Here is a 142,316-nt window from a genome sequence, read left to right as displayed (position 1 = left end):
TCTTGTTTAATCAAACTGTTTCAGGAAGCGAGGTTCTGACCACACGGCTGCAGAGTGGATTCTGTGGCGTCTCACTTCTACCGTCAGGATTTAGCAGCGTCAGATCTGACTTGGAGTCGAGATTAGCATTGGGTGATGTGATATCAAGACTAATTTCCATTGAAACAGGTATAAACCTTCCACCATCTGGCGGAAGTAAGCATTTAACCAGACTGAACCTAAAAGAAATGCAGGCAGAACTTTCTTTCCTCCATTAAACGGACAGTTCTTTCCTGATCATTACACCATCAATGGGCTCCATTTGGGAGAGATTCACCCCAAAACGAAATGCCAAAATTACAGCTGCCTATTTGGATGATGAGTGCAAACATTTGCGAGGTCCATAGCATTTTCATTTCCACATATGGTCAAAAAATGACCATAACGAGCTCTCTTGGAGAGGCCGGAAGATTCCTCTCAGGTTTCTGATAAAGCGTTTTTGAAAAGATTGACTCCTTCTTATTCTTGAAGCACAAAAGAAGTGACAAAAAGAGCAAAGCGGGACATAAAACCCCTAAGTCCCATCTATAATTCAGAGCAGATATTATAAAATAAGTATTCCCTATAGTCATTCGGTGAAACTGTGATGAAACCCAGCTCAAATTAAGGCAGCGCAATAATAAAGACATATTTTCCCTCATTAGGAGAAAAAGACTGGCTTCTTGATTAAATATTGACTCGCGAGTGTCTGTGTTCCTGTCTACACCTGATCAATAATTCATACAAGGTTAAAAAAAAGGAAAAAAGTTCCAATCGGCTCAGATTCTGGAGTTCAGCAAACACCTGCTGTATTGCACAAAATTAAATAGAACAGCCACCCACTTAATATCGTCTCTGTAAGCTGCAGAGGCAAAAGTTTTAACATCATTTGGCCAGTGTCAGGTGATTTATTTATACTTTTATACTTGGCAACCACACTCAGCTCAGCCTCGGCGCTCCCCTACCGGCACTGGCGTTGACGCGCGGCTTCATTAAATTAACATGACAAAGTAATGTGCCTAACTTGCAGTCATCCGCTATTAAACTCAAAATTAACAGGTTTTCACCGCTGACGCTAACATAATAAATGATAAATCGCCCGGCTGAAGTTACAGGGGAGAATTTTATTTTGCGTCCACTGGTGGATGGACGCTGGTTGATAACTCGCCCTTGACCGTTGTAGACCCCTATAAATTGGGCTGTCCTGCATCTATGGCGATCTTAATTCTGCCCGTTTTATTTCCATAATTCAGACTTGCGCGTGTCTCCCCCGCTCACCTGCAGCTGGCTCCTGGAGCACCGCCACAGCGAAACATGGAGCGCCATGAATCTTTTATGAGGGTGTGGAAAGGTTGATGATGAGTACATTTCCTGAAGTCTGTATATCACAATGTGGTCTCTGTAGACTAAGAATAACCTCCGCTGCATGGCAATGGGCCCAGTGAAGGGGATTTATGGTGGATCCACTCATACACTTTGGATAATATGATGTAACTTCAATTATGACGGCTCTACAAAGTGAACAATAATGATACAGCAACTCTTAATGCAGAATGCAACCTCTCACTTCCTCCACGGGAGGCTTGGCTCCCTGCTGCCTTCATTATAGACTTCAGTATTAAGGCAGTCTGCTGCCTCATCGCACTCTAGGAGCAGTTTTCAGTCACACTCGAGCTTCAGCACTGAAACTTTGGGCTGAAGCTGCATTTCCACTCAGCACGGGGTGAGGGGCAGCATGTTGGTACGGTGGGTTACCGCAAAGCAGCAGGCTTTATTCACTGGAGATCGGGTCTTTTTTCAGTGATGCTCAGGTCCCTGGACCTGGTGTGCATGGACCCTGTGTTGGAGAGGACAGTAGGGACCGGACAGAGACCATCGCCGTGGACAGCTTTAGTCACATTTTGTGTCACCTTATGACTGAAACAGCTTGGATGTCTAGACCCAGTCCTCCAGGGCCACAGTCCAGCCAGGTTTTCTGTCCCAACAGGCAGAATATTCCTTTCAGCAGGGAAATTGGGATCCCAGCTGAGAGTCTTGTTTACCTGGTAGGACATTAGAACTCATGACCATGACCATAGGTGAGGGTAGGAACGAAGATCGACCGGTAAATCGAGAGCTTCGCCTTTTGGCTCAGCTCTCTCTTCACCACTACGGATCGGTGCCTGTTGCTCTCCTGCTCCATTCTTCCCTCACTCGTGAACAAGACCCCAAGGTACTTCAACTCCTCCACTTGGGGCAGGATCTCCTCCTTGACCCAGAGAAGGCACTCCACCTTTTTCCGGTTGAGAACCATGGCCTCGGATTTGGAGGTGCTGATTTTCATCCCAGCCGCTTCACATGCGGCGGCGAACCGATCCGGTGATCGTTGGAGGTCACGGGCCGATGACGCCAACAGGACCACATCATCTGCAAGAAGCAGAGACCCGATCCTGAGGTCACCAAACCGGACCCCCTCAACACCATGACTGCACCTATGGTCATGAGCTTTGGATCATGACAGAAAGAACAAGATCACGGGTACAAGCGGCCGAAATGAGCTTCCTCCGTAGGGTGGCTGGGCTCTCCCTTAGAGATAGGGTGAGAAGCTCTGCCATCCGGGAGGAGCTCGGAGTAGAGCCGCTGCTCCTCCACGTTGAGAGGAGCCAGATGAGGTGGCCTGGGCACCTAGTTAGGATGCCCCCTGGACGCCTCCCTGGTGAGGTGTTCAGGGCATGTCCCTCCGGTAGGAGACCCCCGGGAAGACCCAGGACACATTGGAGAGACTTTATCTCTCAACTGGCCTGGGAACGCCTGGGGATCCCCCCGGATGAGCTGGAAGAAGTAGCTAGGGAGAGGGAAGTCTGGGCCTCTCTTCTTAGGCTGCTGCCCCCGCGACCCGACCCCAGATAAGCGGTAGAGGATGGATGGATGGATGGATGGATGGATGGATGGATGGATGGATGGATGGATGGATGGATGGTGGATGGACATTAGAACTGGAATGTTGGACTTTTAGATTGATTTCTGGCGGACTGGGTACAGATACAGGTTTTATTTGCACACGTTTCCAATTCAGACAGCTAAAATTGGCGGGGAATTATATTTTCTAAGATCCTGTCATAAAACTAAACAAATTGTAACCAGATCATTTATGTCTGTTTACTGCTTCTTTACCCCTCAAGCATCAAAGTTTTTCTATTATTCAGATGCCGTAAAAACAAATTTGAATCAACAGGAATGCTCACAACACAACATGTCAAAATCTTTCTTGTCTTTCCAATTTAGAGGCGCATAAATTATAGAATCACTTGCCTGGTGGGGCGGCGGCCGCGTGGCAGCTTCATGAGTCGCGTTCCTCTGTCATGTGTGTTTAATCTACAGTTCGGGGCTGCTATATTTAGCATCGGCTCCCTTTGCCTTTCCAGATGAACAGCAAAATCTACACTGAAACATTTATGAACAGTTTCAAATATGGGAAAGAAATTACATTGAAATAATGCCGTTGCATGATTGTGTAAGAAGCTCACCTATTACAGTTGAAATATATATATATGTTTATATATATACACACACACACACACACACACACAAGGTCCAGGTCTGCTGTGGTGTGTGAAACCCCAACTGAGTTCAAGTTCCATTCTTTCATCCAAGACTGAGGCAAATTAACTTGTTTCATAAAAAATAAATAAATGAATTGACCAATAAAGAGATGGAATCTCACCAAGAGCTGCTCTTTCTTGCATTTCTAACAATCACCCACAAGGAAACTTGAATCTTTAATTTTGCGAAGCTGCGTGAGGAATTCTTCGGACTCCACTTCCTGTTCATTTCCCTGCTGCTATAGCAACAATTTTAAAAAGAGCTATTGCTCCAATATCCCAGCCTCTGTGAGAACAATCAGGCTTTTGCTGCCTGCAGTATATTACTTGTAGCACCACAAAGGACACAAGGAAATGTACTATCAGTGTGGTTTCAAAAGGAAAACACTTATGGCCAAATGCAATCAAATAGCTAAGTCAAGTTATAAAAATCCTATTCAAATCCAAGGAAAAGTGAGCTTGGAGGCAGAACAAAAGCTTAGTATTATGCAAAAAGAAGCAGTTGTAACTTTTGAGTTGGCGTTCTTGAGGATTACTCCAATATGAAGCTTTTCTCAATCCTGAAAATGAAGCTTTGATACGATACTTTGCTTTTACAGGCTGCTGAATTTCCACGTGAACAGTCGAGGACAGTGGAAGATGTGGTATGTACAGAAGCTTGGTGTCTCTGTGACAAACTCCAACAATGGCTCACACTTATCACACCAAGCAAGATGTCCTCAGTGGCTGCAACCCATCTAGCTTCATTCTTGCCTGCCTCTTCTTATTTGGTTTAATTTGACAAGCCTCAGAGACACACTGGGCCTTTCATATCCTCCTTTTGAGCCTCTTTGATTCATCTCCAGCCCATACTCATGGCTGCATACTGGGTTTTTTTTTTTTACTGCGGCTTTAATCAAATTTTTCGACTTTCACAGCATATAATTACAACTATTAGAGAATAAAGGCATAATAAAAGCTATAAAGCAAAATAAATTTGACGAGCAGCCTGATCATATTATTTCAACATCAGTAATGACAACTTCAAAGCCGGAATGCGGCAGTTTACCATAATGACCTTTTAGCAACGGTTTGCGGGACAGAAGCAAGAATGGACGTGTGGTTTCCCAGGAGCATCAAAGCGGTGGGCTAACAAGCGAGTGGGGCTCAGTGTGGGGTGCGCTGGTCTGGTACTGTTGCCTGCTGAGTTTCAGCCATCTCCTGCTGATCTACAAATATAACCTTTACCTGACGGAGGAGGAGCGCGAACAGGCTGCTGTCAGTAGGGAAACCATAAAATATTCTATAATTTCTATTTTTTAAAAAGCTTTTTTCCAGTTTCGGAAACTTGTGATGATGCAAGGAATTCTTTTAATTTTACCTTCATCACCGCCTGATCCATCCCAATCATGCTCTTGTTTGAGGAAGCAGCAATGCCAGTGATTGAAGCCTCTCCTCTGAATTGTGTTAGAACTTTGCCAGATGAATAAGTGCATTTTCTAGTCAGCGAAGCAGCAAATGTACTGGTAGCTAAGTCATCCAGAAAATACACAGATGTCAAATTCTTTCTGTTTCCACACATTTAGGGTACAATGAAACAGTATTGTCCTGCTGCTCAAAGGTTCAACCAGGACGGAGCTGCGCTGCCAGGTCACGATAAAGGTAGACAAGTTAGATTTTGTCAGCTCAAGCTAATTAGCTGAGGATAGCAAACATGTAAGGTGGAGGCTAACATTGCTGCTCCGTCATCTTTAAATGTTCTGCTGATTAAAACAGCTGAAGACGACCCAGTTGGCCCCAATAAAGAGTGACGATGTTAGTATGGATGAGCAAACCTGACATATAGACCGTGAAAAATGTGGATTAATAGAATAAAGTTTCAGTTAGTGGATCCACTGATACCCCAAACAGCTGTATTAGCACATTCTTTGTCTACCACAGTTTGCTTTATTTCCGTCCTTTAAAAAAAACTATAATGGGGTTGCTGGAGTTTGAGTTTTAAAAAGTCAAAGTAAATTAGTGGATGGGGGGGGGGGGGGGGGGGGGGTGCAAAACTGCAGGGCAAATGGCAGGAGGAACAGCTTTCTTACACAGATCCTCAGTTCTCTGAGGCATATTAAAAGCTACTCAAGGAAAGGGTCCATCTGTCAAACTCTGCCTTCATTTCCCTCAAATGACTTTTGAGAATATGAAGTGAAGGATCATTGCAGCTGGTCATTAACCACTTGATCCAGGCTCGGCTAATGTCAGCTGCACCGTGGGTGTTTAAAAACCAAACCGGATGTGCAAGAGTTAGCACACACTCGGATATTTTACTACATTTATTACAGAGGACACACTTCTGCACATAAAAGTGCTGGTTGGCATGAAATAGTGATTCTATAGCATAAGTAGTACTAGAACAGGAAACAATCTTCCTGTACAGAACCCTGTACCTTTGGTCCCTTTGGAACCAGCTGGTCCGAAACGGTTCTGTGGCAGATTGTAGGATCATTACCAGTTTCAGGTGGTTAAATAAATGCACCTGCCATGTTCAAACCTTGCATGTACTTAAACTGTGTCACTGCCTAAAGAAGAGGATTTCAGAGGAAGATTCATTCATGCGGCTCATTTTACTGGTCTGACTGGTTCATATTTTCCACTCTTCCTGGCTTCCCTCTTTTGTAGACACACCGCAGGAGCGTGCACCTGAAGCCTCACTAATAACTGCGGGTTTCTGCGTCACATCCTACCAGTTGCATTCAGCCCCGCTGGATCTGTCTGTTCAGCTGTGCCGTGAGACTTAACGCCGACTCTTGTCCTCACATCTGGCCCCTTTCACCGTCATCTCGCTCGTGCCTTTTTTCTCACCGGGCGCTCCTTTGTCACCTCAGCCAGCCTGGGGTGCTGTGTTCAGTGCAGTAGAACACAATTCCCGTGCTTTTAAGGTTGAGGGGGGGAAAAAAATGTTTTCAACATCAAGTAGTTCAAGGTTAAGTGGAAAATCAATGTCGCGTCAAATAATCTTGTTACAACATGTAGCACCTTAATGCTCACGGGTGCTTGTCAACACCATCCAGCATGTTCGTAGGAATGTGGGCAGGCCAACCCCAGCAGAGCACCATGTACATCCCAGGCAAAGCCGTGTAATCCTGTGCACTGCAGCATATTGCCAAGATCCCCTAAGAGGCCGACGCTGCGCACTCTTTGCCAACGTTGTCCAGCTCAATATTAACACCACATTCCGTCAGCGTGGCCCGAGCTCAATCTGTTCCCATAGGAGCAGAACTGTCTGCTTGGTTTCTTTCCAACGTGTCTTATGGACCGTCTGCACACATGGAATATGAGACAGAGTGATGATTAGATTTTAGCTCCGGTATTACGAAAGCAAAGACAATGTCTCCAGCAACAAGCTGCTCAGAAATGTCGTCCATCCAAGGTTAACTAGTATCCCTCCAAATGTGGTCATTATGCACCCCCCCAGCTGCTGGTTTTATTGAAAAGCTATGCCAGTTGCCCGTATGAGGTGGATGTTCATGTGGAAAATGCTAATAAGTGAAGAAAAAGTCTCTTGAAAGATAAGAATGAACGATTGCGTATGTTCCTCGGATATCTGATGCATTGCAGCCGTGAGGAGGTTAACAGGTGGTGCTGTTACTCACCGCTGCCTTCCTGCTCATTTTGGAATTACTGTCGGAGCCCTGTTAATCACTTACAAGGCCCCTCAGTGGAAATCTGACATCAGTGACCTTCCTCCCTGGCGCTCAGCTGCAAGGTCCTTTACATCAAAACGCAGCTCCCCCGGCTGTAGGTCCATGTTCACGACAACGGCAGAAAAGTGACAGAGGAGTTGACATTAGAGGCTCCATCCTCCATCCACGTTCTCTCAGACGTTTATTGCTTATCAGGGTCTCGGGGGTGCTGGAGTCTATGTGGGTCACTGGGGCAGAGGCTGGAACACCAGTCCAACACAGGAAACCCACCTCATGTTCTGGACAGTGGGAGGAACCTGGAGTAATGGGAGAACATGCGAATCCATACAGACAGCAGAAGTTGGACCTGGAACCTTCTCACTCTGAGGCCAGTGAGGTTAAAAATAAAATAAATGTAGGTTAAAACTACATATTTCACTGACTGCTAATGAACACGGTTGTGATTGTGCTCACACACAACATATGGTTGCATATGTACTGTAGTCCACATATTCTAATCATAAAGTTACCCCCTCGTGGGCTCATTATTTAGCAGCGGTGCACATGTGTCACATCTTTGGTGTTGCGACATGACACACGTTTGTGTCCGCCATGAAATCTGGGTGACTTAGCGCACACGCCTGGATCACGCAGCAGGCGCGACGCAGGATCCTGCATGGAACCACAGTCCACGTGTCCAGTCCGCAGCTCTTTTCTTAATCCCAATGAGATGTTTGGATCAAACATCTCATCAGGTCAGGGTTATTCCAGCATACTATACATTACTCCACGCCTCCGGGGATATTGTGCAAAGCGAGGGATCACTGGTGGGAGCACAGGAACATCAGTTGCATCAAGATACTTCTCTGCTCTGAGTCCAGTTTGCTTGACCATTGCTGGGAGGGCCGCATACGGCCAACGTGAAGAGGCTGTAAGATAATATATCATTCTGTGAGAATCCAGCCGAGAACTGTCACTTAGGGATGCATTATGAAGCGAGCGCCATAAATAATTGGTGAGAGAAGCATTCCACGCGAGGCTCGGCGCCAACCCCGGCGCTAACATTGTGGTCTTTTCAAAAATGAACAAACCCAACAGGGTTTGTTTTACTGCTGCATCTATACGGGGACCACATAAACGAGTAATGGACAACATATATCTATACTGTAGCAGTAACTTTAGGTTATTCAGAGGAGTCTCTAACCATTTTTATTGGGTATTTTGTAAGCTGAGTAACCTCAGAAGTCAGAAACTTCTGCAACAAGGAAATTGTTTCACACGTACAGTGAACTAAATGCATGTAAATATCGTCCCCCATAGAATATACAGCATTGAACAGTGATGTAGAACGGCCTTGACACACAATGCACTTTAATGAGAGCGGGGTTTTTTGTTTGCTTTGGTTTTTAGTGTCCAGAGAAACGAGGGGCACAGGACGTCTGCAAACATCCTGTTCTGTCACAGTAATCCTTTTAGAGACAACTGAAAGGCGTTTCTATATTTCAAAGGCCAGGCATTGAGATAAAGTGACACTATAAGGCATCGCTTGGCCAATACTGCCTGACATTGCAATCCTCCCCCCCCCCCACCCCCAAATTCACACAGCAAAGTATTTCCAAATCAAAAAGTGGAGCGTTTCTCTATTAGACAGCATGTCTGCACTTTGATCCTGGAAACTTAGAAGGTTCAAAAGCTGCATTAAAAAAAAGGGGGGGGGGGTGCATTCTTTGAAGTGGCGTGTATTTTTTATGTCACATTTGACACATCACATTTGAAACTGTGCTGTCTGGCTGCAGCGTTCCAGGCGTTCTTGCAGTTTTTGACTATCGGGTTTAATGCCCGTAAGCGGAGCGCCTTCTCTGAATTAAGATCCTCGTTAAGAGAACGGATCCTCCCGATCCCACTGGGGGGGCTTGAGGAAAACACAAGATGCTCATCAGGTTGTGACTTTGTTAAGTAAGCAAAATGGACTGATATAACGGAAATCTCAGGGGATGAGATATGAAAATGGTTCCAAGGTCCTTTCCCTCATCATTTTAAACATTTTAATGTAATGAATTATTCAACACTTTCCATACACTCCCAGCTCTTGACATAGCACGTTCACTCACCGGCCACTTTAATAGGCACGCCTCGCTACAAAAAGGTTGGACCCCACTTCTGTCTTGAGGACGGCCCTAATTCTTCGTGGCAAGATTTTGTTCCATATTGACACGATGGCATCACGCGGCTGCTGCAGATTTGTCAGCTGCCCGTCTTTGATGTGAATCTCCCGTTCCACCACGTCCCAAAGGTGCTTCATTGGATTGAGATCTGGTGACCGTGGAGGCCACTGGAGGAACAATCGTGACTCGTCAGGCTACAATGTTTTTCTTCTATTGTCTAATTGAGAATGTGTAGCCTGACTTTCCTGTTCGTAGCTGACAGGAGTGGCCCCCCAGTGCGCTCTTCTGCTGCTGTAGCCCATCTTCTTCAAAGTTGGACGGATTGTTGTACGTCCAGAGATGGTTTTCTGCAGTCCTTGGCTGTAGCAAGTCGTTTTTGGAGTGACTGTTGCCTGTCTCATCATCATCTAATCTACCCCATTCTCCTATGATTTCTCACATCAACATGGCATTGTCCACGCAAGTGCTGCTCACTAGATGTTTTCTCTGTTTAGCTCCATTCTCTATAATCCCTAGAGATGGTTGTGTGTGAATAATCCCAGTAGATCAGCAGTTTTTGAAAAACAACATCACTTAAATCCTCTCTCCTTTCTCATTCTGATGCTGGCTTCAGCGAGTCTTGAACACATCTACATCCCTAAATGCATTAAGTTGGGGCCATGTGATTGGCTGATTAGCTATTTATGTTAACAAGCATTTGAACAGGTCTACCCAATAGAATGGCCAGTGAGTGTTCGGTATTTCCCCAGTCACTTTATGACTCAATGTCGTCTCAGTATAGGTAAATTTAAGGGTACTTCATTTTGGCTTGTGAAACTAGTACTTTCTTACTTCTGCATAAAATGTTTAACCTGAACTTAATACAGATGGCCATGAAGGTCTTTCTGCTCTACTAAAATGCCCTATTTCATAACCCATATTTAAATGAAGAGGTAAATTTAATGTTACAGAGTCTTCGCGCAGATACAGATGCTACTTTGGCATCCCATAGCGACCTGTGCATACACAATTACATCCTGTACCTTCATGGCAAGACCTCTCCAGACAGTTGGACCTGCCCTGAAGCAAAAAAGCTTCACCATACCAAACCTCATGTAATTTAGGAGTGGTCGGGGGGGCAAACGTCTTAGTCCTCAATCTACCTGAGCGCTCAGAACGTCAGTAGAGATCTGGTCCTTTGATACAGCTATTTGCGGAATATGCAAACTAATAAATGAGTTTTAATAAATTAAAATTATAACATTGCCAATGCCATAAATTAGATTAAAATGAAACAGAAGACAGCTGTTCCCTCGAGGATCAAATGTGATCCCTTTGTCAGTTTGAAGAGGGATTCCTTTTATTCAGCGGGGAGCATCTCCTTCACTGAGCACAAAGACTCTAATGATCTCTGAGAACAGCCCACAGTCACACTTCTCATTATGGAACGGTGGCGTCTATTCTCATGTACTTTACTTCCATGCATTAAAGGCCGGCCGCTGTGAATGCCACGCTTGGGTTTCCTGTTTATGAGCCATGCGTGCAAAACAAAAACATGCCTTCCTGAAGGGTGCACGCTGAAGAGGATTGAGTCAATTACAGCATTTCACTACAGTAACAGTGTGTAATGACCTGTAATTGAATGATATCCTGAATAAAAAAAACCTGTAATCAGTGCGGTCGTAAAATTGATACGTCGGTAACTCCTAATTTCATTCCGCCTATTGTTTCGCTGCCAATAAAATTCAATTAAGAGACACTGCACCATATTAAGATTGTGGCACAGAAAAAAATATATATAACAAAATTATATATAACTAACAACTATATATATATATATGTTAAGAAAACAACAAATTCGTGGATGTAGCAGAAGACTCAGATCAGAGACTCAGATCAGAGATCAAGCACTTTAACACCATTCAAAGTCCAAACGCTTTGGCTTTCGCCTGTTCCTGAAAAATATGCATGATGAAAGTAAATGTGTGCAGCTGAATGCACGCTCTTCGCAGCATTCATGGCGATGGCCTCACCTTGACATGCAGCTGAAACACCATGAAAGAGAGCGGAGCTGGAGGTTGGATGTGACATGCCATCCCCGAGCAAAACAGCCTATTTAAGAGCTGAGCTGTGACTTCTGTGTTTTCTGTTTCCTCAGAGGCTCTAAAATACATCACAAATTGCCCCTAAAAGCCAGAGTTGTTGCTTTTCCATTAAACATGGAGATGCTGGTTTTGTGTTGTGCACTGGCCTTTCTACAAACCGGTGCAAGGGTCCAGTGTGTTTCTCCAGCAGGTCATGAAATCGACATAAAACATATGTGTGGCTTCTTCTTAGAACCGCATTCACAACCACATATTAAAAAGCTAAAGCTTGACTGGCTTACATAAAAAAAAACACTCTCCACCTTTGTATATTTTACCAAAAGCATTTAAGTCACTCATCTGTCTGAGAGAAATGGCAGAATATTATCCTTGAGTATTAAATTGTGTCAATGCGAAAAATAATGAATAACACAAGCAATCACACCTTTATCCTGAGTGTTTTTGTCCTTGGATCCCTTTTTATTTTATTTTAACACTGAATCACGCAACAATAAACTATTTATCTATAGATTATTGTTCCCAGACGGTTATCGCCACACATAAAGTGTGATATATGTTACCCGCAATGCTGCTTCTGCTGTCAGCGCTAACCTAAAGAAGGGGAGAGTCAGAAGTTTTCAGGAACACGTTTGTCACAATAACAATGCAAACTTTTCAAACAAATGACTCGTCTGCAGTCCCCTCCCAAAATCTGGGCTGAAAATAGGCTGCCTGTCAGAGCGGAAGACGTAATAATCAGTAACACAGTAGAAAGAACCCTTATCATAGTGAAGGACCGCTGAAGCTTCTGCAGCTTCTCGCTCCTACTCTCTCTCTCTCTCTCTCTCTCTCTCTGTCTCTCTCCCTCTCTGTCTCTCTGTGTCTATCACTCTCTCACTCACTTTCTTTCCTTTTTTGCCAGTCATAATAATACACCATAACAGCCTGTGAGTTAGCAGAACTTTATTGGACTCTCGGACTTGTCTCCCACTAACTTTCCAAGACACTGCTCAGCCATTAGGAACTCTGGGTCAATATCCCCGTGCCTCCCTCTTTTGTCTGGTTCACTGGTAGGAAGGAAAAAGAGGACAACATCTTGATCTCAAGGAGGATTAATAGGCTATAAAACCTGCACAAATCAGGCTCTGTTTCAGTAAGTAAGATATGGTCAACGGGCTTTAATTCAGTTAACCGCTGTTATCTGATTATTTTCTAATGAATTACTTTAGCACTGACCTGCTCATGAGGGAACACACCTCAATCATTAGCACCAATTTAGCAAATTACAGCTTTGACTCTTTGCACTGACATATTAAATTGAGTCCCAAGACCCTGACAGAGCATTTGAAAACATAAAAAAAGGACAGAAAAACATTCGGCCAACAAATTCCCCAAGACCCATGCCACCAGACGAAAGTCATTAGCGTTCCTCTACCTCAGACTGAGCTAAACTGCTAACTAGCTGCTGCATTTCAGGTTCCATCATGTCACCTCACAGCGGAAAAAATGTTGCTGTATTAAATTCTACCTCCAAGTGCAGTAAACCAATTACAGCAGTCCAATTAAAACCCAATTCCAGCTGAGAGCAGCATGCCTTGTCTCTAATGGTAACATTGTAATTACCAGCAGAAAGAGGCCAGAGAGAGAGGCCTTGAGGATACGCTTCTATAGACTGCATACACATACAAAAATGCATACATTCCATTTATTCCATTTCATTGTTTTGACTGTTGTCATAGAGCTATAGAAAACAACCCTTTCTTTTCTGTATAAAACCATTATTGAAACATCTGTTTTTGAGACCCAGAGGGTGCAATGTGGTGCTTTTCAGGTGAGCTGGCAGCAGTTCAACAGTATTTTAAATGGTGCCCCCTCACCTGGTTTGCCATTTCCATTGCAATCTGCTGGGTGAGACTGGCTTTAGCCATGTAAGTAAAGCCACAACACACAGCAGCCACATGAAGAACACAATGAATTCTCTTCCCCTGTTAAATTCTCCGTGGGCACGAGAGAGGGCATTTTGTCTCTTTTGAGTCATGTCAGATGTCGGCTCGCAATGCCAATGCCAGTGTAGACTGGAGCACTGGCACAATGTACAAGATGTGGTTGAGAAAGCTCTGTTTCCAAAGGGAACGCGGGTCTTCCAAAGGGAACGCGGGGCTGTTCTGCTGTCAGCTGCATCAGTGCCAGGTGATTAATAAACATGGCGAGGACCTATCATAGGTCATAACCTGGAGGAATATGAATTTTCACAGGGAAAAAAAAATGTTTTCCAGCATGGATAATCCCTCTTGCTCCCCTTGTAACACTTTACAGAGGAGCTCATTCTGAAGGGGCACCGGTGTCGTATGGAAGCATACAAAAACTCATTCCTGCTTCGTGTTATTAAAACTGTACATCTGCTCGCTGTTGTGTGGCTGGTAAACACACCATGTTATTGCACATGTGCTCTATGTGCTGTTTATTGTAAGCCAAATGATCTCAGCACACGCCACATAAAAGGCACTGAGCTGCATGTGTCAGTGGAGCCAATTTGATTTTAAAAGCCACAATTTCACTGCCAAATGCCATGCGGAATCATGGTAATCACAAATACTGTTGCATGGCCCTTTAGTGCCATGAGCCAAAACGCCAATGAGGAACAATGCCAACCAAGCCCATGATGAATAAACTCTGCAACGGGAGTACTAAAGGGATACGATGACGTGCAAATACACAGTAGCATGATAGCGGGGAGAAGATCTTTTACGCTTGTTTTATTTAGTCGTGCATGGTGGTTATTTCTGAATATATTGGGATGACGAGGGTAATCTAAGAACTTCATATACCTGCGGAAAATACTGAAATTTAGACTGGTTTCCACACGCCTTGGCTCAGTTCCGATGAAAAATGAAGATGGATAAAAGGAAAGCTTTATATTAACACCATTCTCAAAGGGCCGTGACTTTCTATGAGGATGGATGACTTTAATGGTGTCTAGGTAAATGTACTGGCTGCAATCAAGGCAGCAGAGACCAAATGGAGGTGAAAATGACCTTCCTGCCTTTCACATATGTGTTCCACTAAATGATGAGTATTGATTTGATGGTTTTGTAGCACTGTCTGCACAATGTGGGTGATAATAAATACCCTTCAGGCTACAACCATAATATCACGCTGATATTTGCCCGTGGTCCGACATATGAGTCAGATCTAAATAAGACTGGGTCGTTACCGAGGTAATTACAAGCAAACACAGGCAAAAAAGGTGCTACTTATGTGAACTGTAATTGCAAAGATTCATTGCGCTGCAGCGCGTGCACTATCAGTTATGATTTATTGATTGTCCCCCTCATAACGCGTAATGCATTTGCTTCTTTATTGCTTTACATAGACGGGGGCTAATAAAACATCCTGACACTTGGCACAACGCAACACCCGGAAGGGCTTCGTGATAAGGAAGTGAAAATGAGTTTGTGGGAGCCAGACAGAGCACCAGCGTTTTTGTTTCCTTGTATTGATTAATGATTCAGATTCATGTTGAATAGGACATTTGGTCCCTAGATTCAGCATTATATTTTCCTATGTCAGGTGTTGAGCAGGTACACAGATAAAAATGGAAACGCTGCGAGTTTCAATAAAAGGCTTTTTTTTTTGCAGTCATTATTGGACTAGGTCAAACTGTTTTGTTGAAAGGCTAAAGAACGGCGGATGTTACACAGGCTAAATGATGATGATGATGATGATGATGATGATGGTGATGGTGATGGTGATGATGAAAGTCATCTGACAGTATTGTATTAGTTCCACTTGTTGAGTGGGCACAAGCAGAGAGTCGAGCAGCACCACTCTTCACAAACTTGATATTAGTGAACCAGGAATTGGGAGCATGACGCAGCTGATTAGAGTGTGCTAGCAAAAGTGATGATGGGATACCAATGGTGCATTCAGTGGTTGAATGTGGAGGGGCAGCAGAGTCCCAGATCTGCTGTATCGCAGGGCAAAAAGGGTTCATTAGGGAGACTCTACGTATTGGGGACAGAATTATAATGATCAAGCTTGGATACAACCTCACACGGGTCAGGTAAATAAGGAGAGCCTGTCAGAGGCACAGGAGTGTTGAATTCATGGCTTGTTGAGCCTGGTATGGACTGGAGCATCGGTTGCACCAGTACTGGCAGCTTCAGAAGAAGAACCACCACTAGGAGGAAAGAACACCGGGATGATTGGATGCGTGTCGGCCACGCTGGCAGACTGAGGTAGGACGGGAAAGGAGAAGAGATAAGGGAAATGAAAAGTCAGGCGCAGGAGAAACGGAGATATGACTGACAACTGACTGTGGGCTGAAGCATTATCTGCTCCGCTGTGATGAGCTGCTTTGTGTAGGAATCTTTTCTATTGTTGATCTATATGGACCATAAATGATTAGAACCATAATCACGCAGGTTGGTTGGGGGGGGGGGGGCAGTTTTATCGTGGCTGAACGGGCTAAAAATAAACAGATTGAATTTGAATGAATTTCCAGATGCGTTTGAAAGCGCTGTGGGACAAAGACAACAAAAAGAGATGCTTGTTGATTCGGGCCTCCCTGATCCCTCCGGTTTTCCTTGATGTTAGTGAACAAAATGTAAATGCATCTGTCTGGCTTTATGGAATATTAAGAAAACAATGAGGATGAGGAGGCTGTGGAGCAGAGGAGGAAAAGTATCCTTCGGCTATTTTCAATTCCCAGTCAGACGATCCAAGCGACACAGAGCCATCAGGCCTGGGACGATGAGCTTTGGAAATGCTTGACAAGAGCTGAGTGTGTCCTCTGCCACGGAGAACCGAGAAGAGAGGCACAAAAAGAGATAGCCAAGATGTCGGTAGGGGTTAAAATGAATAGCTCTTTTTTGTAGTAAGGGGCAGAAGGGAGAACCATAGATGGGGAACGGGAGGGTTTTTTCCTCTGGATTATGTTCTGTAGCCATCGACCCCACTCAGTGATCCAGAACATCAACACTGGCAGCTGAAGATAAGCAGAGGAAAGGGAGCGGACGAGTCCTCAGTTCTCTGTTTAAACAGAGGATTCCTCGTGTTTATGCCGTGCACGAGCCATCGCCTAAAGATATGCGAGTACATCCAGAGAAGTGACCCCCCTCACTCACACTCAGAAAATAAAATATGTATGAAGGCGTGATGCCTCCAACCTATAGTTTTTGTGTGAATTTGAGTTTGATTTCTGTGCTGGACTGTGGGGAGACTGAATTATATATTGCAACCAGTGGATAAATGCATAGGTGCACGTGACGACAGCGCAAACAGGAGCGGCCGGAGCCACATTTGGCAACACGTGTGAAGGAGTTTAGAGGGATGAACCTGGGTCTGTGATAGAAAATGTTGAGTAGTAAGTTTGAAAGACTTTTCCTGTATGTTTGTGCTTTCTTTCATCACCCAACAACTTCACAAGTTTTAGAAGCTTTGAAACAGATCTGGACATTTTCAGAAACTTTAATGTGCTCTTTTATTCATTAATTGGCTTTTCTGTCTTTTAATTTCAAGACAGGCAGCGTAACTAACATCCCATAACCTCGCCTCTGTGTGATTTTTTTAACTTGTGGCCGTGGTTCCGGGGGCATTCTCATTAACAGGCTGTGGTTCTGCAAAAGATACCAATAACAAAAGATACCCGTCAACTCTTCTTTAGGTTTCTCCGGTCTTTCTTTTTTTCATTGTTGTTGCTGTAAAGCTCTTGAGGCTCCGCAGAAAGAGAATCTTAAAAATGTGGATTTAAAGTCTAGTAACTGTGAGTTAAAGTCAAAGGAGCCAATCTGCATGAAGATTTTTATTTTAGACATTAAAAAGATTCAGTCTCGCATGCGTGGGAGTCAACACTAATTAAACGTATCCATAATTTAGGGATGATTAAACTCCAGACAACCTGAGCGCTGCTGCGTTAATGTCAGTGAACGATGTGCGACCCACTCTGCTCCTCCGACCGGACCCACGCTGCTCCTCTGACCTTTCAGCTCTGGCGCCGTGCTGTACGACGGCGTTCTGCTTCCCCTTTCATTTCTCTCTCCTCTGCTCATGTGGGATCGGCCTGTCTTTGTGCTCGCGGGCTGGCAGCTCCCAGCCATGTTCACCACCCCTGAAGGAGAAACAAGCCTGTCCCGAAATCACTGAGGCGGATTAGCCCGTCCTGTCTCTCTTGTGGCTTGTGTTTTGGGCTCGGGTAGCACCGCGGAATGACAACAAGGTTAAAGGGTTGCCAAAAGTTTATTCAATAGCTGAGGTAACAGCTGCAGGAATCTTTTGTGGTACAATAGTATCGATACTGTAACTGAATGAAGCGCTCAGTATTAGGAGTGATGAAATCTTTACACAAATAAAGTTTCCAAAGATTCTTTGATACTATTCCTGACTGTGAAACCAACTAAAAAGAATTGCCTCTGATGATTAGCAATGCTCGCTAATTTATTCCAACAGTCAGATGACTAATTAGCAGCCTGGTCCCAGTGGCAGCATTGTGTGACACAACATAACACAATATGAGCATCCAGGAGATGCATGTCTCTCTCTCTCACACACACACACACACACACAGACACACGCGCGCGCGCACAGACTGGCTGAAGACGTGAATTATTAGCTTATCATGCTGCTAGGCTCTAGACTATGGTGTTTATTAAGATGTTTCCCGCCAACCAGTCATCAATACTCAGCAGTGTTGGTTGGGAGGGAAGTCTTGGGAGGACGTTACACGGGCAGGATTCTGAAAAGGGAGACACTATTTTGAGGCGTAGAACAAGAGAAACCCAGGATGTCGTTGCAGTGTGTTATAACCACCACCAATGAGACGTTCAGAACCGGTCCAAAAGAAAAGTTTTGCTCCTTTCGGACCCTGCTGCCACAGTCAATCCCTAGTTTGAAGACAAATGTAGAAAGTGATTTTTATGAAACTGAAATGTCACCAGCATCCCCCAGGAGAGGAAGTACCATTTTAAAAAATATATAAATAAATAAATGTTGTTTTGTGCCTGACACAGCTCTTTCAGGCCACATCACACATATTAAGGCAAAAATCCAGCTCTATACAGTGTTCGTGTGCCTCAGGCTTTTTCAAACAGCTAAACTGTAGAACAGAACTTAGAAATGGAAAAAAATGAATGAATAAAAAGTTCCGGGTCAGCTTAAAAGTGGCATACAGAAGGTTAGCTGGTTGTCCATGATGTTGTGTTGCTGTGTCTAATATTATTTCCTCTTTAAATTGAGAATTTACAGAATGTTGACATTCAGTCTTTTTCTATATAATTTAAATAGAATAATATCTTAATAAAATGAGGACATGGATCAAAGAGGTCCAGCTTTTTATATATTTTCTAACCTTTGCAATGGCTGCCGGAGGAGCTTCTGGTTCGAGTCCCGGTGGCTCGGAACCCTTGTCGTGGGCAGGTTACTCACGCAATAACTGCACGTGCATGTGTTCTTTGAGTGTACAGTCTCTTGGACTGAGAAAAGATTCTTCTCATTCTCCTACCACCACTTCACATCTCATCAGCTCGGTTGTCTGTCAGATCCTCAACAATCGTTTGAGACGTTTTATAGGAAAGTTTTGATAAAAAATGATCACACTGACTCACACAGTTCTGGGGTCTAAGCACAGCGCGCTGCTGAAAGGTCTCGGTCCCGATTTCCTTACTTTTAGTCAATTAAAATCTGTTTTCCTGTTACAAAGACAATCACAAGTGGAACATAGCGGCGCTGCCGAGTTTACTGGATAAATATTGCAATGCCCCACAAATGTTGGTTAATCAAATGTTGGTTTAGACTCATTCCTGGGAGCCTGGCCTCAAGTACAGAGTGAGCAGAATACAAATACAGGCAGGTAAGGCTTGATTGTCTGACCTTGCTTGTCATCATCATCGACGCTCTGGTCATCCGGAGCTGCTGCAGCCTCACCAGTTAAATGTACGATACCCATAATTGATTTAAGTGCTGCGAGAGCACACCGCCCCAATCTGCAGTGTTTTTCAGACGGCCCATCTAATGAAGATACTAAGCGGAGCTGTCTGTGTACATGCCTGCTAACGTGTTAGCCGGTTATTCCTTTGCATGGCCTCATTTTGATTTAATTTACAAGCCTCATTTGAAGAGATAAGTGGCGTCCAGAGGCAATCTCTCCTTAGACAAATGAGCCGCTTTGCCACCAAACACGAGAATTAGTCAGCGCAAAGATCCATTTTTTCCTTCTGAAGTTAATCAAACCGTTGCTACCACCACAAACCAGGAAGCATGGCCATTTATTCTCTCCAGGGAGGGTTTGTTTGCTTCATCTGACCATAGCAAATGGGCAAAATTCCACATTAGTTGTTTATTCCCTGGTCACCTCCAGTTTTGCTGGGGGCTAAAGGCAGGAGTAATTTGAGAAGGAGGTGGTTCACTGTCAGCAAAGGGGGAAACCGTGGTGCCACTGAGCTTTGGGACAAAAGTGCGGGTGTCAGGGGGCAACAGGTGGTGCCTGAATGTCAGTGCTGGAAGTGCAACCTGGATGGTAAATCCTCAGACTTGAGTTAGTCCCAAAGCAAACCTGGCAGCACCAACCGAACCAACTAATTTGATTAGTTGGGCTCCAATGCAGGATGGGACAGACTCACTGGACCACTCTCAGCGACATATTGGCCCTGTTGACGGTACGTGCAATTACAAAAAAAAAAACAGTCAGAACAATCGACCGGCATGAAGTCATTTGCACTCTCTTCAGAGGGGAGTTATCGTTTGACTAAAGCAGTTCCTTCTTAAAGTACCAAATCAGGATAAAACCAACACTAGTCATGGAGCCCAGCTGGTGCCAAACCGCCCTCACCAAATGATGGGGCGGGGCTCGGTTAAACCAACTCCGGTTAAGAGTTCACTGTGTTTCATTTTGTCTTGACAAATCAGGAAATGGGATTTCTTCGTGAATAATCTAAATGAATCCATAGCTGCCCTGTGATTAGTCTGATTTTAAATTGTCTTAAGCAGTCTAAGCCGAAACATAATGGACTTTTACAGCTGAGGGCAACTAGAGCACGTCTGAGTCCTCATCAGCTGCCGTGCGGTAATGCTTTGGCTACTCTCCCTAATTAAACTCTATTGTTTTTGCCTGTGTAAATTCTCCAGTGATGTTTGTTGCTCCCCTCATGTCATCGTCCAGCCTTTTATTTATTTTTTTTAATTTAAAAACTTTTCCATTCCAGGGCTCCAGGCCAGCACGCTGGGCACGGGCAGCAGAGCGAGCTGTGAAGGTCTGAAGAGTTTTCACCATCCAATCTTTACTCACCACATGAGGCGCCTCCTTCGGTCAGCGGACTGTCTGAACCGTGATGGATCAACAGTTGGTGTTGTTGTCGTTCCAGCTGAAACCTCTGAGATTGGTCATTCTGATAACACCAAACCCTTTGAATCTGTTTCACTGCTCCGGGGTCCAATCCAACAACCTGGCAGGACCATAGTAAACGGCTGCTTTTTTTTCTTTGCTTGCGTCACACAGAAGTCAAAGTAACCCTAAAGAAACGGTGACTCGCAACAGCTAACCGCATGAGATGGGGAGGGGGGCACTGATGTGGACGGTGCTGTGGAGTTATGTGTCCAGCGTCAGAACATTTTAGGTTTCTACAGAAAATACCTGGGGAACAAACTTTCCTTCAACCCTAACCTCCTGAGAATAGCACCCAGGAGGGGTTAGGTCTTCACAGATTCCCCAGGGGTGGGGCTGTCTGCCGAAGATGGCTGATCAATGGAACGTGAACGCTATGTGCATTTTCATTCACCCACTGTGTCACAGTCAGACTTCAATCATTCCTACAAGCCAGGAACTATTTTAATTAATAAAAAGTGCCTGGAAATGATGCTGGAAAAGGGCTTCACTTTTTAACCTTTTTATAGTTTATAGAGAGAACACAAGTTTGTTTTTTCTGAGCTTGATGTTGGTCTTTTTCTATAAAATGAAAGGTTTTACAGAGTTTCTATTTTTAAGACTCCCTGGTTTGAGATGCACATTGCATCATTTTTGGTTTCTTTTAGCAATAACGGAAAGGAAAATTCTGATGCACCGTTGCAGACATTGATGTTGACCTCTCTGTCCTTCAGCTCTTCCTCTCCACCGTCTACCTGAGCCGATTGCTCTGTGACAACAGCTCTGATGTGGGTGGACACTTTTCTCTTCCCCAGAAGAGCAGTAAACACAGCAAGCTTTGATTCACTGGCCTTTAAAATGGCAACACTGTGACACAGAATTTTGTGCACATAAAGTCTCAAAAGAAAAATGTTTAAGCCGTGAGTCTGGGTGCAGAATAAACAGCCTTTAACATTTTAAGAAATCGTAGATGTAAATATAGTTCAGCTGGTTTTGACCATTTATTCTGTGGCTCATTACTGAGCTATCGTTATAAATAAGCAGCTAACTTAAAACTGCCGAGAGCCTTAACACACTGCATGTACACACACAAAAATTAAACAAATTTGCTCTTTGCATGTGTAAAATCAGCATTCTATAGGGTGCTGCAGGTGCTGCAGCCCAAAGGCCCCACCATCTGAATAAATGATGTCATTTCGGGCTATGATGCGGAAAACCATATTTCCGAATGACGAATCGGGCGATATTACACCGTAAGCATGACGCGGCGACAGAGGGGTCAAACACAGGCCGCCCCGATGGGCCGTTTGTCACCCTGTGACCTGCGTTTAACCCGACGTTTGAGGGATTATCCATGAGACGGAGCGCTTTTTACCTTTGTTCCCAGCGGGGAATCAATGACAGGTGAAAGCTTCTAACGCCGTACCGCTGCAGAGGAGGGGTGAAATAAACTTCTTTCTGCTTGGTGGAAGAAGAAATTGGTAACAGCCGGAGCGTTTTTACCCTCCTGTTTAAATGCTAAAAGGGAAGGGCTGAGGGCCCATTTAATGTTACTAACAACTTAACAGTAATGAGGAGATTGCTTTTCTCAGCAAAGTGTGGCAAATCAAGTGATCAGGGGTCAGTCTCTTTATTCGGCAGCCGTGCCTGGAATGGACAAAGGCTGCCACACGCCACATTCCAATGATTCGGAGGCCAATTAATCATCCTTCAAGCTCAAACGCTTCTAGTTTATGCTGTGCTGCTCTTCAGAGTTTGTGGGTGGGGGGGGATGCTGTTTTAATCTACGGCGTCAACTGAGTGTGATACATTCAATTTTGTGCACTTTGTTCCTCAGATGCAATTAGATCCAATCAGCAATACAGATAAAACAGCAATTCAACAACAGCTTAACAGCTTTTTAAGGAGCGAAGGGAGACATACCTGCGAACTTTCTCTGTCTTCTGGCAGGCTGGCTGCCTGCAGGGGGGGCGAGGCTGTTAATCACCCTGATCTTACTTTGGGGTCTGTGAGAGGAAAAAGAAACTCATAAGGATTTTTTTTTTAAAAAGGCTGGAATGGTGCAGCAGAGTGGAAAGAGGCTGCTGGCAGTTCTCTGGAGGACTGTCGATATGGGTGACCCTGTTTGCAATATGAACTGCACTCACTTTAGCTGTCTTGACTGGGATTATTATTGTCTCAATGTTGAGCTAAAATAGGTTTTAAATAAAGAAAAATCAACAAATCAACCAAAACAGACCATAAAATAGGAAGGTTGTGCTGTAGGTTTCCCGCTAACACACGGAAAACCGAGCACACTCAGCGAGCTGCCATTTTCCTTCTCTGCCCTGTGTAGCTAGTAACATTTGAGTTTAATAATAATGAGCTCATTATCAACTGTCGTAGATTACCTTGTTTTATGTGCCTTTGCATTTATCCCCCAGTAGAATGATACAGTAAAACTGTCAGTCAGCTTGGGGTAGATTCATAGTTTCAATTACCAACAGTTCTCATATTTTTAAAGAACATGGCTTCATAGATTATTATTGAGGAAAAAAGCTCTTTTAAAAGGCCTGCAATGGTGGTTAATTTACATTTATATTGAAACAACAAGGCTACTCCACAGCTCCACTGTGAAGGCAGACAAAAACCCCAAATCCTGACGAGAACGGGTAATGAGAAACGCTTGAATGAATGTCTCTGGAAAGCCACTAATTCAAAGAGAGGTCAAGATATTGTCCTTAAGACTGTTGTAACCCGACTCTGCTCTGTTAAACTGGATCACGGGAGGTGCTGGGGTCTGTCCCAGCAGTCGCTGGGTGAGAGGCAGCCATATGAGTGGGCGAAAATCAACCGTTGCAGCCCTGGAATGGTTAAAAATGACTTTAGCATTGCAATATTCAGACTGATTCAGGAGGCACCTCAGTGAGGGCAGGTCATTTTTACTGCACAGTGTTTTGACAGTGTGGAACTGACTTAAGAACGGTAAAAGTTTGGCACAAAAGTGCTGGGTGATGTCACTTGGCCCCTTCCATTCAGTGAGATTAAAGTGCGTTGTGCTGTGAAAGCATCCAGCCCTGAATGGCAGATATGTCCCGAAGTTGGTGTAAGGCAGGATTCTCAGTAATAAGTCACGGAGCTCCTGAACCAACATGTCTTTGTGCTCCTCTGTTGCGTGTTACCCGCAGAGTCACTGCGAAAAACCTCCTCACATTCCCCACAGTTGCTGAATTAATGGGCTCTGATTCAAAAGTCTGAGCGGCGGAGAACACGGGTCAGGCCTCACAGTTTACTTGCTTCCTCCGCCGTACGCTCCTTCCGGAGTTCGCCGGCATGACCCGTCAATTATTCACTGGTCAATTCCTTCACAAAAACTGATGCAAAGTCTCTTGTCTCCAAGTGCCGGATGAAATAGACCGAGACGAGCTCTGTGGCTTCAGCCGCAGCAGGACGGCAGCATGACAAGTTTTACATACATTTAAACATTTAGGCAATATACATTTTTAAAGATGTGGCCTCCATACACAACCCCAGTGGGTTTAAAATCTAGTTCTCTTGCCCAGAAAGTGTGTTAGCGATGTTTTTTATTCTAATACCATGCTTGGGATGTAGGAATTGCAGCTGATGTGTAATGAGTATGTCCATTTTCACCAACTGTATTTGGTCCATCAATGAAGTGTGATTAAACACCTGAATTATTAATATCAGATGCTGTAACAAAGCCGTTGGACCATTTAGCACAAGTTATATTGCGGGGCAGTTTGCCCACAGACGCACACAGCAATTACTTTAATTTATTTGATTTTGCTGTTGAGCAATATAGCCTGGAGGAAGATAATGCAGAAATGGGTAAGAATGAGGATGAAATATGTTCAGCAGGTAGGAATAAGACGTGAAAGACGCCCTCTGAATCTGACTGGCTTACGTGTTAAAAGAGTATCACAAATCTTTCTGTTTGTGAAAACAGCATCTGGCAAAAAACTAAACACAATCACAGTGTTGGCACATTAAATGAGTGAAGCAATGTATTTATAAATGTCCTTGCTCCTGAAATAGACCCTCCTGCTGAAAAACTGACCTAAACCATTGTTTCTCATCGTGCCTGTTTATTGATATTTCACTCTGTTTGATTTGGGCGACACCATATTATTAATTTCACTATCCATTCATGACTTAAATGGTTTGAGTGCTTTCTGTGAGTGGAGATAAAGCAAATACACCACAGAACAAGTGTTGAATAGTCACCACGTCGATGTTAGCATCAGCAGCAAAACCCTGCCATTTTTCATTCAAAAAGCTCATTTGTAGCTTCTCTCATGATTAATTTAGGCAATAAGTCACAAAATTAGAAATTGCAGCTCAGTCTGTCCCGTATTAGTCTATTTACAGCTTGAGCTGATTGTAGAATAATACAGGAGGAAACGGCAAGTTCAGAAACAAAGAAGTGTAGCTAGCATGAGGATGCTAACAGCAGAATAGCATCAACACAGCAGGTTTAAGCTGCTGTTTGAGACCTGTGCCACAGAGAAGAGAACTGATTCATGTGCAAGGAGGTGATGAAGTGAAGTGATTACAGTTTTAAGCACTTTAGATTTTTTTTTTTTTAAATGGCATCAACTGGGTGGGAAAGATGATTTACTGTGTGTTCAGGGTGAACCAGAGTGGACGGGTGATTCATGCTTGGTGCACTTGCTGCGACAAAACCTTTTCACCTTCTTCCCAATATTATCATCATTGCTGATCATCATTCAGACCCGATGATCTGTAGCTGGGAACATCTCCGGCTAGTTGAGGTTGAGGGTAGTTCTTGTGTGTCTTGGTTCTGTAACTTCTCCTGAAAATAAAAAGAGACGACAGAAGAAAGAAATGAAGTGGAAAGTAAAGAGGACACTTAATGAGGGGACGCGGGGAGAAATAAACGATGCATTTAATTTCCAATGACATTTTTTTTTTTTTAAAGCCGTGCCCCCTTGCGTTCACCTCATCTGTCCTACTCAAACTGTGTTTACCCGCACTTCATACACGCGCGTTCAAACGGTCTGATTAACGGGGGTGACCTCTGGCCATCTGAAGTGAATTGCCGACTGATAAAAAAGAAACCGACTCATCACGCCTCCATCCATTCCTGACTCTGACTGGGTTTTGATTCCATGTGACTCATCCTGGTGGAGCTGGAAACAGCGGGGTGGCAACAAGAAGTCGATGTTTCCGCGCCGTCGCCGCACAGATTCGTGAGCGGATTAGCCACAAACTCCGTCTCCGTCGCTGGAGGAGGACGGCTTGTTTTTTAGTGTTTGAGAAAAGTCAGTTAAAAGAGCCCTGAGGCAAAGTTTTGGACACCAAAGTGCTCCTTGATTTGTCCCTTGCTAAAGTGGCCTTCCACTGGAAACAATTACAAAACTGTCTAACGAGATAAACGTACAATCAATGAAAAGACAACAAATTATGATTGTAAGTGATTACCCTGCCTGCATAAATCATTTTAATTCTTCACATTTCACAGCTATTAATTCCTCATTTTCCCTTTTTCTCCTTTTGTATGTTGTTTCTCAGTTATTTTGCAACAATTAATTATTCCAGTATTGTGAATACTGAAAAAAAAAGAAAAAGCCTGGAATATCAAACAGCTAAGCAACTATTTTTGTTAATTCCAGTGTAAGTTTTAGAAGCTATATTTTTACAGTCCTTTTCTGTACAAGACTGCAAAATGTAGTTTATGTGTACATGAGTTCACTCCTAGAAAGATAATTCTCTCCTAACAATTGTTGTGACTTTGTTCACTTTTATTCTCTCCAGTGAAATCATGCATGCAGCTGAACTGATTCCCCCAATTTCTACTGATTCTGAAGTTGAAGTTAGATAAAAGATGGCTCAATACGCGACTCCTCGGTGGGGGGTAGAGACTTCTCAGCTCTAGCGGCTGACATTTTCAACAGGTCCTTGCTTTTTTTCTTTTTTTTTTCTTCTCCATGAAACACCGGTGGTGTCAAACACACCCAGAACCTTTTTGTTCTCCAAACGCATCCCAAAACTTTCATTCTGACTGTTTTTCCTCATGTGACATGCTAACGTTTCTGGCCATGACAGAACCAAAACACTCAGGTAAACTGAAATCTAAGAAAAAGTGTGAAAACTGGATGTGCTGGTTGTGATGGGAAGACAGGCTGATACAGCTTAGCAGGAGAATGTGATCAATAAAACTTTATTAAATACCAAGAGACGCCTCATTCACACACACACACACACACACACACACACACACGCACACACACACACACACACACACTACAGTACATTTCAGGGCCTATTTACAGCTCAGGGTGTAACAACAGAGTTCATTTGCAAAGCAGTCGTCTTAAATCTGGGCCGACAACACTCTTCTATAGAATGTGAAAGAAAATCTTCATCATATATTTCAAATATAGAATCGATCGGATGGTTGAGGGCCGTGTGTTTGTGTCAGGCCTGTTGTCATGGATGCGACGCCTTCTGGAAAGTTCTTGAGCGGTTCGCTTGCTGAATCGAAGGTATTGATCATGGCTGGCGGTTTGTTGCCTCAACAAGAACTTTGATTCCTGTCTTTGTGAGCTTTCTACTCACTATGAAGTCATAATTTCATGAACAATTTCTTGTGTTTTTCTCCTTTTAAAAAAGGACAAACGTGTTGAATGTGAGTCATCACAAGACGTTAGCTCGGTTGTTCAGTTCAACACAGTTGTGCTGTGGAGCAAACGCTGTCAGTTCCTTAATAATGAGAATAAGAACATAATTTATCAGGGTTTCTGCATAAACTACAGAGGCTGGTGATCTGACAGGAACGAACCAATATGAAAAAACAAGAGAAATGCTCTCGACAGTCTTTCCAACATGTTCAATGAATAAATAATGAAATACAAGTCCAAGAACAAATAAATTCCCAATAATCACACTGATGAAACTGTCATGGGACTACATACCATAATAGGTGGCTTTATGATCAAAGGCCAAAAGTCCCTCCAGAATCAGGACCATCACCAAAATCGCCTCTTTCTTCAGCCGTTGTCAACATTTCATGAAAAATTCCTTAAAATCCATTAAAAAAAATTGAGTTGTTTTACTAACTAACAACGCTTGTCACAGAATTCCAGAATTCCCTCCCTAGGAGGTTATGGGAATACTGCACTGTAAATGCAAATAAAGGAAAAAAAAGAAAAGAAGGGTGTCTGGTGTTTGGTCTGGAAAGGATCAGATGGTTCTCCTAAATGTGTTAATGAAAGAAGCTGAAGCTGAAGCCATCACACTGGTGTTTTTACCCACACAGATTCCAGCAGTCTGAACAAGGAATATTAGTTCTTGGAAAATGTTTCCAGTGGTCACAGATAAGGTTTGGATGTCACATATGACTTATTTTGGCTGCTTATGTATTAAAGAACTTTCTTTTTACTTCCATTCTTCCGGCCATCCGTATCCCAGAAAATGCATGAGAAACCAATAATGGTAATACAAATCAGAACAAAAAAGAGATAAATATGCAGCAAGAACCCAGAATTCATTGAAACGTAACCCTCCCCAAAAGAAAATTGTGTTAAACTGAACTCGCTAAACATTTTCAGAACCGCTTTCCATAGTTTGGAATAATTATTCAGCTCTAAACATCCAACCGTTCAAAAAAGGGGATAAAACCTACGTTGAATTCTAGAATTTTCATCGAGAATAATCAGTCCATTTGTTATCTATTGATATAACTCAATGTTCCATTGACTCCTCAGTGGGTTTGTGGCTGTATGGAGGCTGATTTCCTGCCACAGACAATAATCTCAGGTCAATTGAGCTGACAGGTCATTGACTGAGGGCAGAGCTCTGCTCCAAAACCCCATGAGGGTCGCAGCACATCCATCTTATGTATGTGACGATGCACCTGCAGGGGGGGCTGGAGGAGCTGTGAGAAGTCCGCCGTGTTCTACGTCTCCCGTCTCCTGCCAGGGTCCGTGGGGTCACAGTGGAAAAACACCCGTCGATACGATGCGTTCATATGCGAACGCCATACCGAGCGACAAGTCTCCCTTTTGTAGTTTCCAACACAGCCTATTATTTCCCCTCATATATTCTGACCGTGTATTAGCAGCTTATTGATCTTTGCCCACGAGCGACCCCCCCACTCTCCTGTGTCACCTTTGCGGCAGGATTGTCTGTATATGATTGCGCCCGCCAATAGCGCCCCTCTTTGGAAGCATGGCGTGCAGACGCTGGTATCTCCATAACCAAGAGGAAAGGTAGGAAGCTCTTGTGCTCTGTCGGAGGGGGTGTGTCAATTAAAAACAAGATTATTTTTCATGGAGTGGGAACGAGAGCGTCAATTCTTGGCTGTTTCATGTAAAATGCTCCTTCCACAGGAATACAAACATCTTCGTGGGGGGGGATCAAACTAGGAGAAGGGATCAATCACCCTTCCTCCTCTTTGCCATCCCATATCATTTCAACCCACCCACCGCTGAAGTGGGAGGCAATGTTGTAACAAAATATGACAGGGATAGTGATCCTCAAAGGAGCAGAGCCTCACATCCCATCTCTGACAGCGAGCTGAGGAGGCGGGCGTCCGAGGAGGGGGCTTTGTGAATACCTGATGAGAGGATCAATCGGGCCCAGGAGGCAAGGAGAGGTGGCAGTGGCGGTGCGTGGTGTAGGAGGCCATCGCTTTCTGAAAGGTTTACACCCTCGCTTCTGTTTTTTTCCCATTTGTTTACCGTCTTTGCATCCCTGCTCGCGCCGCCCGCTCGTCGTTCCTTTGTCTTCCAGGTCCCCGGAGAAGCGCTTTGGCTAAGTGGGGATTGTCGAGTTGAAAAACGCAGGAGGATCCATTCTTGTGATGCAACCCAACAATAAACTGACCCCAAAGTTGTTGTGTTGATAAGCCATAAGTACCTGTGATAATAACCTGTAAATGACATGTACTAACCTTTTTATATTATCCGTAAAGTTCTGATTTTCTCAGAAAGCTGGTAAAGCTGCGATGTAGCAGAGGTTCAGACTCATTTAGCTTCGGGTGAGGCTGACAATAATGTCCTTTAATGAGCTGTGTCATTAAAGAATTACTTTGTTGATTTACAACAACAAAAAAAGGCAGCAGTGTTTGATTCTTGTAAACGTAAACTGATTAAATGGAGCTGTGGGACAGTCATTAATATTATTGACCGCTGGGTCACCAAGGCATGTTGACTAAACAAAATCCTCAATGCGTAAGAAGCCGACCTTGCTTTACAAAGGCCTTAGTTCTTCTTTTGTAATAATTCACCCCCCCCCCCCCCCCCCAATCCACTGAGGTGAGAGTACAGTGGGCAACCATCAGATGCTGGTGTTAATTGGACACATCTTTGTCGGGTTTTTTTCCACATGGGTGCTGAGGGGAAAGGAGGCTGTGGCAGACGGAGGCCGTGTTTCAGGGCAGCCCATCGGAGGCAAATGCACAAACCTGTCCTAAAATATTTACGGATATCCCTCAAAATCTGGAAAACTCCTTTCTGCATCCTCAGCATGGTCTCAGCCTACAGCTACTTGATTTGATCTGTTACCTGCACAGATCTCTATCCACTCCGGAAAACACGGAGCTGCAGCCAGTAATGATCAAGAACAGCCAGAGAATCTCTGCTGCTGCAATTGTTATTCGGATGCAACAGCAGCGCGCTCTTCCAAGGCAGTCCTGGTATCATCTGCCATATAAGTGAAAATAACCAAAGACCAAAATGACTGTAGGGGGGCTGTGTATCGTTTTTAATGGTTAGCATGCGATTGATGTGAGATTCAAACATGTCGTTTTCAGGTATACAGCTGGATTCTTTGCAGCTGGCAAGGCAAAAAGTAAAAACCTATTATTGGCCCCAGAGGCCACGTGTCATTGTTCAGGCAGCAGAAAATGGATGTGCTTCATTTTGCCACCCATAACATCTACAGGGGCATCCCCAGAGAGCCCATAGCACTGTATTAAACCTGTCCATCGTTGTGTTTTCCACCATCTCTACGAGAGGCCCGAGAGCAGCACGCGCCCCAGAGACGTTGGGGCTCGTGCTGCGGAGCCTTCATTCAACCCGAATGTTGCTCATCTGCACAGAAACTCTGGCAGGTCGACTCAGATGCCCAGCAGATAAAATGACAGGAAGCTGCGATAGGACGATGATAAAGAAGATTGAGGGGAAAATGATGTCAGGAGAAGACACAGGAATTTGACCCTTTTTTTTTAATTCTTAAAGAGAAATGCTGCCGGGTTCTTTCCACTCCCACTGGATTTTGAATGCAGCACTTTATTAAAGTTTGTGTTTGAGCTTGAATATTACACCCGTACAGTCGCGCTGCCTCAATCCAGCGACGACAGATTTCCTGGAAGCAAGCGAGAACGTAACATTTTGAGGAGCCAGGGATATCAAATATTCATTTCTGGAACTCACTCATATGCAACATTTTTTCAAGGAACTTTGTTTTTGTTCCCATTTTGTCCAGGAGCAGGTCACTCTTTCGCACCGATGCACATTCGTATGTGAAAGCGGGACTTGATGCTAGATGCTGGCATTAGAAAATAGTAACACGCGTGGAAGCACATTAGTTGTTTACATGTTGCAGGGAGGCAAAACAGCAGAGGATGTTACGCACTGAAGAGTTCTGGGGGTGAAAGACCACGCGGCACACAAACATGACAGACTTTCTGGCTCTGCATTCGTTTAAAAAATTCAGCGTGATGAAAATGGTTGCCCGCTCACCTCTGTTCTTTATTAATGCGAGGGGGCATCCCTCGCAATCATTTAGGCCAGCAGGAAAACATGACAGAGAAAGGAAGGGAAACATGGCTCCGCGCCTTAATACGAAGTGAAATATTCAACGAGGGCCTAATTTTACTAACAAATGTATTTTAATTGCGAGCATATTTGCTAATAAGTCTCAAACCCCCACTAAAAGGCACGCCACAAGCAACTTTCACTCACTTCTGCAATCATTCTGCATTAAGATTACACGTTTTGATTTTCTCTTCTTCTATCTACATTTTCTTTTGTTGTTTCCCCTCTATTTTATCAACCTTTCCCTGGGTACAATGGATAACATCTGATACTCATCTATAACTCTCACAGCTGCCCTAAAAATGTCATTGCAGCACCAGCACATCTCCCTCAGGGCTGGTATTCTTCCCTCCACTGCACCAGCCAGAGCCTCATCTTTGCATCTCTCCCCTGCCTTCCTCACCCTTTTCAACTAGAGCAGAGAGCCGAAGCCCCCAACTCATTTATTTTGCGATAACGAGAAAAGCATGTGATCAAACTGTTTTTTTTACCACTCTTTTCTATAAAGGAGATGTTTAAAAACTGATGCAACTTAATGATCAGGATTTAATGGTAGATGAGGAATTTGGGGGCACGATTTAGGTTCATCAAGATTGAAAGCAGCTTCTCTGTAGACCTGACAGCTTTTTTATTAAAGGTCCGTCCATGGGGTCACTGTCTCTCAAAATGACCTGATGGTATCAGCCAGGCCTGAACTTTATTGTCAGGAATGTTTTCCATCCGATTGTTCCCTCGCAGCGCTCCCGTTTTTCTCTCCGGAACGCAGCGCCAGCATGTTTATCCATCCAATTCCTCGTGGAGTAATTCAGTCCAGATCTACTGCTGCGTCTTTCATCATCTTCAATCCTCAGACATATTTACACCATATTTAGATGCCACAAACACAATTCCCCGAAGTGATCATTTATAGTTTTGACAGCAACTGAGCACAGCCGTTGTTCCCGGAATAGTCCTCTGATGGACATACCATATAAGACCCTGATTTAGTCGCACTGTTGTGTGTTTTTCCAACAGTGTGTGAGCTGGTCTCCAGCAAGGACCCAGTAGGATTCCAATTTATCCAGCACAGCTGGATGTCATTGTTCGCTCGGCTCCAGGAGAAACCCACCAAGGCTTGCCTTTGTCAAGACACGCAGAAATACAGCTGCAGTGGCCTCCAGTGCTGAATATTAATTCTGTAAACTCCCATCCTGATGGGCGGTTGATTGGCATCTCCTGCACTAATTGGTAAGTGCAGCACAGTTTAGTGGAGGCCACCATAGGCGTGGGAGGGTGGAAGACCATCCCTGAGGTCCTGCTAGCTGAAATCACTCCCCCGCCTTGTTGTTTCTCTTCTGTGAATTGTGTTTTTAGCTTTACCATTTATTGCACACAAACTGATTTATTTACAATTATAAAATGATCCATTAACCCTCTGATCTGCTCTTAATGCGTTCTAATAGCAGCATAAGCATAAACACATTTTCTTAGCACAATTACGAGTGCATAAAGGGTTCCAGCACTTTCCATCTTATGGCTGCTTTATATTCCCTTCCTTGAGGACTAAAAACAGATAGAGCTTATTAAATTGACCCTGATAGAAGAAAGAGAAAAGTGTTCCAGAGGTTGGTCCTGTCTGATTTCTCTGAAACACTAATGTTAAAGAAAAATACATCAAAAAGAGAAAGCTGAGTCCCAGGGGACGGATAACTCGCAGAGAGGTGAGGAGAATCCTGGAAAAATCCCATCAAATTTCAGTTTCACCGAGCCTTGAGGAACGTGCTGCTCCAAAGTAAGAAACACCAGCCTCGACAACCTTTAAGGGTACGTGATCCGGTTGCAGTATAATGGCTTTCAATCTTAGGAGGATACAAAATAGTTTGACTGTGATGCTAACCTGTCTCAATAGATGTAGCTGTGAGGAAACCCATTCAAGCATGCCGCTGAGATGACTAGAGTTTAGTGCTGACTTTGCTCACGGGTAGTACTGCCATAGTAGTCCAACACTGCGCTGCTTTGTGTGTTTCCTGCTACATGAAGCGAGGAGAATGTTCTTTTGGGGGAAGAGCACATTTGAGTGTCTCAAGCAAATAACCCCTGACATTAATGTTTTTATTACAGAAACAACACGGAAGGAATGACGAGAGCACAGACTCCTCTAGGCTACCAGATTACAAGTTTGGCTCACACGATATGAACTGGCAACTAAATCCTGGAGAAAATTTAGGATACCAGCTGCAACTATCGCTGACAAACTCGAGTCTTAAACTATTTTGTAACACCAGGAATTCATGTTGACGTGAGCCGATTGACCTATTCTGCTTTCCACCACTAGGGGTGGATTAGATAGGGGAGAAGTAGGGCTTGCAAGATGCAAGGTTAAGAATAATATAACCCACAGACCTCCAGCTTCTCAGAGCATGAATGTCCTAAAGACCCCATCAGGGGAGGGGACAGACAATGTGACATATCTGATTAAGTTAAACCAAACTCTACAGGAGGCAGTTAATTTTCAGCAGAGCTGCAGCCTGATCTCCGTATTCTGCACATTGATTTGAATAAGCCGGCGCCGCTGAGCAGCACACAGCACTCCCTCGTAAACAGCAGCAATGGAGGGGAGATAATGAAAGGAAAACAGTGGCGGATTATTGCAGTAAATTGTGCCTGATCTGGTCCTATACCAAAGCTCCCCGCTAACTTCCTTCTGAAGGCCAGAGTAATGAACCCAAATGGGATGAACGCACAACCTGAGCTGCTCTCAATAGCAGGAGGCTGGAGAAACGGGAAGAAATGGTGGCAACTCAACGCAACATGACAGAGAGACGGTGTTTCTGCTGCAGTCTCAGTTACACTTTTCATTGTATATTGTGGTGGTTACATTCAAGATTGTGCCAATCAGATACAAAAAAGCCCGAACCCTAAAGAGGTCTACGGTAACAGCGGAAACCACGAGCGGGACCAGCCAAACTTTACTGTACATATGCGTCCAAATGTTCTTTGAATTGTAGTTTGGCTTCATGTGTCCGTCAAGTAGCTTTTTAAGTAGGACTGTGTAAACCAATTAGCTTTCATAATATTTGTTACAATTTAGTTATGAAGCAAAGAAAAAGCTGTCCAGAAGCTTCTCAGAGCATAGTAGATGAGTATAGGGAATTTAAGGAATTTAACCAAGATCTATATCCAAGAGGTAAACGTGCCTCAGTGTAAAAACTGCCAATCAGCCTCTTATCAACAGCAGGCGGCGGTGAAGGCAAAAATGATCCCAAAGAGTTCCAAAACTGAACAGAAGGGAAAAAACTTTGAATAGATGCAGGACTGCCCAAAGGTTTGCGCAGCTGGACAAATCATCCACCCTAAAATAAAGTTGAACTTGCATAAAGATGGAGACGGCATAATGAAAAAGTCATCCATAGAGGCAGTAAACACACGACTGGGAAGTGACCCTCCCAGGCATTCTAATTACTCTCGCCACGCTTTTACCAAATTGATGCTGGAATTGGATCCAGCCCCCTGTGACCTGCCTGAGTGGAGACTGAACATAAATGGATAGAAAAGTTTTCTTCTTTCAAATCTCATTTGTTTTTTGGGGTTTTTGTTTTTTTTCCTGACAGCGGCAATGCAGGGGTCGTAATTTCTCTTTGTTTTGAATTTCATTGCTTTGTAAAAAAAAAAAAAAAAAAAGGTGATAAATATGTTTTTAAAGACCACTATTTTGGGGGGAGAAATATGTTTTGGTCTGTTGACACGGGCTGATATTGTTTTATACTACTGTATAAGTCAAAGTAAGGCCCGCATTAGCTTTTAGCCTTAGCTCTTGTCCTTCACTGACCATTAGCAGGAAGGTTCACCCTCATCGCTCCAGTCCTGCTCAGGGTTTCTTTCTGATAAAAGGGAATAGTTTCTGCCACTGCTGCTCTAAAGGGGCCATCTTTGGGCTCAGGCTGGGTTTATGTAAAACTCCTTCGCAACCTTTCCGTTATGCACACTTAATCAAATTCAAACAGAATTAAAAATCAACTAAGAAAAAGAGGACTTGAAAGAGGAATAACTGGATGGCGTGATGGGAGTTTGCCAAAGCACAGCTCTGAAATGCATTTTTGAGCTTGGAGTTTGTGTGCGGAGTCTGGCTGATGAAGGATTTATCAGTTGCTGTTTCTTTCAAAATAAAGTGTTTCAAATTTTACAAAAGAGACAGGCGGATAAGCACTTGAATGAGCAAGCACAAAAAGAGAAATCACAGATTTGGATGCACAGGATGTAAGGGATCTGTCTCATAATGGGCTGAAAATGACAACTAAACACACACGTCTAGCATGGCTCACTGCCGATATATGGAGCCTTGAGAGGAAGTAATTAAAGTGGCAATCAGCTTAATTACTAGGCATTTTACAGAATAGATATTTGGTCTGGGGCAGAAAATTCTGTAACAACTTTACTTCCGGGCCTCATATTGAAGGCGGTCCGCCTATTTTCAAACACAGACTTAGAAATTGCCAACAGCATGCACATAGTGAGAAGTCAACATGCAGTCAACAACATACTCTTGTTTCAATCATGGTTGCTTAAGCTGAAGTGTTTCACAAGCACGCACACACCCAAAACAACCTGCAATAAAACTACCAACACCCAGAGAAATCTTTCCTGCATTAGCAGCTGTAGAGTAGGAGCCAAAGTCTTCGTTGTTGGTTCGTTTCTGTTTCAAATTTGCTACTTTTTCACAAGTCTTTTTGGAAAGTCTTGAGCAGAAAAAGAAGAGTGATCCTCCACTTGTTAGAGGTGGCAATAATTGTGTCTGTTGCTTTAATTGCTTCACCTAAAATAGCCAGTCAACAATAGTTTAATTCGCCAGATACACATACAACAAATACATGATGTAATCCAAAATATTCATCAAGGCTCGAACATTCAGAAACAGCAGATCGTGCGTCAAGTGTCCCTGTAATTAAATTATCCAGTTTGATGGAATGTGACCAGAGGGACCGTTGCGTGATTACCAGACATGTCATAAAAATGAGCAGTCCACAGTCCTGTCCGTGTCTCTGCTCGACACAAATATAAGCTGCCTCTGCCCGCGGAGACTTTGCGTCGAATCCACAGCCAGTCAAGGACACGTTCACACCTGTCCATATCTTAATGTCACATTCTCAGAGAGCCCTTCCCCCTAATGAGTGGTGAAAGCTCCTCCAAGCTGGGAATGAGACTTCCTTGAGAAAGACTCCTCTTCAGGAACAGAAGTTAACGCAGGATCTTTTTTCCCTACTGCTAGAGCCCCACATTAAGGGAAGAACGTGTCCTACAGAGGGAACCTTCAGTGGATGCGATGAATGTGTCACATTGACCTTTTCTTTGAACAGAATGTGTACATAAAACACTTCTGTAAACATTTTTCAGGGAAAAGAATATTGATTTGATGGTGTGCCTCTTTGTGTTCAGCACCTTGAATGTATTTTGTTGTTGCCACTTATGGAAGCGCAGGAAAGTCACAAGCTGGACTTGGAGTAGTTTTCTTTTATTGGACAAAACTGTAAAAGTACAACAAAAGATTCTTAGAATGGGCTCCATTCTCCTTGTGACCATGTGTAGGGATGGGTACTGTAAGAAGAGGTTGAGCGATGCTGTAGTTGTTTTGGGGGGTAAATGTCTTACATCTCAAATGTTTCTGGGCCTGCAAATAGAAATGGCAGCAGCGGCGATTGAGCAACAAACACCTTGCTGCTTTTAAACTTGAAATCCAACAGAACATAATTTTAACCCATGGACCTCAAAGCATGCATATGTGCTGCTGCAAACGCTCATAAACAAGCTGTGAAGCTCTCATTTCAGACCCTGTAGTTTTGGTTCTGAGTAGTGGTTCCAGAAGTAACCCTCGATTCTTTGGACAGCTTGTTTACTCCCTTTTTTTTTGTCGGTGGCTTCGGATTAGCATCAGCACCAGCCAGCCCCGTCTCCTCTCAGCATGAAGTAATTTTCACAAAAAAAAAAAAAAACAGCTTCTCGGCATCTGAACGCCTCCGCAGACGCATAAATGAATGTTCAAACGCCTCCCCCAAAAGTGCCGGGAGTCGGCTCCGTTTCCTTGCACACCGGGGAAGGTCGAGGCGTCGCCTCGTGAGAGGGAATACATCTGAACTGGCTTTAAAGAAAAATTACAAGCCTATCAAGAAGTTTCTGAATTATTTATCAGCAGTGTTTTGCAGGCGATTTGCTTCTAGTCTCTGTTTTTGTGGTAAATGAACCCACTGATGCGATTCAGACAACTTTTTGGGGTGAAGCCTTTCATCTGTTTGACTGAGATCTTCGCAACAAAGACAGGATTCTCAGCAAATACAGTCGTCTTAATTTGATCATAAATTATGTTGGCTTTACAAATTTAATCAGGCATAATTGTATGGGTTTCACGCTGGTCCCAGCATTCAGCCTGAGTTTTATTCTTCTCCGCACATTTAGATATTCTTTTTCATTCTTTTGATGATGATACAAAGAATGACGGACAAAAGGAGCTGGCACTTATATAAGAAGCTGCGGTTACTGTACCAAGGCAGTCCAAGCATGGCGAACGCACTGTTGATGCTGCTGTGTTTGATCACTCTCTGCCCTCACTGATTCTGTATGATGCAACCACAAAGAAAGCACATGATGTTCCAGCCTGTGGCTGAAAGAGTGACATGCCGCCAACAAACAAAATGTCACAGCATCTGCCCTCTAGACTGTTATCTGCAAACCTGTCTCACAGCCTCTGCTTTCTGCATCCTCTGAGCCTGCCTGCAAATGATGTCCCCTCAGACCAAGCCCCATCCTGACCACAGGATTAGTTCCACCTCCTCTCACCCCCTGAAGTGTTCCCATAAAGGGCTCGAACTGCCTCGTCTCCCCCGAGTATAAACCAGCATCATATTTTTGATAATTGGCGGACTGAGGAGCCATCAGCACTTTGCTTTAAATCCTTCAGGTTTGCAAGAATTTCCACTATAGTTATTATTAAATAGTACCTGAACGAGGTAACCCGAATGTTCTGTATTTACCAAATAACATTATTTACAGTGTAGTAATCATCACCGTAGTCTAAGAATCATGCAGATTCACACGCTGTTAATTGCAGAGCTGCATTATAGCGCACAGATGTTCATCACCACGGTGATTTGCAGGTGGTTGAATGTACAAACATGAGGTTTTTGGTACAGATGGTGCATTTGAGCCACGCTGTTGAAGCGTGGATGTAGTGTCAGAGCAATTTTGTTGGCAGCAAAAGCACCTGGACTACTTTCAGTTAAAGAAGACCATCAGAATGGCTCCAACAGCACCAATGTCGCTCGTTTACGTTGCATTTAATCTGCCATGCAATGATGCCGTTTTGGCCTCATTGTCCAGCACATTTAGTGAGCGTCGTCCACTCAGCCGTGCTGCCCATATAGAGGTACCTACACAACTACTAGATGATGCTGTGTTCTAAACCATATCTAGGTCATCATAAGCTGCTTCTGCAAAGATCCTGTGGAGTATTTTGAGGTCATCAGACTCTGTGTAAGCATATGGAAATGAAGTTTACTTCTCCAGTTATTATAGTGTATCTTCTCCCATAATGCATGATAGGAGCACTAAAGGTCATGTGTAGATGTTAATACTCTTTTTTTATTGGTTGGACTGCATTATTCGACTCTATCTATGCTGGCACACACATTTTTTAAAAATATCCTATATTTCCTCTATTTGCAAAGACAGCTGAGCATCAGAAGACTACGCACGTCCATCACTGTTATATAGGAGAAAATGACAGCGAGCATCATTTTTGGAAAGGTTACCTCTATATGTCACCCCATACCTTGCTTAGTGATTATTTTCCAAAGATTTATAGAAGTGTAAAGGGGGTCGGCAATAACAAACGCACTGACAAGTAACCAGGCAGCGTGCCATTTGGAATTCATTCAGCCAGCCAGGGTGGAGATAAGGTGCCACCCTGACTGGCTGTACGCAACACTTAGTAAATCAGGTAAACAGCATGGATGAATTACGGTGGTGAGAGGTTCTCTCTTCTGGAGGACAACAGCAGCGTCTATTTACTGAAGAGGTCACTCCTTACTACTCCCCTCTGAGTCCTTCATCAAATGATAGACAGGCCCAGATGCAGAGCACCTAGACATTGATACAGTGCCATTAATGGTGCACCTCCCTTAATTTTAATACACTAATGGTAGAAAGTAAAGAAGTAATCACATTTAGCAAATAAAGTATAAAGGGGGGAAATAAACAGCTTGCTGTCTGCTGGCCAAATAAATAAAGTGATTATAAAAGTCTTTTATGAAATTCTTTGCTGTGAATAACACCAGCTACTTTATGCAAATTGAAATGTACCAACATGCATTCCAAATCTCATCTATTGAAGTGTATTGCATATGATTAGAGCGAGGCCTCAGACGCCTCTGAGCAATTTGGATTGGGACTGAAGGGAAATGCACAACGAGGCTTGCATTCCCCATGTTCTCTGCTTTGGACAGATGTGTCGGGACTCTGTCCTGAACGGCTGGTTTATTTTGACTAAAAGCGAAGTCTAATGCCTGAATTTGACCAAACATTTTCTTAATAATGTCCCAGTAAACTGCTTCACACAGCAGAAATCATGCCTGCTTCGTTCTGTATTTATATCATTAGCTCACACGCTAACCGCTAATACCAGACCAGTTAGCCATCTCTGGTACTGTTCTGGCCTGCATTGGACCACAATGACCTCCTTGTCCATTCAGACACCACCTCTGATCTGTGAACTATCCATGAACAACCAGGGGCCAAAGTCCGGCTGGTGTTGTGGATCATGCCACCATATGTCTAAAAGTTTTGGGTCACCTTTCCTGATCAATCCTTGTGAGGAAGATGGGGGACCGGCCCAGGTGGCTGCTGGGAATGGAGGTGATCGTCTCACAAAAGCCTTTACATGGTGCTGTGACATGTTTCTGTTGTCGCAGGAACGGCACCACACGCCCGACTGTAGATTATTGAAAGGCCCGATCCCGGAGTCAAGTTGTTCTCTTAATTGTTCTCAGCAGCTGAAATGGGAAGTTGGGTCAGTGACTGGAGGGAGCAGGGCAGCCTGCCACGAGGGTGCGTTCAGGAGCCCTCTCCTACTGCACAGCTCAGGAAATCTTGTTGTTGCGCTGGCTGTGTGAGATTATTCCAGGATGAGAGGACCATCTGATTAAGCTCCATTGAGGATAAATATGACAGCTTGCATGCAGCACACAAGAAAATATCAATAACTACAAAATTGTGTATCATCCGATCCGTCGCACCGTCATTTTTATAAAAACGGACGCTTTGAAGGTCACAGCGTGCTTCCTGTAGGGCAGAGTTGGTGCCCGGCTTTATTTCCTGAGGTGAGTGGTAGACACAGCACAATGCTTCATTGAGCTCAGAGCACTTTACTGGGGGCCTAAACATGTGGCCTCGATTTAGGTGAGTGAGCACATGCTATTTAGATTCCAGCAATCTGCAACTGCTCGCAGACAAGTGCATGCACAACTGCACCCACTCCCCCCCCACGCTACCTCGCTCCCCCTCCTCTGCTCTCGCAGCCAACGGTGCTCATTATGTCACCGAGACCAGCCAGCCAAGGTAAAGCAGCCAGGGAGTCGTCAGGCACGGGGGGATCTACTCCCACAACAAGCATGCTCACTACAAGACAGTCGCAGAGCCGCTGATCCTGGTTCTGGCGCCGTGATTGGGGGGGGGGATTTGGGAGAGGTGGGGAGTGGGAGATCCAGGCAGAGGAGGCTACAGAGCTCCACAACACCTCATGCAGGAAATCTAAAGAAGCCAGCAACAGATCCTGTAACACACTGGCAGAGTTTGGTGTGGAGGGAGGGAGATGGAGTACAATGATGCACAAACTGCTCTGGGCTTATTTACCATTTTTCTTTCTTTCTCTAATTCACAAATGCCCCTTGTTTCTACCACAACAAGAACGTTTAATAATTAACAGATCATTTTAAAAAAGAACTCTTTTTTGCAGGGAGGGTGGTATAAACCCATCTTTCACTTAATGCCAAGCAGTATTTTAATCATGGATATCTCAATTAAGATGCTCACACAACAGTGGTTAATTAGTTTGATCAGATCGAGATCAGATTCAGTACCTGGATCCTTGTCTGCGAAAAGGATTCTCGATCGTCCAGCAGGAGATGCACAACAGGTTAAAACTAAAGTAAACTGACTCTCTCTCTCTCTCTCTCTCTCTCTCTCTCTCTCTCTCTCTCTCTCTCTCTCTCTCTCTCTCTCTCTCTCTCTCTCTCTCTCTCTCTCTCTCTCTCTCTCTCATGCCTTTTAAAACACAACATTTGTCTGTGAAGGAAACCAACTTTGAACATTTTTATCTTTGTGTAAAGATCCTGGTTTGTTTGCGGCCTCCATGGTGGGAAGTTTGATGTATTTGCCTTCCATTCCCGCTTCATTACACAACTGCTTCATTTGTGGCATTCAAGGTCATTAAATGAAAAAAATACTTTATACTATACTTTAAAATACACTTTTCCTGAGGAATGTGATTCTGTTTCTCACCAAATGAAGCAGCTTTGATGCAGCCAGATTAGACTGTTAAACAGGAATCGGTAGAGATCCCATATCTGTACGTTTAGTTGTCCATTACATGCCGGCGTTGTTCCAGAAGCAGAAAGGCAGCAGCTCAACATGCCTCAGACTTAATGTTCAAGTCCAAATACAGTCTAACTAACACTGATCAATGCAGTTCTATGTGGTATGTGGTTTGCTGTTCTGCCCTACACCTACACCTGCAGCTGGAGCTTACTTACTCTTGTGGAAGTTCTAAACTCCCCAGCTAAGTTTTGGAGTAATACCATCCACCTTCTACTGCTTTTTTTGTAGGCATTTATACAGAAATCTTAAAGCCAGACAGGCATCTCCCAGATTAAACAGGAATAAGTCAGTTATGCAGGCCTGTGTGCCAACTGTTGCATCAGATTTCAAAGTATCACTCAAGTTTTTGGTGATGTTCATTTCCATGCACACGAGTGGCCGAGACTGGCTTCTCTGGGATTCTACCCAATCGCTCTTTGGCTGTTTGACCTCAGATTTTGGAGAGTTGCAGAACATACAAATGCTCCCCCGTGATGCTAAATGCTTTCGCTCATGTTTTGCTCGTGTTTTTCTACTTGAGAAAATGCCAAATGGATGTTAACAAGTTTTTGTTTGGGTTTTTTTTTTTTAAAAAGAGGGAAATTCTAATGGCCGGGGATTTAAAGATACAGCTTCAAAGAGGTTTGCCTGTTAGAAGAAGTGCAAATTTCCAGGCTGGGCTGGGACTCTGAATTCATCCTGTAGCTCTGGGACCTCATCCTGCTGTTGAACTCCAGTCCTCTCAGACTCACCTCCATCAGCCTCTGTTGTGATTCAAAAAAGCTTGATTCACTTCCTCCCCTCACTGAAGCACTCCTGGGAATTTTTGCTTTCTTTGATTTAAATCTTTTTAAATATTTGTACCCTAAAATAGTTACCTTTAATTTCCATCCCCCCTCTGAACAAATTCAATTCAACATAGTTTCTCTGGCCATTCAGCTGTGCTTCCACTGGTAACGGAGCTGTTACCTGTGCGAGGTGTGTGGATCAATTACTAGAGTGAGAGACTGACGCTGCTGATCAAATGTAGGTGTCAGCAGGATTCGTTCATTCGTACCAATGAGGTAAAGAATGAGACAGGAAGCAGAGCTGGAGGCTGCAGAGATGAAGATGTCCAGGTTCTCGTTGGGAGTGAGACAGTTGGAATCAGGAAGGTGAACGTCGGAGCCAGACTAAGACGCTTCGAACACGTCCAAAGGATTGATGATGAACACATCTGGAGAAGGATGCTGAGGTTCGACCTGCCAGGCAGGAGGTTTCAAGGAAGACAAAAGAGGTGAAGTTTGTTGGTGCATGCCCTATTATCTCAGCTACAAACTAGTTTTTACATGAGTCTGTGGGCTATTCAGTACAAAATAAGCCATATATAGCACAAATGACAGATAACTATGCACTATTTACAGTTTATTTATGCCTCTTTCACAGCCAAAGATCATAGAGAATCACACACTCTCCTTGGAATGCCGCAGTAAAGAGCACTAATGTTCATCACCAAGGTGATTTGCATGTGGCTGCATGTAAAGGTTGCGAGTAATGTTTGGTTTTGTTCTTTGGAGAGGATGGAATTTCAGCGATATCAGTCCCAAAGATTTAAATGTCTCTTTCTCCAAAACTCTCGAATTCCCACAGCTGTTTCTTAAGATATGCCTTTCCCTCACACACGCGGGATTATCACAAGGAGCGGTTGACATGGGGGATTATCGCTGTAATTAATTAGACGTTGCTTCACTCGCACGAGCGACAATAATACTCATTATTGTGAATACGTCACGTTAGCCAGTAATCGGTTCAGCCATCTATTGTTAAACTGAAGGCTCGGCGCTCCTTCCTGCAACAAACGCTGCAAGTGGCACCACATCTGATTTATTTATGGCATCAAATCACTTGAATTTGCCACGATATCCCAGTAACGATGACAGATGATTGATAGCCAGGCGGGGACCTCAAAGCGGGCCCAGCTGACAAGCCCATCACTGAGGTTTGCATCCAAAGGCGCCCGGTTGCCTCGGGGATTTATCAAGCCCTAAATCTATAAATCCATGCTTCCCCGCACTGATCATTGCTAAAACCACAACGGCACAATATCTCGCAAACATTGTCGACATATTAAATGAGCCATAGTTCAGTTTTATGAGGTTTTTTTCCGTCTCTCCAAACAACACATTTGTTGTTGCTTGCAGTGGCAATTGTGTTGCCTGCACTTATGTGGCCGATAAAACATCAGGCTGTCCTAATGTGTCTCCGGGAGACGAGCGGAGGATGACAGCCGCTAACGCCGAGATTCACCCGTTTCATCGGAGCGCTCTGACTGGAAATGGGAAACTTATTTGTGGTAAGGAAGATTGAATTCACCCACACAAAACAGAAATCTTTTTCAATTACCTGACCTGATTACACTTTGTAGATTAACCAATTATAGTCAGATATTGCCTGAGGCCGAGCAACAAAATTAGGAAGGACTGGAAAAGCTTTTGTTCCAGGAATCGCTCAAAATTCCATTTTCCACTCAAGTCCTAAAAACCCCACCAGACGGGGAAAGATTTGATCACTTTAGCTGATATTTTGCTACTTTAACTGTATATTGTCCCAAATGAACTGTTGTTTTTTCCTCTTTATCTGACATTTTGCCACTTAAACTGTAGATTTTCCCAATATTTTACATTTAAACAGTATATTCTGCCCCTGCAACTTTTCATTAGCCATTCCTGTTGTATTTGTTTAATGTAACTTTCCACCCTGCACAATAATTTCCTCCAGGAATAATAAAGTTTATTCTGTTCTATTCGATCGCCTAAAAAGATATAAAAGAGCATATTTCTTCCGCACTTCATAGTCTCCGAAGCCATCCTGCCGAGCCGTGCAAAAAGCTGTGCGGACCCCCACGTGGAAGATAGCTAGGAACAAATGTCATTTTCCATTAACACAACGACGCTCATCCTTCTGTAGGGACAAGGTGTCAACACACGATTCTCCAGTTTCACGCTAGAAACTGTGAGCTACTGTCGAGGGGTCCCTCCCTCACGCTGCACGCCTTAACAACCAGCAGCACGGCTGCTATGCACACCCAGATAGCAAAACTAGAAAGCGAGTTTTCCTCCCCACCACCACGCGGGGGGCTTCTTAAATGGAAATAAGACTCATTCGGAGACTCATTCTTTTGGTCCTGGGAAGTTCATGTGGGGTTTCGGAAAAACTTTCCACCCAGGCTTCAGAACCGGAGTGCTGAATCTGTAATCAGCCCAGAGCTGCTCCATTAACTATGATAACAGCCAGGCTGCAACTTAACTGGTGGCTAATATGAGTGAACCCTCCAAAGGCGACCAGATGACAAACCTCTGTAAAGTTCTCCCCTTTGTTTTCAGTCACATCTGAAGATTTTTACATTCAGTGTTGAAGTTTCTTTGTTTTTGTTGAAGCCGAAGACCGAATCTCCGGCAGGGAGTCTCTGCAGCCCAACCCTGCGCATTCATTTGAAATTTCCCTCTCGGTGGGTCCCCTGGAGAGAGCGAACGCAGGAGCTCTACCTCCGTTCTCTCCCCATTTATTCTATTTACTCTCATTCTCCGGACCGGAGCCACTAGTGCTTCAACCTTTGCCACGACACGAGGAATCATTGTGACTTTTCCCACTGCACCGTGTCCGAAACAATAAGCACCTGCATGAGTTTTCCAGCAGGAAGGAGCCTAAAAAAACTAAAAAGAGACTTACGACGGCTGAAGTACGATTCAAGTTTAAGTAAAAAAAACTGAATGCACATGGCCGTTTCAGAACCTCGGCTCTTCCTCTTTCCTCCAAATCTTTGTCTCCCAGCTGGTGCCCCTCCTCTGAGTCCCTTTCTTCCCTCTTCTGCCTCCGTCTCCTCCTCTTTTCCTGTGATTTTGCCTCTTCAGTCGGTCTCTCGACTCACGCCTCCCTTCAGATTTCAGCAACTTTCTCACCTGCAGCCTTATCTCCAGCTTCCATGTAGTGACACCAACCAGAGGGAAGGAAACTGGGGGGACAGGCATTTCCATGGCTGGCTGCCATGTTCTGGCTGGTTACCATCCAGCAAGCTCAGAGTCACAGGAGAAATATGGAGAAAGAAACAGGCATAGATTCAGGTTTACATTGCCTCAAGTCTGCAGATTGCTGGCTTCATTTCAACACATTATCGCTCCATAAGTCGATGCAAAGGACTCATGACGTGTTGTGAGTGACATCAAAGTGCTTAAAAAGTTTTTACAAAATATTCCAAATTCATAGAAAGAACAGATTTCCAGGCTCTCCTTCATTTGGATCAATGTCACACCCCAAAGGTGAAGGTAAAGCCTCTCAGTTGCTCTCTGGTCTCTCGTCCTCCCCCTCCCCGTTAATAGGGTTGGGCTCAAATGTGCTGTTTATTTAGAAAGTAAGGATCTTCAAATCAGAGGAGCGTGCCTAATAATTAGTCGTGCAATGTGAATTACCAGCAGAACAAAAGCTTTCAGCCAGTTGCCACGGTGACCAGCAGGAGGCTGAGTCTGCAGCAGTGCCTTATGGTGCTTTATTTGATTTCATGAACCATTTTTCACAGTTCCACATTTGTTAGCCCGTTAGCATAAACATGCACACGCTGGTTTAGCATTGAGATGGTGCTACGGGGAAATGAAGACTCCTTCCTCCAGTGTGAGCAGGACACTACAATCAAGTTCTCTTTATTTTTCTTATATTGAACCAATATGTGGACCTACAGGTTCTTCTGCTTGTTTGTTTTTTTTCCGTATCGTTACAATGTTAGCGCCATGGGTTTGCACATACATTTGTTTTGAACAAATAATCCTCACTGGTTAATGTTTCAATTTAAAATAAATGTCTTGCACTCTAAAGGCATGGTTTTCTTCCCTACATGACAAAGTGGTTTTGTGTCTGATAGCATTTCATGGCTATATTGCTAATAGCTTCCTGGCTCTTCTGAGTCTCACAGGTTGCAGCTTTCTGAGCCAGACTGGAAAGAGTTGGACGTGGGATTTTCTTTTAAATACCTCGAAAATGTTTCCCTTTTCATTCAGTCTTTGACATCCTAATTGACACACACACCCGTATAGCATAGAAAAGATTGCAGTATTAATGAGGACATTTGAGTTCCCAGGTTACCTCTTGGTTTTGGTGAACTGTTGCAGGACGCAGACACATTAAAACTGTTTTGTAGCTTAAATAAATAATGAAGTGTGTTTATCCAAATTCTAAGTAATTTGATTTTGTTAATGATTACCATTAATAGGTTTCATCGGCCTTCCTGTGGTCTAGGATAGATCCCCCCCCCCCCACACACACACACACACCCTCCCCATCATCACCTCCGCTATAGATGGCCTTGTTGCTAAGCAACACAATATTCTCACCTGTCTGTATGTGTCAGTCTTGTTCCCCATGAAGTCTCAAATCTTCTTTTGCTTTAAACCCTTCCCGCTGTCCACTGTGACCGGTCCTGTCAGCCTCTGTCCAACTCCGCTTCTCAAAGATTCAGACGAGTCTCCGCAGTCGCCATTTTGACAAAAATAGTCCGAAATGGCAGAAAGACCTCGCGCGCGGCTGGGAAACGTAAAAACACCAACACGAAAATACAACACGTTGCACCAATGAAGGAAGATGCCGTTCATGCTGGCGCAACTTATTACAGCTTTAAAAGTTGTTTTCAAAAATAACATATGAGAAATATGAGCCATGATGAGCGATGTCATGTGACTGTTGCTATTATTCCTGGATCAGGATTTATTAATCCTGTCGCGGTTTGACCAATACTACTACTACTACAAATGATATAATAATAGTAATAATAATAGTAATAGTAATCCTCATATGCATTTAAGAGGGTTGGATCACAGTGGAAATATTTATGTTGACAAATTCACAATGTATTTAATGTAAAAACCATGTAAAACTAGACACTAGTCACATCAGCATCACGTAGCGCTACTGTACAGAAGTATCTCTTTCTTTAACTTTTGGCCACTTGAGAAATTAGATAATTACCTTCAGAGCCAAAAAGTACCCGACTTAACATTAGAGCCAGCTTCATTTCTTCCCGCCAGACGTGAAAGTAAGAGCCTTGAAGAGTTCACCCTTAAAGTAAGACTAAATCCTTGCAAGAGTGAATGCTAACACAAAGCCTCTTACCGCCGTCGATGGTTGCTATGGTGAAAAAAAAAAAGGGTGGTGAATATTTCGAAGCGTTTCTGAAGTTAATGGCTATTGAAGCCCTCACTCAGACACTGAACAGACACTCAGAGCAAAGTAGTCCGCATTTTCCGACTGCGAGGGAGTTTGCTTTGTCACTGTTCTAATCCCGTCTCATCACGAACGCTTAATTTCCCCGATGCTGCAAGACGACTAATGTGTCTTAATGGAACCGGGTGCTACAGCCGGGTTCACCGGCGGGACACGTTTGCGTCATGGCGGGCCTCTTTATGGAGCCTTTTCCCCTGTTGTTGACAGCTGTGATCACAACATTTGAAATATTTAATCAAGCTAAATATTAGACCAAGATCGGGAAGCCCGACCGGCACAAAGCCAACCGTGTTCACCGGATGGGTTCATGTGGGTGTTTATTAGCGTCTGGTGGAGAGAGACGGAGCAAAACGAGGCCCAAAACTCTCCTGGGCGTCGAGTGGCGACGTGCCCGAGGACCCGGGTCGGGCTGAGATGATTGATCAACTTATTTACTCGGGTTTGCCGAGTGACTCATGAATTTAACATGGAGGGACCTTGGGGCCCAAATCCCCCCTCCCTTCCCAAAAAATGGGAAGAAAGCACGCTGGGAGGAGGAGCGGGAACCCACCGGATGGTTTTTCCGGCACGCGCTGCCGGCGTTCCAGGACCAGAGTTAGATATGGTGTTTTTTATTGTGCCTGTCATTTATTGGAGGAATAATTCAGTCTATCAGTTTGACGGTGTCGCGCCACACATGGCAAATACCTCCCTTCCTGTGTCGGAACATAATTATGACACCCACGCAGTGACATGATTGCCACAAGCTTTGTGTTCTACCCAAACACCGCCAGCCGCAGCATAATAAATAATAAACAAAGCTAGAAACTGGTGGGGAAATTTAAAAAAAACAAAAACCCAGAAACAAGGAGAAGCCAAACTATATTTGCACTGGAAATGATGAATAATTAAATCTGGGAGGCAAACACTGAGGCAGACAAGCACACACACACAGTTTTACACACACAGAAGAGTCCGCTGTGATCCATTGTCTGGAGCGGGTCTGCAGCCATGTGAATACAACTTTTTCTCTCTGTCTTTTTTTGCTGGGACGTTATTGGAGGTTATTATATAGTTATATTTAAATCTTTTTAAAAAGAATAGTTATGAAATTGGTGTGATGTTCTTTCTGTGTCACTCAACACTGTTAAAACTTCAGTTTCAGGTCTTTTTGTTTCTGGAATTAGATTTAGATGCTTTACTTTACTTTAGTCCACAGCTGTAATGGTAAATCATGTCTGGTAACCAATGACCCTGACATGTATGCTACCGCTAATGCTAACATTGGCCCCTCAGGCCAAACCAAGCAGATTTTAAAGACCATCTAGTACAATAAGGTGTTACTTTTTAATCCACCACTAGATACTTAATAAACCAGCATGTTTCCATTAATGAGAGAATAGAAAAGCTCCAACAGCTCTTTTTCCATGACCTGAGACTGTAATTAATCAAGTTATTCAACCAGTGTTGCCTTGTGTCCACTGAATCACTGAGTAGATCATGAATTTTCCATGCATTGTTAGATCTTTATGTATTGTGAAAAGCACACGTTGCAGCGGTTCCTCGTGCACGTTTTTACACTCTCTCCCGGCGCTCTTCAGGCGGTTATGGATGCAAAACAGTCGTCGAGATGCGAGAGCAGGCGCAAGCGCATTCGGAGCGACTCATGGCATCTGACAGCCCCCCCCCCCTCACCTTCGAGCGCTGGCACAGATAGACACAATATAAGCAGCTGTTGTTGTTTCCGGGGCTGCAGACGCCGATGTCGAGCTTCCCTTTGGCAGCACTTCAGATGCCACCGGCAGAACCTTCGCTCTGAACGCGGCACCGCTCCAGAGGGTTCCCACCCCTGGGCGTTCAGCATCGCCGCACAGGTTTCCAGAGCGGCTCGCCTTCAAACCTATACTGGGTGACATTTAAAGGGAAAAAGAAAACAGTCATCGGCCATCCTACCTTGTGTTCTTTCATTTCCTGTCCCGCTGAAAAGCAGCCAGTGCTGAGAAGTGGGGAGGGGGGCCAACGTTCAATCGGTCGCACGGACCACAGCTGCGTTCCGTTGCTGTACCCAACTTCCGTGTGTTAGCGGTGGCGAGCGGAGAGGCAGCATCTGGAACTAACCCTTGGCGTAAACACCGGCGCCATGATCTGCCGAGGGCCGCTGCCCTTCCCGAGCCGTCCAGTTGGCTGGAAAGAGCAGAGTCACTGAATTTGGAACTTTGGCGCCTTTGTGAACGGGACAGGCGACCAGAAACGTGGGCCGGGTTCGATAGTAACGAGAGCAGAGAGGTGGGGGCAGCCTCGGGAAGCAAGCCAGGATCTAACCTTTGTCTTAATTCATTGATCATTTCTCATTTATAATTGATTTGCCTCCTCATGCCTGGTTCTGGAGGTCCACTGCAGCTCACTTAATCAGAGGATTTATGTCAGTGTCCCCCCCCCGACCAGACTCTGAATTGCAGCTGAACGGTCCCAGAAATCCGAACAATGGGCTCATGAATACTGAAGCAGTGTTTTATTTTTCTCTGCCTGCCTCCATTCTACTCACTGTCATAAAGGAAATGAAATCCACTCAAAAAGGGCACCGTTTTGGATCCCTTTCATCCAGGCTCGGCTGGGTAATGGAATGAAATATGACACACCAATTTAATTACCGCCTCACAATTGTCTCGCCTCTGTATAAATATTGATTCCAGTTTCTCTCCACTCAGATTTCTTCCCAGCATTTGTTCGCATCCTCTTCCTCGCCTGCCGCCGCAGGAGACGCACCTGTGTCGGCCGACGACGCACCTGTGTCGGCCGACGACGCACCTGTGTCGGCCGACGACGCACCTGTGTCGGCCGACGACGCACCTGTGTCGGCCGACGACGCACCTGTGTCGGCCGACGACGCACCTGTCCGAGCTCTGGTTGTTTAGCCTACGAAGGGCTCCGGCCATCGGGTTCATGTTTATTAGCAAGTGAATCATTGTTGGTGTCATTTATTATTGATTCAGAAGGTTTGGAGCTGTGGGAATTGCACTAAAAGGAGTTTTACGGCTATTTACTACAACATTTAGATTTATTAGACATTAAAAACACAATGCAATATGTGTTTTTAATGTCCTTATTAAGATAAAGCATCGCTAAGTGCTCATGCTGCTGCTAATAACTAGAGCAGTGCTACTGAACATTCTTTTACTTTTCCGGTCAGCATTTAGCATCTAACAGAATGTTAATAGAACTTTATCATAATGATAAAATGTTAACTAAACAGTGTGATTTGGCACGCAGGGCAGCAGCTAGCAAGTTAGCATGGAAGATAAAGACCATGATGCACACATTTCCTGCTGGGAATGGGTCCATCGCTTTGATTTTATGAGGAGGAAGGATGCAGAAACGCCGTTGTCGTGTTTTAAATTATTTATGGGCACCGAGGCACTTTTAACAGCAAAAGGAAAACCCACAGATGCTCCTGTAAAAGCTGCTAAAACAACATAGCAGCACTGCGCTGGCTGACGCACCACAGCAGCAAGACGTCTGCGCCAAAGAGGACAAATGCAGCAGAACTAAATTGAGAAAGTCGGATTCTCATCATCCGCTGATGATGAGCTGAGAATGAACGAAGCTCCGGGCTGAATATGTAACGATAAAATGGTTTGCCATCTTTTAGATGGATAATGTAATCAATTTATACTCGGCAACAGACATTACCAGGTATGCTAATGGGTACTATAGCCAAGACCGCTACAGAAGGATGATATCAAGACGTTTAATGGAACAAAAGGAGCAAAAATGTTCCACTTTATTTCAGTAAAGTTCAGCAGTGAGAACAGCCAGGACAAGGGTTTCTACATTTCATCTCTTTTTTTAACGGGCCACCCGATCCCTCGACTGTCCATCCCACATTCTGCAGGTGATGCATGTCGTGTTGGAGGCACAACGACAGGAGAAGGAACAAGAATATGAGATTCCGCCCTGGGCATTCCTCTGCTCCACAGTGATGATAGCGCTGCTCTATATGCATGCCTGCACTCTCACCGTTAACCAGCCCTGAAATTACACACAATCTCTATAGCTGGGGCTTTTATAAATGGTAAACGGGTCCCTGAGGGGTCCCCGACCACACCTTTACAGAGCGTGTACATTGGAGGAGCGGGAGGGGTGATTTCCCTGCAGGCATCTCCCATGTGGACTTCTATAAAGTCTTCAGCTCCTCCATTGTGTGATGGGTCGGCCTCTTGGCAGACCTCGGTGGGGGGTGGGGGTGGGGGGGGGGTCATGGCGCAGAGATGTGGACCTGACTGTAAATTTGTCTGCTTTGTTGTGGCTGCTTTGTGATACTCCAGTAGGCAAAACATTGGCAAATTTACACATAATGGGTGGCCCTTGACGAATGTAAGGGGACAGAGACGTCTTTAATGCTTAAAAAGGGTCTCTGTCCCCACCAGGCTTTACAGTGAAAAGGAAGAAAAACACGTCACATCCTCAAAAGCAAAGCCATCTTTGTGACCATTGCTCTCTTCCTCTTAAGGATTAAGTTTTCCTCGCGTTTCCACGGGGCTCTTAACCGCGTTTGAGAGCGAGAGACGGAGGCGCCTCGTTGGAAGGTTTATCCGAGCCCGCGTTTGTCGTCTGAAATTAAATGGATGCCTTAACTGTTCACACCGAAGTTTTAACAGCAAATTAAGACGCTGGAGCTTTGTTAGAGCTGAGGACGCGGCGAGGGTGTGTGTGTGTGGGGGGGGTGGGTGCACAGGCAATTAGAGCTTCCAGAGAGCTTGTATTTTCCGGCCCACTCTCGTCTCCTACGGGGTCATGAAAACATCCATTTCCTAATGGTTCCGTCATGTGAGTCACCACTGAAGAAGGTGTGACAGAGCTGTCCAAAAGGATGCATTGGTAATGAGGAGCAGGGGGAAGGCAGGGACGTGACCTGTCGGGAGATTAAAACGCCGGAACGCCACAAACGCTGGAATTAGGGCCACACACACACGCACGCACACACGCACACGCACACTCCCTGACACCAGTGCTGCGCAGCCACATAGCAGATGCCGACAGGCAAAGAAAAATAACTTCATCAAACTTTTCCCGAGACAGAAAGCAGCATCGAGCGGAGAGGAAACGAGGGGGGGGGGGGACGCGGTGGGGGAGGCAGATGTTTGGCGCCTGTGATTAAACACTCTGATTCCTGCCTCCATTTCAGCTTCAGTCACGCTTTCGTTTAATATTTCAATTAGTCTCCTCTGATCTGATTGTTTCATGCTTTGCACGAAAGGCGTGAAATGAATCGAGGGATTGTTTAAGGATCCAAATATTAATCTCCATTAATGCTGGAAGGAGGGCGGATTTTTGGGGTGGATGGCGAGAAAAAGAAATTCATTAAACAACTGTTTAAGGTGACAAAGGAATGTTTGTTACATGTATTTCCACTCTATCTTAGGCTCTAACGCGGTTGACAACGCAGCGCTGCTCCTGTGGCGTCTGTAGATTCATTACACCTCCAGCATCTTTCACAGGAAGAGACGAGGCGGGGGAGGTCCCCGCAGTGTTGTGAAGTCTTCAAACGCTCCTTCAAGGTTTTGACGGAGCGTCGTACAATCGGCCACGGCGACGGCAGTTTAGCGCGTGAAAGCACGGGCGCTACCATCAGCCTGCGTGCGTTGGTGCGTGGAAACGTCCGGGAAAATGGAGGCAGGAAGAGGTTTGTCCAGAGGCCATTAGAGATGTTTAGGTGTCTTATCACGCTCTGCACGTTCCATGTCGCAGAAATATAAATGAATCAGAGAAGCATCTGAGTTGAGTGTGTAACTGCTGCACCTGTTGCAGGAATTGCAAATTCCTGTGCCTTCCCTGCGTCTTGGGGATGGGGGGGGATTATGATATGAGCAATGATTTAAATTTTAATAGAGCGAAGGTGTGGAGGGCGCCTGGTTTTGTTCGCAGTCCCAGAAGAGCCGTGAGAGGAGGGAGCAAACGTTTTCACTCCATAAACTGCTATAAATTCCTCCCGAGTTCTTTTGCGGGGCCCATTACGTTGATGAATATTTCATTTCCTTCCCTCTCAATAATCCAGCGTTTGCTCACACGTGCTTACAGAATTCCAAAAACACCTCGACATCTTGAATGACCAATTTGTCCGTTTCTGTTGCGCACGGAATATCGCAATTTATTCCTCATCTAATTGGCGTATATTACAAACCCGATCCTCTCGGTCCTGCCAGGAAATTCAGAACCAGACACGCCGAAACCCCATCCTGGGTGACGGCACATGCCAGTCACGCCCGATGGTGAGCATTAAATAGTTCATTAAATGATCCGGTGTTGACATTGTAGCTTTCCCTTGGGAAGCATGTAAGTATTTCATTCCCAAAGTTCCATGAAGCATCCTAACATGCAGTGTTTGACATTTGGAGGGGGGCAAAGGTCAAACCAGGGGGTCGCTTCTGCGACGCCACGGCTGCGTCCTTCGGTCTCACCGTCAGTGGAGCACAGCAGAATGGATTCTCTGAGCAGCATGTTCCCACGCACGCTAACGTCAAGCTGCTACGTCTTCCCCGGATCTCCAGATCTCCTCCTCAGCCTCCAAGCCAGAGATGGAGACCCAGCTGGCAGCCCTGCAGCCATTCAAGAGTTCATTATAGATTATAATTATTATTATTATTATTAGGGAAAAACCCTTCTGTAAATCCTTTTCTTGTTTCAGCGCCATAATGCACTGCAGGTCGCAATCAGTGACATGATTGACTGTCTCGCCAAGATTGTGCAAATTATATGCTCAATAGCACTTGTATTAGCTGCACCAGGGGAATAACCCACGCTGGAAAGTGTATCAGAGAGTGGAACAACAGAGATTTCAGGGAGGGCTGGAAAGATAAGTGTAATGGCTGCCGTGCTGGATTAATCCAATTACAGCTATTCTATTATGCTAAATTACAAAAATTCACTTTAATGAGAAATTATCCTGGGAGGGGTCACAGTGCTGCTAGGTTTCCATGGCTACTGTCAGATCCCTACATTTAAATTAAATATAGAGTGGAATTCAACGCCCCCGCACACATCCAAGCTTCAAAATGTTTCTCTTATCAACTGGCAGCATTTGTTGGCCAAAGAAAACAGATGGTGCCGCACAAGTTGAAGCCCAGAGAGTTCACGTAATCGATGGGTGTTTGTAAGGGCTGGTGCTGAATGAAAATGGAGGATAAAAGAGAGGAGCGCATGTTTTCCTGAGTGTCAGGAGAGCTGCAGGGTGAAGACGAGCCTGGGGAAGATGGTATGCAGCACATGTGGGTGTCTAACACTCTGGGACCCATGATGCCAGGCCGCTCGTTTATTCCTTCTGACATGTGTGCTTCAGAGTTTCTAAAGATTCATATTTTTTTATACATTTTCCAAGCCAGGGCGGCATCACGAAACACCAACACCGACTATTTTTATGGTTATTTTTCATCTTGGAACACGTTCGAATCAGAAAAAACAGCGTCAAATGTTTTCAGCCATGCGGAAGACAAGGGTCATTCATTTTCATTTAGCATGGGCCAAACGTACATTCTACAAGAGACAGAGGGATGGAATGATGGTGTCTAAGGTAGGTTCTCCAAGTAACCAGCAAGGAAACCAGAGGAGGAAGTGTGCGACACCTGTGGAAGGAGCAAAACCAGCATGAAACTGGCATTATAAGATTATGTTGACGCCTCAGACGACAGATGTGATCCCAAACTCTTATTTATTTGTTTCATTTAACAACCCACCATTATCAATGTAGGCTTTCCTTGCACAGGCCTAATCACTGCAAGCATCAGGGGCCACGGAATTACAGGATACGAGCCCCATCAATCCCTCACTGTCTGCGAAGCGCTGCTCTCCTGGCGGAGACGCAGACAGTGAATTAATCAAAGGAGCCATTATTGCCAAATTACTGACATGGGTTCAAAGATAAACGTTTCCTGCCTGTCACCGGCTGACAGCGGTGAGAGCGATTCATTTCGCTCCACTTCGGTGATTGGCAGGAGACCCAAACTGAGGGTGTCGCCATCGCGCCGCCCGTCGACACGCACGGTAGTTTTTTTTATTCCTGCTGGAGTCAAATGACTTTATTTTAAATGAGTTCAATTACAAAGCTGGAGCAGTCCCTCCTATAGGTAACGCTGGCTTCATTAATGATGACAACCCTTTATTCTATTGGCCTGAGCTGCAGCACATGTGCAGCCCCCCCCCCCCTTTAGAGAAGTTTTTGGAAAATTTGATTTCCAAAACCTTTCCAAAGCATTATCACCTTTTGATCTGGGCCTGTTTCCCTAAACGCCACGCTCAGCCTTCATGTGGGTCCTGTGGGGAGATCCAAGATCAATCAAATCCATTTTCTGTCTTTTGTGTTTATCATGCTTTAAAGTTGCGGTCGGGGCCCTGCGTTGTCATGGAAACAGCAGCAGCAGGGGGAGGGGGAAAAAAAAGGTTAGATTGCTGTTGAACTTAGTGGGATGCATGGGTGTAATGAGAGTCATCATTATGGGAGAAATCAACAGCGCAGGCACACGAGAGCCTGTAGCTTCTTTTGTTTGCTTTAAAAAGCAAGGTCTCATGAATTAATGCTCGCTGGTGACTGCGAATCCTCCTGCTCCTATATGAAAATGCAGAAGAGCACGAATAATACAGTCTGCCACAGGTGCAGAGATTTGGCTGAATTCCTGCAAAGCAATAAAGATGAATTTTAGCATTCTGTTGTCAGAACTCATATGTGGTTTGAGCTCGAACCATAAAGCAATTATCTGGTCCTGCCCAACACCCAGGAATAGATCCCGTCTGGCTCACCTGCAGTAAAACTGTGACTCGAGGTGATTTCTTTTTCCCTTCTGAAGGTTGCAGCCCCCAATGCCGCATGTTTAGAGCGTTTCACTCCAGTGGAATATTTACAGAAAGTGGTACTTATTAAGAGGGGGCACCTTCTCACCTCATTCATTAGCATTTAGCAACACAAAAAGGACCCATTCCTTATGTGCCGGGGCTACGATCAATACATTTTAATGTAAAAATGACAGCGTTAAAGACTAACATATACGCATTTGCAGCACAACATGATGCAGATGCATCAAAATCAAACTCACGCCAGAAAGCTGACATGAGCTGTGTTGTGTGCTGCCCAGCAACAGAGCAGCAGACGCGCTTGTACACAATAGTTCCTCGATGGGTTCTCTTCCAGCTTTTCCATTCTCCTCTTGTTGAAACAGGAGGGTTTTTTTCTCCCTGACTTTCTGAGCCTGTTTGTAGCGAGTTGCATTGGCAAAGAAAGAGAACATGCAGGGATGTTCCAGATCCAGAGATGGTGAGAGAAGAAAGAGACACTCTGGGATATGAAGGGGGAGATACCTAAGCAAGTGGTCAGAGTCTGTCAGTGAATGTGTACTTGTCTTTCCCTGAGAGGAATCTACTGGATATCACAGGTGTGGACCTTTGCATGCATGATGACTGTCCTCTGTTGCTTCCATGTTCTTCGAGTTTGGTCTGCTCATGTTCTCTGTTTTCCTTTAGTCTAGTCTGGCACTTCCTGCCCTTGTTTTCCTCCTTTGTGATTACTGTTTGCTTGCACCTGTGTCTCATTGACTCCACCCCTGTCCTCTAACGAAGCCCCGGCCTTTGTCTTGGTCCTCTCGTCTCAGTGGACAAAGCGTCCAAGCTTTGTTTCGCTGGCCTATTTTAACCGTAGCCATTGTTGCTGGACCTCCTGTGAACCAAGCCGGTTGGAGTCCAGCTGAGTTGAGCCTGATGGATGGGAGGCCAACCAAGCGAGGGCTCTAGTTGGTGGTGACGTCTCAGTTTATCACACGGATGAGCCTCTTCTGCATGAGCAGAAGCTTCTTTCTCCACAGCGATAATGATGGCAGGTGTACGAGGTAGAACAGAGAGCGCATGATGCTGCTCACATCAGGGTCTGGGGATTATCTGGGACGGACCAGATTTCTGGGCATAGATACCACTGCTGAGTTCCATTTCAGTCAATGCAAAAGCGTTGGACGAGTTCGGAAAGTTAGCCACTCACGACAGCACCGTCTACATAAACGTGTCCGACCTGCGCGGGTCACGTGTGGGTGGCGGGATAAGATGGAGAGTTCGGGCGAGGAGTGCAGGCTCTCCAGGGGCAGCGCAGCTTTTCACATCACTCTGCTGAAAGTCAATGGCTGATCGGTGTTTCTGCACATATACACCTTGTTTAAAACCCTGGGTTCTCTCCTTCAAAGGCTCTCCAGGCTCAGAAAATACAAAGGGGGGCTTTTGAAGCGATATCTCCAGGTGTTTCAATGGGACAGTGGAGCAGAAGAAAAACTCCTTTAAAGTTGCAGATTCACAAGGAACCTCACAGCTTCACAGGTGTTTGACTAAAACTGGACCCCAGTTCCTGCTGCAAACATTTCCACTGTTTCTTTTCTTTCTTTTGGGACCATTTGTCTTAGATATAATGTAAATGCAAATTTAACGTTGCTGCGCCTCTTAATTTTGCACATGCACACACCGAAGATGGAAGAATGGCAGCCGCGGAACACCATTATCTCACTCCGTTTGACAAAATTTCATGTGCAGCTACTGGAACAGAAATGGATTTGAATGAACGCCTCCATCCTTAAAACCAGTTGAGAAAATTGAGTTCTTTTTTACCTTTTTTGCCCTGTACTTGCCTGGGGTTCACATCTCATTCCCACTTGAACATCCACAGATATGAGAGGGTTTGATGTTGCAACATAAACCCGAACTCGGCACAGATGTTCTGAGACCACCACGTCCAGGCAGCTGATCGGCGACTTCTCATCATACGCAGGAGAAATTTCCCGTATGTTTCACTTCTTATACAGATGTGAACATACAGAGGAGAAAACCTTTTAGAAATGTGCATCATATATTAATATGTGACATCTGGAACACAACCAGAAGCTGAATATTATATAATCTTGTATTCATTCAGCTAATAAACTATTATTCATCACGTCTGACAGTTTTAAATTATGTAATGAGACGTCTAAAAGTCTTGTGTGAATACTGAATTATAGAGTAACATAAGGCTCACAATGGAATATTATTTCCTCACAACAGCACAGGCATTTTGTCGGCATGACGGATAAATACAATAACATTGAGAGAAACATGTGCGGCAGGTTCGGGGAAAAGGCGATTGACAGGGGGATTACTTGGAAACTGCTTTTTCAGTGGGCTGCTTATCCATTCTGAGCAGGATATCCTGATGTGTCGTCTTTTGATTTAAATCCAAAACATGCAAAACTGCACGCGCACAGGCAGACTGTAACAGGGTGCACGGGGCCTTTTAAGGAGAGGCCGAAATCCCGCTGCAGGGGCGCGACCCCCAAAGCTTAGAAGAGCAGCTGAACTGCTGCACTCAGCAAACACTTGGGGGATCAAATCCAGAGACACGTGGATGAGGATAATGTGCTTCATAACGTACTGCTAAAGCTTTTCCAAAAGGTAAAATGTGAAGCCCCAAAAAAACCTAAAAGTTGTGTTCTTGATATTCACACATGCCACTTATGCCGAGCGTCCCTGTGCATCCAAATCCCAGATCTTGTGGCTGTGGCTATGGGGACAGTATGGATGGAGGAAAGACACATAAACCAGGTAACGGGCTACTGAACCACTTCTGCATGCATCCTCTAGACTACAGATTCCTTGGCAACTTGGAACACAACAGCTAGCATTAGCTCCAGAAAAAGATGCTGATGCCAAGTAGCATCAAAGCAGCCTGGATTTTTAACAATCACAGCGCCAAGAATCTAAAATAGAAGTTAAATCTTCAACATTTATTTCAATGAACAAGATTGCAGCCTTAGCAGAACAAAAAAAAAAAAATACAGACAGCAAAAGGTGGATTACCAGGTGGGAATAAAGCCTAATGGGAGCAGATTATGATGGCATTACAACCTGGTGAGACGCACACAAAAAAAGCCCACTAAGACAAGACAGCAGCTTTGGGTGCATGTGGGACGGCGGGATTGACACTCTGACTCATGCAGCAGCTGAGCAGCGGGGGAAAGATCAGAGGGAAGGTTGCTCACCTCCAACGCGTCATCCAGCCAGCCTTGCAGACTTTTGTCACTCAGCCCTTTAATTGGCTGCTGTCGTATCAAACCCGCCTCCCTGAGTCTCGTTAATCTACAAAGGCCAGGCTGCAACTTTCCTGCTGGAATTGTATCCCCGGCTCCAGCATTTCAATCTTAATGTGATTTGAAAAAGAAATAACATAATTACGGCACAGGATCACAGTAGCAAAATAATCGTGTTACCATGTTTGTGTTAAGGTCACGCTAATGATTAATACCGTAATTAGGACACAGGCTCTTAGCCACACAGTTGAAGGCTTATTAAGATACTTTAAATGAAGTACAATAGTTCTGAAGTGATCTGTCTGCTGCATCTGTGCAGCATGTTCAAATTAGAATCAGATCTTTAATAGTTCTTGAGCTGGATTAGTAAACAATGTCTGGAACACAATCGGGAGATTCCAGACGGTGTGAAAATAGGCTACATACTGTATATTGCACAACAAGGGCTGTGAGAAGGGGGGGGGGGGGGGGGGCGTTCAGACAGAGCGATTGCTGGTTCGAAATTTTGGGAAACTCGCCTAATTGCTTTTTTTATTTGGAGTCAGACAAGAAGATCAATACCACTCAAGCTAACCTGCAGCGGCGGAAAGTAGCTTAGCGCAAAGTCCTAGAAGCCAAATATCGAACAGTCAGAGGAAGATGGGGTATTTTTACAAATTTAGAATGGGGATGTCCTCCATTACCAACCCACACTACTGACTAGACTATTTGAATTTATTCAGTGAACAGGAGAAACCAGTAGCCACTGGGACAGCGACTCATCTCAGTCACAAATGCTTAGCCGAGTTTTGCCATTCCTGTCAAGCTCATCGCCTGGCTCTACAAAAACATCCCCTTCTGAGCCTTCAAACTCCATTACAAAGAGCTCAGAGAGACAGCGGAGCCTCCTGATGATTGATCCCATTTTGTTTTCATTAATTTACTGGTGCCGTAGATGCCTCCCGATTAGGACATGAATAATAAACAGGCCTGTTGGGTTCCTCAGTGGCAGGAAGTTCTGTTCCAGTCACCATCTACCCGCGTTTATTGAGGAGCCACTCGTCCACAGAAACCAGAACAGTTTCAGATGGTGTCCCACACTTAATAAGCAATCAGGAAGTCAGGATGTGTTATGGAGGTGAAGTGAAGCACAAATACAAGTTAACATCGCTGACCTGAGGTTACTATCACATGGGGCTCAGCATGTGTCTCATATAACACAGTTCATATGACATGTGATACGCCTGTTCGCTCTCTGCTGTCAGATCACACAACACCCATCATATCTCTGCCTGATTGGACCTGGATCAGATTCTAACATCAAAAGCATCTGTGCGACTGGAGCTCCAATTGGCAGGTAATTACAGATTATGGCTTTCTTTTCCCCTCTCCCGCTCTGTGGTTTAAAAAGTTTATCAAGAATTAAACGAAGGAAAATGGATGATTTCGCATTCAGTGGTCGGAGAAGTGAGCGTCAATTTAAGGGATAAAAAAAAAAAGACACATATCGCAGGTTTTTGCCTCATGGAGCGATCGTCATTCAGTCGGCTCTTCCTGATTATCGTAGCATTAATGCTACATGTGACGGCCTCATGAATGATTCAACAGGCTGTTGGCCTCAATAAAGGGCTCACTTCTGCTCTCATCTCCTCTTTGTGTAACAATTGGGCTCCTCTGGCTGCAGAGGTGTGATGTCTCCCCCTAAAGGGAGCCGGAGGAACTAAAGCCGGAGCCTGTCAGAGGAGCACACGACAAATGCTGAACTGATGGGCAGGATAATTGTACAAATACCCGGGGCAGCGTTTTAATCACAGACCTCTGTCATATTTAATGGTGCATTACATACAAGTGGATTTGATTAGGATTGTGAATATAGTGCCATTCGAGGGGGATGACACATGCACCTAATTGCACCTCCGTGTCTCATCGTGTCGAAATCGCAACAGCACAGCATTTCCGCTCTTTTGTGTGTTATATTTTTTATTATTCAATAGTCAATTTGCATAATCCTCCAAAAACTGTACAATCATTCCGGCGCAGCTGTTGAAAAAAAAAAAAAAAAAAAACTTTTTAAAAGTGCCTCAACCACATCACACAGAGCGACGCGCAATTGGACGGACGGCGGCGCGATTCACATGAACTCAGAAAGTTTCTGCTTCACTTTCTCCTCGATGTTTGCGTAGTACTTCATTTGGGCGAGCAGCGCTTTGGCGGCGGCGAGATCTCCTGGTGAGGAAGAGAACTCGGCGTTAACAACTGGTGACTCACCGCGCGGCTCAGAAGAACAGTTTCATCACAGATCACAAAAACACACAGGAGGGAGCGAGGAGGGAGGAGGAGGAGGAGGAGGAGGAGGATGAGAGAGCGCTTCCACGCGCTGTCTGGGTAGGATACCTTTGAGCAGGGCAGCGTCGATCCGCTTTGTCAAGTCTGTCAGCTTCCCTGCAAGTGAGAGGCAGACAAGTCTCAGTTCAACAAACCACAAAAACTAAAAGCAAATCAAAGCGGCTCGCTGTGTTAACGCCAGTGAAAACAGAGCGGGAGCCCACAGACTGTATAGAGACGCTTCGATGTGTCACACCTATTGTTCATTCTGGGATGTCTACCTCCGAGCGCCAGGGTGGAGATTAACCCCGAGTTAATAGAAGACCGGTGATTTTTATTAACATTTTCTGTATAAAAGCGTCGATTCTGCGCAAACTGCTGACAAGCGCGTCCGTCTGTTGCTCAAGGTTTGCATCTGAGTGCTGCTGAGATGTCTACCGTGGGGGGGGGGGGGGGGGGGGGGGGGGGGGGTTACCATGGTAACTCAGGGCTATGCCACCCACAGCTGAAACCCTATAGGAATCCATATTTAACCTTTTAAACAACATGTGATACTGTGAATTAAAGCTCCCCTCAGCCTGGAATCATTCGGGATTGACGACGAGCCGCTCTGCCGCTCGATAAGCCCAGCGTACGTATTTATCTACCTTTCACATCCCCGCCAATCTGCTCGGCTTCCCCCGCCGTCTGCGCCTCGTTGAGAAATTCATTGATCTCCATCAGCTCCATCAGGAATTGCGAGTCGGCCTCGGAGTCGGTGCCTTCTTCTATCCTCATCCCCTGCAGCTCCAGCTGGAACACAGGACGGGAGGCTCATCAGAGGGGGCTGCCTCTTGACGTGCCCGTCAGCGTGCTCCGGCAGTCAGGTGCCGAAGACGTTCGCGTGAAGGAGGCCAGCAGACAGACACTGCGCTCACTCAAGAAAATGAACCGACTGTGTGAAGTCAAGTTGGGGGCTTCACTCACCATGTAAAGACCACGACTCAAAGGCTTCAGCAGAGTCTTGTAGGCTTTGTTCACGAGAGCAGACTGGATTTCGGAATACTTCTGTTCTTCCTGCAAGAGAGAGCTGGGATTGGCTTATGTTGATGATGCGCGTTGGCATTCAGGAACTAGAGGAAATAGGAATCTGTGTACACAAAATGTGTATTTTCATGTGATTCATGTGAAGAACAGACATGTATCCCCCTCCTGCCATTATCTAGAGCCGCTCATCTGAATCCGATGATGACAACTGTATTCAGTGAGGCTGAGCTTCATGGTTGAACGGTCTCGGAACGTTCTGGGGGTGCAGGTATAAGGTCCACGTGACCAATGCGTGAAAACAAAACCGGGGCGGGAAATCTGCTGGAAGTGCTCGGCAGATCCGAGAACAGTTTGCAGCGATCAGGTCTGTCAGCTCTTGAGAAAATCAATAGTCTGAAGCTGTAGCCGTGGGCCCGCGGTGTGGAACCGCTCCTGTCATAACAACCAGGGCAGTAGGTGGCTGCCTCGTAGCCTTGTATAACTAATGAGTTTTCTATACGTGATGAGGACACCTGGGGCCAGAAGATGTCTAATTAAGAAAAAAATGGCCAGAGTTTCTGATAAATAAAACATATTTACCCAGAACAACGTTGGACAGGTTGTGTGTGAGTCAACCATTTAAGCTGCTGAGGACAGGTTTACCTTTCATATCAAATCACACCCCCGCCCCGCGCTCCTCCACCGGGGCAGAATAAATTAGGTGCGAAAGCAACACACCTCATCTCCTCCTTGTCCTCGTTATGCTTATTCTTCTAAATTGCCACGCCGCGTTTTAAACGGAGCACAGAGGGGGAGCGTGATAATGTGGAAATTTAGTCGACACCCGTCAACACGGCAAAATAACCTATAAGCTCATTCCACCTTAAATTGCTCAGAAGCGCTGAGGCATGTCTTATTTCTTCTTGTGACATTTTAAAAGCTACTCAACTCCGGATTTTTATGTAACATAAAGGGCTACTGGTCTTGTCAGTTTAATAATGCTTTGCCCAATGTGATTTTAGAAAGTGCCTAAAACCTTTTCCTTCCGCCGCCACACGTATCTGATGTCAGAAAGGTAAGTCTGATGTCCTATTAAAAGCTCCAAATTAAAAGTAAAGAAAGGGAGACCAAATACATTTCTTTCACAGCAGTGAACAGGGGCTTCATCCAAGTGGACAAAATTAGATCTCGGCCCATCTGGTGTCTTATTCAGTTATCTCTGCGTTCACTAGAAGCACTATTTGATCATTCAAAGGTGAAATAAAATGTTCCAGGCCACGGTAGAGCTGAGAAATGATACTTGATGAACTGGAACAAATATTCCATTAACAGAGCTACTGGATGGTGGAAAAGTGACACGCAGGGAAACAGAAAACTGTTATTTATATGAAAACAATATAATTGGGATGTGGGAAGATTACAGATGGGCACCGGTCTGAATGTCAACACATTACATCATCTTGTCAAAAATATTGTGTAATGTAACCCGTTTGAATTCACCCTCACTTAATTATTTTGCATGTAATTTAACATTAAGCCCACATGTTAGAGGTGTAGTAGGTGATGATTATTCATTTGTTGTTTAGTCCCAACAAGGAAAACCAAATAACATCGCATGCTGGAGTCTATCCCAGTGGTCACTAGGCCAGGGATGGGAATTCAATCCTGGACAGGTGGTCAGTCCACCATGGGACATGCACACAAAACTCAAATCCGCATCCTGTTTTTCACCCTCCGTCGTATCTGATCTCCTGTTGGCTTTCTGTCGTAACAGCGCGGCGTGGCATAAAATGAAGACTTATAATTAATATTCATAAAACAACAACCTTGGTTTAAGCAGTGTCTTAAGGTCAGTATCACTGCAACTGATCATCATGACTGAAGTTGGCTGTCAGACTCTGAATATTTCGAATACATGCATGTAAAACTTGGTGTTTTCACTGGCAAAAAAATAATTAAAGGTGAGATGCATTATTTTTAAAAAACTGTTTTTGTCAGGGGAAGTGACAGCCAAAGTAAAACCTAAGCAACACGTTCAGAAATGTTCACTTTAACAGTCTCGATTCATAAATTTTCTTTAGTTTTGAACCAAAGGGAACTCAATTACCCAGAATGCATCCTAACCATACCTTCCGTTATACAATTCCTCCCAAGTATTCCATTTTTTTTTTTTTAATCTTTTGATTTGAGAGAGACTCAGTGTTAGACTACTCCATGCAAGTGCCCATTCTCTCTATAAAAAGACATTTACTTTATTTTGCTGACTAATTATTCGTAAACATGACACTCAATCCTGACGAAATCTAGGGAGCATAAGAGCATATAAACTGCAACCCAGCTTTCTACAATTTACAGATGATTCAGCACTGAATCAGCATCTATTATGGGATGGTTTGAGCCCCCCTCCCTCCCTACCACAGACTTCTGGCTGAAGTTGTCTGGATGGAGCGAACGCTGCAGCTGCACGTATCTTCTCTGGAGCTTTAGTGTATCCAGAGAGAACGAATAATCACTGGAAAGAGACGGTATTGTGAGATCCTGTGTTGCTCAGAGACTGAGGGGTCAAAATATTCACGGGTAGGAAAATGACTGATGGCGAGGAACTCACCAGTCCATGATTTTAAAGTACGAGGTCCCCTCTTCTGGAGGCTGGACCACTTTGCATGCTAGACAGAAGAAGGCAGGGTCGTTTTCAAGAGGCTGTTTGCATTTCCAACAGTTCAGCTTAATGTGGCTTGTGCTGTAATTCCTCAGGAAAACAACATGAGCAGAGAATATCCTCTTTTTTTCGTTTCCCAAAGCTTTGCGGATCGTGTTGTTTCGCCATGAGTCCTGTTTGGCAAAGCTTACATCATTCAGTGACTTGGTATTTACTGAAAACCTAACAGTCGCTTGACCGGCTTTGCGGTTCATCAGCATCCGGTTTGGACTTAGTAAAGCCCGGCGTGAGCACAAAGTCCGCCAGGTGTTGGATGACAACATTCCCGAAATGAACTATTTGGTTCTGCTGTGGACACAAATCAAAATATAAGCCTTTCTCTTTGCTGTCAAAACATCCTCCGGTGGCCGAGGGAGTTCGCTCTTCTTCTACGGCGTAAATGTAACCCAACACTGCCCCCTTTCGTCCCGGTGGTATAGCGGCGGCGCTGTTCCAGAAAAACAACTGCTAGCAAACTAAGATAATAGCGACAATGGACACAATTTTTAAACATATACTGATGAGCAGAACTGGAGTCGACCACAGAACATCAACTCTAGTAAGCTAAAAATCCCCCATAAATACGCATTAGCTACGTGTCACCGGCAGAATTAGGTTATGGTTTGCTCGGATGTAAACTTTCCCGGTAGATTCAGTGCAGTCAGCTAGCTTAGCTCCGGAGGTTACAGCATCCCAGCTTTGTCTGTTCAGACCTTACTAGAATCACTTCTATCAATTTCTGCAATATTCCGATTGTAAGAAGTGATGTTAGATGTCGGTTTACATCCTCACACTGGGCGTGTCATACGCCAAAAACGCCAGGGGAGCGACCTGAATCAATACCAATGACATACAAGTATCGATTTTCAACATATATCGATGTTACCCGCATATTTGTTCCAATATAACACCGCATCCCAGTTTATGAAAAGCACAGTGTAAAATCCAATATTGTTTAATAAACCAGTTAAGCCATGCAGCTAACTTTCTTGACTGATTTGATAATCAAATGTGTCACTCCAATATGAAACGTTGAAACCACATTTTCATTTTCCTGCCTCTTTCTTTATCAGGACTGCACTTCAATCCCTTTGCAATAAATGAGGAAATGGTCCAAAAAGAGATCTGGAAACACAGAAAGTGGCTTGTCCACCAGGGACATCGTCAGGCACTGGAATACAGATAACACCATCGAACTGGTGAGCGTAGCAACACAACCTCACCGCTGCAGATAAGAACTGGGGAAATGCTGTTTAGTGTACCAGTGTTTCTCTGAACCCTGGCCAGTCTGAATATGCTTCCTTGGCTTAGAACCACACCAGCCAAATTGACTCCATGCTTTTACAATTTCCTAAGCACAAACTGTGATTAATGCCAGCCCCTGACTTTTGTAATGTAGGTGTGGGTTTTGGTGGATGGCCAAGGTCCAAAAGGTGACAGCCAAGTATTCCAGAGAGACACTGGTTGGAGACAGCAGCCTCCATAAGATAAACAGGATCTCCTCCTCAAGGTCAAGGTGCTTTTCAAGGCCCCCACAGACAATACTCTGGTTATTATTAAAGGAAATGGCTAAGAATAGTGAACGGCGGAGCGCGGTGGCTCCTCCAGCAGTCATGTTGTTTGGGTTTAACAAGCCAAAACGGAACATCATCTTTAGAAAAGTGGCTTTCAAGCCTACACGCTGGGTGTGCCACTCACACACACGGTCAGACATTGATTTTAATGGCTTTATCTGCCTCTGATGTACAGCAGCAGCAGCGGCAGCGGCAATCCAGTGGTTGCAAATGGCTGTTTTACATGTGGATTCAGAATGACATGCAGTTGGGATTTGTAAGTGATGACCATTTTCATCTTTGACTAAGCCTTCTTCAATTTGTTGTAATTGATGCAAATCGTTTGGATAATCGACTTAAGTGTGACTTTCTGATGGTGGATGCTGAGTTTGGAGCTGCGTGGATGCAAAATTGATTTACTGCTGATTATGAGTGGGTGATTAAAAACCTTTGCCACAGTTAGTTTCCTCATAGATTGAATTCAAATATTAGTGGACAAAATAAGTGAGTCTAAATTGATGATGTAGCTTATGAATTTAGTGCTGCTCAGTTTAGCCACAGATGCAACTGAGATGTTCTGACAAAATGTGTAAGGGTGGAATGTCTACGCTAACGTTTGCTGTTATATCACTGATCTCTAGCCTGGATAGTGGTGACGCATCTATATTTGAGTTTACATAATGGCTTGAAACGCTGTTTCCAGTGTGAAAGGGAAATTAAATGTGTCTGCTAAGATGAGAGGAATCAGTAGCATCACAACCTGTGTGGTGAAGGCTGTTACTCACAAGTGAGGATCTATCAGGCTTCTCTGTGCTCATCAACGTAACTAAAGATGTGATATGTTATTTACATTATCCTGGGATTGATTTGTGTACGTTGTTGCGGCTCAAGGGGGAATTTTAATCACAGATTTTGCAGGGGCCGTCCCATTTTTGTGATCCCGTTCATTTTTTATTGCATTTTTATGTCTCCTGCAGCTGAACCATGATCCCCATCACCGAACTGCGGTACTTTGTGGACACGCAGCCAGCGTACCGCATCCTGAAACCGTGGTGGGACGTGTTCACTGATTACATCTCCATCGTCATGCTCATGATTTCCGTGTTTGGCGGTACCCTGCAGGTCACCCAGGACAAGATGATCTGCCTGCCTTGTAAATGGGTGGACAATCAGACCTGCAAGAAGAATAATTCTACCCTCTCCAGCCCCTTTTTCATGGAGCCCAAAGGCATCCAGTATGATTTGGACCGGCACCAGTACAACTACGTGGATGCGGTTTGCTATGAGAACCGATTGCACTGGTTTGCTAAGTATTTTCCCTATCTAGTGTTACTTCATACCCTTATATTCTTAGCCTGCAGCAACTTCTGGTTTAAGTTCCCACGGACGAGCTCCAAACTAGAGCATTTTGTATCCATTTTGCTGAAATGCTTCGACTCTCCGTGGACAACCAGGGCGCTGTCGGAGACGGTGGTTGAAGAGAGCGACCCTAAACCGATGAAAATGAACGGCTCCATGGACCACAAGGAGTCCGTCATCAGCGAGGACGTGGAAGCGAGCGTTCCCATGCTCCAGAAGACAAAGACGCGCTTCGAGCAGGGCATTGTAGACAGAACGGAGACGGGCGTTCTGGACAAGAAAGAGGGCGAGCAGGCGAAAGCCCTCTTTGAAAAGGTCAAGAAGTTCCGCATCCACGTGGAAGAGGGCGACATCGTCTACAGGCTGTACATCCGTCAGACTATCATCAAAGTCATCAAGTTCATTTTGATCATCTGCTACACAGGGTATTACGTGCACGATATTAAATTCAGTGTTGACTGTTCTGTAAATATCGAGAGCCTGACGGGCTACAGCGTGTACCGCTGCGCTCACCCGCTGGCGACGCTGTTTAAAATCTTAGCCTGTTTTTACATCAGCTTGGTGGTCGTTTACGGCCTGATCTGCATGTACACGCTCTGCTGGATGCTGCGCCGCTCCTTAAAGAAGTATTCCTTCGAGTCGATACGGGAGGAGAGTAGCTACAGCGACATCCCCGACGTGAAAAACGACTTTGCCTTCATGATGCACATGATCGACCAGTACGATCCTCTGTACTCCAAGCGCTTCGCCGTGTTCCTTTCAGAAGTTAGCGAGAATAAGCTGAGGCAGCTGAACCTCAATAACGAGTGGACGCTGGACAAGCTGAGGCAGAGGATCACCAAGAACTCGCAGGAGAAGCTGGAGCTGCATCTTTTCATGCTTAGCGGCATCCCGGACACAGTGTTCGACCTGATGGAGCTCGAGGTCCTCAAACTGGAGCTCATCCCCGACGTCACCATCCCCCCGATCATCGCCCAGCTGGACAACCTCCGGGAAATGTGGCTCTATCACACCCCAGCCAAAATCGAAGCCCCCGCCTTGGCTTTCCTGTGGGAGAACCTGAAGTCACTCCACATCAAGTTCACTGACATCAAAGAGATTCCGCTATGGATCTACAGTCTGAAGAATCTCAGCGAGCTTCATCTGACGGGGAACCTCAGCGCGGACAACAACCGCTACATCGTCATCGACGGGCTCAGGGAGCTCAAGAGGCTCAAAGTCCTCCGTCTGAAGAGCAACCTCACCAAGCTACCTCAGGTGGTCACCGACGTGGGCTTGCACCTCCAGAAGCTCTCCATCAACAACGAGGGCACCAAGCTGATGGTGCTCAACAGCCTGAAGAAGATGGTGAACCTGACGGAGCTGGAACTGATCCGCTGCGACCTGGAGCGCATCCCGCACTCCATCTTCAGCTTGCACAACGTGCAGGAGATCGACCTGAAGGACAACAACCTGAAGACCATCGAGGAGATCATCAGCTTCCAGCACCTCCATCGGCTGGTTTGCCTTAAGCTCTGGTACAACCAGATCGCCTACATTCCGATCCAGATCGGCGCTCTCATTAACCTGGAGAAGCTGTATTTGAACAGGAACAAGATCGAGAAGATCCCCAGCCAGTTGTTTTACTGCAGGAAGCTGCGGTTCTTGGACCTGAGCCATAATAACTTAACGTTTATACCCACAGATGTAGGCTTTCTGCAGAATCTTCATTACCTCGCAGTGACGGCCAACAGGGTGAGTTAATCTCATGATTGATTCCATTTAACTGAACTGCCTCTTAAAGCATCTTAAAATAAATGCCTTCATGTTGGTTTCCATCCTCTCACCCGCCACAAAAGATCGAGAGCCTGCCAAACGAGCTGTTCCAGTGCAAGAAGCTCCGCACTTTGAACTTGGGAAACAATTGCCTGCAGTCCCTGCCGTCCCGCTTTGGGGAGCTGACGGGGCTGACGCAGCTGGAGCTGAGAGGGAACCGCCTGGAATGCCTGCCGGTGGAGCTGGGCGAGTGCAGGCAGCTGAAGAGGACGGGCCTGGTGGTGGAGGAGGACCTGTTCAACACCCTGTCCACCGAGGTCAAGGAGCAGCTGTGGAAAGTCGACAAAGAACCGGCCTGAAGGCACCGCTGCGGCGGCGAGTGAAGCCAGGCCTGCTGTCCCAGAAGGCACCGCTGCAGCGCGAGGGCGAGCCCCGAAGGGCGGAGCCGCCCTCACCTGAACAGCCGGAGTATCAGGTTGACCTCTGATTTCTGTGTTTTTAACCCTCCTTTACATATTTGCTCCAAGCACAAGTAACAGTTCAGTTCCGACATCGACTATAAATTTATATATCAGGTATTTATTACATTTAGCTTTGTGTTCATGTACTCTAGGTGTATTAATTTATTTAGGTGTGTTGTGCTTTTGACTCGCTGACCAAACTTTACTGACTGATGCTTTTCAGTGGGAAGGTCTTTATGCATTGTAGTTTTAGTTCATTTTTTTAATTAATATTATTATTATTGCACAAAACATACATGAAGGCTTCTCTCCCGAGTAATAAAAAGTCTTTTCTGCATCAAAACAACAGAAGGTTTAGCAGGATAACACATTTGTTTGGGGGAAGGATACAAAATGTCTGAATTACCAATGTAAAGGTTTATCTTTACTTCATGTTTTGGGCTCTTGTATCAAGCAATGAGCTCAGAATCACAAAAGCATTGGTGGTCTAAGGTTCTGTTCTGGGAAGCCTGATAAATTCTCAGTAAATTATTTGTTAATATTATCAATAATACAATTTCAGCTGACGTCTCTACATATTGCAGCACTGTTGCCGGTGCAGTAACATTCAGCATTAAGCATAAATCCATGAGCTTACAGTTTCTTTTCCTTCCAAAAATTTGAACAAATCATTACTTGTAATCTTAGCAATATAAGCCACCAAGTAATTATTGATTATTGGTATCGGCTCACAAAATTCCTTCCTCGATATATGTTCAGACTCCTACACTCCCGTTGTTTTGTCTGTTAGAAACCCCGTGCAATATTAAACTGAACATTGAACCAAAATACAGTTGCACTCAAATTCAAGAGAAATTGGGCATTTCTGCCTTTCAAGGCTTTGGAATTGAATTAGCTGTTAGGTAATGTGTTATTTAACCTGTTGAATGAGATGAACTCGGTGCTTTGATGCAGATTAATGTCTATAAAGCTACACTAGACTGCTAATTAGTCTAACATGACGTTTGTTGTGTATTTCAGATTTTGTCACAGTGTTTTGGCAGCATTGGGGCTAGTACGGGATAGATTTTGTTGCCTCAAATGTGAGTTATGAGGTGTGAGCGGTTTTGTTTTGCTGCATCATTGCATGACAATGGCTGTGCCATTTAACCTCAGGCAGCTGTAGCTCAACCAGTGTTACTCTGCACAGCTGCCATTCTCTGCAGTGTGAAAGCTAGAACAAAAAAATCAGGGTTTCCTGGTAAGAATATGTAGAAAAAGAGCAGATTTTGGCTTGATTTCATATTGCAAAGCATATTCTTTTGAGCATTGTGAAAGAAAATGGTGATTTTCACCTTTTTTTATGGAAACAGTTTGGCTTTTTTGCAGTTAAATATATTTAACTGAGCGTGACAATAGTCTTGGGTTCTCTTACAAGAGAGGAAATTATGTTTTGTCCCATCAAAAATAGGATTCTTAAAGGATCACGTTATTGTTTGGATTTGTTTCTGTGTACCTCTGACAGCTCAGAAGAATAAGAAAAATGTCACTAAGCCAACAAATAAAGTTGGGGAGCAACAGTATGCAGTACAATGCTTACATTGTGAAACAGTGAGGCAATTTAAATTTGCAGAATTTTATGACTTGTCACTGTATTATGCACCATTGCCTTTATTAAAATATGGGCATCCAACTTTATTTGGAGTATTGTATTTGCACTATAGCACCTCTCCCATATGTTACATTGGAGTAAATGTAAATAATGATAACTTGACCTGTACAGCACATTTTGGCTGTTTTCTCACGTGGGAAGGCTCAATTAACTGACAGCTAGTAATGAGAATAAGTGACTTTTACTCACTTAAAGTACTCACAGTGAAACTTTGGTCAGTCCCAGCTGCGTTTTGTAACTGACCCATGAGCAATACTACACTGATCGAGACAATCACGTATTATGATGAGCTGTGACCTTAGACCTTAGCGTTCACATTAGTTGACGTTTGGAGTTTTGTTGCTTGAGACGTGGCGCCAGTAAATTGTTTAACTGTCTTGTTTTCTGCAAATCTCTCAACAATGACCAATTTTTCTCTGAGTTTTCACTGGTATTTGTAGTGAAATGTTACTGAAATTCTCAGGAAGTAAGCTAGAACTCATTTTTGTCTTATTTGCCTAGTTTTTTTTATAACACCTGGTATTTTTTTTTAAATTTGACGTGTTGTTTTGTATATGCAAGGTTTTATATGCATTGCTATATATTCTTTGCTATTTTTCGTGTATTTGATATTGACTGATTTTAAATACTGTATGTAAAGTGTGTGCGTGTGTGTATGAGTTTGTTTTTAAGGAAAGCACTTGATTTAATTCTGGTGATTTTAAATTCTCCACATTGTGTCAGTGAATATTTGTACTAGAACTGTATAGTTATTTTGTGTCATCATTGTGTTGTTAAATGTGTATGTTGGGAAACAGAGTTTTGGAACCATGACGTTTTGTTCTTCCTCCTTTAAATTTATTCCATTTTTTTTAAAACTTATGGTGAACTCAGTTTGGCTTTCTGCAGTGTTTTTGCCAAAATTTGCATTGGTGTGAACACGACTGATGTGATAATGAGTAGTATGTTTGTGCCCTGTTTTCTCGACACCACACAGTTAACATGAAATAAAAAAACAATTTATCAAAACAGATCTGTCTTTGTTGTATATATTTTCTAAAGTAATAGTATTCAGGTTATAAGATTTGGTATTAAAATGTATTTTTTAAAGACATCCTTGAGTTTCTTTAATATGTATTGCATTTAGTTACAGAACTTGTGAGTTGTAAATTTTTAACATCAAGATTCCATTAAATGTATGTGTGTGTCTATAGTTACACATATTTCATACCAATTTTAAAAAGGAACCTTATGTAATAGGTGGCATATAACCGTACTTATAAACACACATGTCCAAAAAAAAAGAGGCTTCTTGGCTGAAGGTAGATTAAAATATTAGGAATGACTACCTGGGAAATAAATGTGGACAAATAAATTTAAATAGTTGTTATTACAAATAAATTTGTAACTCGTTTAGCAAACGGACAATATTTTTTACAAGAAAGTTACAATACTAATAAAGTACCAAAGATGAGTACCGGTATACTGTATTGCGTTTGTCTGTTCATTTTTCTTCTGCGGAACCATTCAGCTTGATGATTGTTTCTAGACGGAAATGATTCTCAAACACACAGTCGCAGAGACGCAGCGTTTAAAATGGTAATTTTCCTGTGACTAAAATTTCATTATGTTAAATGGTGTGTTGTGGTAAATTGTTTTATTTTCATGAAATTCCTAAAGATTTAAAGCTCGTATGACGTTTGTTCTGCTCGAATGTGTTAAAACGCCTTTGCAACAAAATCGTATATAGTTGCAGACCGATTGCTTGTATGGTGTTTTAGTTACTGATCAGTGGTATTATGTTGCTTTTATTTTACAGGCGGTTACCCTTCATACAGATCTAGGAGAAATTAAAATCGAATTATTCTGTGAACGCACGCCGAAAAGTTGTGAGGTGAGTGGTTACCTATGTGTTAATGTAACATTTTATAACTGGTACAAAGCAGTAATTTCTTCTCTTTGTTAATACAATATGCTGTGATAGCACTTATTTCTATCTCCAAGCCTTGTAATACATATTCTAATATACAACTACAGAACTTTCTGGCCTTGTGTGCCAGCGGATTTTACAATGACTGCACTTTCCATCGAAATATTAAAGGTTTCATGGTTCAAACAGGAGATCCTACGGGTATGGAACAGTTAAAGCACTTAGCATTTTACAAAATAGAATGTTGACAAAAATAAAATTGTTTTGTTGTGCTTTTTAAAAAAAAAAAAAAAATCTGCTCAGGGTCTGGTAAAGGTGGAACAAGTATATGGGGTCGCAAGTTTGAAGATGAATTCAGTGAACATCTAAAAGTAAGGATCAACGTCGTTTAAGTCTCTAAATTGGTGGCCCACATTAATAGTTATTATTCATTCATTCATTCAGCATAATGTCAGAGGAGTGGTCTCAATGGCAAATAATGGACCCAACACAAATGGCTCCCAGTTTTTCATCACTTATGCCAAACAGCCCCACCTGGACATGAAGTACACGGCGTTTGGAAAGTAAGTTCTGTCTTTATTGTAAAATAGTAGAAATAAAGACTCACATGTATCTGAGTGACAGTTTGATCTCTTCAACAGGGTCATTGATGGCCTGGAAACCTTGGATGAAATAGAGAAACTTCCTGTCAATGAGAAGACATTCCGCCCTCTGACTGAAACACGCATAAAGGATGTGACCATCCACGCCAACCCGTTTGCTGGATAAATTCTAAAGAATGTTGGTTAGAACTGTAAAAAGAATTCCACTGTTTTCAAAACTGCAGTGTGCGGAAGCATATTTTACTTTTTATGTTGTGTGTATGTTAATTCTCAATGTTTTGTATTAAAGATTTTTTCTACAAAGCATTATTATGTTATCAACATTGCTTTAGGACTGTAGTTGGAAAATCAGTGAATTCTAACTTGTTCCTGTGTGCTTCCACTTATATCAGACCAATCAGTACTAAATGAGCCAACCTGAATAGTTATTAACCATTAAAAGATTCATCTTTAATCTAAAATGTGACTCGCTGTCGCACAAATATGACGTTTCGTGGTTCAGGCGTTGGCTCTTAAATATGACGTACGTGCAAGGCAAACAGGTTCGCAGACCCCGGGCCGGTTCGGCTGTAGATATTTGTTAGTTTCTCTTACTTCATTTCATCCGAATTTGGGGGAGGTTCGCTGTTCCCCATGTCGAACCCCATGACTTCAGGCGATGCTTTTAAAGTGAGTTGACATTGCAGCGGAATTATGCTTGTGCAGCTTGCAACATCGACTTTTAAACGTGTGTTTTAGGTGTCTTCCCTCAAGGGGAAAGTAGCCCTGATAACCGGTGCGAGCTCGGGGATCGGTGCAGGTGCCGGCGTCCTGTTCGCCAAACTGGGCGCTCTATTGGCTCTTAACGGCCGGGACGAGGAAAACCTCCGAAAAGTGGCCCGAGAGTGCGTTGAATGTGGCGCTGCAGAGGTAACTCGGGGCTTTGCTGCCATTGCTGCTGTGCACACACGCTGACCTCTTTATTTCATGGGAATTCAGGTGCGACGAGATGCACATTACTGCACCACGGTGGTTAGTTGACATTCGTTTAATCTGATTAGAAAGAACAGTCAATCAATCTTTATTTATATAGCGTCTTATACAATCAAAATTGTTTCAAGGCGCTTTCCAGAATCCCAGGGCCTGACCCCAGACAAGCAACAGTGGCAAGGAAAAACTCCCCTTTAACAGGAAGAAACCTTGAGCAGGACCAGGCTCATGTAGGGGGACCCTCCTGCTGATGGCCGGCTGGGTAAAGAGAGAGGAGAAGGGGGAGGACAGGTAGAGGATAGGATAGGTAGGAGAGGAGAGGGGTAGAGGAGAGGAGAAGTAGAGTAGAGTGGAGGGGAGGTAGAGGAGAGGAGGAGGGGAAAGAGGAGAGGGAGAGGAGAAGGAGGGGGAGGGGAGAGGAGAGGCACAGAGCACAGAAACACACACAAAAAATATGATGCACAATCACTTCAGCGGGGCCGGAGGTCATTATGCAGCTCCGAGGGTGGCGATACCTGTAAATAAATAGAGGGGGGGGGGGGAGAAGCAGAAAAACTACACAAGAATCAGCATAACTAGTCTGCTTGATGAGGAGAGGAAACCATGACCCAGTGGAGTGACAGAGGCCTGTCAGGTGATCATGTTTCCGGACCCCGGCAGCCTTGGCCTATAACAGCATAACTAAGATGTGACCTAACGATTAGACGACCCCCTAGGTATGATAATTTGTCTGTCTATGATAGTAACTGGAACTACAGAATTAGTGACAATAAGCTTTTTCAAAGAGGTAGGTTTTGAGTCTGATCTTAAAAGTAGCGATGGAGTCAGCCTCCCGTACCTGGACAGGGAGATGGTTCCATAGCAGGGGGGCCTGGTAGCTAAATGCTCGGCCCCCCATTCTACTCCTGGAAACTCTGGGAACCACAAGTAGACCAGCATTCTGAGAGCGGAGCGGTCTATTGGGCTGGTAAGGTATCACTAGCTCCTCCAGGTAGGATGGAGCTAGGCCTCTGAGGACCTTGTAGGTCAAAAGAAGGGTTTTAAAAATTATTCTAAATTTAACGGGCAGCCAATGAAGCGACGCCAGTACAGGACTAATGTGATCTCTTTTGTCAATACCTGTCAGAACTCTGGCTGCAGCATTTTGGATCAACTGGAGGCTTCTTAAAGAGTTGTTTGGACACCCTGATAATAAGGAGTTACAGTAGTCCAGCCTGGAAGTAACAAATGCATGGACTAACTTTTCAGCATCATGCCGCGTCAGCAGTTTCCTGATCTTTGTGATGTGAAAAAAGGCACTTCTAGAAACTAATTTAATGTGTGAGTTGAAGGAGAGATTTTGCCGAATAATGTTCCCTAAGGGAAGCATGTACAATGTGAAGAGGATTGGTCCGAGTACAGAACCTTGAGGAACTCCATGGCTAACCCTACTGTATGAGGAGGGAACACTATGGACATGGGCAAACTGGTATCTATCAGATAAGTATGATCTAAACCAGTCTAGTGCTGTCCCTTTAATCCCAATCACATGTTCCAGTCTCTGTAACAGGATGCTGTGATCAACAGTATCAAAAGCAGCACTGAGGTCCAGCAGAACCAGCATAGAGACCAGTCCATGATCGGAAGCTATGAGAAGATCATTAGTGACTTTAAGAAGTGCTGTTTCTGTGCTGTGGTGAGCTCTAAAGCCTGACTGAAACATCTCAAACAGGCTGTTCCTCTGCAGGTGCTCCAGTAACTGAGTCACCACCACCTTCTCTAGAACTTTAGAGATAAAAGGAAGGTTGGATATTGGCCTATAATTTGCTAAGACATCGGGATCCAGTGATGGTTTTTTAAGCAACGGCTTAATCACTGCCACCTTGTAGGACCGGGGTACATAACCTGACACTAAAGAACCATTGATCTGGTCCAGGATAGAACTGCCTATCAATGGTAAAACATCCTTCAACAGGTGTGTTGGGATGGGATCTAAAAGACACGTGGTGGTCTTGGATTTCTGAATTAGCGATGACGCCTCAGAAAAATATATAGGGCTGAAGGAGCTTAAGGGCTCGTTGGAGAACCTGTATGTTCCCACAGTCGGCACATCTGGTGATGGTCCAGTTGTTGGGATGGCCTGGTTAGCTTTCTCTCTGATAGCTAGAACTTTATCAGTGAAGAAGCTCATGAAGTCTTCACCACTAAGGGAAGAACGGATACGTGGATCTAAAACACTGTGACTCTTGGTTAATTTGGCCACAGTGCTGAAAAGAAACCTGGGGTTGTTCTTATTTTCCTCAATCAAAGAAGAAAAATAAGCTGTTCTAGCCTTGCGAAGGGCCTTTTTGTAACCTAATAGACAGTCTTTCCAGGCTACATGGTAGCTGTCTATTTTACAAGAATGCCACTTCCTTTCCAGTCTTCGCACTTTCTGCTTGAGGGTCCTGATATGTGAATTATACCAGGGGGCACACCTCCTCTGATTTACTATTTTCTTTTTCAGGGGGGCAACAGAATCAAGCATGATTCTCAGTGAGGTTGCTGCACCTTCAGCAATAGAGTCAACCTCAGCAGGGCTAAGATTATAATGATTGATCCCTGGGGAAACACACGGTGGTCCTGGGATCAGCACAGGGATCACTTCCTTAAACTTAGCTACAGCATTATCTGAAAGACATCTGCTATAGTAAGACTGAGCTCTGAGCATAGAAGAATCCCTAATCGTAAATGTAAAAGTGATCAAAGAATGGTCTGACAGGAGGGGGTTCTGAGGGAACACTGACACATGTTCTACCTCAACACCATAAGTCAGAACTAGATCTAGGGTGTGGTTAAAGCTGTGAGTTGGTTGGTTTATCTGCTGGAGGAAACCAACTGACTCAAGTAATGAAATGAAGCCATTTCTAAAGCTGTCATTTATAACGTCCATATGGATATTAAAGTCTCCAATGATAATGACTTTTTCCGTTCTAAGGACCAAGTCAGATAAGAAATCAGAGAACTCAGACAGGAACTCTGAATGTGGCCCAGCAGGGGGCCGATATACAACTACAAACAGAAGTGGCTTTTCTGTCCTCCAGTTCAGATGAGTGATGCCAAGAGTCGGGCTTTCAAATGAACTGAAGCTATGTTTTGGTCTGGGATTAATTAATAACTTGGAGTGATAGATTGCTGCCACTCCCCCTCCTCGACCAGTAACACGTGGAATATGATAATTAAGATGGGTAGGAGGAGTAGATTCATTTAAGCTCACATACTCCTCCTGAAGCCAGGTCTCAGTAAGACAAAATAAATCAATGTGATGATCCGCTATCAGGTCGTGCACTAACAGGGATTTACACAAAAGAGATCTAATATTTAACAGTCCACACTTAATTGTGATATTAGTTTCTCCAACTTGTGCTTCAGTATTAATTTTAATAAGATTTTGGTGATTGACCGCTCCCCTGCTCTGTGCTTGGTGAACTTTTAACCGTGGAACAGAGACTACCTCTATAGTGTTAAATATGTTATTGTTGGTGGGTGAGGGTTCTAAGGAAGCAGCAGAGAGGTGTGTAAGACTACAACTCTGCATCCTGGTCTGGACCCTGGATTGTCAGGTCACTTTGGGTCTAATAAAATTAGCCAGATTACTAGAAATGAGAGAAGCACCATCTCGCGTGGGATGGACACCGTCTCTCGTAATCAGACCAGGTTTTCCCCAAAAGGTGCTCCAATTGTCTATAAAGGCCACCTGGTTATCGGGGCACCACCGTGACAGCCAGCGACGAAGCGATGACATGCGGCTAAACATCTCCTCGCTGACCAGATTGGGGAGGGGACCAGAGAATGCTACGGAGTCCGACATCGTTTTTGCGTAGTTACACACCGACTTCAAGTGACCTCCGACTGACGAAGCCGGGTGTCGTTGGCTCCGACGTGAATAATAACTTTACCAAATTTACGATTACGTCTCGCCAGCAGCCATAAATTTGCTTCTATGTCGCCCGCTCTGGCCCCCGGAATGCACCTAACTATGGTCGCTGGAGTCGGCTTCACGTGGCGCAAAACAGAGTCGCCAATTACCAGGGTCGGTTTCTCAGCGGGTGTGTCGCCGAGTGGGGAAAAGCGGTTAGCCACGGGAAGCGGGTGGTGGTGCACCGCGGGCCTTTGTTTTGGGCTACGCTTCCTACGAACCGTCACCCAGCCGCCCTGGCTAGCCGGCTGCTGCCGGGGGACCGCTAGCTGTAGCTACGCTAGGCGGCTCCGCAGCAGCTAGCTTACCCTGGCTACATGACGCAACTCCAGCTAACTCCAAACTGCGGAACCGCGTCTCAAGCTCGCTAAGTCTCGCCTCCATAGCCATAAATAAACTACACTTTCTGCACCTATTCCCTTCACTAAGGGAGGCAGAGGAGTAACTAAACATTTCGCACTCTGAACAGACAAAGACACCGGGTGAAACAGACGGTGAGGCCATGCTAACGCTAGTGATCGGCGAAGCCCTGTATTTGTTTAATATGGGTTGTTTCTCACTGTTGATATCGGGTGACTAGAATGTCTCAAGTGTTCAAAATTTAAAGTAAAGTGAATACAACACACCAAGTGTTCAATATTAAGTGAATACAACACACCAAGTGTTCAATATTAAGTGAATACGGCACCCCGTGCACAATGCAACCAACGAACGATAGAGGAGACAGGAAGTGACGCAATACTCACACTGATCGTTGACGTGTGCGTCTGCAACACAGTACATTCAAATCCAAAATTTCTTCTCCAGTAAACACAGTTTGTTGCAGCTTTGCAACTAAACTGCTTCAAAACATTCTAATCAATACTCTAAGCAGAGACCTCCAAACTCACATCCAGTCATCTGCATTAATAGGTGCGAAACCAAAGAACAAATCATGTTTCCAGCTGTTGCAATCGTGTCACCTCTTTCTCAAACTGCACATGTGGCAAATGTGCAGCCACTGCTTGTTCCTGGAGACCTCACCGATGAGGAGACGGTAAAGAAGACAGTAGAGCGAACTGTGGCTCACTTTGGCCGGCTGGACGTCCTGGTCAACAGTGCTGGGATCCTCGCCATGGGCGGCATCGAGAGCGCAGACCTGGCTCAGTACGACAGGGTGATGAACATTAATGTCAGGTGAGTTTCCGCTCAGTCTCACAAGCAAGACTTTTAGTGATGATACATCTGGGAATAAATGTAACCTTAGAAATCAGAATAATAAGAACTAATGTTCAAATTCCACCAAATAGATTTGGAATATGTAGTCTTTTGGACATTTTGAATATTATGTGTTGACTCGCACAGCAGGTGATCAGAAAACTACATTTTTCAAATTAGTTTTAAAATGGGGGAGAAAAAGAAAATAGCCACAGCAGTGAACATGAAACATTCAGCGTACTCATAAATACTTCCTATACTTGAACATCTCACAGTGATGAATAGAGCATAAGAATAATACTGAGAGGTCTGGTCCTGTTTTAGAAGGTTCGGCTGACGTCGGCTGTGACACAGACACGCGTAAACTGGCCGACTGTCTGCACAGGGCTGCTCTCCTCACATGATAATTGTACAGTCCAGACAGACGGCTCCTAAAGGAGGTGCCTTTTGTTCAACGTTGCAGGTCAGTCTTCCATCTGACTCAGCTCTGTGTGCCGCACCTGATCAAGACCAAAGGCTCCGTCGTCAACGTGTCCAGTGTGAATGGACAGAGATCTGTGGGTATTAAGCATCTGGCCGCTGGCTTTTTGGAGTTTTCTTTAAAAGTCTGTGTTGTTGTTGAACTTTTATGCCTTGTTTTTCTTCCTGTAGTTCCCCGGTGTGCTGGCTTACTGCATGTCCAAGTCTGCCATCGATCAGTTCACACGCTGTACAGCCCTCGGTGAGCAAGTTGTTTTTCCTCCTGCTGCTGCATGTTCGGCATCATAAACATTGACAAATGCAATTAAAATGGAAATGAATCCGTTTCAGAGCTGGCGAGTAAGCAAGTGAGGGTGAACTCTGTGTGGTGAGTGGCAACCTGCCGGTTGTGTTCACATACTGTTTTGAATTGAGTGTTTGGGACCTAACAAGCGTTGCGGCCTTTGCTTCCCCTCCTCAGCCCCGGCGTCATCATCACAGATGTCCACAAGAGAGCAGGACTAGATGAGCAGCAGTACAAACAGGTAACGCATCAAGTCAATGCCATTCTCACATGATTCCCATCGCAGTGGTTCTTCATCTGCTCAGAGCAGGCAGTGATCAAAGTAAAGCTGTAGCGGTACTGAAGCAGCTCAGCCCGGCAGCACTGATCTCTCCGTCTTCTCCGCCACCAGTTCCTGGAGAGGTGTCAGCAAACGCACGCCCTGGGCCGACCAGGGGAGGTGGAGGAAGTGGCACACAGCATCGCCTTCCTGGCATCCGACGCTGCCAGCTTCATTACCGGAGTCAACCTTCCCATCGATGGGGGCCGTCACGCGATGTGCCCGAGATGAAACCGGGAATGTGAAAATAAAGCAGTGTAACGGGATGGCGCTGATTCCTTTATGTTTTAAAAAGGAAGTCTGCTTGTCAAAAAAACATTTAATTTATTGAATTACCATTAAATGTCTTTCATCTAGCACAGGACATTTGCACAGACTAAAAAACTAAGCTCTGGTGCGATGTGTAGTTCAACCTTGGATATTTCAAAAAGTCCTCTGAGTTTTCTGATTGGGGAAACCAACCGTTTCTGCTGCAGCTCTGAGTAAAAAAAAAAATGCAGATATAAAATAAATCCTAAAATACATTTCACCACCTGACAGACATACAGAATGTAGAATCTTAAAAGCTCCAAATGACAAATGTGATAAAACATGACTGGTTCTGAACTAGAAAACTCAGAATTTAAATAAAATTTTAAATAGAATCCCCTGTAGATCGAAAAGTCTGCATAATTAAAAGAAACTCAGTGTCACATAGTACAAAGTATATGAAAATGTTAAAATAGCTTGAAAATATAATTTAACGAATGCCTTCCTGCGTGTATATTTTGCAATCTTCCCGTGTTGAGAGAGATCTCAGCTGATTGTGTCAGTGTTGGAGCACCAGCTGTCATCTCCGATTACAAAGGGTAACGTCTCGGCGGCGGCGAGATGAAAGGCGCGATACGAGGTAGCATCTTGACACACTTTTCTCAGGTCACTGCCGAAATCTCTTCTGTCCATGGAAAGCATCACACAGCAGTTGGTCGACGGCAGCTGGATAAATGTGGGGGCGTCAGCGCTGGGTGACGGACCCCAACGAGCGGGCTGGATCGTACGCCGCTGTCTGGCTGAGACCTAGTTTATCTGAATGAATGATATGATGTTGAAAATGTGGGTTGTGGAGCAATAATGATTGCACCTTATATATACAGTACATATAAATAGTCAACCAAAATTAAAGTCGCAGGCGCAGGCACCTTAGGGAAAATGTCAGTGTTTGGGGGGGGGGGAGTTTGCAACATTGGATATCAGACCATGTAGGAAGTGTGGCGCAGCATGGTCCGAGAGATAATGCTCATACCCTCTTTTTCCCAAACGTGTATTCAGACAAGTCTCTGAAAACAAAGCTTCGGAGGATCTGCAGTTTTCAACCGGCCTTCATTCTTGTGCCTCCACCATCCTCCAGTTCAAGCGTTCAAGGAAATTAGGAGAGGGTAGGGGGGCTATTGTTCTGAAAAATCCCAAGTTTTTACCCCCCTCCTCATCAGCACTGGCCTTCATCCTCCATGCAGTCACTCTGAACACGGTCTATAGGAAGCACACAGGTCCAACCTCCAGGTGGTAGCGTGCGCCTTGCTCTGTTGTCGGGAGGTTGTAAACCTCCACTATGGGGAGTAAGTTCGGGTCCTGGGTCTGGAAGATGAAGTGGGTCCGGTGCCAGTGGCCATCTCTCATCTGAAAGTGAGGAAGACAAACAGAAAGTGTCAGTGGAAGTAGCCATTTTGTGGACCAAAGTCTGGGGTGCCGTAAACACCCTGACATGAAGATGGATCAAACCTTTCAGTTCCTCCCTCTGACAGTTTACATCCAAAATCTAAATAAAAGCAAGGCTTTTGGGAAACAGAATGGACAGAGATGTGGTAGCTTCACTATATCTATACGCCATCAGCAGATAAGAGCCCATACCCAGCAGTCATCCCTTGGTATCAGCGGCTCCAGGAGGTCTCCCGCCTGAATCCTCTCCCCTGTCCAGGCTCTGAAGCTCACAGCTTTGTCAGAAGGTTGCAGAGAGGCTCCTTCTGCCCACACAGGTGTGTTGAGGCAGTGAATTGTGATGTGCTGCACAGCCTCGGTGCTCAAAAGATGGATGAAGTTCATCTGGATTCGACCCACATCGATCTCCATCTAAAAAAAGGATTTCATTGGGACTGATACAGTGAAGTTGTTTCTCCGTGCAGCCGTGGAGCAAGTCATGAAATGATCAAGACTGAACTGGAAGCCGTGATCTTTTCTGACAAACCTTGGACACAGTGACAGGTTTCAGGCAAGTCTGTCCCCCACCAGTGAAGTTGCACATCACCTCAATGGTGTCAGCGCCACAGCCGAGGTTTGGGTCGATCCAGTAAGCGCCTGTAAGTGTCAGAAAAGGAAATGAACCTGGGCTAACGAAGGTCCTTACATCTGCATAGGAATCACAAAAGTCGGTCAGCCGTCGAATCACCATCGTTCATCTTCTCTTCACAGTTGTAGAGGTCCCTGCAGATCCGTGCAGGGTTCTCTCGGGTTCCCACCGGGTTCTTCAGACTCTGGATCATAGTGCTGATGTGCTGCAGGGTCTTGAAAATTGCTGTACCCTGGTCCAAAAGATGCAGGTCCATAATCTGGAAGTTGATTACAGAACAAGTTAATCTCCAAATAGGAACACAACCAGAAACAATCAACCAAGTTATGGTAACGTGGTTAAGGTAACCTCACTGACCTGTGGTCTCAGTGCAGGATCAGAATCAACCAGGACCTGAAACGTGGAGCCAAGATCCTCATTTCTCTGCCAGGGAAAACAGGAAGTATTAATACTTCTATTATTTCTTCAGGTCTATACAGACGACCATGAACTCATTTAAATGCAAAGATGCTTACAAATAAAATGGGGGAACTGGGGAGACCCTGAAAAAGAAAAGAGAGGCTGTGCTTTTAATGATGTTTGCTGATTTTCTATATCTAGTTTGTGTTCTTATGAAGCTATTTAAAGAGCAAAGGAGAATTTCAAATGAGTTGACGTACTGGTGGTCCTGCTGGTCCACGGGGGCCAGGAGAGCCCTGAAAGATTGTGTTGCTGTATTACCATTATTAGTATTAAGAAGCTTTATCAGAAGATGATGAAATACTGCAGTTCTTTCCCTCATGCTGACCAGGCCACGGGTAAAGTGCAATCACTCACCCTTTGTCCTTGCAGCCCCTGTTGCAGATGAAAAACAAAAGAAAGCCATAGTCATAAATGTACTCTTTCACAATTAAATGATGCTTTTAAGAGTTGAGCTAAAGTGGAAACCCACACCTTCTTCATTCTTTGCAAGAACTCACTCGGAAATCCTATTTCTACACATGAAATCTTATTTTCACGCAGTGAAATATGCCTGTGTGAGCACTCAACAACCTCTTAAAAGGCTAAAGTTGAGCACACAGTACGTATTTATCACCCTGACAGAAATTCCACGCCAGCCAAGTCACAGGCAATGTTACAACAGCGAGTGAAGCACAAAAGGAAATGAAAGGTCTTGAGGGCAAAGCCAACTATGTAGCTGGCTACATGTTAATTGTCCTAATCTAAGCTCACAGAAGACAGAAGAGGAGTTATCAAAAGTGGCGCCACGCACCATCTCCCCCTGACTTCCTCTGTCACCCTGGGCTCCCTGATGGAGAGAAAATAGACAAACAATTGCTCCATCGTTGCTTGACAGCAGAATGTGCATAACGCTTGGCACAAGAAAGGATAGGAGATACATACAGGATGACCGCTGGGGCCGATGATGCCGGTGGGTCCCAGCGCTCCTTCTACACCCTGGAGAAAGACGGCTAGTCAGACTACAGTATATGATGGAAGCTCTGATAATATTTCACCATCAACATGCAAAGATTCCACTCTGCCTTTCGTTCTCCACTCACCATCAGTCCACGAGGTCCTTTTGGTCCCTGTATACCCGCTGGGCCTGTGTCGCCTGGCGGCCCCTAAAAACACACAGGGAATATTTGCTTTACTAAAAATATGCTGACTAAAAATCTCATTATACCTGATGCGAAAGCACATTAGTGAAACCTAAATAAACCATGATAAATATTTTCTGCCTTGTTAGAAGATTGTTGTTACTGAAATACTGTAGAGGCATGGTTATTTAAGGAAAGTACTTAATATTTAATGCAGTTCCTATTGAACTGAATGCATCATAGTCATCTAACGACTCAACTAAAGTGTTACCAGTTTTTTGTACAATTTAATTTAACAGAGCATCTATTAAATCTGTGTATCGGTGTTATCTAAATGTATTAATTACAGGCATTTGATTAAAGGAATTCAATTAAAATGAAGCAGAAGACTAAAAAGGGACTTTTATTTTAAATTGATGACATCAATTTATTTTTTGTAACTTTCTCTTAGTTCTGCCTCACACACGCCCTCTACCCGACATTATGATTAACGCTGTGCTGTACGTCGTATCAAGATGGGGGAATTCTATTCTAACTTCTATTCTAACACATTTTTACTGCAGGAAAAGGTCACCAAAGTTATTTTGGTTGTAAGTTTAACAAAGAAGGTTTCCTGCATTTATTCAGTATTGTAAATGTATATGATTGCAATAAGAGTGTAAAGTCCTGTAATCCACCTCTGGACACTTTATGCATTGAGTCTTTAGTTAGCAGGGACCGATATGCTATTTTTGGGTCATTCACTTATAACAGCCCGTACCTTTGGTCCAAACAGACCCCACACCCCTGGAAGCCCTTTTTCTCCAGGATCTCCCTATTAAACACACAGAAATTAAGCTTTATTCACTGCAAAGACAAGGGAAATAAATTGAACTTTGAATTTGTTGTCAGTGCTGACTGGTTGTCCTTTAGATCCAGCATCTCCTTGATTTCCTGGTAACCCAATTGAGCCGATGGAGCCTCTTTTCCCTGATGCACCGTGGTGACCTGGCAGACCCTTCTCACCCTGGAGAAGGAAACACATGCATTTCCCTCACATTCTACATGGTTAACAGTAGTCACTACTAGTGCAAGTATTTCTCTGAGCCTTAAGGCAGATAACACCACTGGTGCTGTTTAAAAGATTTGGACTCACAATAAACCGAGATTAGAATTTATGACAATCTGGCCTACATATGTCATAATAAATTATTTTGATACAGTCATGCTAAAGACAAAGTTATATAATATTGGCAAGACCACAAAAATCAAGGCTGCCTGCTAATAAACATTGGCAACATGAGCTCTTTTGGGGAAATAAACACTGTTTTGCACCGTCTGCCCTTTGAGATTATGAAATAGATGTCACAGCACAGTTCCAGATGAGTCAGACTAAAGCTGAGTTGCACTATTCAGTTCAGTCACCCTTGGTCCTGAGAAGCCTTGAATTCCAGGATGTCCTACTGTACCGGTTTTACCCTGGTTTCCTGGTTTACCAGGTAAGCCCACTTCCCCATCATCTCCTTGCTCTCCCTGAGAAAACAATATAAAATAATGTTGCTTATTAATTAAAAAAAACCTTTTTTCATTCACTCTCAGGGTCTGTTTTAGATTTCCCACCTTAAGGCCTTTACTTCCATCTTTGCCTTGCAGTCCATCCTGACCAGGTGGGCCCTCAAATCCTTCCCTGCCCACTACCCCCCTTGGGCCAGATGGACCCTCTGGACCCTTAGAGAAGAGCAGAGAGTTGCAGAGGAGTTCAAACCAATGCTGAAACAGAAGCTATCAAGAAATGCATCCAACTCACTGGTGGTCCTTTGTAACCAGAAGCACCTCTTGCCCCCGATTTTCCTTTCTGACCCTGAAGAAATAAATGTTTCAGCTCCATGACTGAAATTACAAACCAATAACAACAACAACGATAACATATTTTATTTATAGGAGCCTTTTTAAGTGCACTCAAGGTCACCTCATAATAAATAAAAAATGTAAAAAAATAGAATTACACACAGTAAAAGCACAAAACCAAAAGAAATAAGAGCGCTCCTCTCCCAGATACAACATAGGTTCTTAAAGTCCTTACTTGGTCACCTTTGGATCCTTTCGGCCCTGATTGTCCTTTTGGACCTAGAACTCCCTAAAACAATCAATAATATTTTATTTGAATTATATCGGAGTATCTGTCATCATCAATCTTCATTTGAGACAGAATTTGATACTTACAGGAATCCCAGGGGCCCCTGCCTCTCCTCTCTTTCCTTCAACACCCTTTTGTCCCTGAAAAAACATTTTCTACAGATTAAAGAAAGTGACATCAAAGAAGGTGTCAATAGCGATTGATTGTTTGACTTACAATGTGTCCAGGATCACCTGGCTCTCCTCTCTGTCCTTGGACTCCGGGAGGACCCTGAATTCATATGGAAATTAATTAGACAGATCGTCAGTTTAAAAAAAAAGCAAGAAAAACAAAGAACATGTATGTACTCACTCTGTCACCTTGAGGGCCTGGAGGACCTTTGACCTTGTTGCCATCTCCTTCTTCACCCTGTGTGTGTGTGTGCGTGTGTGTGTGTGTGTGTGTGTGTGAACAGTGTAGTAAGAAAGTGTGTGCAAAAATCAATAGTTGCTTTGTTTAAAAGAGTTCAGTAATGGAAACACTCTGCCTGTTCTCTTCATAGAAATGGCAAATCATCCCATGCACTATTATTCACAATGGGGCCATTTCACCGACATTGAGCCAATGTTTAGTCCAGGAACTTAATGGGACTCATCAGACAATAAACACAGGTGTGTGCACGTGTCATTTCTATGCATGTGTCAAATAAATATGTCAACTGCTGTGATGCTGTGACAACATGGAGGTCAGCGTCATTTTGACGTAAAAAGGCAGCTCGCTATCAGCATCCACAGTGTTTACGTGCTGAAATGATCTGGCTTGACCAGTTCTCAACTGATAATAATGCATTTTGCAATGTGACAGAGACCTAATTAGAATGAACCAGCATAGTGATTATTCTGGGAATATTGGCGAGGAGAAAATACCTAACCTAACAGCCTGCCACATCCAGATGGATCCTGCCTTGGGACTAAAATAAAGCAAATGAGCTCCAGACTAAACTATTGCTCGCTCTGTTCTCTTTTGTGCTGCTCATGTCACAATGAGTATAAATTACAGCACTAATTTCCCCAAATTCATAACCAGAGGAATCCAGGTGTTTGGCTAATCATATACATTTGACAGCGCAAATTAACTGGCGTCCCCAGTTTATATCACTGATAAGATTGTGGATGACTGTAGATGTGCTGCACAGATGACAGCAGGCAGGAGACGCAGTAATTAGGGACACAGCTAAAGTTTTTCCTTGTATAAAAACAAAAATGGACACTGCATTCTCAGACAATGAGCCTCTTGACAGTTTCTGGTTGTTAAAGTAATGTGACCGTTACAGCCCTTTCAGAGCTCATTAGACACAATCAAATGCACAGACGGTGATTAGAAACACCAATTAAGCATGGGACTATACCTTTTCGCCTTTTGGCCCTGGAGGTCCTTGGGGGCCCTGTGGTCCCATGTGACCCTGTGACAAGAAAAGAAATTATGTGGCTCATTTCACAAGTCCCTGCCTTCACTTTAATTAACTGCATGAGATATTACATTCATAATGTTGACAATGTTAAATGAAGTAGAAGCAGAGGGAGATAAAACTTCTGCAAACTCAGGAGGGAAACTGTATGTACTCATTTTAAGTCTCACCACCATAGAAAAGTCCTATATAATATGTTTGGATGTCGATAATTGTACTGTGTTCCCAATGGTGCAACACTTTTAGCTTCCTGCTTGTTTTATACAACAAAAAGAGAAAGTTCAAAACTATATGAGATGGATGAGGTGCTGCAACCAAGAAAGTTCTAACCTGATAACCTGATATGCCTGGATCTCCTTGCTGGCCCATTCTACCTGGAGTACCCTAGAAAAAAAGGCACACTTAACTTACATCGTATCTGTCTGTGAGAGAACGCAACCCCACAATGTTTGGATATATTACCACTGGTCCGATGGTCCCTCTGGTCCCTTTTTTCCCGATAAACCCCACCTCTCCCTGCTCTCCAACTGGCCCGGTTTCCCCCAGGTCACCCTGTTGACCTTTGCTACCCTGGAGAACAGCCAAAAATGTGCAGGACTGATCACAGACTTATAGTTTGGCAAAGCAAAACTGATATTGGTGGTCTTTTTGGTGAGCAGTGTCCTGCATGCGAAGCTCCATCCTGTTTACTTTTAACCTACTAAGAAACCAAACTCCCATGGACGACTTTAGAGAAATAGAAATGACTGACCTTTGGCCCTGGTATTCCTCTTTCACCAATTCTGCCAGGCATGCCCTCGCGACCCTAATAAAAGAAAATCGAAACCAGCTTTAAAGCTGTCTTATTGCTGGACTGAATGAAATCTGGAGTTACCAGCTGGGGCACTCACCCTTACACCTGTTAGTCCGGGAGGCCCTAAGGGTCCTTCATTTCCTTTTAGACCAATTTCACCAACATCTCCGTTGGCGCCATCTGGACCAGTGTCTCCCTTTTCACCCTGAAAGAAAGTCACAAAAGAAAAGAAAACGTAGGCACCCTTGATAAATGACTCGATATATAAATGCAAGGCTGTCTCTTTAGTTGTAACTAATAATATACCAATCCAGAACATGTAGATTAGCCTCTTGGCTGGCCCAGGATTAAGGTTTCTACAGCGACGGCTTTGAGATGTAAACTGAGTTTTGGCTGGAATTCCAAAACATTTTGAGATGAAAAGTCAGAGTAGCTTGATGATCCTCAGACATGGTGATGGCTGAAAGTAGGTCAGGACTCAGCTGCACATTTGCTGCTGCATCATCACAAGAGTTGGGGATTTGAATTCTCTTTCTTTTATGGCGAGCGATGGTTGGGCGGCCAAACTCTCACATCAGGCGAGCACATGTATCGAGGGAATGAAACAAAAGCAAAAAGAAAAAAGGCCAGCGCTGCGTCCGAGGGGGAATTTTGAATTTTCTTTGCAGTTATCGGGCATTTAGTAGAAACAGGCTTGCTTCAGAGAGAGGCATCCATTATTACACTCTGATAAAAACTTTATTTTTACTTCTTGAACCTCATAATCCATTTTTGTTGTTGCCGTGGTGTTTTTCTTTAAATATTAATATTTGATGTAGCTTATTGTGGCACGGCTTAGTGAAATGCATGGCAACGCAACACAGTGGAGGATGAGCATTAAAACCCGGCGGAGACAGTTATTCCTCTGTTTAATGGTTTGTAAAGTTTGTGCCTTATAAACCACTTTTCAGGTCAATGTCAGCTCACCAGCAGTGAGGAACGAGGAAATATGCAGTGCCAACTAATTTTTTTTTTCATATCTGATTCTGATTTACAGGAAATTAAAAGATAAAAATGAAACAGAGGTGATTTTGTGAGTGTTTAAGGTTTCTAAGATTAGTTCGAAAAACAACTCGGCTTCTCTTATTTTGTGAAACAGACAGAAAGTTGATTTCAGGGGGCACAGGTTTATGCTAAATAACATGGATCCTTTTGTAATAACATCAAATGATGAGTTAAATGGTTATTTTACTACTAAACACCATAAATTAAAAATGTCACATCAACATTCAATGGTGATTTAATCTATAAATCCTATTTATTGGATACATATTGAAATAAGTGAAGCAGCCCTGCACTATAGACATTTAATAATCACTCCATAAGGCTCTAACAGTGGAAAATAGGAATGAGGCATTCCCTTTTTCTACAACATATTGTAATAAGGTAGTCAAAAATAGATTTATCATTTTCTGAAGGTCTATTGGAATCTATCTTGACAAATTAGTTTATGTCAATGAATCATACACAATACAGTGATTTTTATTTCTGTAACAGTTGAGTTGCAAATTCCCGTTGGACTGTCACTTATCAGTCACATCGAGGCCAAAAACAATCAAAGTGGTTTACTAAAACATCCTGTACTGGACAAAGATGAACATGCTCTCGGGCCGACTTTGGTCTAATCCTCAGTGTTCTCTGCGATCACATTGTGACTTTTTCGAAGCCAAAACTTACTCGTCAGCTTCCAGCAGGTTGGCTCCGTTTACTCAGCAGCCTTTTTTTTTCTTGGTTTTCAGTCTTTTTCAGTAATAAAATTTGCCAAACACAACAGCTCCAAAAATAGTATCACTATCTGTTTTCCACTAAGTTTGAACAGAGTGCACAAAGGCCAGTGACTTACACAGGAGGCTCCAACTGTTCACACGACAATACGCTGTTTGCTGGGTCAACAGCACGACACTTAGGACAGAATTAATATGTTTAACCCCAAAATTTTGAATCCTTTTTTTCGTCTATTATGCATACAGGTGAAATTATTGAAGCTTAGTAAATCAAACTTCAAGTGACAGCATGTCTGGCGTTTCAACTTGCCTTGGCTCCATCGGGTCCATTTGGTCCAGCCTCCCCTTCCATGCCTGGCTCACCCTGATTGACAGATCGCAAAAAAACATGCATGAGCCAAACACATGACTGCTGCAGTCCAAAAATTTCTAAAACAATGTCATTATTTGTATGTTTACGATATTTGGGACACTCACTCTCTGGCCAATCAGACCAGTCTCACCCACATTGCCAGGCAGACCCAGGGTACCCTGCCAGGAGAGGACACGTGACAGTGAAGGTACCAGTGATAGAAGAGCCCCCAGGTTGTTTTAAACGGCATCTCCACACCCTCCACTTTGAATGAACATTGAATTTAGTGTGTGAATTCATCTTTATTATTTTATGCTACCTTTCCGAGCTTTTCATTACTCTCTGTAAACATTATTGTCGTAACATTATGAGTTGACAAGAGTTTGGAATTTAAGTTCCGATATTTGGATATTCAAATTGTGCTGTGAGCTGTGACCATATCTCTAGACGTATTTCGGATGCATGGGGGCCATAGCCTACCCTTGACCTCGCCTAGACTGACCAGTGATGGGGTCACTGGCCACTGAGACACATGGGGAGATGCATTCAAAACAGGCCAAACATTGACAGAGCAGACTTTATGCTATAGTAAGAGTCTAATGTCATCCTTACCCTCATTCCAGGTTCACCAGGCAGTCCTCTTTCTCCAGCTTTTCCTGGGAGTCCCTATCAAAAACATTCACAGCCTTTATTATTCATTTCTAACATTAAAGTCAGTTGAAGTTCTTACACCAGCCATGCATCAAACTCACACTCAGTCCCATCTCCCCCAGTGGTCCGATTGTCCCCGCTGGGCCTGCCGGTCCCTGTGGAGAGGCGCAGAAGTCCATAAAAAGGTTAAAAGTTCTCACCAGCCTTTGACAAATACTTTAGGAAGTAACAGTAAAGGAGAAAGAAGTTTCAAAGTGTGGATTTGTGTCAAAAAGTTAATCTGAAGTCCTAAGGGCCTTCAAAACACTGAGCCAACACTTTTGCAAGTGATGGACACAGGCCTGTTTTTAGCGAGATGCAGGCAGATTACCAATGACTGCCTCCTCAGGAAGAGCATGGTATAAATCAATTTGTCTCAGACTTACTACTTTTTACTCGTGTCTGTGAGAAATGGGCAGAAAGAGAGAAATGGGATTAGGTCTTTTTGAAAAAAATATGGATTTTGGCGATGGAATGTGAAAAGAATGTCAAAATGGAAATCCAGATTTTCCTCAAAGAGAAAAGGCCACATGGAGTTCATTTGGAATACTGAACCAAAAAAGCAACCCGACTTATTTTGCCAGAAATTTAAACCTTTGTAGACTATAATTTTAATGATTCACAGGATTGTATAAAATACTGCATGTTTAGATCAGTCAATAAAAAGTTAACCAGCACATGCAGATGATACATTTGGGAGTTTACTCACTTCTGTATATTTGCATTGTATACCTTGACTCAACTATAAAAAAAACTGTGCAGGTGAGTAACAAGTAAAACTTACTGGCTCTCCCGCAACTCCTTTGGCTCCTCGTGGTCCAGAAGGTCCTGGAACTCCCTAAAAAAAAAAGACCTTTTTAAAATAAATATATAACATTACAGTATTTAAACATTTACATGACACTCTCGTCACTCCCATCCTGAACTATTGCAGCTCTAATAATTAAGACTGATCTAAGCTGTTAGCCCTAATCACTTACTGGAAATCCTTGTGGCCCAGGTTCCCCCAGCTCTCCAAGCTTTCCCTGCAGGAGATTGAGAAAACATAAAAGAATTCAGTTTTTTTAACCCCAAGCTAAACTAAGACTAGAACAGCTGAATTCAGCCAATTTTTTAGTGCGTTTTATGTTGTTATATACGTTAAAAACCGAGATATTAGGTCAGGTTACTCATCAATAATAACATTGTAATATTTCACAAGCGCAACACATAAAAATGAGACTGTTCCATATTCCAATCAACTCAATTAATCTTTATTAATATAGCATTTGTTCCAATCAAAATTGTCTCTAGGCACTTAACAGAAACCCAGGCCCTGACCCCCAGCAAGCAACAGTGGCAATTATGTTAAACTGGCAGTGACTGTCAATTTAATGCTTTTTGTAAGTAGCTGCATTTGCAAGAATCATTTTGTGGACTTATTCTTATGTCCTTCATTATACTTCTGTTTACAGAATATCCCAGAGATGACTAGACGACTCTAAATACGTATATTTCATAACCTATTTTTTCTTACCATAGCACCAAGGAGACCGAGTTTTCCCGGTGGACCCTCGGGCCCCTGTAAAAAATAAATATCCGGCTGCATTAATTCAGCTTTAATAAACCCACAAAGTTTGAAAATGTTCCTGACTCCAAAGCAACACCAGCTTATCTTTGCATACTTTTTTTCCCTGTATTTTTATCTATGTATATTTTTATTTAGACAATAATCTCACACACGTTGATAAGTCTGGTAAGAACGAGCCAAGTATACCACTGACAGAAAAATATCTTATCTCGTCGTTATCACGGTAACAGTTTCTTCTTCTCCTTGCGGCAGAATGTAAATACCTGATAAAATATCCATTCTGAAGTCTCTACCTGTGTCCTTACCTTGACGCCAGACGACCCTTTGTCCCCCACGGGGCCATCCGGACCTGCTGGCCCCTACACAAAGAGTTAACACTGATGAATTACTCTGAAGGAAATGACCATTAACAGACCTGCAGCCTGTGTTATCTGAGTCCATGTATTAGGGCACTTAATCTTCATTGTAGTCTTTACTATTAAGTGTAGCCTATAGGAGGCAGGTCTTTTTGGTTTTTATTTCTCTCTGTGGTTCAGCCTCCAAACCGTAGAAGCACAAAGGATACTGAATGTCAAATCTGCCCATAGCTGGCAATCAAAGATAAAACTGGTCCCAACTACACAACGAGGTAGAAAATGGTTTAAAAATGCTGTGGCCGACTCTCGGCTATTTATTTAACACAGAAGCCCATTTTTTTCCCTATTTTTAAGAAAAAATTGTGACTCTATTTAAAGGTAATACAGAACAAAATATCAAACAGTGAAAGGAAACATGTGGTCTTTGAACTGAACTCCAAAGATTACAATAATACTTGTGTTTTGCAGTTATTTTTGGCTTTCAAGAATGTGGTCAGTTCCTTCTTAAGTTAAAAAAGGACATTAAAACATTTAGTCAATTGATTCTTGAGACTGCATTACGAAATATGAGGTGTTAGTTCTCTTCAATACAGCGTCAAACTCAAGTGCACCGATTTTGCACTCAACTTTGTAAAAAAGACAGCAAGTCACTCCTGAGCAACCACATTTACTGACAGAGGACATGAGGCTCTAGTAATGCAGACAATGGACCTCCAAAACCGAATCCATTTGCCTTCAGGTTAAAGCAGATGTGCAGAGACAAAAGAAAACCTTTTGCTGTTTGGGTGTCACACTCAAAATGGATGGGTGCCAGGCTGGGTTTGCCCTTATTTCCTCCAAAATCAAAGCATTCCACATTCCCACGCCTGGCTGAACAATTAGCTTGGACTTACATGTTAACCATGTTTACTCCATCTCTCCCTTGAAAAATCATTTTTTAGAAATGTTCAGTATCATTTTGGGTTGCCACATTGGTTGACTGGGAATTGCTTTTAATAGTTTAACTGGTGTTTAATCACACTGGCCTTAATTCGATAATCCAAACCTTGATTTGATTTTTAAGATGTCAACAGTTCAATTAAATATTTCTTTTATGACTGCTGTGAAGCCAAGTGGGCTGTGCAACACCAATTCATGGTGGAAAAAAGGCTTTAATTATAACACTGTTTCATGTGAGTTCAATTACCGGTAGTCATTCCAGTCCAGTCATCCTGCTGAGTAACAACCAAGGGCTATTTTCTAAATTTAGTAAAAACAGGGTTTTTACCAAGCAGGGTTCAAGCAGTACCTGTGTTTCCTCTTCTCATTCTAGCAAAAATGTCCTTTTTCTGTTTAAAATTTAAAAAGTAAACTATAACAGAATGAAGTCACTCGAACTTCCATCTGTCTTCTGTGCTATGAAAATGACCAGACGTGGGAATATGTTAAAACACACATGTTCACACGTCTGTAAGGCTTATGGACACAAGGAAAATGTGTGGTAATCTCTTCTTCCATGAAGAGATTCACTCACCCTAAAGCCTTTGGGTCCCCTGATTCCAATGGATCCGCACAGACCAGGAGGCCCCTGAAGGTGTGAAAACATTTCTTTAGTTTATTTCATTGATGAGTGCTTGATGAGGGTGTGCTGCTATATTGTTAGATTGTGTCTGTTAGATGTGCTTGTGCAACATTTGCATTCCAGCAAATATTTGCTTTTTATGTTTTTTTTTGTTTGTTTTTTAATCTAAGACCATGATGCAATTACTAGTGGGCAGCATTCCAATCCCATTTCTTCTCCAAATAGGAGATAAAATGACTCAGAAAATACAGTGTATTCTTGATTCAAATTGATCCAGTGATATTATACGTACTGGAATGCCTTGATGTCCAGGTACCCCAGTCTCACCAGGCAGCCCAAGATGACCCTGGTGGAGACGACATGCTCTAAATCTCATCTTAAAATTCTATGAAATAATTTGCTATCAGAGGCACAAATAATGTGAATCTCATAACACTGTATTAAACAAACACTTCCTGGTACAAGAGACAGGGTCCAGACTTACTCCTTACCATCGGCCCTTTTTCTCCAGGCAGCCCAGGAGCGCCAGTTTTCCCCCGATCCCCCTGGAGAAATAGTCACAACTGAAAACGATTCTAAAAAGTTTTGGGGTTTTTTTTTGCATTTTTTGTTGCGCTTCAGGCAGTTTTGTACATCCTTTTAATCTGTTTTTTTTCTGGTAATATATTTTCACATAAAACAGCACAGTTTTAATAAGATTTCCATCACTTCTTCACATCTCCAGAAGATAAAAAAAAAAAGCTGCTCATATTCTCAAGCAAAGCGTGCTGGGATAAATAATTTACAGAGTAATTAGGCTGACAAAATTACACATTTGCTTATTTAAGACAACAGCACCAGCTTTGATAAATGACTGCAATAACAAATCTAAATTACAAATCAAATTGTACTTTGTGCAGCATCTCTTCTCTAAGACGAACAGTTTAAATAATCAAAAAGGCTTAACAGAACAGCAGCTAATTCTGATTCTTGCAAAATATGACAAATTGAAAACATTCTAACCTTTTCTCCAGTGATGCCCATCGGTCCAGCAGGTCCAACAAAACCAGGTAATCCCTGAGGACAAAAAGAAGAAAAGAAAATGTCGCCTTTTGTTGTTGGTTGCACAATTATGGATAACAGACACGGAACAGAAGAAGAAAAAAGTCTTTACCCTCTCACCAAGCTTCCCGACCTCACCACTTATCCCGGGCTCGCCCTACAGCAAAGCAGAAAATTAACATATCACAAGCTTATTCATGCACTTAGTTTTTAACCAAAATCAGTTAAGGCCTGTTTCCCTATGGTGAAGGAGAATTAGCATCTAATTTACACACAGAGAAGAGACATTATCATAAAAAAAAGGTGCGGGGAAAGTGTTCACTTAAGGATAACACTGTTCCAGTTGTCCAGGCTTGCTAATTTGGGCTGACCTTGAGTCCGTCCAGGCCCGTCAGTCCAGGGAATCCCTGCCTCCCAGGCCTGCCCTGAACAAAAAAGAATAGATGACACAAAGATGTGTGTTAGGATACCGCAGAAACAAATGGTGTATCGCCGCCAAAAGTCAGTCTGTGAGTCTGCTGTCCCCCACGAGGAAGAAATAAAAAAAAAACAGCAACTAATGCCAAAAACACACAACGCCGATTTAAGAAACTTAATGATCTATGAAACAAAGAGCCGCCTGCCGCATCAAAGGTTTCACAATACCCACAAAAGTCAGCGGGGTCATTTGTGTTTGTTGTCACTTGTGAGTTACACTTCTGGGAGATGGTCGAAAGACTCTGAATCTTCGCTGCAAAAGTCTGTTCTATTGTTTACCTTGGAATGACTCCAAACAAACAACAGAACAGTTATTGTCAACTTCTATAAATACTGAAAAGCAGTTCAAAGCCACCCTATTCGTCTCGTTTGAAGTCTATCCTGCAGGACTGCCTAATGCTCTGCGTGTATGTTGGGATGCAGAAGATTGAGAGTTCTATAAAAAGTGAAGGTATGTGAGCATTGAGGGATCTCAGTTACTTTGTGTGCACATTTGAGCATGACATACTGATATAATGCATCACTGTATGTAAAATAACGTTTTCTTATTCTCAGCACCATCATCCTGAAGTAATGGAACAGTACATTTAAATTTGAAATTGAGGGCAGCTCTTTTTGTTCTGAAAGTATGAAACACTTTGTGAATCCTTTCTGTGAGAAGTGCAATATAAATAAATTTAAATTATTACTATTATTAGTAGCAGGAGTGGTAAAAATGTCAAGCATGTGAACAGAATGCTAGGTTTTGCTTCTTTAAAACAAACTGGGAAATTAATCAGCCAACTATACTGGTCATAAATGGCAATTATTCATAAATTAAAAGTTCCCAACAACAATATAAGTGGTTTATCTTGATATCTTGTCTGTGTAGTCTTAATTAATGTTATTTCTTATTGTTTTTTCTTTATTTTTTAAACTAGATTCCAATCAGCATGCACTCACCTCAAGGCCAGCAGGTCCGGGTGGGCCGGTAGGACCCTCGTCACCCTGAGAGGAATGAAATCAAAATTACATGACTGAATGTTTAATCTTTTAGGTTTATATAAAATATCACACATCAACACATCAAACCAATGCTTTTCTGTCAGCTGCTGAAAAATGTGTGGCAAACTTATATGTATGCACAGATGAGCTACAGTTTCCAAATTCAACTTTAACTACGCTGCTACGTGTTTAAAATGCACAGTTTAGAGTGTGTTTCAGGAAAACAAATATTTTCTGCTGCCATCTGGTTGTCCAGCAAAGGTGAGGAGAATGCTGCTATTCAGTGGTCTATAATGGCAGATTAAACCAGATTTAGGGATGTTTAGGTCGCGTACCAGATGTAGGGATCAAAATTCTTGTTTGCTTCACAGAAAAGTTATGGCAATTCAGGACTGTCAAGAAATGACACATGATCTTCCTGAAAAGCAATTTAAAAAATAATTATTTAAAAGCTCACTTGAACTCCAGACATCCCTCTTAGACCTGGAAAGCCTCTTGTTCCTTCTTTTCCCTGTGGATAAAGCACAAAGTAATTGAGCTTATATTCAGACTTAATTCCAGTATACTAACCTAGATATACCTCTACTAACCTTGGGTCCTTCTGGGCCATTTTTTCCAGGAGGGCCCATGTTGCCTGGAAAACCCTTCAAAGAAAGTTAGAGAATAAAGATTTATCACTGATTACAACATAATTTCATACTTATACAAGAATGTAATTTTAGAAACGTTAGAAGATATAAAACATAAACAATGAATAAATTAGTCCCTACCTCTGGGCCAGGAGGACCGGGCAAACCAACAGGACCTTTTTCACCAGGTTTGCCCTGATAAACAGAAAAAAGGAACTCAACATAGCAGGTCACCAGAATTATCTAATTCAATCACAAAAGACCTCCTCAAACGAGGCACTTAGTAATACTGATTGCTGTGGAGAACTTACCTCTGGTCCAGAATTTCCACGAGGTCCTGGCAACCCAGGTGAGCCAACAGCACCCTGCAACATCAAACAATTCAAGTCATCTTTACAGGATGTAAAGAAATAACATCTCCAAGCGATCACCTGTACGAGCGTGCTAGTGAGATACAGAAGCCATTTTAAGGTCTTAATACTTTGGGTTCTTATTTGAAGACACACAAAACAAACAGTACATCAAACCACCCAACTGAATTATTCATGAATGTCCTGGAGTCCCACCAGTTTACCTTGTCCCCCTGAAATCCAAGCTCTCCCGGCTCTCCTGTTAAACCAACATCACCCTATAAAAACATGAAAAAAAAGGTTCAACAACATGCAGTGTGGAGCAGCCAGGTAGCACAAGTCATTTAACGTAGCTGTGTTCTCCACCATTTTATTCAGAGATGCAATTTTCTGATTTGTTACATCGAGCACGCTCTGAAGTAGAAATGTAGCATCCTGAGAAAAGGTATATGCAGATCACCTTATCACCTGTCAGTCCTGGCTCCCCTGGGTTTCCAGCTACGCCCTACAATATAATAAAATAAAAACCGATTATTGAAGTTTTGGCACGTCCATATTTTCATGGAATTAATATCCTCCTGCATCTGGAACGATTGCATTCAAGCTTGTAGCTAAACTGAAGACCTAAAAAGATACATTTTAGTTAATCACCTTGATTCCTGGTAATCCTGGTAAGCCCATGTGGCTAACAGGGCCCATGTCTCCCTGCAAAAACAGCATATACAAAAGGATTACATCATTTCCAGAAACATATTCCAACAAACTACATTGTGGGCACAGCAATTAAATGCCTCAACCAAAAATGGCACTCTTATTCAATTTAAAAAAAACAGACGTTTGTACAAGCAGTTTAACGTGCGATGTGTGAGATGGAGCACTCACAATCACTCCAGGTACTCCAAATGGGCCGGGAGCTCCAAGTTCACCCTAAGAGGAGAGAGAAAATCCACTCAAGAAAAGACACTGCCCATTCTGACAAGTGCTAAAGGAAGATGCACATCAAAACACAGCAGTTTGCTATTTTGATTACAAGTGTTTGGCCTCAGTGATCAGTTATGGTGGATACTTGGAAGTCAACACACATAGATGTTTATTTTGCAGCCTCCTGCTGAGCCTACATTGTCACCGAGATACACGTCCAATGTAAAATCGGATAGCACAGAGCTCAGTGTGGACTTCCTGTCCCTTCCTCTGTTTCTCCATGAATGAAGGCAGACAAATTTATCCAAATGGAATGTCCCATCTTGGCTCTGGCAGCATAGGAAATGAGGCCTGGAGGCGGTTCTCAGAGGTCAGCCATTCTTATCTTATACTGATCCCATTTGAGGGACAGTAAGTGAACATGCCGATGTTGTAGTCATATCAGTATGGTTGGTGGCTACAGAAGATGATTCTGGATCACCAAAGTTAGTTCTGAGCACGAACTGGAGTATTTTTGCAGTAAAGCAACAAACAAGCTTAAAGTCAGAACAGTCTAAATGTCTATTTGTGTTTTTATGATGAATATTCTGCCCTGAGGCTGAAATGGCCAAATCTCGATTTGCTGTAATGAGTCGGGGTCTAAATTTACTGCACCACTGGAACAAATATCTATTATTCTACATCATTTCACTTACTGGGTTTCCATCAGGGCCGGGGGGTCCCATCTCTCCAAAGTCACCCGGAAACCCCTGAGCACACAGTGAAACCGTGTGAGCGGAGGGAAAGTAGGTTTGTTTAAAATGGCCTATTTTTAATGTTAATTGGCAAAATGTGACATTACCGTCCACCCCCCCACCATTAACCTCTTTGGTGAAGACAACAAATCTGATCAAATGCTCTCCCAGCATTTTATGCCTGGGAGACCAGCAAGAAATTCCATGGTCAAGTGTTTCCCAGCAACAAAGTGGCTGAGAACTCTCAGCAAACCATGAACAGCAACCCCCCAGGACGAGCCTAAATGGCTGAGTAAAGCGGCGCGCTCCAGGAACTGCTGAGTAGGGCTTTTTTTGTGCTTGGTGCTCGTACTTTTGTTATTATAGGGGTGAGACGGACACAAAGCCACACGCCAGATGCATGTTTGTCAGTTTGCCAAGGTCAACATGACGCTGACATCACAGCTCAGCATTTACCTATAGAGGAACCATCAACAGGGCGGCAAAGGGGGGGACTCGTTTTCTGACACTGGACAGTGAAAAACTGTAATTGCAATAAGTCACTGGAAACTCTTTGTTAGTTAATTTGCTGTTACTGTGTACACAGTGTAAACAAACTGCAACTTTCCATCTGTAGGGAAAACAAAGAGTACAGCTGACCTGTTTAATCAGCACATACTGTCAGAATTTGCATTTTTGTGGTCCAGCCTGTTACAAGCGTATGAATCACAGCCATCACCGTGAGATCCAAGATGACACCTCCTGCTCTTGTATGTTTTTCCAGACTTGCTTTAGTGCTGACTCAGGGCAGGGGAAAAAATCAAATTGCAGAAAGCGACTGGTCTCCCTTTTTACCACAGAAAAAGATGAATGTTTTTTCTCTTATGTGAGGATGCATGTTCTGCTCCTGGCACATATCAGGTACCACAAAATAGACCCAGGAAACAACCTCAGACTCACACAAATGGTTCTGGGCAGTTTCAGAAGTTTCCATGTAATCTTGCAGAGGTGGTAGATTTACAGTGCTCTGAGGCGCCAGTGGCTAAAAGACTTGCTTGAGCTGCAGCTCCAAGCTCTCATAGCCAAACCCACAACTGACATCGACATTATCACATCAGTACAATGATAAACAAGCCCACTGTCTTATATACAAAGTTCCATAATCAACCTCAGCCATTGATTCTCACATTTTATGACTTCATCACAGCACATTCATCATGCTGGATTTATGGAGGAAGAAGGCATGTCCTGGGGGTTTGCTTAAGAAAGGCCAATACTGCCAGATTTTAAAAATACAGACGGGTTAGGACCGTGAACACAGCTTTACTGGTAGACATATTTCTCTTCGTGCCTTTGCTTTAGCCAATAGACCAGGACTGAACACCTTCACTGTCATATAATTTCATTAAAAATATTAAAATTATGAAGTATGTTGAGAGAAAACTTTACCGGCCTACCCATCTCGCCCTTCTTCCCATGACCACCTGGAATTCCCTGAAAAAGAAATATAGCATTAAGGAGGTAAAAGAAAACATTCTGATGACACCTGCATTCTTTTCTGTCCCCAGTGATGGTATATTTGGCAGGAAGTAATTACTATTGTCCTCTCAATCTTTTAAAAAGGATAACACATACACAATTAAGCCTTAAAATGGTTAAATGGCTCAAAATAAGACACCTGCTGATAAAAATTTACATGTGAGCAGACCTACTACACAGACCTTGGTGAGAATTACCAGTAAACTGCTGTAATTTATTAAATCTGCTGTAGAGTGGCTACATGGGACAAGCTTCAGTAATATCTCAGCAGATACAGCTGAAACTGCTTTAATGAAGTAGTGCAGTAGACAGTCCAACTGAGTATAAAATATGGTCCTTAAATGTGAGGTATGGTGATGAGCTACCAACATGCTAACATTTAAGCTAATTTTCTAGTGCTAAAATAAGTGACAGTTTTGAGGGAAATAAGAGTGTCATTGAGAGTAACACCAATTATGACATCTGCCCTCTAGTGAATTCTATTGGTATTACTCTCCTCTGGCCATAATCACTAATTTAGCAATCGAAATATCGACATCTTAATCCGATATACCTCCAAATTCCTGTACAGGGCTTTGTCTATGATTGCAAAACAGTGGTTAGGATAAGTGACATTTTGAAGTATCCAGTTCAACTATTACAACTGTTTCTTGGTATAAGATTACAAACTAAGGAACATGCAAAGACAAAAATATATCCTTTCCCACAGCTAACCTGTGAAGCACTGGACCAAATTATCTGGAAATACCATTACTTACTAGAACAAAAGGTGCCATTTTTTGGATGCACTGCGTATAAGGTTCATTGGAACTTGAGCCCAGAGTGGGTTAAACAATTTTAAATCCATCTCCTTCCCTTAATCATATCATGACAGCATAGACGTTTGGGATATTAGCTGTCTTTGCCTCTGGCATGATCTAATATAACATAAGAGAATATGTTCTAGTTTGGGCTTAAACTACTGCTGTGATGTAGTGTGCTGTCGGAGCTTCAGGAAAGAAATACATTTCTATTTCATCATTCCATAATGCATTTGCTCCCACAGCCACAAATACTCACTCTCTCACCATCAGGACCTGGATAGCCAAAAAGCCCAGGAAAACCAATGTGACCCTAGTGAGAACAGACGGGTCAAAGACACATGAAAAGAACAACAAATGCACGATGAGGCTGATGGATGAAGTACCAACACTACAAACACATTTACTGAAAATCAATTAAGCTAAGATGCTTTTAAATAACTGAAGTAATGGAATGGAGTGGTTCTGAAGAGGCATGCCTTGAGGAAAGTGTATATGCCCATGGACTGCATGGTGCTGGCTTCCACGATGTAGTCCAAGGGCACATACTCTCACATCAGGGATCTCTGAAGGTCAGGTCAAACCTGCTCAATGGGAGACGCAGTGAAAAAAAGAGCAACCAAACTTGTAATGAATATGGCTCCTAATGTGAGGCAAACATCTGAATGTGTTGTGCAGCAGCCATTTATGTATCTGACTACTATTAACTGGAACTGCAGGCAGCATCGGTGCTTTAAATTTATTAACACAAGCTGTCATTATTATTATGGAGTGTAGAAGTCTGGTCAAGTGGGACTAAGTAGGTCATTGTTTTCACAGGCATTTCATAACTTGTCTTCCACAGCAAAAGGTCAAATGCAAGACAATAAGGAGGGAAGTTGAGGTTTTCTCCTCTACAGCTTTTTAATGGAAGTTGTGAGAATGCAAATGAAATACAAGATAAATGTCTTTCTTACCCTGATGCCTTTGGGTCCCATTTTTCCTACAGGACCAGGTAAACCCTACATACAAAAGGTGGGAAAAAACACTGGGTCAAAAATAATGGCAACATTATCAAATAAAAAAAAGTTTTTTCTGTGTTTGACTTTATTAGACATTCCTGCAGCACAGTTGCACATTCTTGAAGCTGTTGGCACTGGTTGGCATTTGCAGCGTTAATGCTTAAGCAATAATCACATTAATTTTACAGAGATGCTGCCTGCAAATCCATCAGGAGAGATTATTTTCCCCTCAGCTAAGGAGAACTCCCCACAGCATCATGCGTCTCCGTGGCTTTACAGTCAGTCACAGCCGGCAGATGGTAGGGGGAGCTAAAAGCTAATCCATCATCATCAGTAAACGTGTAGGGATCAGAGTTCACTCTGAAAGGCACTGAGACCATCACTTTTTTGAATTTGAGTAAACAAACTTTATATTAATTACATATAAGACCCAATGCTGCTCTCCTTCAACTTGAGTTGAACAGCATTCCCATAAGTAGAGGGAGAAATGACACATGCAGCATGGATGGACACTCAGATCCTCTGGGAAGCCTCTACATTACTCACACTTCTCTTTCTAAGTATGTGTGGGTGTGTGCGCGCGTGTGTGTGTTTGTGTGTGTGTCCGTGTCCGTGTCCGTGTCCCTGCTCAACCAGCACTGCAATACTGGATTTACTGCACCTGCCTGCCAGGATAGCCTTTGGCCCCGGAGCTGCCATCATCACCCCGTTTACCCTTTAGAGAAGGAGAGAACTTATTAGAGTAAAAGAGGAATAAATCGGGGGGGGGGGCAAAGAGATTGACTACAGTAATAACAAGCAAAGACAGATAAGAAAAGCTAAAAAACACACACATTTTATTTATGGAGTAATAAACAAGTGTATTGGTAGGAACAAGAATGTAAATGTTTAGTCGAGTCCGAGCAGCGCGGGTAAAGAGGCACCACTGCAGATGTTGCTACTCTTCACCAAACCTTCCGCTGATCAACATCTGGAGGCAGTATCATGTAATAAACACTTTTTCAACTTTTTTAACACGAACAGTTTATGAAACAATATGCGTGCAGTAAATCTTTTAAATATGACAGTGCTTTCTTCCAAACTCTGTTGTCTGTTACACACATTTTTCATCAAGTCCAAGCCTTGTATTTATTTCATAATGAATCAAAGAAATGATCCAAACGTTTTTCTAAAAATTATTAATCGTGCCATGAAGTCTAACTTTATTTAAATGGCAACATTTTGCAAATAAGTTTTCTTTAATTGAACTTAAATCAAACATTCCCAACAGCATTTACTGACAACTGAGAAAAAGGAGGAAATCATAATGTCAATAAAATGAAATAAAGCTACAAGAATCTAAGTGAAATTGCTAAACTGAAAAACACAGAATATGCAGCTGCTGAATGTGTCTTTGCATAAATAACAGTGAAAAAATGATTCCATCAGCTACAATGATGTATAGACAATTAGTAACATAAATGCATCATTGGAAAATGTGATAAGAAAACCCCCAAAACAGCTTTATATTGCACAATATGACACCAAAAAGATGTGATGTCAGTTATCTTGACAACGATCACACTGATTAAAATAACAAAATAACAGGCCAGAGCCTGCAATAAAAGGCCCATTGATTCCTGTAAATAATACTGTACAAGAGGAGGATGCAGGAAGGATCTGTGTTGTGACACAGCGCATTCCTCTCAAAGATAGTACACAGGATTTTGGCTCAAGAAGAACTGAGAGGAGGAGGAGCACGAAGAGGAGGAGGAGGAGGAGGATAGGGAGGAAGGGGAGGGGGAATGAACTGGGGCTGTCCAAACTATTTAGCCCACTTGTCTCCCAGCCAAATATTCTCCTCCATTCCCGCCAAGATTCCAGAACAGCTCATGTCTAATGTCTTGTATCTCTGCAAATCCTACAACACCCCCTTTCACATGCAGATAAGTCTATGGTAATGTTTTCTCTGCTTTTACACACTCCTTGTTCTTTTGACTAGAATGAAAATACATGCTGGGGTTTTAAGAACCACAAGGTATTGACTTGAATGCTATCTGAAGAGTAAACATGAAGTCATCAGGCCAATAACATGCAGTGGAGAAACCATGTTCTCATTAACTGACACTCTTAAAGGTCAGAAAAACCATAAAGAGGACATTATCACTGCGGCACTCGAAATATCGATGCGTTCAGTGCCTCAGAAGGTGAGGAACACTGATGCATGATTTAAAAGTGATGACACCAATAAACTCTACATGTAGTACATGGAATGGCTGCAAAATACTCACCGGTTCACCTGGAAAGCCGGAAAACCCCCGGTGACCTTTCTGTCCCTGTGAATAGAAAAGCATTGCTCGGATAAGTGCACACATGACAGAAAAGGAGCCTGTCCAAGATCATGCACAGTGGAGAAGAACTGTTGATTAAGTCAACAGTTGAATTCTAATCTCAGCGTACCGAATAACATACCACCAGCGTACCACAACTAGTTATGTTAATGTGACAGCCTTCAGGAAAATAACACAAGATTTTATCAATAAAAGCCCTGCGGTGCAAAGAAACACGGAAATTTATGCACATTTTAAAAGCTCAGTCACTTAGCTGAATGACAAAACAACTCAGCCAGTCAGCATCAATTTAACCCGAACTGCAATTAGATGGGAACAAGCGAAACACAATGAGGTAATTAAAGATCGCCTTAATGCTCTGCGGTCCCAAATGAGCTCATCAGCCTTGAAGAAACTGTATATACCTTTTCACAATCAAGGTCTACAGTACGGCAGACAGTTTTGAGAGGCAGACACGCTGAATCCTTTCAAGCGTGAAGCCATTTGCCACCAACTGTGCTGGCAGACACAAGGAAAAACACAAGTATGCATCAGCGTAAACAAACAAGCCAGCAAGAGACTCATGAGCCCTCTCAAGCCTGCAGCCGGAGTGCATGAAATCTTTCTCACACCCTGTGACATACTGGTATAGATTTAGAGAAAGGAAAGTCACCTGTATTGAGCATATATTTTCTGTTAGCTTCTGTTAGCTGATTAAAAGCATGCTGCAGGATTTTACCAAAGATTAATGGGACTTTTATACCTTTACTAGAGGTCTAAAAACCAATGCTCATGCCCATTCATTTGTACAGGACCCACCCTGTGGTAACGTCCGCAAATGTGTAAAAAAGAAGCATTTAAATAACATAATTTGCTGACTATAAGTAACAGTTTGGTCTGATTGTAGCAACAGATAACATAAACAGCCATGTGTCGCTGGACAAAACGGCAATTTAATGAGACAGGTGTGCTTAGTTTAACTAATAAATAAATGAAAATTGCAAAAAGGATTTGATCTGGAGTTAAAATGAGGGTGTCTATTGGTTTTAAATGAGGCTGTAAAATAAAATGATGCCTGCAGGTGGACGTCCAATGTAGATAAACAGGTGAACATCGGTGCTGTGCAGCCCAGAAAGGCAGATTAATGACGTGCCACTGAAGCTTTTTTAGAAAACACATCACAAATGTCAGGAAGATTCATGCCTCTTATGCATCATGATTTAGAAGTTGATCGCTGCAAGTGCAGGGCATTGCACATGCACATTCGGAGACATGAAAAACCTGGCTTGTTCTTAGTCATTTTCTGTTAAATCAGGAAGACCTGGATTAGTAGAGTGACCTCAAGCCTTTATGGGAACTTCATTTAAGTGATTCTATTGAGCATTAGTCAGTCTCAGTGTAGCTGGAAAAGCGTGATGGGACTTTTGAGGGTTGATCACATTCTCCTGCTGGAGCCAAATGCTCCAATGCAGGAGAATGTGTCTGGCTCTTCCAGCGAGGATTGTAGAGCTGAATACTGTAAAAGCATGGACAGCGAGTCTGGCACTGAAGCGCCTCTTTAGTAAGTGTGCGTGTGTGTGTGTGTGTGTGTGTGTGTGTGTGTGTGTGTGTGTGTGTGTGTGTGTGTGTGTGTGCAAATGCATCATGTGACAAAAAGATGGCTGTGGAACACATTCTTGATTTGTTCTCCCTCCTTTTGAAGAACAAACAGTTTTAATTAGCATAACTCACACCAGATCAACTAACAGACAGTGTGACCACACAAAAACTGTGTCACCATTGCTGACATTGAGTGACTGAAAAACGAGGTTACGCTTTATGTTGCGCACACGAGCAGATGCCAGAGGCACAGCGGTCAGTACATGTTGATGTTCATACTTACTGCAATGTTTCACACATTCACACAAACATGTACCGGTATGTGCCTCTGCTTACGTCCCATTGCTGACAGTCTCATGCAGGCAGCCTCCCTGTATATATCTTCACTTATGTTCTACACTGACTGTATCTGGCAGTCAGACTAGGGCACAAGAACAAAAGTCAGCAAAAAAAAAGTTTCGTAACGCAGCAGCGAGTTTCATTTGTGGGAGATGATGGAATTTCAGAGTCATTTGAATACAATAGTGCCCTGTAAGGACTTTTTGGCTTCCTTTGCTTAAATATCTTTAAAAAGGAAAATAATTTAAAACAGCTGTTAGGGTTAGGGTTAGCTGTACATTGAGCTGTACAGTGGTCTTCAGAAAGCCCTCTCTATACTAGCTGCATAAAGAGTGCATTTCGATGGTTTACGTGGCCGTCAGCTGTTCCCCAAAGTCTGAGTTGGTTCAAATGCTGGCACACGGTTAAAAATAGGGACTAGAACTGTATCCCCCCCGATTATAGGGGGATTGTGGTCCTTTTCTATACCTATTTAAAAACAGAATATGCCACAATTATATATTTTTTCCATGAATTCCACAGATCAAACGGTGTAAAGGAATTCCATTTTGCTGATCTGGAATCCTCCTGACTTCTACTGACATTAGGAACCCTGAATGCAACAGCTGGTTTTACAGTCAGGGCTGTCCAGTTGTACAAAAGGATCTCCGCCAAGAAATTATTGCACTAGAATTGTGTCCCATGGGAGAACGTGTATGTGTGTGAGAGAGATAGAAATTGAGGGAAAAAAGTTTCTTAGAAATGGTTTCATCAACTGTGTAATGTTTTTTTTTTCCTCTGTGGAACAAACCTTACTTTTTATTACACCGCGGTGTAATTCTTACCCGGGAACGCAAATGGACAAATGTGATGATAAATGGCAGAGTATAATCAAAAAAAGACATGTCTGAGGATTTTTCCCACAAGCTGTTATGGCTTTGTTTATCTTAACAGATGTTGCAGCAACCTTCAGATGGTCAGGTAACGGGGCAGTGGTTCATATGCAAACCGCTCTTTGATTAAAAACATCTGCCTTCTGAGTTTATTCAAATAAACTTCTTTTAAATCCTTGTTGGGATGATAGACGAGTATCGATGTGAGTGAGTTTCCTGTGTATCCTCAAAGTTTCCCCTCACTGATAACTGCACAGCTGTTGTGGAAAAATCTGGGACGCCTGATGTTTATCGGAATCAGAAATCTCAACATACAGAGAGCAAACATTTAACCTCGGGGACCAATGGTGGGGATTACAGGAGCATTTAACATTCCTCAGAAGCAGAGTAAAGCCTGTTAACTGACACATTAAGAAAGATTTTCCTGACTATTATGTACATATGACCCTGTGTCCAAAGTATGCGGCAGATTTACGGTCATGTTACCCAAGTTGAGCTTCTCTAAATTCTTTTCCCACGTCAAAATTGAAACGGCAAATTTGGAGCCTAATGACAACTCTTGTAAAGCCTGTCAGTGCTGCTGAAAGGCTTGCAAATGTTCTTGTACTGCCAGGTGTGCACGTTAACCTCTGATATAATTCACTCTAAAGTGGTTCAGCCGGAGCGAAAAAGGCTTAGCGTTAAAGAGAGAGCTTCACGTGTAGTCGAAGCGAGCGTACTGGGTTTTATGAAACAATATCTAAAACACAGGCATGGCACATGATGAAATAGTTTTTTACACTAAAACGAAAGCAGCGTCTTATCACAAGACAGTATTGGGAGAAATCCACCAAGCTCTGGCCTAGTTGAAGTGTGTAATTACAGCACCGCTAGCGGGATAACAGATTTTGAGGAAAAGCCAAGTGTGAACTGTAACAGGCTATGAAAAAGAAACACTGCTAACCCTCAGCTGCATGGACAGAAGATAAATAACACAGACTAAAAATACTTGGCGGGGCCAGATAGTGAAAAAGAACTCTGCATAACTTGTCCTACTTTTCAGACAAACTGTTCTCTGGGGAGTCAATGACATAACATGTATTCAGGGGAAGCATGACAAACTGCTTCACTCAGTAAACTGCAGATCTTCCCAACTGCCTTCCTCATTTAAGAGGCCGGTGACGTAACAGCCCAGCTATTCCAAACTCTGATGTTTCAAGCTGCAGGAGAGCCACAACACAGATGTGCTGATGTCTTATACCTCCATTATGTGGGATGCCTCACAACGCTCAAACACCCATGTTTGACTGGACCGTGTAAACATGCAATTTCACACAGATTCTCCCCTCAAATGTGCATCCAAATGCACCAGAGGATGATAGTTTCCTGCACATTTTCATTGCCTTTCATACATTTACTTATTGTCGAACCTTGATTCTTTATTCTTACTGTAAAAGGAAGAAAATGTCTCATTACAGAAGGCGGTGTTCTACCTTTTGTCCAATATGGCCAGGTAGTCCCGCTGGACCCACAACACCAGGTTCTCCCTACAAAAATAAATAAAACTTGGATGAGTAAATAAAGTAATATAATAAATGCTGTTGCTAAACAAGTAGTTCTACAATACTTTCTGTCCTTTGGGGGCTTGTCCTGGGGACAGTCCAGGGTTTCCTTTTTGTCCCTAGGTGACAAGAAACATATGGAAATAGTAATCCACCATCAGCACAGCCTTCTAACAAGCACACGGAGGAGTCTGCTTCTTGTTTAAGAAAGAGAGTAATGAGTTCATACTAGTCTTCCTTTTGTATTTATACAAACATGCAGTCCATTTCTGCTTCCCTCCGACTTGGTTTACACCAAACAGGAGAGAGGTAACGGGGAGTGATCACATACATTTTTCTGCCTTTTCAGGCAGTGGGAATCAGGGCTTTCTGGGACAGCATCCAATCATGATGGCAAATCACCTTGCATCAATAAATAATAATGTCAGAGGTCCAAATCAATGTTTTCCTGTAGTTATCAGATATCTGCAGGGGTTTCGACACACACAGAAACCGTGGGTTTGTGCCACAGCTCCATCTGCTTTATATAAAATGATTTTGATGAACATAAACGGTTGAAAAAATAGAATAAAATCAAACTAATCTGTCCGTGCCCCCTCATCACAAGTTTTCTTTTTAATGATTTCCACAGCACAGACACTATGATGCAGCAATATTATCTAGAAGTTGTTTCATGTTAAAAAGTTTATTGCTTTTTCCAAAGGTTAAGATCCTCACAAATACCTGTTTTATACTTTCATTACGGTATTTTGTCAAGTGATCCTCTTCCAACTCACTAAAATTACGCCCAGATGAAGTGACATCTTCAGCAGAAAAAGCCATCTAGCCTACACATGTTTCAGTTTGTGCTTTTATTTATTTATTTTGAACCTTTTTAAAGGAAAACTCTCCAGGCCCAGCATCTGCTGTTTGTGTAGGTCAGACCAGGTTTGGTTAGCTTCTCAAGTCTTGTTTTTTTTCTTTATTTGAAGCAGGTAAAAAAAAATGTCTCATTGAGAGATCAGCATGGAGAATGCTGAAAGTGAACAAGTTTGAGTAGTTTACATATCTAAATATACATATCTAAAAATACAACAAATTTTTGAATAGTTTTTGTGTATTTGCTTTAATATGCCACCGCGCTGTATAAAAATAACAATCCATGAAACAAGTATTTGGCATAGAAACATAAAAACGTTAATGTCATACCTTCTTTCCAACTTGTCCAGATAAACCTGGGTTTCCGTGAGGACCGGGGAGACCCTGGAAACAGAAACACAAATCTCAGGAGGAGCTGCTGGGGTGGAGGACATTTTAGGAGCCATGATCGTTTGGGTTACTGTGAGTTCTGTCTTCACAGCTGCGTTCCACTGCATGTTTGACCTATGGAACAGGTCAGTGGCACCAGGAGGTCCATGTTTATGTGGAGGCACTCTGTGAGCCATACGTCCCCCTGCCTGTCTGTGTGCCCATCCTAGTTATGGCATATGGATGTGATTTTCATCATCCCTTCACTTTTAAACTGGTTTCTGGGTTCTTACATATTCAAGAACGCTCGTGCGTCCCATCGTCTGCGCCGACATTGAGACGTTTACTGCTGGTCAGCTTTTTCAGGGGCAAGTGCATGAAAAGGAATGAAAGGATGAACCCAAAACCTCAGCACCTCCTGAGGCGTCTGTGAAGACAACTGCACATTTTCGCTTGGGCCAAAATGTTCGGCGTGGAAAGATTCTGTGATTTTCTGTGAAAAAAGGAGGTTATTCTTTATTATTCTGTGAGCTGCTCAGACACTCTGCAACTCAAAACTAATGCCGAAGGTCAGGGCTCAGATGAAAGTTCTCTTAGCCCAGAGTGTGTACGTTCTTCTATGAGGAAGAATCAAAGCACACAGTCAGCTTCCCTTCTCTCGAACTGGCCAGAGCTCTTGCCCTGCAGGCACTCACTGACGGGCATCTGGAGACACTTTACAGAAGCTCATCTGCAGATTTCCTACTTCTCTATTCAGTGCATTCCCTTGCTCAATATTAGGACGTATGGGAGTCATTATCCCTGCATAGGGTGCAAAGGGTGAAGTGGACAGATGAAAAAAAGTCAGGTCATATTACAAATTTAATTTTCAGGAAAGAGAATCAGACATTTTGCCATTGCAAAGAGAGGTGAGGAGCCATTGATGTCGACCTAGTGGAGATGAGCATAATTAGGAGTCTCTGTCATTTATGTTCGCATGGGTGAGAAGACTGAACGCCTTTTTGGCTGATTAGTTCCTTACAAAGACTCAATTAGAGGGCACGAGCTGCTAAATGAAAGAAAAAAAAACAGCAAAAATGCAAACGTAAACCTCATACGCACAACTTCTGCTGATGAATGGCACCTATATGCCAGAGCCATTACCAGATTTACGATGGGCCGATTCTGACTTTAACAGGAGTAAAAATATGGAGTGCTACTGTTTTTATTTGCCATTAACCTTGACCAGACCTACTAACACCTTCACAGGACCTTACAAAAGGAAACACTGTCTTTACTTTAAAAACATGTTATGTATGTTGATTAGACCTTTGTATTTAATTCAATGTTCCATTACGTAATTGAAAATATTTGTACCCTAAGGTTTAGACTGGTTACAGGATAAAATGAAGCTCAGAGCTCAGGAGAATCTGTTGTAATAAATCAAATTTGGGCTATGGCGATAAATGGCAATTTTCCTAAAAATTGATTGCAAGATGGACAATGAAAAACTGAAAATAATGAAAATATGAAGAAAAATAAATAAGCCAGTGCATGTGGGAATTTTCATTTTCATTCTTGTGTAATGATAAAAGAATTAGCTCAACACATTCACATGGTCCTTTGTTTTATTATGTGAGAGAATCATGACATCATCTAGTCATATTATCTTGAAATCAAAGTATTATTTGTATTAAGCTACAGAATTTCCCTGAGGTATAACCCATAACACAGAGTAGATAGAAAACAAAACCAGCAGTGACATTTAAGTCAAAAAATGCTGTAAAAAAAAACTTCTAACATCCAAAAATCTAATTAGGTTTTTTAACAAAGGTGGATTTTTCTAGTCTTTTAAGGTCTTCAGTTTGTGTAGTAGTCTCAAGAATTATGCAAATATTCTCAAGTTCATAGGAAGCCAGCTTCATACTGACAGCAAACGGCATCTTATTTTCACTATGCAAAAGCCTCTTTGATCAGCTTTGCTCTAGCCTTCATGGTTGAGTGAGTTCATTCAGACATGGAGAGTGTGGAGGAGCAAGGATGCTCTCACATGTAGGAGATGTTGTTCTGCTGCGCAGGCAGACTGTCTCGGGCACACTTCTGACCCAGGAGCCAGAGCTGCTCGCGACTGACACTTGGCAGGTTTGAGGAGCCGCAAAAGTTTGTCATCAACTTTGTAAAACATCATCAACAGACACTGTAAAACTGCCTCTTGCAGCATCAGTTTTACTGTGCTTCTTAGTGTTAGTAGATTATTAGCAGTAGCAGTGACGCATTCTTTCAAATAAATCAAAAGAAACCTGCGTTTATCTGGAAACTCACCCTCTGCCCACTTGATTTGTGTTGTTTTTATCTGATTGTGTGGTTTGTAGGTGGTTTTCAAAAGCTTGATAAGGAATGAACTCTGCAGGTTGGAGTATTACTGGATAGAGTTTCTGAGCTGCAGACACGGTCTTAAATGTCTTTAATAAGACGGGGACAAAGCCTTCTTTCTTCCCCGTTTAAAGAGATTGGGTTCCCATGCAGCCTGCCCGCAGGATGCAAACTCGAAGGCTGTGGCAGGAAACTCATATGCATACTGTTTTGTGGCGCTTCAACAGATGCCAAAGAGCAGCGGAAATCAGGAGCTCCATTTACTTTTACTTGTTCTTGTGTTTCAAAGTACCAATTTCGCCCTCCTGAATTTCATTTATTTTGAAATGGAAATGTTGAGACCAGAGTGGAGGTTAGCAGCCATAGGCAAGCATTACGCTCATGTCTTAGTAATAAATCAAAATTACAAACCATCGCTCCATGTGTTGTCGCCTTAATAGAAAAAACACTGACACTAGAAGTATTTGCCAACCTTTACATAGAGGACCTGTGCATTTTTCTTGTGTGCTGTTTAAGACTGAAATTCAAGTCTAATTGTTCTTAGAATCCATATACGTACACAGGTTGCCTTATGTTTCAGGCGCAATTAATTGTATATTGGCAGCCCGCAGATTTGTAGCTTATGGCTGTTTGCCTTCCAGCTTAACAAAGGGAACTTGGCAGCGGAGACGTACAGCTTGATCAAGGCTGGAGCCAAAGCAAACTAAGGCCTGGCTAAATGCTCCATAATCCAAAAATGTCACTGAGCGCGTGGTCATAGGTCTTCAGCGCGAACGAGTGTAATCACCATGTCAGCAATAAGGTATCATTGGGCTGACTTCAAAAGTGATGATGGAAAAGACAGAAAAGATAGGACCAATGAGAAGGTGACTACAAAACAAAGACTTACCCTCGGGCCTCTCTTTCCTGGCTTTCCTGGCAACCCGGGGAGCCCTTGAGGACCCTAAAAGTAAAAGATAAAAAAGTCAAGGATGGAGTGAAGCAAGTTTTATAAATGCATGGCAGAAATAAGAGTAAGTTCCAAATTCTGAAGAGTAAAAGCCACTCAGGATTGGCACCCATTCATTAAATTCAATTATTACACATACATTATCTGATTTCAGTCCAAAAGCAACACATAAATCTGACTCATTGTATTGGCACAGAGGTCAGCTCTGATCCAACCACAGCCAATCAGATTAATCAGGGACATCAGTTAGCTTTAAGTCAATTTCATACATGAATTAACAAAGCTCTAAAAGGTCAGACCTAATAGAAGGTCAATTTGTTTGGTTATTTTCCCGTGGCGCTACAACACTGAAGTAAAAAATGCATCTTAGAGCAGCTTAAGAGTCAAGCTGAAACTGGGGTATCATAACAATGTCACATGTATAGAGAGCACTGTAATCCAGTTTATCCTCCACTCGTTAAGTCTATGCTGCATTCCCTTTGTGACACTTTTCCCCACTGTGACCCGTTCCCTGTAAATCTTCTGGGGGGGGGGGCTTCGGTAACACTATGCAGATGTCTCGGGATGGAAATCAAAACCTAATAATCATCTTGTTACAATCCAGGAAGATGTTACTATGAGAAATATCCCACACCAAAACATCACAGGAGAACCTGGACCCCCTCAAACACCAGTTTTCAATGGCAGGACCACTGGACCTGCAGGACCCCTCAAAAGGTTCTGCTGCTTTAATTGCTCCTCTTGGCGTGTGGAGAGGAAACGTGGGTGCATTAGCATCCAGGGCATTTTCCAATAAATGTCCATGTGCTGGCAAAAGATGAAAATAAAAAGGCTTTTCTCCCTCTTAAGTTAACCAGCATTTTCAGAAATACACTCCGTGCACTCCAGTGACATTTGGCATCATGATGGTTTGCCTTATTCTCCAATTCTGTTTTTTCTCACAAAATAATTCCCCAGAGCATCAGAAAATGGTAATATGACATGAAAACACCAAAATCAGGCACTGACATGACAAAATAGTCAACAATCAGCATAAGTACATGTCTCAACAAGATTCATGCTTACTCTGGTTACTTTGTGCATGTGAATTTAGTCTGCAATGCAAGTGATTACAGTGTACCCAGTGATGGTTATAAAGCCTTTTACCAACTTTAACACAGTGCCATCACGCTGTCCACTCTTTACTGGCTGCAGTTTATCTAACTTGATGTGGCTGAATTCAAAGATTAGTGGTAGTATCAATGAAATTATTTCATATCATCAAAATGTCTTAAATCTGCAATTTCCCTTGCTGATGACTTTCCAAAGTCTCAAACTGTACCCCTGTGATGTTTATTTGCGCTGCACAATCCAGTGAGCTTTTTTTTATTGAGACCTCTGAATGAAAACAATTCCAAGAAATGTCATAATGGATTTGGGAAATATGTTTTGATTTTTTACTGGAACGTTAGAAAACGGCACACAGAGCTGTGGCAACCTTCACCGACAACGCTGGAAACTTTATTTAAAACAGCCCTCACCATTAAACATGAGCTAATGCAGCGGAGAGAGGAGCTCTTAATAATGGAAAAAGTGGGTAATCGCTTTGTGCTAAACAAAAGAACAGTGTCTGATATGAGCGCATGGTAAATGTGACTGTAAAGTCTTTCTCATAGTTGTCGGTGAATTTATTATTATTGTTGTTGCTGTTGTTTACATTTTTCTGCCAGAATCCATTAAAAGCTTATTATGGTTTAACATGGTGAGAAGGGTCTTGGGAATGGGTACTTTTAATTACACTAGAGGTTACACTGTACCTGCTTTAGATGTGTGTTTTCTCTAACTCTACTTCTATCAGCATAGAAAGGAGCTGTATCATAGCCACCACAGCTAATCTGCCTCGTTGTATTCAATAAGCTGGATTCTAGTGACAGCAATGTGGCGCTTGCTGGGAGCGTGCCAGACGCAGGCCACCCTTTGACAAGGCCATGTTTGACAAAAGTCACGTCAATCCTCGCTGAGCCGATGGTGCAAGACTTTCCTGTATAGATCAAACAGAAGATCCATTTAAATATTAAAAGCAAGATGTTGCGATTTTCAATGTAATTCAGTCAAAAGATGACTACAGAAATGAAAGACTACGGACTAAAAAGGCCAAATTGTAAAAAACAGAAGCTGTGACAGAACAAATGCACTGACATATCTAGAAGGTGTGTGAGGATACAAATCTTTCAAAGCTGGTGGTGGATAGATAATAAAATTGTGTTACTGCAGTTCATTTAGCAAGCAGGAATGCTTTGTCAGGAGATGCCAGGCATATAATGACAGTGATGTCATTTATGTTAATAAACCACAATAACTGTTTTGTTAAGGATTTCCTGATGAAGATTGATGCCATTGCTCCAGAAGCACTAGCAACATATTTAGAGGGGTTATTATATCAAAGCCAACACTAATAACATATGTTTGTCACTGTGTCCAGTGAGGCTGCACTGATCATTAGCAGCTCTGATTAGGAGTGATGAAAGCGTGACACCGAGGGGTCACATTTTTCACCAGCCTAACGTTACCAGACACCTTTAAATTGAGTGTCCTGGTGCAACATTTGCTGCCGTCTGTCTCTGTAAAAAGTAGCCGAGACATAATGTTCACTGGGCTTGGAGTTTAAAATCTCTTGTCATTTGAAAAACTCGCAGTAGTATTATTTGATGCTGCTGTATCTGCTCCTGCCTTGGACTTGACTTTCAAGGTATCTTTTTTCTGAAGAGACTCATTCTTTTTGAGAGGAATCTATCATCACAATGCCAGGCCCTTCCATCACACAAACGCTAACTGGCCCAGCCCAACTATGAACCCGACCATTTTCTACCACTCCTGCGAAAAAGAAAGCTCCCCCATTTATAATCACAATAATCTCTGACATGGCACCGTGTACAAGTTTTTCATATTTTCTTTTGAGATCCTGCTAAGGAATCCCTAACAGAGGTGAAAGAGGTGAAACTTAATGTCTCGCAAATTTGTAATCCCAATTTAGGATTTGGAATTCAACTGAAACGTTGCATTGCACCGAACCCGTGAAACAAATAAAATGGTTCAAAGCACAGAAAAGAGTGCTTTAAGAATGACAAAACATGCACAAGTTTCTGGGGACAGGTCTGCCGCACACTCACCGGTGGTCCCGGTGGTCCCGGTGCTCCTTTAAGACCAGGTGGACCAGTCAGCAGTGAGAACCTCGTTGGTTCCAGGTCAAATGTTTGGAATCCGTCCGTTGCAGCAAGAGTGACTGGAACAAGTGAGGTGGGACCAACATCCTGTGTCCTGGTCCCTTTTGGCTGGAACAACTTTGAATCTATTGTAGTGATCTGCTCTGCGTGGGGAAGGTAGGCGTTTGCGGAGGACCCCTGAGTGAAAGCAGCTGTGTTTTGGCGCTTTGGCTTCATGAAAGTAGGTAAATCCAAGCTTTTGACAGACGCATTAGCATCTCCATGCCTTGTGTTCTGTCTGGCAGATTTAAATGAAGCTGGCTTTTGGGTTGGAGGTGTCATGTTGATCCAAAATGATGGAGTAAAAGTCTGGGTCGGAAACATAAAGGGACTCTCCAGCTCTGGATGAGCCGTCGGAGAAACAGACACGGCATCGGGTTTTGGACTGGTCACAGTGTGATACGCAGATGTTGTCTTCAGCATCAGCGAGCTGTAATCTGGAACAGGAAGTGTAGTCCTGCCCAGCGCAGGTTTCCTTGTGCTTCTGAAAATGTCCTTAATTGGCGGAGTGACAGTAATGTTTGAATCTGTGGAAAATAGAGGTAGCAGGGCTGGAAAGGCTGGCCGATACGTGTCAGCTTCTCTGCACTGTTTTTTAATGTAATCACAATAGTTCTGAGCTGCCTTAGCAGAAGGATAAATGTCAAACTGACAAATAGCTCCTTCGAATGAAACCGAGCTGTGATTCGCTTTGCCCAGCAGAAAAGTTCCATTCGCATCAAATGCCTCTTCTTTTTTAACATGCAAGTCTGCATGTACACTGTTCTTTCCACAGGAAGTATACAGGAGCACCTGGCGCCCTTGGACATCCAAGGCCAGATTGTGCCACTGTCCATCGTGGACGTCATAGTCAAACTTTACCAGGCTCCTCTGCCCAACGTGCACCACAACTTTCCCGGGTGCGAACTGCACTCCGAGCTGCACTTTCTTTTTCTTCGAGAGAACTGAGAAAAGAAAAGCGCTGTTGATGCGATGAACAGACAGACTGAGTACCAGGGACAGGTTGGTGGGGGCGTAGGTGGCAGGAATAACTGCGTGCACAGGCACCTGGACACGAGCCCTCGGGGTGAGGATGACTCCCCTCTTAGATGGGATGATGCCATTTGGCATGGATCGACTGCCAAAATGTGCTGAAGTGCTTCGGCCAAAGAGACCGAGCTGCTGAAGAACATCCACATCTACACAGACAGACAAAAATGAGTAGTCAGTGACATTTTAAACCTTTACAAAGCTATTTTAGTTCTATTAACCTGTATTATAACACCTTAATAGCACAGAATACATAGATTTTACAGATAGACAATCAAGAACACTGCCAAATTATTTAGTTTGACCAGTATGAAGTACGGTAGACAGAAATGAGGCTGCAAAAATTAGTTTCCTAGTTCTAATACTATTGTGAGTCAATTATAACCACCGTACCCCAAACCTTGTTGCCCTCAGTCGATAAATAAAGGCAAAATTGAAGTGCTTGAAAACCCAGCATCCATCCAGGGATTCAGTAGGTGGGCAAATGTACAGCAGACACATGAGGTCATCATGCATGAGACTTACTGTGAAAGTGCAGCTTTCTAAAGAGTATTGGTCCTTTTAAGCAGGAAATGAATCAGTATTGTATCAACAGTAAACTATAGATCTCAATGACTATAGAATAACTTTTGAAAGCTCAGAACCATGAATAGCAGGGTTAATGGCAGTATTAAGGTTATCTTTAATCTGTGGTATTCAGTTCTAAGGAAGTAAAAATCTAATCTGGTAAAATCTGGTTTTGATTTTATCAACATTACACGCTGGCAATGGTCCCACTGTATTTCTGATGTCTTTTGTTAGACACTGAAGCATTTCCGGTAAAGTCAAACAAAAGCTTTTTGTGAATAAATGAAAAATAAAAGAGCTGATCATCCAACTGCATGTGGTGTCAAAAACAAAAAAAAGCCTCCATGCAGATTTTAAACATTGTCTTAAGCGACAGTAATGCCAAAAATGGTGCAGAGCATAAACAAGAATGGTTTCATTTAAAGGTGGAAAGGCACCAAGTGGTCAGCTCAATATAAACCCCCGTACGCATAAAAAACAGCTGACAAAGAAAGACCATTTTCACTGGAATCTCCCACATGATTTAATAATTACAAGGGTATTAAGGGCATTATGAGCAGAGAAATATAAAACAGAGAGAGATGTGGATGAAATGAGGGCACTATTAGCCCAGATGCTTCCTTCTGTTTGACATTATCCATGTCCAAATAACACACGAAAACAATTGTGCGAAGGTCACACTTGCCGATGTGTATTTAACCATTACTCACATGGTTCCAATCCGGAAACAATACCAACCATTTCTGAGTGGAAGTGAACAGAGCTGCACTGAAAATAAACCGCAAGGTTTGCACCACAGGCAACCGCGAACAGTGCCTTCCACCTGACATTAGCTTTGTTTGGTGATGGTAACACCCCGGGAACAGAGACCCCTGGGCACTTTAGAGACGTGAACCTCACAGCCCAGATGGTAGATGGATCCAATATTGTCTCAGAGGGTTTAATCTGTTGCAGAGCTTGCTCTACAATAAAAAAGCACATGGCATATGACAGAACTTAAATCTGGCATCAATCAATAAGTCCATTCTATAACATAAGCCAGATATTGCCCAAAGACCAACAGAAGAGAGCTAATGTAGCTTTCAGAGTAGGTGCACTGCTTGCTGAGATTTGTGCATGAAAATTACCATTGACATGAACATGCTGTTGGCACGCAGAGCACTTTGGAGCCAGAACATTAGCTGCAAGTGTTTTCATTCACACATCTTCATCACCTACTTACTGTATATGGACTGACATATGCTCACAGGCAGCTAATGACTATTAGCCTATCATTTTCGTTCAAATGTTGAGACTTCCAGGACCACATGTAAAGAACAATGGCCGTTTATAAAAACCCTTAATTGTATTTTAATTTTGAAAGTAAGTATTTTCTTAAGAAGCCTGTTTTGTTGACTCATTTGCCATGAAAGAATGTCATTCAGCAGTTTATATGCGCACACTAACGTTACAAAGGTGTTTTCCTTTAAGCATTTATGGTTCAGTGGCGGAACAGGAGGCAGGTCCATGCACATGCGTCCAAGTTTGTTTTTTTTGTTTTTTTTTAGAAGTATTAAAGGAAATTTGAAACGTCTGTGCTTGAGCATGATTTTATAAGTTGGACTTTTCGTTTGTGGGAGCACATGTCATTTTTTTTTGTAGCTTTTGTGCATGGAAACTTCTAATCTGGAGCCTGTGTTTTATAAATAAGAGCCTTGGATTTAGATTTTGCATCCATATGTCTATGAATGTATTCTTTATTTTTATAGAAAGAAACTGTAGAAACAGTTACCTCAGAAACATCTGAGACAACAGGGGCTGCAACATTAATGTACTCCTGGAAACCTGGAAAGAGGTCTGGGTAAAAGATCCCCATATTAGTAAGTGGAAAACCAGTCAGCATAAATCTGAAATGTTGTTATAACCTAGCTTTTGTTTTTCATACCAAGAATGCCCAAGACCAAGCAAATGTGAGATACCACGGTGTTTCAAGAAGAAAGAGAAAGTATAACATCTAGAGAAACATCCTCAGAAAATAGACTTTGCTGTGAAATGCTTGAAATAACAAAGTTCTGTTCGACTTGCTCCTTGTCTTTGGAAGGCGGACTTGAAATTTCTAGTGAGACAGGGATGAATGTAAGGGAAGAAAAGCAAGCAGGCACCATCCTTGTCTTAAAAATTGCTTACCTTGCGCTTGTGTCAGCCTTAGAGAGCAGGTACAACAAAGTACAGTCCAAAGAATCAGAACTCTCCTAAAGAAAAAGACACTGACAGAAGAAAATATAGTTATTAGCCAGTAATTCATAAAGTTAAACCCCTGAAAATGTGGTACAACAATCCAGCACTTGAAAGGGCCCTTTATTGATGATTCCTTTTGCTGCGTTCCAATTTCTCCGCTATTTTTCAAAGAACAGTAGGTAAATCTATGTTTATGGGTCTGATTAACATTGTAAGTGGGGAAACTTCTGAAAATCGACCTACCGCAGTGATCAGACCTGCTGCAGGAGATCAGTAGCAGATGTACGCGCTTCAACAGGTCTGAACATCTGATTCAACTCATGAAACTTTGTGTTCTGCTGCTGTCGGACAAGTTGCACTGGTGTTCAGCAAAGCCAGGTGAGTCCTCTCTCTGCTCCTTTTTAACAAGCGTGGTGAAAACTGTGACTTTATTTTGTGACGCGAGGTCTCTACAGTCTGTAATCTCCAAACGACCCGAACGTTGACTCTTCGCGTTTAGATAATGCAAGGTTTCCTGAGTTTTGTTAATGTGCCGTAAATGAAGTCGCAGGCCTGCTGATCAAAGGCGAGCTTGAAAGAAACCATGAACAGTGACCAGCGCTATATAATGAAAGCAGTCACAGGAAGTCTTTTATATTTGTGGTTTCCCAGTGGGCTGCAGAAAACCGCTGCTTAACCACTGACCCACTGACTGCTGGTGGGAGCTTCTAAAAACCTCTCTACTCCACTCTAATGCTCTCTCTCTCTGACATTAAGTAACACACAAGTGGGGAAACAGCTGGGTGTGCATTTTGAGAACATGTTACTCACATTTCCTGCAGATCTATGAGATTTTCTTAATTCCCTATGTGGCTGTGGGATGCACAGCGGGGAGGGGAGGGGGGTAAAGGGGGAGGAGAAGGAGGTGATCACTGTCTCCTCCTCCCATACATCTTGTTCAAATGAATCCCAGATCATTTGGCAGCCCATTGTGATACAAGCTGCAAAGACACAACTCCAATAGCAGTTCAGCCGACTACATTCTGTCTATGCTGAACTACTTTTCAAAAGTGCAGAGAAAATTGTTCCCATAAGCTCTCCTGCAAGCTGTTCAATTATACCACCTGTCAAGGACAGGCTTTCTTTCAAATATGAACTTCAGATATGTCTTTCTCCTCTGAATACAGCCTTGCAAATGCTACAATGTCTTGCTAAATTAGCATGTAACACTCATGCTAACGGGAACGTAGCACAAATATGTCAAAGGCGCGCGACGCACGCGTTTAAACGCAGGAACCCGGTGACCCATAAACGAAAGACTGTACGAAGAAATCTCAGAAAACCGGCTGCCAAACTGTATCGACTCACCCCCCGACTCCAGCCGTCTTCAGTGTGGAGTACGGGGCATTGTCCGGCTCCATAGCGGTTACTTCATTCTTTTGGGGGAGTTTTTACAACAGTCCCGACCAGCCTGATCAATTTTTTCCATTCCAGGTGTTGCTTGGGGGTCGCGCGAGGACCGAACGGACCAGGAAGCAACAATAAAAAACATACTCTGAACAAGGGGGGGAAAAAACAAAAAAAGCAAAAAATAAAATGCTCCAGCAGTCCTACTGTCCCCACATTGTTCTCCTTCAGCTTTATTTCCAGAAGTTGGTAACGTTAAAAAGTCGCTCCACCTGTGCGCTTCTGATGTTCTCTCCTTCTTCCTGCCCGGCTTTCTTTCCCGGGTAACGGTTGGAGGAGAAGATGACGATGTGTGTGTGTGTGTGTGTGTGTGTGTGTGTGTGTGTGTGTGTGTGTGTGTGTGTGCGTGTGTGTGTGTGTGTGTGTGTGTGATTTGCCAAAATGAAAGTTTATTGAGAACTGAAGAAAACCCTGAGAACTGGGAAGGGGGAACACCTCCCTCTGTCGCCCACAGCTGACATCAGGAGAAACTTGTCCGCTGCAGAGACATGGAGCTCCATGTGCAGAAGGTCGGCGTGTCAGCGGAGGAGGCAGGAGCCTGTGAGATTTGCACATGTTGCAGATCCAGCAGGAAAAGTCCATCTGTGTTGCTGGTAGTCATGTGCTGCCATTAATGTATGAACACATTGCGAATGTTCCGTGCATCTGTCAGCCATAAGCTGCTTTTTTAAGGCTTGCCAGTGCAGCAGAAAGACGTATGTATGCATGTACTAACCCCAGCGTAACTTTACATCCATCCAGGAGAATGCCTTTTTTTAGGATGTATTTCAACCTATTTTTTTTCTGTGTTAAAATAACCTTTTGATGCATGTCAATTCTGATTTCTGTCACTGCACCCACAACCAAACAAGAAATGATGTCGCTGAACATACAAATGCAAGAATTCTTTTAAAGACAGAAAGACACGGTCATTAAATGCAGCAGCACAAACAGAAGACAGATCTCCACCTTCTACAACTCATCCAGTGCCCTGGCAGAGCCTTTTTGACTTTTGCACATTATCTACCAAGCTTGTTGTAGTTACACGCTTACATTGTCTGAATGATACAACGATCCGCTAGGGATATTATTAAACTTATTAAACATTCGTCAGCCTTTTTCTGCTGCCGTTGCTGCTTTGAGCCACTGCAGTCTGAACGTGGGCGTATTCATCGTGCACCCATCCTCACACTCAAAAGTCATTAACTCGCGATCTCCTCGTGCTTCATGTTGACTCTGTTACACGTCTACATGCCAACTTTTATGGACTATAACATTTGATGACCGAAACAAGCAGTCAGTTTATTTTGTAGGGTTTCAGTAACATTTCCAAAACAAAAAAAAAAACATTACACAAGTCATCATTATAGAAAACCTAAGGAATTAATGCTGACATCAGGCCCTCAGCAGGTCTTCAAGCGTGTGCCGTTATCAGTGTTGCTTCCACCTCTGCATCAGATCACTATGGTTTAGTGATGGTTGGGATCTTCTGGTTTGGAGGGAGGTGAAAGCTGTTTCAAATTTTCCATAGGCATCTCGGCCAGCAGAGGGTCACGTCATTGCGACGCGGTGTGCATGACAAATTTCCTCCAGTGACAAAATAAAAATCATAGATGCACTCAAATAGCAACAATCCATTTATTCAGTGTGGGCTTAAAGTAATAGCCTCCAACGGTGGCGGCGGCTGTGTCACCGTTCTGGTAGCCCCTGCTTCCCTAGCATCCAACTTTAGGTCTCACCAGGGCAGCAGAATTCTTTGTCGGCGTGCCACATCCAGTGTGCATGTGTGTGTGCGTGTGTGTGTGTGTGCTGTCGTGTGCTGTGAAATTCCTCTGTCAAATAAAGTCCTCATTGACCCGCCTTCAGCAAACACGCTGTGACAGTGTCCAGGGGAGACCTAACAGAGCACCAATTCAGCTGCCTGCAACTGGATCCCTGCTCTCCACAGAAAGCTTCCTTACAGTTCTTCCTCTCAGGGACAAGAAGGAAGACAGCTCAGCACCTCCGCGGAACGCTTCCCATGTACCTGTCGGATATGAGCTTGTGTTACCCCGAGTTTAGGTTACAAACAAGCAGGGCAATGTTTGAACGGCCTGGAGGAGCTCCAGTCTGGGGTATAATATTGCCTGGTTTGTGTAGTTTCTTTTGCAGCAGCCTGTGCGACCATTTCTTAGACTGGGGCCAAGTGCGGCAGAGCACTCGCTGGACAGGAGTTTACCTTTGTTGAAATACGTGAGGGAAAAAACCTCAAAAAAGTAGAATATATAGCTTAAAAACTGATGAAATAATGTTGTCGGTGTGTTTCTGAGCAACGGAAAAGAACTGTAACATTACATTTCTGTATTGTATAAAAAGAAAAACTTACTTTGAATGTTTGCATTACATTTTCAGCTTTAAAAATTATGGAAATTGTCAAATATTACAATTAGAAAACTTTCAAAGTCAAAGAAAGCATACATGTTTAAATTAGCGTGCTAATCAGTTAGCTTGAGCTTCCATTAGATAAAAATGCAATAATCTGATAGCAATTTAGATTTAAATATGGTTTTTTTATGGGAGGGTGCACATATGGGTGAAAGCAGTGTATACTGTGTGCCTGGGTGAGTGGCTGCTTCAGTTGCCAAATCCTATAGTCTTATACTGTAAAGTTGTACAGTGCAAAACCAAAACCAGCCTTACTTATTTCGTTGTTTTAATGGTTTGTTATTAAATTGACAAAACAGGCTGTACAAGTCTTTAAGATTTTTGGCCAGTTGGCTTAATAAACTGCTAAAACAGCTGAGCACTGAGTTTTTGTAATAAATGATACCTAAACGGCGGCACAAAATGCTTTTGTCAGGAACTTTTTCTGGTTAAAATGTTATATAAAGTTATGCTGGAGTGGTTCTTTTGAAGGCAACTCCCTGAACTGCTGGTGGTCCTGGACACTAAACAGTTGCAGGGTGGAAGTTTATCACTAATTTCCTTCTCTGTAAGCAGTTCAAGCAAAAAGTCCTTCCAATCCAAGCAAAGAGTTTCCTCTAATCTTAATTCAGGCCAAAATCAGTATCACGGAAGCCACAAAAACAGTTCTGATGGAAAAGAAATTAAAGTGTCTTTTAAAATAGAGATCTGGAGCGAGCATTTATTAGTTTTGCGAGTTGATTTTCTGCAAGTCATCATTCATGACTGCCACCCAGCAACGGTTTTGACTCCCGACCAGCGGTGGTTAATGGCAGACAGCTGGCCCCCGCGCCCAGACATTACGAAGATGAATATAACAAGTTGGGTGCTTGCAGTAGAAATTGGAAGATTTTCCTGCGGATGATGGACGGGGCCGCTGCGACTAGCTTCACTAAACTCTGCAAAAGAAATATCTTTACCGCTTTCAAATCAGTTGGCCCGGCCACGAGTTGTTTTGATTTATTCCATTTACTGTGGTTTCAAACTTTAAGCCCCCAAAAAAACATTTAAAAATGAATAATCCCAATCAGTTTAGCTGATCCCCATTTTTTCCGTTTATTACAGACCTCAAATTATAAGGATTGAAACAGCAGCAGTTTCCTTTCGTGTCCTTTTCTCCTGATTACATCACTTTCTGAAGGTCTTTGTTTTGATCCTATATGGTTTGTAATATATGGGCCAGATGAACGCTGCAACCTCTGTCCCTGCACAGCTGGGTCCAATAAGTGCATGTCCCATTGCACTGTTTACCTTTTCCATAAATTAGGAAAGTTACATAAACCTTCCCGTCCCAGAATCCAGCGTGATCATCTTTAATGCTAAATGGTTATATAACAGTAACAGTGACTGATTTTAAGTGAAACACTGAAAAACAATCCGTATTTGTCTTATTAGTAGGAAAAATCTCACACAAAAATACACATATATAAGCAGCAAATTAAAGTCATAATCCGACTTTATTTTAAAAAAATAATTCTGTTTCCCAGAGGTGATGCTGGAGTTTCCATTAGAACCGACAGACAAAAGAACTAGTATCTTATTTTTAAGTAATGGTAGTAATAATAAGAAGGAGAAGCAGAAACCCTAAAGCAGTGGAACATGGAGGATTTCTGAGGGCCTCCTCTGATGTACTAATTTTTGCCACTATTTTGCCCCGTATTGCAAAGAGACAGACTCTGTTGCCGTTTCAGGGGCATTCTGGTGGTGACATTTGAGCAGACGATCAAACCACCAATGAATAATCCACACTGAAAAGCTGCTCTTTCTGTCAAATGTCAAATGACAGCGGGGGCCATTGCTCCGTGGGCGGACTGAAAAATTTTTCATTCAGCACTGAAATATTACTGTTATTTAATAGGACATGGATTCTACGGTGAGTTGTTTACCGTGTGAAGATTTACACCAGACTCACATAACACCCAACAATTCTCCAGCATTCTGCATTTATTTAAGGAAGTATATCTCTCCAGAGTGTTCTGGTGTTGTTCCGCTAACGCCAAAATGAAACACATGCTAACAATTCAACCATTTAATGTAGTTCTGCATCAGCGCCACAGAATCGGCAAATAAATTTCAAGCCTATTTTGGACAATAAAAGTGTCCTGAAGGGTCCCTGTGATAATATTTCATTGCACTTCAGAGATAGAAACCAACACTTTTATCCTCGGCCAGGGTTTTCCCATTTATCCTCTGCTTCACTGTGTGCACAAAATGCAAGCCAATGTCAACTTCCTGCCTCCCACCGACTATCTATTGTAGCAGTTAAGCAAATGAAATGTCTTAATATCTAAGAAGATGATGCCTCTCTTTGGTTTCTGTAATTTACCTGATTAGTTTTCCGGTTGGGAAGCATAAATTAACAAAAAAAAATAAAAAATGAATTACATAAGCAGTCTGATGTGGACAAATCAGGAGAAAAAAAATCAAACTAAGAAATTACTGAGGTCAACCGCCTCCGGATTTCCGTAAACACAATCATAGCACCTACGCAGGCTCGCTGTGTACAAATACACAACCCTGTCACCCACAATGCACCATTTGCACACATCTAATACTGGCTTTGATTGTTGCCACAAATTGGATCCAGTAAGTTTGTATAAATAACAGCTGGTTCGTCCAAGATGCCATTTAAGGGAGATTTTTTTTAATATCTTGGCAGAAATAAATAATCAGCATCTGCATCATCGCTGACTCGTCTCTGCAGCGCACCGCTGGCCGCCAGAGTGCAAGAAATAAAAAATCATTCGCAATGAGCCTCTGCCGGAGCGAGGATTAACTTTGTTGTGCATAAGAGTACATGTAAACCTTCTGATGCATCAGCCACTTCAATTCTTCCTCTGCTTACTGGAAACCTGAATCTGAATCAAACATGTCTAATGGAATTGCTCCACTTTTGTAAGGATGAAAGGTTTGGTTTTTTTAAATGACAAAAAAACATTTTTGACCACATGAGTGGTAGATAAAGCAAGGATTGAGTTGAAACTGATACAGTTTTTCCTTCAGGAAATTAAAAAGCATTTCATAAACAGGATTTAATTAGTGACTGGAGCCTTTATTAAAGGTGGGCAAACAGGATGCTTTTTAGTGAATGCCACTTAGTTTTGCCCACATTGTGCCATTATTTTCCCGGCCTTTCCAGGAGTGGGACCTCATTCTTCTAACAAAAAGCTCCAAAAGATAAAGCAACCAGCACTGGCATGAAAGAGGGAAATTAGTTTCCAAGCAAACTCGTAAATAAATAACAGAAGATCTCATTTTTAAGAGAAGTAAAGGTGTTGGCAGCAACAGCGGACTAATAAGTCTTGATGTTGACATTCGGCCAGACTCTTTGCTGGATTAAGGAATGATGCTTTATGGGTTACTTGGTCTATTAAACCCACAGCAAAATCAGGCTGTAGCTCAACAGCAAAGAACAGTAGAGACTTGATCTCTTTGAAGCTGTGGTAAGAAAAAAAAGGATGCTTTCAAGACTGAAGGCAGGATTGACCATGAAATAACACCCGGAACCAGGCGGCTTGTCTTCTTTGCTCAGAGTTTTAAAAGTGCTGCAACACAGCCACACAAACAGCGGCTTATCTCGACTGTTGCTGCGGAGTAGGATGACTTCTGCAGATGTAATCTTCAGGTGTGCCACTCTCGTTTATCTGTCATCCTCCCGGGGCTTTTGGAGAGCATCTTTATCGGGCCTCCGCAGAAAGGAATTCGCAGAGACGAAAATTTGAAGGGATTGGTTTCAGCAGAAGGAGCAGATAATTACCACTTTGACAAGCTTTGATCATAGGTACAGTTATTCTCAGAATGTCAGTGTTGATAGAACAATGAGATGAAGGGCTTGAAACTCAGACGAATTTGCCCCAGATTTCCCTCCCCTCCGCGCAGACTGAACAGGAGGTGAGTCTGAGATAGGGAGACAAGTAGAAATGGGGGCTCGCTCTCATGGCTTACTTTAACTGTCCATAACCCTCTTTTGAGTCCTACAAATGGAGAAAGAGGATCTGCAAGGCGGCTTAAATATTCTGGTGAGTCATCTTGGACCTGTAAATATTGAGGGTAAAATGAATCACCGTGGTTTTCTTTGTTGTCAAAAGGAAGTAAATACTCCAACAAGAATCTGTGAGACCTGAACCAAAGTTGGCGTTGGCAAAGGAGGCGTTTAGTCCCGAGAGGTAATGCTGGTGGGAAGAGAGGAAAAACATGAAGGTGAACATGTAACCTCGCCACACGGGAAAAAAGATTCATTTTTCAGGACTTCTTTGAAAACACATCCAGACCACAGCACCTCCTACACTCAGATGCAGCATTTGTAAGTGGGGCCGCATGGTCATCAGACAGTATATTTGCACGTATTAAGGTACAAATGGGTCAAATTAGTTCTTATGTTCTTCTTTAAGTTGTTTTTATTACTAATCCAAATCAATTCAACTTTCTGTACAGTGGCTACAATCGAGCTTTACAAGAAACAGCGACTGGGCCCTGAGCAAGGAAAAACTCGTTCTTAAGAGGAAAAAACCAAGAGTAGGAGCAGCACTCCATACCCTAAACCCCTGCAGATGGCCAGCATGGTGAAGAAGGAGGAGAAGGGGGAATGAGGCAGGTGGGAGAGGTGAAAGAGGATCAGACACATACATCAGATACGTCCATCATACATACATTTGTCATGTTTTGTGATGCTGAAGTTGGAGATCTAAAACTGGAGACATACAGCGCCAAATATAGGGAGTTTAAATGTGAATTTCATGATATTAAAACCAATCTCTCATTTATAAATTGGATTATCCCTTGCTCGCTGCCTGATTCATTTATATTTGACCTCTTCCTGTATCCTGCTCAGTAGCCCGGCACTAATGTTGTTCTCCTCGAGGCCCAGATGCCTTAGTGGGAAGTCCAGTCTGCACAGCAACGCCCCCATGATGTCATTTCCGCCCAAGTCACTGATGCCGTTCTTGTCCAGATCAACCTGCCTCAGACTCCTGTTCTCCTTCAGCACCTCAGCCAGCAGTCTGACTCCTGGGTCTCCCAAGTTGTTCTCATCTAGGATTATGTGAATCAGCGACCTGTTTCCTTTGAGGCTGTCAAAAAGTTCCTTCCAAGCCGCAAGATCTGCACTGCTGGTCTGTGCCAGCCCTAAATACTGAAGCCGAGAGTAGTGCCTCATATATGATGCTAGCAATTTCACCCCATTGCTGCCCAAGCCATTTCCTCCGATGTCCAGCTCCGATAGAGCAAAAACCTTGAAAGAGCTCCATCCGGTGGGAAGCTGCAGAGTTGCATTCTGCTGTGCAGACTGACTCTGCTGAATGGCAGCAACCATTCTCACTGTTTGCTCCTGTACCTCTGCTATTCCATTCAGCAGTGTGAGCACTCCGTGGTCGCAAAGTTTGTTTCCAAACAGGCTGTGGAGAGAAAGAATGTCACCTAGGTTTGAATTCCTTCATGACTTCCTGCTTCTTTGAGGCTAGGCGGACTTGCCGCTTTCAGGTTTTTCATAATATTAGCACATGAATGTTGTTGGCTCCTGTGCAGCTCTCAGACAATGTAAAGAATATATTCACCTCCCAAATATTTAAGCATAATTGGTGTTTCTAGTTCTAAAAAATGTTTAAGAACCCGACTGTTCATGAGATGCATTTCTAAATAGTCATAAATGTTAATGGGATTTACCCATTTATAAATGGTTTATATATCAGATCATTAGGAGGTTATATGCAAAGCCATTACAGATTTATCTTTTAATATATAGAGATGGATATATTATATGCAGAACATCAAATAAATCAGGAACTACACAGATCCATTCCTCCGTTCCTTATTGGGCATGCTTTTAGTGGGGTCTGTACAGTGGCATGCACTCTCATCTGTTCATTAATTCAAGAGCTATTGTCACAAAGCTAAACTCTTTTGAATTTACTGTAATATGTGCAGAGAAAGAAAATGAAAAAGTTCAGCCACTGGAGGCATCTCGTGTTCCCATTAAACAGATGAATTGTGTAATTCAGCCATAAAAGGCCAAGATTTTATAGTGCAATTACGAGGCCTTCCTTGGGTTGGTTTGGTCTTTTTACTGTCCCTTCAGCTTAATTCTCTTCTTTTCTAAAGTCGTCTTGGAGCACTTTTAAATGAGTAATGCGCTCGAGGTGACTTTTTTGTTTTCTTGAAATTCTTCCTCAAATGTTGTAATATGAGCCCGCAGATCCCAGGACTTACTGCAGCCCTTTGACCTGAGGCTTTGCTCTCAGGACGTCGAGCAGGATGTGAGCCCCGTACGGGCCGATGAGGTTGAGGTTGAGGTTGAGCAGAGTGACCTCGGACGGGCTGCTCTTCAGGACCCCCGCCAAGCTGAGCAGCAGGTCATCTGTCAAGTCGGTGTTCCTCAGAACCAGCTGTTCCACCTCATCTGATGTTCTTAGTACCTGCATCATGGCGTCGAGCTACAAGTTCCAAAACAAGAGGGGTTCACATCTTTTGATCTGGTTCGCCTTGGCGCAAAGCACAGGAAGAGGAAAACGAGGAAACAACTCAATGGGATTTGAAAAGACATCATAAGGTCATGTGGTGGAGCCATAAGTCAGATGTCAGGCAGAAACATATGGGTAGAAACATATTCAGCAGCACCTCCCTGTCTTTCATATTTAGTTGACTATATGTCCCAGAATAGCAGGATTATTTGTATTTTAACCTGTTGGAAACTGAAATTGTATAACGCAATATTATTTTGGTATAATGGAAAGCAATTTTAAATGAAAAAGGGTAGGAAATAAAATCATTACCGAAAGAGCAAACATACCGTATTCCTAATTAAGCAGATATAGTCCTCTGGATGCTAACCCAGGGAAAAAAATAACTAAAAATCTTGAAAATGTTGGAATGGATGGAGGAAACCATGGCAACACAAAAGTGCAGGGCCACTTTAGGATGTCAGGAACAGCCTATGGTTCAGTAACGGTGTTTGTGTTATTCATCTCACCGTCACAAGTTAAGGACAAAACACCCTGTGATGTTTTTTTTTAATGTTTAATGTTGGATAAAAAGGTGCACATTTATTGCATCTATTTATTTCGAGATTATATTCATACTGAACATCAACACTATTTTATATCGTAATCACAAACAGCATGTTCATGTGCACACACACACTGACTTACTTGCTCGCTCACTCACACAGGGCAACAAAATGACCTTGTAATTCTCTACATGTGACAAGAAAATGTCCTTGGATCCTCCGCTATCTTTTTTGCATTGGTCATCCATCAAGGACACGTGTCAGCCATTGTTGAGGGGATTGAAAGGGGGGGAGGCATTGTTGGGTTCTAACAATTAACAATGGAACAATTGGACTGGCTCTAACCGGCTAACGAAAAACATGTCCACTGATTAAAGAGGCAAAGGCGGCGAAGGATGACGATAGAAATAGAGGTTCAAAGAAAGAACAGATGGAAATTTACTTAATGGAAAGCTTATGTTTTGAATCTTTACCCTAGAGAAGGTGCAACAACATCATATCCATTTGCTCAATAAATAATAGCACTAATTAATGCAACCTGGTGTTTACACGGACTTTATTATAGCATAAAGACTAGAGGATTTTTTGTCCAGTTAAAATTCTCTGGATAGTTTTAGACCATCTGACGGTGTGTTTGTTTTTGTTTTTGTTTTTTCAAAATTGCCTCTTAAAAATGCAGGAAGCTTGTCTAATCCCACACTGAATGCATCAGGAGCAGATGGTGTTTGACTTGTGTTTTAATTTTGGGGTTTTTTTTACACTTTTTAATGTGCCTATATTGGAACATCAAATGAAATAAATGGTTTATCTGCTAATACGCCTCAATTATAATATTTGGCAATTGAGCTACTTTTTTTTAACAGAGCTGCCAGTGGTTTATCGCCAAGAGTTTCTGGCAAAAACATTCATTTGTGTCACACACATACCTGCGCCTGCAGGTCATGCTCTTTAACGGGCTCTTCCTTGCCAGCGCTCTGGCTGGTGGCATCTTCCTCTGCCTTTGGCTCCTCATCACACTGTGGGGCCGTGTCACTTTCTGCACTGCGCTCCACGTCTGACTCCAGCGCTCCGGGGCTTGACGACAGTCGTTTCTGGAGCCGGCGCCTCTCCAGCACTTGGCACGTAACACAGGAAACAACTCAGCGCTAATAAAACTGCATCTGGATCCACAGCGAATGCAAGATATTTGAAATTAAAAATGTCGTGCACATCGGCTCGTGCACACTAACACACACTCTCCAATGCCTCACTTAATAGCAAATTCAACATTTTCCACTACAGCGCTATTCACAGCACTCCAGGGGGTTTCCAGTTGGTTCCTACTGTTACTCACTGTTTGCCTTGAACCAGTTATGCTTGTTCGGGCTCTGCTCCAACTCTTTGCTCATTTCTACACATTCGTCATAGAAATCCTTCCGTCTCGATTGCGGGGGTCTCTGCTCCTCGCCGTCATCCCTCTTTGAATCTTTGAAAAGAAACCCTGCTGTTTTTTACCCCCCCCCTAAATATTTAATGACATTCCATATGCAGAAAGGCCGAAGGTTATTTGTAAATCAGGGATGATTTCTCTCGACTGGTTTTCTGAAACAAGAATGGCAGCAGCTGCACTGTGCTCACCATGAACTCTGCTGGTTTCTTGTGATGGGGGCTGCTCTCTGACACTGCAGGTCACCGTCTCCTCCTGACTCACCGACGATGCTTGATCTTCACAGCTGTCTGCCACTTTGGACTGCTGAGATACTTCAGCTGTGCCCTCGGTGCCCCGCCGCCCCTCATCCATCTTCTTTGCTGCTGTGTTGCATTTGTTGCTTTTCAAATTAGTTCGACCCCTGTGCTGGTTCCTCTTTGAGGTTTCCTTAATCACAGCTGGCCCTTCGCTGTCTGTTGAGCCTCCTCTACATTCCTTGATGCATTTTCTCAACCGCCTTGCAGATTCCTTCACTGGTTTCACTGGGATGAACAAAGGGGGTGATGGGGATGATCTGATGGTGCCTACATTGGGGACACAATCAAGTAAAGGTGGAAAAAAGCTTGGTATTTGAGGCAATCAATTTATGCGCCTCATGTAAACAAAAGAGTTCTGAATAAGCTTTAAAAAGAAATGTAAAAAGTTGATGCTCACTTTCAGGCTTTGTGTTATTGGCAGGATTCTGCTCAAGGGGAAGAATTAACCTTTCATTTGTGGCACTCATTTGGTGGCAGGAGCTGTGTTTGTTTCGGAGGCTCGTACATCTAAACATATGAGGTTTGTCTATATCGTGTTTTTAAAACATTATTCCCGCATTCATACCAACTGATTATGTGGAAACTACTATCGAACCTGTAACAGGGTATCCCACCAGCCAGCCAAATCAGCCGGAAGCAGCTCTTCCTGCCCTGCTGGAAGCCGGGAGCATAGCGGTACTCGCAGCACGAACTGAACCTGGCCACCATGATGCCGTTAATGTACAAGGTGATGCTGAAAGGGAAACCTCTGTGTCTCTGAGAAACAAACTGGAACTGCTCTGAAAGACAAATGAGCAAAATAATTTCAGAGCTTCAAGATGCCTAAATGCCTCACAGGTTTTGTAATATGACAGAAATGGTCAGACTGGTTGAAATGTTGCAGGGAAAAAACTGTGACAACTATCCAAGAAAGTGTACAAAAGGACAAAATATTAGAATGGAAGTTGTGGGCCAACATTATCTGAATGTTTGTCACAATTTTGGAACTTCTTCAATCATTTTCTTGTCAATGTTGCTGATCAGCAAGGGACATTTTCTTTCAAAAGTGTTCTTTTTTTAGTTTGAGAGACAGGTAGAATCATCTCCCATGTGGAATAAACTCAGTTTTCATTTAGATGCATTCAGGAGGAGTCAGAATAAACTAGATTAGAGAAGAAAACTGTGTTCCTTTGCCATCAGTGTTAATCGGTTTAAACCAGTTTTGGCTCATGTTATTCTCCAGGAAAATTAATTTCAGAGAAACTAAAGTAATATTTGATGTTTATTTTGTCCACGCACATTCAAAACAAAGTAACACAGAGTAGATAAAGTGTAACTTTGATTTTATTTGCCCCTTATTTTGAAAGAAACCCTCTTCTAAACTTTGTGCTTCCAGCCCAACACAATAAGGTCAAATGTAATTTTGTTTGCGGCACTTGGAGGCCTGAAAATTAGATTTTAAAAATTCAACAGCAACGTCTCTTTCCAGAAACAGCGTCCCTGTTATTTAGGACAATCCGCGCAGCACACAGGACCCTGCCCTACTCCTTTAAACATTAATTCAGGAGCAGACACCAGATCCTCCTTAACAATCAGACGCAGCAGCGTGAACAGCAGCCACTGCACGTGGATATCTAGCATTAGTTCAGTGCAGTGATCATCAGCTCAGATCCTGGGCACACCTGGGTGGATGTGCGTTTTAGGCAGACTTCACGTATGCTCAGCTTGTCTTATCTCTATGTGGTGATCAGTTCAACATCTGCTCCAATGCTGCCTCAGGTCAGCGCTCTCATGATCACCGTTCACGATAGTGATAGTAAAGGGTTCAAATGCCTTCTTCAATCATCCTGGGTCTCGTGACTGGTTGAAAATCAAATGTTCTGATAACAAAGACATTTTTATTGTTTTTTTTTAAAGAGATGGTAAAGGAGGCTTTGCAGGTGTAGCTGGTACCTCTTGGAGACACCAGCCCTTTGAAGACGCAGATATTCTCCCCTCCGTTGACTTGCTGGAGAACCTTCAGTTCGTCCTGTGTAGGTTCCAAAATTGACCCCCGGTGACCTTGTCCTAGATAGGTCATTGTAATGACGACATTAGATTTCCTTGCCTCTCTTTGCTCCCGCAGGAAGCTCTAAGACACAGAAAGGATGACAGAAAGAGTACGAGGCTCGACTGTGAGAAGTGCCGCTGCAGATGACCGCTTACCTCTGTTTTAGGGTTACTCTGGGTTCGCTGAGAGGTGACGGAGGAGAAAGATCCTCTTCTTTTGTCGTACAGGTAAGAACACGACTGGCTCAGAGCACTTTTGATGGAAGTTAAGCTTGATGACTTCTTGAGGACAGGGAGGTAGATGCCATCCTTACCATTGCTGTTAGAAATGGCTGTTGAATGACCCAGCTGCAGAAAGAATCAGAATTAAGTTATAACACTCTCCAACTTCCTATTAACCAAAAAGAATGCTGAATAACACAACTCAGGGTCCCTTAACCATATCCATAATGCCACAATCCAGTATTTTCTTGCATATTTTCCATAGTTTCTGAATAATTTACATCAGTTTATCGCTTCCTTATTAATGTCATGCAGAATTATCAAGATGTTCCATTTTTGACCTTGTAGATCTCTACAGTGTCGGGGTTCTCGAGGACAAGCAATTTATTCTTCCCCCTGATCAGACTGGCAATGGAGTGTATAGTCCTAGGATCCCTGTAAGGCTGATCTGGGATCTGTCAAAATAACCAAAAAAAAAAAAGGTTTTTATCTTTAAAGGACCTTAAAAATGTGTCAGAAGCAGAGCGTCAGGACATGTACCGGAGTATCTGCGCCTCCTGTGTGGAGAGTCTTGCTGCTTCTCCGACTTCTTCTCATTGTTTTCTTCTGATAAAAGACAAGGATGCAAAAACAAAAGGCGGGATAGAGACAGACGGTCAGAACAAAGCTGAAGGTCATGAAATTAAACTTAAAGTATTTATTGATTTTGGGATACACTGTAAGTTTCTTATAGCTAGTGACAAAACAGCAATAATAAAAATGCAGCAGAATATTAAGCAGTGTTAAGACCCAGGTTTGATCAGTGTCTGTGTGATGTCTGTGATCAATGTTAGTGTAAAAGATAAGGCAGAGGCTTGCTTCAAAAGTAAATGAAACCACCTTTTACATATTAGATTCAGATGCTGCTGATCCTTTTGCGCTGGAAGCGAACAAGCCTCGGTTGTCTCCACATCCTGTCATTGAACTCTGTAACCTAATCCTGACCATGTCAGATGCTTGGCTGAGTACATCTGTACACGCACAAGTGCGTCAAACATTAGATTAAACATGGAGCGAAGGAGCCATTGATATATTGTCGCTACATGTGATGTCATATTTCATTTATTGTCTCACTCATCTGACTTTTATTGTACATTTTAATGAAGGTTGTACGTACCAGAATGTCCCTTTACAACCTTACTAACTTTTCTATTACCCTGAAATCCACCTTCAACTACAAAATGTCAAGTGAGCAGGTACAAGTAAATATATTTGAAGGCTCTATTTTGGTCAGGTACACAATTTTCAAAATAAAAGCTTCATCAGAGATGAAAAACTCTGGAAACACTGTAAAACTCTGAGGTGTAACTCATTAAAGGCTCGTTTTTACAGTTATGGCATAAATTGCACTTACTATAACAGGAGAGATCTTACCTGTTGTCTTGTCCTGGTTTGAAGTTGAATGCCTCTGTCCACCAGGTGATCTGATACCTTGACAGCTGTTGATCTCCTGTTCTCTGATCTGTCTTCACACGGAAAAAACAGTGACACCCGATCGGCCGACACCTCCGGTGCACATCACCCTCTCGCCAACCTTTGCACTGTAGTGTTTGTTCTGTGCACCTAATGAAACATTTCATGGTTATTTTGAATTTTAAATGACATCCTAAAGTAACAACAAAACCCCCAAAGAATTAAAGTCCATTTTTCAACACAAGGAGAATTATTCTGGGCCAAATGTTGAAATGCAGGAACATGCCAAACGACAAAAATGACGCAGGTGTGAAATGGTGCAAAGCAAACAATTAATCCTAATTGGTCATGTGGGAAAAGCCAGGACATTAAATGCAGAGGAAATAATTAATGCATCATTAAGTCATCCATGGAGGATTTACAGGAAAGTCGGACATCCCTTTCAAATGCAGCAGTTTTTTTGCAGCTCCCGCTGCTGCCTTCATAAACTTGACCCTGATTATATGTCTAAAACAGTGACTCCAGGCAGCCTCTCATGTGCTGCTGGAGGCCGCTTGCCTCTGCCTGCTGGCTGGATCCATCATCTCCAAAAAAGCGCTGACCTCCAAACATGCGGGTCCATCATGTGCTTGGAGAGGCTCAGTTTCTCGAGGGTCACTGTTAGTCATCAGTGGCAGATGTGGAAATATAAGCTGCCGTGGTGAATACTCCGAACGGTGCCCGGAGGGGGGAGAAAAATTGATTGTTGATGTTTGCACGATGTGTTAATGTCATAAATACGTCTCTGTTTTTGTTTATGTCATTTCCTTTTCTCAGAGGGGGTTTTAGATCACTGGCGGTCCATGCTGCCTTCCAATTTTCAATGCAGAGTCTATTTGTTATTCTGTTCTTTATGTTTTTTGTCTTGACTGTTCTGTGGGTCTATTGATGTTTTTAGTCAGCAGATGAGTTTGGGGGCAACTTTAAACCTCGGCTGTCTGCATTTGTGACTGCCTGATCAAATGTTTGCAGTTGGATTCAAGAGAATCGGCTGATTCTTCATATTTATACAAAATATATTGCACTTCAGTTCATTCCTGCTGTTTAAAGCTGTGCCGGTCTTGGCGTGTGGGAAAATTTCCGATAAATTTAAGTACATTTATGCAGGCCCTGATAGCAGGCACACTGCCAAGCAACTATAGCCTGCAGAAACCTTCCCTTCAGCTTGCGTCAAGTTCCAGCAGCCAATTAGTGCCTGCCACAGGATCTCAGCTCCCAGGCAAGGTACACTCACAGCTCTCTGGCCTCCTCTACTGCTCACTCAGGTCAGTGCCAGCCTGTCTCTCCATTCACTGGAGCCAGCCTCCTGTTACCTCCATTATTTAGTGAACTGCACATGGCTGCACTATTTTCATGCAGATTTTGGTGCATAGTACCTTGTCTGGCTCTAGAGAATGAACCGACTGGTGCTCTCCTTCTTGGTCTGAACTCCTGAGAACCCTGAATGCTAACAAAGTCTAATAGCCCATCGGGAGTAGAGGGGTTGTTCAGTTCTTATCCCTCTCCCACCTGCCTTCAGGGCCCCTATCTCAGCTCTACGAACCTCCCCATCATGTATTTTTTAGAATCTATCTGAGAAAAGGAAATGACATAAACAAAAACAGAGACGTATTTATGACATTAACACATCGTGCAAACATCAACAATGAATTTTTCTCCCCCCCTATCTTACAACAGAAGATGTTGTCATTCATTAATCAATGTTAGCAAGCTTATTTCGTAACAAACAAAG

General features: G+C 43.2%; 7 protein-coding genes across 10 annotated transcripts; 3 read left to right on the top strand and 4 right to left on the bottom strand.

The window, feature by feature from the left end:
* Positions 1–62,309: 62,309 nt before the first annotated feature.
* On the bottom strand, positions 62,310–66,942 carry hscb (HscB mitochondrial iron-sulfur cluster cochaperone). The gene is made up of 6 exons (XM_003975199.3): positions 66,438–66,942; positions 66,245–66,341; positions 63,791–63,880; positions 63,472–63,616; positions 62,894–62,941; positions 62,310–62,725 (listed from the first exon to the last, which is right to left on the bottom strand). The coding sequence occupies exons 1-6, from the start codon at positions 66,809–66,811 to the stop codon at positions 62,631–62,633; spliced, it is 849 nt and encodes a 282-aa protein (XP_003975248.2). The 5' UTR covers positions 66,812–66,942; the 3' UTR covers positions 62,310–62,630.
* Positions 66,943–66,947: 5 nt separating this feature from the next.
* lrrc8ab (leucine rich repeat containing 8 VRAC subunit Ab) lies at positions 66,948–74,316 on the top strand. Of its 2 annotated transcripts, XM_029829702.1 has the most exons (5): positions 66,948–67,086; positions 67,601–67,726; positions 68,277–68,357; positions 69,058–71,173; positions 71,278–74,316. In XM_029829702.1, the coding sequence occupies exons 4-5, from the start codon at positions 69,065–69,067 to the stop codon at positions 71,551–71,553; spliced, it is 2,385 nt and encodes a 794-aa protein (XP_029685562.1). In that variant the 5' UTR covers positions 66,948–67,086; positions 67,601–67,726; positions 68,277–68,357; positions 69,058–69,064; the 3' UTR covers positions 71,554–74,316. The 2 variants fall into 2 exon arrangements, with proteins under 2 accessions (XP_029685562.1, XP_003975249.2); XM_003975200.3 differs by lacking the exon at positions 68,277–68,357.
* Positions 74,317–74,773: 457 nt separating this feature from the next.
* Positions 74,774–76,123, top strand: ppil3 (peptidylprolyl isomerase (cyclophilin)-like 3). Of its 2 annotated transcripts, none has more exons than XM_011615972.2 (6): positions 74,774–74,884; positions 75,105–75,179; positions 75,323–75,416; positions 75,519–75,586; positions 75,660–75,778; positions 75,857–76,123. In XM_011615972.2, the coding sequence occupies exons 1-6, from the start codon at positions 74,882–74,884 to the stop codon at positions 75,981–75,983; spliced, it is 486 nt and encodes a 161-aa protein (XP_011614274.1). In that variant the 5' UTR covers positions 74,774–74,881; the 3' UTR covers positions 75,984–76,123. The 2 variants fall into 2 exon arrangements, with proteins under 2 accessions (XP_011614274.1, XP_029685604.1); XM_029829744.1 differs by having other exon boundaries at positions 74,877–74,922.
* A 200-nt stretch (positions 76,124–76,323) lies between these two features.
* Positions 76,324–83,358, top strand: LOC101066612 (3-oxoacyl-[acyl-carrier-protein] reductase FabG). Its single transcript, XM_003975107.3, has 8 exons — positions 76,324–76,486; positions 76,556–76,726; positions 81,721–81,899; positions 82,384–82,477; positions 82,572–82,641; positions 82,731–82,767; positions 82,861–82,924; positions 83,075–83,358. Exons 1-8 carry the CDS (start codon positions 76,451–76,453, stop codon positions 83,231–83,233), a joined length of 810 nt encoding a protein of 269 aa, XP_003975156.2. The 5' UTR covers positions 76,324–76,450; the 3' UTR covers positions 83,234–83,358.
* Positions 83,359–83,364: 6 nt separating this feature from the next.
* Positions 83,365–126,036, bottom strand: col27a1b (collagen, type XXVII, alpha 1b). 2 transcript variants are annotated; one of them, XM_029829742.1, is made up of 61 exons: positions 125,599–126,036; positions 124,201–124,280; positions 120,346–121,616; positions 117,137–117,190; positions 113,857–113,910; positions 112,734–112,787; positions 112,600–112,653; positions 108,279–108,323; positions 106,670–106,723; positions 105,964–106,008; positions 105,267–105,320; positions 104,118–104,162; positions 102,651–102,704; positions 101,917–101,961; positions 101,686–101,739; positions 101,495–101,539; positions 101,220–101,312; positions 100,996–101,049; positions 100,826–100,879; positions 100,646–100,699; positions 100,513–100,566; positions 100,014–100,058; positions 98,966–99,019; positions 98,707–98,751; positions 98,556–98,609; positions 98,045–98,098; positions 97,846–97,899; positions 97,506–97,559; positions 95,942–95,995; positions 95,583–95,627; positions 95,047–95,091; positions 94,851–94,904; positions 94,129–94,182; positions 93,989–94,042; positions 93,502–93,555; positions 93,335–93,388; positions 91,359–91,466; positions 91,220–91,273; positions 90,931–91,038; positions 90,799–90,852; positions 90,409–90,462; positions 89,373–89,429; positions 89,238–89,291; positions 89,108–89,161; positions 88,968–89,021; positions 88,692–88,745; positions 88,505–88,612; positions 88,310–88,417; positions 87,804–87,911; positions 87,666–87,719; positions 86,867–86,929; positions 86,709–86,762; positions 86,578–86,613; positions 86,142–86,159; positions 85,985–86,020; positions 85,841–85,867; positions 85,683–85,748; positions 85,425–85,584; positions 85,224–85,333; positions 84,890–85,108; positions 83,365–84,658 (listed from the first exon to the last, which is right to left on the bottom strand). In XM_029829742.1, exons 1-61 carry the CDS (start codon positions 125,649–125,651, stop codon positions 84,512–84,514), a joined length of 5,109 nt encoding a protein of 1,702 aa, XP_029685602.1. In that variant the 5' UTR covers positions 125,652–126,036; the 3' UTR covers positions 83,365–84,511. The 2 variants fall into 2 exon arrangements, with proteins under 2 accessions (XP_029685602.1, XP_029685603.1); XM_029829743.1 differs by having other exon boundaries at positions 101,259–101,312.
* A 6,542-nt stretch (positions 126,037–132,578) lies between these two features.
* Positions 132,579–136,506, bottom strand: LOC115247537 (NACHT, LRR and PYD domains-containing protein 3). The gene is made up of 4 exons (XM_029829556.1): positions 136,452–136,506; positions 136,045–136,232; positions 134,323–134,546; positions 132,579–133,511 (listed from the first exon to the last, which is right to left on the bottom strand). The coding sequence occupies exons 1-4, from the start codon at positions 136,504–136,506 to the stop codon at positions 132,914–132,916; spliced, it is 1,065 nt and encodes a 354-aa protein (XP_029685416.1). The 3' UTR covers positions 132,579–132,913.
* Positions 136,507–136,619: 113 nt separating this feature from the next.
* LOC115247536 (uncharacterized) lies at positions 136,620–140,342 on the bottom strand. Its single transcript, XM_029829555.1, has 6 exons — positions 139,435–140,342; positions 139,028–139,219; positions 138,776–138,953; positions 137,439–137,622; positions 137,241–137,350; positions 136,620–137,110 (listed from the first exon to the last, which is right to left on the bottom strand). Exons 3-6 carry the CDS (start codon positions 138,900–138,902, stop codon positions 136,620–136,622), a joined length of 912 nt encoding a protein of 303 aa, XP_029685415.1. The 5' UTR covers positions 138,903–138,953; positions 139,028–139,219; positions 139,435–140,342.
* Between the last annotated feature and the right edge of the window lie 1,974 nt (positions 140,343–142,316).

The sequence above is a fragment of the Takifugu rubripes genome, chromosome 21, assembly GCF_901000725.2.
Source record: "Takifugu rubripes chromosome 21, fTakRub1.2, whole genome shotgun sequence".
In the NCBI taxonomy this organism is placed as follows: Eukaryota; Metazoa; Chordata; class Actinopteri; order Tetraodontiformes; family Tetraodontidae; genus Takifugu; species Takifugu rubripes.
This window is presented reverse-complemented; position numbering and strand designations above follow the sequence as displayed.

What these genes read in the sequence shown, in the direction of transcription:
- hscb (XM_003975199.3), bottom strand. Translation starts at nt 66,811, where the DNA reads ATGTTGTCATCCAACACCTGGCGGACTTTGTGCTCACGCCGGGCTTTA. An exon ending in TACTTTAAAATCATGGACTG is followed by an intron (nt 66,342 to 66,437) that starts GTGAGTTCCTCG and finishes GTCTCTTTCCAG; the next exon opens with TGATTATTCGTTCTCTCTGG. An exon ending in CGACGCTGCCCTGCTCAAAG is followed by an intron (nt 62,726 to 62,893) that starts GTATCCTACCCA and finishes CTTCCTCACCAG; the next exon opens with GAGATCTCGCCGCCGCCAAA.
- lrrc8ab (XM_003975200.3), top strand. Translation starts at nt 69,065, where the DNA reads ATGATCCCCATCACCGAACTGCGGTACTTTGTGGACACGCAGCCAGCG. An exon ending in TCGCAGTGACGGCCAACAGG is followed by an intron (nt 71,174 to 71,277) that starts GTGAGTTAATCT and finishes CCGCCACAAAAG; the next exon opens with ATCGAGAGCCTGCCAAACGA.
- ppil3 (XM_011615972.2), top strand. An exon ending in TCAAACAGGAGATCCTACGG is followed by an intron (nt 75,417 to 75,518) that starts GTATGGAACAGT and finishes AAATCTGCTCAG; the next exon opens with GGTCTGGTAAAGGTGGAACA. An exon ending in AAGTACACGGCGTTTGGAAA is followed by an intron (nt 75,779 to 75,856) that starts GTAAGTTCTGTC and finishes TCTCTTCAACAG; the next exon opens with GGTCATTGATGGCCTGGAAA.
- LOC101066612 (XM_003975107.3), top strand. Translation starts at nt 76,451, where the DNA reads ATGTCGAACCCCATGACTTCAGGCGATGCTTTTAAA. An exon ending in GTGATGAACATTAATGTCAG is followed by an intron (nt 81,900 to 82,383) that starts GTGAGTTTCCGC and finishes TCAACGTTGCAG; the next exon opens with GTCAGTCTTCCATCTGACTC. An exon ending in GTGTGAATGGACAGAGATCT is followed by an intron (nt 82,478 to 82,571) that starts GTGGGTATTAAG and finishes TTCTTCCTGTAG; the next exon opens with TTCCCCGGTGTGCTGGCTTA.
- col27a1b (XM_029829742.1), bottom strand. Translation starts at nt 125,651, where the DNA reads ATGGAGCCGGACAATGCCCCGTACTCCACACTGAAGACGGCTGGAGTC. An exon ending in AAGGCTGACACAAGCGCAAG is followed by an intron (nt 121,617 to 124,200) that starts GTAAGCAATTTT and finishes CTGTCTGTGTAG; the next exon opens with ATGTGGATGTTCTTCAGCAG. An exon ending in CGGGACCACCGGGACCACCG is followed by an intron (nt 117,191 to 120,345) that starts GTGAGTGTGCGG and finishes TTTTACTTTTAG; the next exon opens with GGTCCTCAAGGGCTCCCCGG.
- LOC115247537 (XM_029829556.1), bottom strand. Translation starts at nt 136,506, where the DNA reads ATGAGCAAAGAGTTGGAGCAGAGCCCGAACAAGCATAACTGGTTCAAG. An exon ending in TAACTGGTTCAAGGCAAACA is followed by an intron (nt 136,233 to 136,451) that starts GTGAGTAACAGT and finishes TTACGTGCCAAG; the next exon opens with TGCTGGAGAGGCGCCGGCTC. An exon ending in CCTCAGGTCAAAGGGCTGCA is followed by an intron (nt 133,512 to 134,322) that starts GTAAGTCCTGGG and finishes TTCTCTCCACAG; the next exon opens with CCTGTTTGGAAACAAACTTT.
- LOC115247536 (XM_029829555.1), bottom strand. Translation starts at nt 138,902, where the DNA reads ATGACCTATCTAGGACAAGGTCACCGGGGGTCAATTTTGGAACCTACA. An exon ending in GGTGGGATACCCTGTTACAG is followed by an intron (nt 137,351 to 137,438) that starts GTTCGATAGTAG and finishes TCATATGTTTAG; the next exon opens with ATGTACGAGCCTCCGAAACA. An exon ending in CAATAACACAAAGCCTGAAA is followed by an intron (nt 137,111 to 137,240) that starts GTGAGCATCAAC and finishes TCCCCAATGTAG; the next exon opens with GCACCATCAGATCATCCCCA.